We start from the raw sequence: 144179 nt of genomic DNA on the forward strand, positions 1-144179 counted from the left end.
GGAGGGATCCACACAGCAGCTCATCCTCTTTTTACCTGTAGAGCTGTGGAGGTTCCTCCACAGTTGGCGCAAACTCGCATCCCAGCTGGGGATGGGACGATAATCGTTATTATCGTTTATCGTGATAAAAAAACACTCACGATAATCGTATCGTGGAGGTTTACATTTATCGTGAAATTGTCCTCCGTCATCAATTCACCTTTTATTTTCCGAGCTGCATATCCAGACCTAAACCCCCCTATAATTGGTAAAAACGCACCTGAGAAATAACGTACCTGATACAGTCTTTTTTCCCCTCTCAGCCAAATCTCTTTGCCAAAAAATAGCCGATCTACAAGCTCGAGCTTGTAGATCTGCTATTTTATGGCAAATGTTCCACCCCCAGGATATTTTGATTATCGCAATAATATTGTAAATCGCAATTTCTTTTCCGGTCACAATAATCGTGACATGAAACTGCCTGGTTCATATGGTCCCATCCCTATAATCCCAGCACTAAAATGCCCCTGGAGAAATGGCCGATGACGAGGGAGGAAGTTGGACGGCGGCCCTGGCGGGTGGCGACCAGCTGAGAGGACAGAGGGTAGAGGCAGGAGATGAGGCATGAAACACAGTCGCTCAGGCACGCGGCCAGGGTGACCTCTCTTTCCCTTCACACCCAGGGGCTTCACACCAAATCCTGGGCCCTGGGTACAAGGATTCACTGCGGGCCCCCCCATGAATGTTAACTATTGAAAAAATAGCAGATATACAAGCTCACAGCGCGGCACCGAGTGCCGCGCTGCGAGCTTGTAGATCTGTTATTTTTGAAAAATTGTGAAAATGTGTGCAATGTTTCCATGTCAGTGGTGCTCAAACTTTTTCATGTCAAGGACTCCCAAGATGATATGTATTTGGCCATGGATCCCCCATCTCAAAATATTTAGTTCCAGGGACCCCCCAGAAGCAAAATTTTAGTTACAAATGTTTGCTTAAAAATATATATATTCAAAGATTTGCACACATTTTCACGACTTTTCAAAAAATAGCAGATCTACAAGCTCGCAGGGCGGCACTCGGTGCCACGCTGTGAGCTTGTATATCTGCTATTTTTCAATAGCTAAAGTTACTAGGGCCCCTCCACCTTGGGCCCTAGTAACTCAGTCCCACTCCCCCCCCCCTCCCCCTTGTGACGCCCCTGCCTTCACCTCTTCTTCAGTTTCCTTGAGTGTAGGGGTGCAACAGTTAATCAAACTCATTGATTTAATCAACTATGAAAAAATAAATAATAACCAATTATCGATAATCAAATAAAATAATCACTTTTGGGCATTATATGCAATAGAAAATACGAGATGGAGAGACTAGGGCTGTCATGATTATGACATTTTACATGACAATTAATTGTCCCTCAAATAATTGCGAGTAACAATTTAGTTGTGTTTTTGTCGTTGACAATTACATTTCTGTTTGGCTTTTAGGCTTTGAAGTTGCACATGGTAGATATGACACATAACCTAAATATACAAAGACATTACTGACATATTTGACAACTTTATACTTAAAAAAGTCGCATCGCGACATCGCGACACGTTGTGAGCGACACGTTGTGAGCTTGTAGATCGGCTATTTCCACTATTTTTGACGTTTTTTAAAAAATATATGATTTTTTTTTAACATGGAAACGATTATGACGATCATGAAAAATTATCACGATTATGTCAAATAATTTCGATTAGACGATTATGTAATAATTGTGACTGGGAGAGACAGGGAGACAATGATTAGAATATAGAGCTATTTAACGCTTATCTTAACCACAAAAAAATGATTAATTGAAAAAGTAATTGATACAATAATTGCTAAGAAAATAATCAATAGTTACACTTGCAGCCCTATTTGTCTCTTCCTCTGCCATTATCACTAAACACACCCACCACCTCTCTCTGTCTCTCTCTCTCTCTCTGTGTGTGTGTGTGTGTGTGTGTGTGTGTGTGTGTGTGTGTGTGTGTGTGTGTGTGTGTGTGTGTGTGTGTGTGTGTGTGTGTGTGTGTGTGTGTGTGTGTGTGTGTGTGTGTTTATATCCCAAAGCTATGAGGGCAATGGCCTGCGCAGGGCCGCGATGAGTGGACTTCCATTGTGTGTGGCTGTGCATAGCGTGCAGGCCACATAGCCTGCCAGTCTAGAATCGACAGCTGTATGTGCCCTTGTGTATGTGTGTGCATGTGAGCAGTCTGTCACTGTGTGTGGGGAGCTGTGTGCATGTGCGGACATAAATGTCTTGTGTCGCATGCAAGTGAATAGTCTCAGGAAGGGGACTGTGTGTGTGTGTGTGTGTGTGTGTGTGTGTGTGTGTGTGTGTGTGTGTGTGTGTGTGTGAGCGTGTGAGCGTGTGAGAGAGGGAGAGAGGGAGAGAGGGAGAGAGGGAGAGAGAGAGAGAGAGAGAGAGAGAGAGAGAATTGTGACTATTCAAAACAATTAATTAGTGTAATAAATTCCTTGAAAACTTTTCAATAGCTAAAAGAGTCATGACATAAAAAAAAAACATGTTAGTATTTGACACAAATATACTAGCCTACAATAAATGTACCATACTGACCCTCAGAGGTTAACACAGGTTTAACAAGCATTGTCTATATTATTAACAGTCAGTCTTTTCACAGCCTGCCCAGAGGTGGAGAGTAGAACAGTTTTGAGGATATGTTCTTTATTTTTCTCACTCAACATTTCTAAATACCCTTTTAAAATCATTATAGAATACAGTGGCATTCTAAATCTAAACCAATGAAAACCAATGAATTCTCAACAGTAGGCTACCATAGGCCTACAGTAGGCCTATACACTTTAAATCAGAGATTTTTGCTGTAGTAGAGTAGAGTATGTTGCATGGCATTAAAACCAGTGATGGAAAAAGTACTCACATTCTTTACGTAAGTAAAAGCATCAATACTGCAATAGATGTACTCTGTTACAAGTAAAAGTCCAGAATTCAAACTGTAGCCTACTTTTATAAAAGTATGAAAATATTGGCATCAAAAAGTACAAGTAGCCTACCAAAGGTAAAAGTGCAAAAATGATTGAAAATAGCAGATCTACATGCTCACAGCGTATTGCGATGCGACGCGTTGTGAGCTTGTAGATTGGCTAGGTATAAAATAAGGCTAAAGTGGTTTATGTATGTTTTATAATATTACAATTTGTATCTGAAAAGTAACTAGTAACTTAAGTTTTCAAATAAATGTAGTGGAGTACAATATATTTGCATCCGAGATGTAGTGGAGTAGAAGTAGGACTAAAAGTATTGAAAATTGGAAATACTCAAGTAAAGTACAAATAACTCAAGTGTACTTAACTACAGTAATTAAGTAAATGTAGGCTACTTAAAGGAGTAGTTCACCACTTTTCAACCTGTCTTCATATAATAGGTCCTCACTAATGTTCATGATAAAATAGCACAATTTCTTTTCTATTCAGTCTGGGTCTCATAGGAGAGCTGTCAAATCCTTCCTACCGGTGACATCATCGTTTGACAAAAAAATAAATAATAATATTTTTTATTTTTTATTTTTTTTATTATCACGAGAACAATGGCTTCCACTTTAACACTGCAACTTTTTCAGGAATAGAAAGCCTGCAGTTTCTATTAGCTTGCATTTCCCATTGATGATGTCACCGGTAGGAAGGATTTGACCCACCCACAGCTCTCCTATGAGACCCAAACTGAGTAGAAAAAAATTGTGATATTTTATCATGAACATTAGTGAGGACCTATTATATGAAGATAGGTTGAAAAGTGGTGGAGTGCCCCTTTAACTTGGTTACTTTTACACCAGGTCGGCTGGAGGCGCAACAGCTCTCGGTATTATCACGCCTCCCAGTGGAGAAAGTAAACAACTGCACACACATTGGTGAGGAAAGCACAACATCATCTCTATCCACACGTCAGCCATGTGGGGGAAAGTCAGGATTTCATTTTCATTATCATGACGCCTTATGACGAGTCACGACTCGAGGGACTTGTACATGAATCAATATTATTGGAAAGATGCGAGCGGCAAGTTTGAAGCAAGCAGCTTGCAGCTAGCTGGTAGCTGCCGTTTCACAACATAGAACTACATTCCCCACAATGCTTTGCGTAATCGAACATGGCGCTGCTCATGAACGCAGTCTTGACTTCATAATCATGTAAACAAACATTGAAGTAGACTAACCTACAACAGCGAATCAGACCGACACAAAACGACAGCATGAAACTATTGCTAAACGTCGTAAGACGAATTCGTAAAGTACCTCCCTGTACGGCGTCCTCGCGTTGTTTCGGTTCACTCGCGAACAGCGGCCTGCAGCAGGTCCATGTTGTCCCAGACGAGGACCTGGTGGTGGGTTCCAGTGGGGAGATGGTGCAGAGGTTCAGGACGCAGGTGGAGGTGAGGCAGAACTTCATCAGCGAGGAGGAGGAGACGGCTCTCATGCAAGAACTGGAACTGGGCCTGAAGAAGAAACGATACGAGTTTGACCACTGGGACGATGTAAGTCAGTGTTTCTTAAACTTTCAAATGGTCTCCCCATAACTCTGACAGTGTACACATGGTAAGTTGAACTTGAACGGGTTCATTTGGTTCCATTTGTACACTGTCAGAGACCTGTATGGGTTGGGTACAGTACACTTGTCACTGACTGTACACAGTCAGCTGTTTGTATGGGTCAATTTTAAAGTGGTGGGTTTTCACTTTTTGGCATGCCGCATTTGTGATCTCACCAGCTTGGGGGAAATTGTTTATAGAGATCTTCTTGTGCCCAAAGAGGTTGCCCATCACAAGATCCAAGTCTAACTGATCTACAGCAGGAAATACTGATTGTTAAATCATTTATCCATTTGTTATCCATTGACAATGTGGAATTTACTGCATAGTATCTTAGTTTAGGCCTGTCACAATTATTCTATTATAATCATAATGTAAATAATAATAATATCATAATTTATCATAAATCGTCGAATCACAATTATTTGGGATATCACAATTATTTTTCATAATTGTCATAATCGTTAAAATAGAAAATAGCAGAAACAGCAGATCTACAAGCGTAGCGTACAACGCATCACTTCATGACGCGTTGTACTGTAAGCTTGTAGATCAGCTATTTCCACTAAAAACGTAGTTATGTCATTAGTTTCTTTGTGTCTGTAAGTTATTATAGTCATATCTTCCCTGTGCAATTTCTGATTACAAAGCCCAAAAGGCAAACTAAATTCTGATGTTCCAATGTCAAACAACAATGAAATTGTTAATTGCAATTATTTGTGTGACAATGAATCATCAACTTAGATCTTTGTAATCGTGACAGCCCTAAGTATCTTCACTCTCTTGCGTCTGTCCAACAACCTTCAGGCTATCCACGGGTACCGAGAGACGGAGCGGCTGAGATGGGGGTCGGTGTGTGAGGGGGTCTTGAGTCGGCTCAGGTCTGTGGCGTTCCCTGAAGGCAGTCCACTGCTGGGCCCAGTACACATACTGGACCTGGACAAGACTGGCTACATCAAGCCCCATGTCGACAGCGTCAAGGTGAGCTTTCCTCCCTCCTCAGTCCTCACTAGTGGTGGAAAAAGTACTCATATATTCTTTTTTTTTTTTTTACTTAAAGCTCCACTGACACGCCCCGAAATTATCATAGTATTATACAGTAGGTCACGTGGTCTATCTGAAAACACCATAACTCTATAGCCAACACTCGGAATAAAAATATCCAGCCCCCTCCATTCTCTAATGCGGCTGGGCCGGGGAGCTCATTGAATCCGTAGGAGGAGACGCGGCCGGGGGACTCGTGTGTGTCTGTGTCGGTGTCGGTGTCTGTGTCTGTGTCTGGCTGGCTGCCTGTACGAAGCGACTCCGTGTCCGAGTGAGCGGAGTTGATTGGCTTATCGTGCATTCCCACAATGACATCAAAAAAATATGAATTTGTTTTTTAAAATGATTTCTTAAGGTGACAGTACCCCTTTAAGTAAAAGTATCAATACTGCAGTATACTCTGTTACGCATTGTGAGCTGGTAGATCGGCTATTTTCAAATGGACGAAATGTATATAGGGCTGAAGTGGTTAATGTATGTTTTGTTATAATAATCAAAATCTATGTGTACAATATTTTCTTCTGAAATGTAGTGGAGTAGAAGTAAAGGTATTGGAAGTAAAGTACAAAAATACCTCAGAATTACTGTACAGTACTTAAGAGCTAACAACACAACCCAAACCTCTAACAAAGTGTAATTTTGCTTCAAGACCCATGTCAAATAACATCTACAAAGCCAGCTTTCGATTTTTTTTTCTTCATTGTATATCCTTTGAGAGTCTCCCATAACTTGCTCAATGCCGACCATTTGTCATCAGTATCTCTTTGTTTTTCCACAGTGTATTTTACTGATGTTCTGTTCTGCTTCTGATCCTCATCCTCTGTCAGTTTTGTGGCAGCACCATCGCAGGGTTAAGTCTGCTGTCGGACAGTGTCATGCGCTTGGCGAAGGAGGGGGCCAGCGATGAATGGTTGGACCTGTTGCTGCTCCGTCGCTCCCTTTACATTCTCAGGTTTGGCTCCTGTCATGACTGGTTAAAAAGATATGTACAGTGGATTGGCTTCACCTCCTGTGCAAGGATTTATCTACAGGAAGAGAGACACTGGCACTAGGTCAGACATCAGAGGGGACTGTGAGGTCCATCATAGGCAGACCACTTATGGACACTATGTCCTGATCCTTCAGGGGCAGCTTAGGATGGAACAGCCTCCCAATCAAACTCTGTTTACTTTTAAACACAACTAAAACAATGGCCAATGAACACAGATCATCACAAATGTTTGATTCATATTACGTATTCATTTGTTTTTATTATTATTATAATAGATAATTGATAGTTCATTTTGTAGTTATTAGTATTGTATTGTTTTTATGTCTGGGGACTGAGGATGGAAATGAGCAAAATCATGTTTACATGAGATCATTTTCAGTTGATTGTTTTCACATTCAAGTATTGAAGTTTCATTAACGTGCATTGTCCCGTCCAAATAAACAAATAAAGTAAAGTAAAGGTATGACCCGTCCAGGATTTTAACCCTCACAACCTCCCAGTCTGACTCAGGGCGGACACTGTAACCACAAGGCCACTATAACTGGTTTATTTAGCTTGCACGTATAAATCAGAACCCGATTAATACACAGCATAATTGGATGAACAAGTAACTTTAAGTTGAAGATTTGCAGAATGTGATCAGTTGGTTCTTCACACTCCTGCAATTTGTCTCTGAGATAACTAATCTGTTTAGAATTAGGCATTGTTTCTCACAGCATGTCTATTCTATTATCTGTTGGCCTTAATGGAATTCAGAAACGTAACACAAGGGCGGCACTTCGAGACCACCTGGGCTGGGATACCCCAGTGTTTTCACAAACACTGGGGTATTTTTATAAGGGTTAATTAAACCTGAAATGAATATCTCACTAAGAAAGGTGAATAAAATAAAAGTGGCTCGCTGCTAATAGTAAGTTGTCTAATATATTCCCCCTCATCTGCTGCCTCCAAACAACACAGGGACCAGGCCAGGTATGACTTGACTCACGAGATCCTGAAGGATGAAGAGTCGTCATTCCGCGGACAGAGGGTCCCTCGCCAGCGCCGCGTCTCTGTCATTTGTCGGAACCTTCCGGTCTGAAGCCAGACGGTCCCAGTGAGAACACATACAGTAACTGAAGCCAAGTGAGAACACCTAACTGCCACACTGACTGGAGACTGGAGTCCAAGGCCACAGCTGGAACTGAGTGGATTTGCTCTTGGGATGTCACGTATAAAATGCATTCATATACAGTACGTTGGGTTCAATTCTCAAATTTTGGGAATGTTTTCAAAAATGATGTTGGCCATTACCAAGCCATTACCAAGACAATGGGTGAATGTAATGCACATTGTAAAGCGCTTTGGATAAAAGCGCTATATAAATGCACCATTTACCATTTACCAACACAAGGATTTGATCAAAGAGTGAATGGGATTCATAGTGTTATGAGTGATAAGTTATGTTTAAATTATGTTATCACTTCGGTGTGTCACTGTTAGTTCTGTGTAATACACAGAAGTGCTTAGTGCTTACCGTTTATTATGTTGACTTTCTGATGCACTTTAATAAAATACAATCTAATTGGAACTGTAAACTCATTTTGCAACATAATGTCTAATTTGAAAGCATGCCTACTGTAGGTTTCATTCATTCAACCTTTATTTTCTCAGGGATGCATTGAGGGCAGGCAGGTATGTAGTAAGTAGAGTAATGTAGGAGGACTGAGAACATGTCACAGAATCTCTGCACTGAGAGTCTTATGTTTAGACCACTACACCATCTCTGACTGCAGGTTTGTTCTTATGCTTTTCAGTAGTTCTTTAACCTTGAAAAAGACAAAGTACTACTTACTAGAATAACATTGGAAGACTGAGATTTGAACATGGAAACTTGACCCTGGCAACTACAGGCCAATCTCAATCCTTAGTTCCATCTCTAAGGTAATGGAAAAAACTGTCTATGAACAGGTGGCTAAATATCTTGAAGAGAATAAACTGATCTACGAGTTCCAGTCTGGCTTCAGAGAGTCCTATTCCACAGATACATGCCTCATCTATTTGAATGATTACATCAAACGTGAAATTCACGATGGCAAATATTGCGGCATGGTCATGCTGGACCTCCAGAAGGCATTTGACACCGTCGATCATTCTATTCTGATTGAAAAACTCAAAGCTATTGGTCTTGATAGCACAGCAGTGAGATGGATGCACTCTTACTTGGTGGGGAGGGAACAGATGGTGGAAGTCAACGGAACCCTGTCCCCCCCCCTCCCAGTAAACTGTGGAGTACCTCAAGGGAGTATACTAGGACCACTGTTGTTCTTAATATACGTAAACGACATGTCATCTGCTTGTGACTGCAATCTGTTTCTGTTCGCGGATGACTCGGCTCTCCTAGTCTCCGGCAGAGACTTATTGCAGGTTGAAAAGGCCCTTAACTGTGAACTTAACAAGATCTGCACCTGGCTCAATGACAACAGACTCTCAATTCACCTAGGCAAAACTGAATGTATCCTCTTTGGATCTAGTCAGAAACTTAGCCTAGTTGAGAACTTCACAATTAAAGTAGGTGACACTGTGATAGAAAGAAAAAACTACATCTGCTACCTGGGTTGCATCCTGGAGGCTAACCTATCCAGTGAAAAAATGACCACCAAGGTAATCAATAAAGTCAACCAACGAATTCGCTTCTTGCAAAGGGTTGCCCCGCTGATCAATACTAAATCCCGAAAGACACTAGGAGGAGCTCTTATTGGGCCCCTCATTGATTACGGAGTCCTTGTCTGGTATCGCGACGCCCCAGCCGCCTTAAAGTTAAAGCTTCAAACAGCCCAAAACAAACTAATTAGGGTTGTGCTTGGTCTCCCTCCTCTGACCCACCTTACCGATCATCACCACGAAAGCGTGGGATGGCTCAAAGTAGCTGACAGAGTACAGCATCTTGCAATGGGCCTGGTGTACAAGATACACTACACCTCCAAGATTCCCATGTACCTGACAAACTACTTCTTAAAGGTCAAGGATGTTCACGACCACAACACCAGAGGCAGCTCCACTAATCATCATCAACGTAGATTTAACACTAAACAAGGCTCTAACTCGTTCTCCTGCTACACCATCAACATGTGGAACGCCCTTCCTCAAGCCCTAAAGGAGAGCAAATCCCTAGCCTCCTTCAAAATTGGTATGAAAAGTCACCTTCAGACAGCTGCTACCCGTGACTTGTAAATAGACTAAGCCCCCATGCCCCCCCCCCTTTTTTATTATTCTTTTTTCTGCCTTTGTATTTGATGTTATGCTTTTGAAACTGATATTATCCTAGATAAAGTACTATGTTCTATCCGTCTGTCTTTCAATGTTATATGAGATACTTAAAGTGTGGTTCCTGTGGAAATAAGCCTCGGCTTTCTAGGATCTCCTTTTAGTTGACCTTGTACCAGTGATTTGTACTGTCATGAAACTGTACTTTTTTCTATTGCAAACTTCTAATAAATTCTTCAATCAATCAAAAAAACCTCGAGAGTCTGATCTTCAGACCACTCACTACACTAGTCTCTCAATGCAGGTGTTTTCTAGCACTTTTGAGTATTCCTTTAAATTGTCCCAATGAAATCATGGATTCTAATTTTAAAATGCATTGTAGAACGTTCCAACTAAAAGGAGCGCTAAAACCAAAGGCTGTTTTGCCTAGGTCAGTGTAGGCCTTCGGAACTATTTGTGGGATATCATTTTGAGAGCGTGTATGGTAAAAGGAGGAGTTTGGTTTTAACAGTTTGATTGAAGAATTTATTAGAAGTTTGCATAGGAACAAGTACAGTTTCATGACAGTACAAATCACTGGTACAAGATCAACTAAAAGGAGATCCTAGTAAGCTGTTCTGTTTATTTACACAGGAATCACTTAAAGTATCTCATACAACATTGAAAGACAGACGGATAGAACACAGTACTTTGCATAAGAGTACTTTGCACAGTACTTTGCATAAGTACTTTGCAGAGAGGATGTATATATGATGATGATCTCTTTAAAAGGGCTTTGTAATGTAAATGAACCAGTGATGATCTCATCTCATGGAGAGAGTGGGCCAACCAACTGTAGAGTATAAAGTGTGAGACTATTTTTTCTTATTGATTGATTGATTGAAGGCTTTATTAGAAGTTTGCATAGGAAAATGTACAGTTTCATGACGGTACAGTTCACTGGTACAAGGTCTACTAAAAGGAGATCCATGAAAAGACTAAGCTTATTTCAGCAGGAAACCATAAGGTGTCTAATTGAGAAGGTTAGGAAAAAAATCTCTGTTTGAGGATACATTAGGTGTGGATGTGAGTTAGGCTTGCAAGATATGACTCAGTACACATTTGTAACCAGCTAAATGTGATTTGTTTTTTGTTTTTTGAATCAACTGCGTCGGAGAAAAACATTAATGTGCAATTAAACTGCATTACTATCTATAGATTAGATGGATGATAGATGACATGCAACAGTACGTGACACATTACTATGGCTGAATATTCCTGTCCTGTTGTTCATCATGTTCATCATTCATGCCTTTTGTAGGGAAGGCAAGGCAGTGTGGGTCTATTAGCCCAGTGGTAAAAATGTCATAATTTGCACATGACTCGGGTTAAAATATGTGGTAGAACAGGAAAGATATTGCAGCTTTAAAGGAGTAGTTCACCCCCAAAATGACTTTTCCTTTATAATTGATTATAGTAAATGTACCCCCATTGATTCCAGATGGGGACCTGAATGCATAGGCCGTGAGCTAGCACCGTACATATGGGGTTATCGGTATCATCTGGGGGGATTAATTCTCATAGTGATTTTTGGGAAGGTATACACCCCTAGTACTAGGAAAAATGTGATAGCCTTGCAGTGGTGGTAGCTTTTTGTGTGTTATCACTCCTTTTATAACCACATGCCAAAACACAGTTTTCAAAATCCGAATGGAACATTCTACTTCAAACTGATGGTTCTCTCTTAATATTGACCCTATCTCTTTGAAAAATGGTTGGGATAAAGCTCAGACTATATATTCTTCACTAATGCTGTTAACATTTGCATATCTATAATTGTTTTTTATTACAGGCAGTGACAACATAGTGGCTTTAATTATGACATAATCCTCTGTGAACCATGGCTCCACATTGTTTGGTCATCGGTACCATCTGGGGGGAACAATTCTCATAGTGATTTTTGGGAAGGAATACATCCCTAGCACTAGGAAAAATGTGATAGCCTTGCATCTGTGGTAGCTTTCTGTGTGTTATCACTCCATTTATAACAACATGCAAAAAAACGTTTCAAAATCCGAATGGAACATTCTACTTCAAACTGATGTTTCTCTCTTATTATTCATCCTATCTCTTTGAAAAATGGTTGGGATAAAGTTCAGACTATATATTGTCCAGTAAGGTGGGTTAAAATTAGCATATCTAGAATTGTTCTTTATTATAGGCAGTGACATATAGTGACTATATAATTATGACATAATATGCCAGGGCCCCAAATGTGGGGTCATCATTACCATCTTGGGGGCAATGATTCTCATAGTGACTTTTGGGAAGGTATACATCCCTAGGATTAGGAAATATGTGAGAGCATTGCATCTGGGGTAGCTTTCTGTGTGTTATTACTTCATTTATAATCACATGCCAAAACAGTTTTCAAAATCCGATTGATTGATTGAAGAATGTATTAGAAGTTTGCAATAGAAAAAAAGTACAGTTTCATGACAGTACAAATCACTGGTACAAGGTCAACTAAAAGGAGATCCTAGAAAGCCAAGGCTTATTTCCACAGGAACCACACTTTAAGTATCTCATATAACTTTGAAAGACAGACGGATAGAACATAGTATCTAGGATAACATCAATTTCAAAAGCAGAAAAAGCAGAAATAAGGGCAGAGAAAAGGGGGGGTGGGAGCATGGGGGCGCTTAGTCTATTTTATGAGGGGCCCAATAAGTGCACCTCCTAGGGTCTTTCGAGATTTCAAATAGATCAGTGGAGCAACCCTTTGCGAGAATCGAACTCGTTGGTTGACTTTATTTATTACCTTATATTACCTATATCACTGGATAGGTTAGCCTCCAGGATGCAACCCACAGTGCTATCACAGTGTCACCTACTTTAATTGTGAAGTTCTCAACTTTGCTCCGTTTCTGACTAGATCCAAAGAGGATACATTCAGTTTTACCTAGATGAATTGAGAGTCTGTTGTCATTGAGCCAGGTGCAGATCTCGCTTAGTTCACAGTTAAGGGCATTTTCAACCTGCAATATATCTCTGCCTGAGACTAAGAGAGCCGAGTCATCCGTGAACAGAAACCGATTGCAGTCACAAGCAGATCTCCCTTAGTATTGACCCTCTCTGGCAAGGATAAAGCTCAGACTATATTTTTCATAAAGGTTGTTTAAAGTAGCATCTCTAGAAATGGTAACAGGCAGTGACAACATACTGTACTATTAGTGTAGTGACTACATTACATAAGATGTTTTCATGAAAGATGTAACACAAAGGGTTCCATCATAAATAACCTAAAGATCTTAAACCATGTTTACATACACATATTTTAAGTAAATGTATTGTGAAACACGTGCATCTCAGCAGGCACTGGGTGAGATATCAAGCATACTGCACATGGCCAGCACGGAAGAAGTACTTCATCATGTGCGTCATCATCCGTCATGAGAGAAAAGGTGACAACCTATTGACAAGGTGTCCCCCTGCACATTCAAACTGGTGGATGGGAAGTATAATTAAGTTGTCAACCCAAAGCAATTTGTCTCTGAGATAATAATCTGTTTAGAATTAGGCATTGTTTCTCACAGCATGTCTATTCTATTATCTGTTGGCCTTAATGGAATTCAGAAACGTAACACAAGGGCGGCACTTCGAGACCACCTGGGCTGGGATACCCCAGTGTTTTCACAAACACTGGGGTATTTTTATAAGGGTTAATTAAACCTGAAATGAATATCTCACTAAGAAAGGTGAATAAATAAAAGTGGCTCGCTGCTAATAGTAAGTTGTCTAATATATTCCCCCTCATCTGCTGCCTCCAAACAACACAGGGACCAGGCCAGGTATGACTTGACTCACGAGATCCTGAAGGATGAAGAGTCGTCATTCCGCGGACAGAGGGTCCCTCGCCAGCGCCGCGTCTCTGTCATTTGTCGGAACCTTCCGGTCTGAAGCCAGACGGTCCCAGTGAGAACACATACAGTAACTGAAGCCAGAGAGACCAAGTGAGAACACCTAACTGCCACACTGACTGGAGACTGGAGTCCAAGGCCACAGCTGGAACTGAGTGGATTTGCTCTTGGGATGTCACGTATAAAATGCATTCATATACAGTACGTTGGGTTCAATTCTCAATTAATTTTGGGAATGTTTTCAAAAATGATGTTGGCCATTACCAAGCCATTACCAAGACAATGGGTGAATGTAATGCACATTGTAAAGCGCTTTGGATAAAAGCGCTATATAAATGCACCATTTACCAACACAAGGATTTGATCAAAGAGTGAATGGGATTCATAGTGTTATGAGTGATAAGTTATGTTTAAATTATGTTATCACTTCGGTGTGTCACTGTTAGTTCTGTGTAATACACAGAAGTGCTTAGTGCTTACCATTTATTATGTTGACTTTCTGATGCACTTTAATAAAATAAAATCTAAGTGGAACTGTAAACTCATTTTGCAACATAATGTCTAATTTGAAAGCATGCCTACGGGTTTCATTCATTCAACCTTTATTTATTTTCTCAGGGATGCATTAAGGGCAGGCCCTCATTTTCAATGATGCCGAGATTACATTAAGAACAAGCAACAACCATAGTAAAATTAAGAACAGCGGATGTAACAAGTAATAGAAACTATAAAACAGACAGCTTAATTAAAACAATGACCCCTGGAAGAAATCTCCTGTTTTCTGATGGTCTGAGGTTGGCAGCTATGTAGTACTGTATAGTAATGTAGGAGGACTGAGAACATGTCACAGAATCTCTGCACTGAGAGTCTTATTATGTTTAGACCACTACACCATCTCTGACTGCAGGTTTGTTCTTGTGCTTTTCAGTAGTTCTTTAACCTTGAAAAAGACAAAGTACTACTTACTAGAATAACATTGGAAGACTGAGATTTGAACATGGAACCTCGAGAGTCTGATCTTCAGACCACTACACTAGTGACTAGTCTCTCAATGCAGGTGTTTTCTAGCATTATTCCTTTAAATTGTCCCAATGAAATCATGGATTCTAATTTTAAAATGCATTGTAGTTCGTTCCAACTAAAAGGAGCGCTAAAACCAAAGGCTGTTTTGCCTAGGTCAGTGTAGGCCTTGGGCACTATTTGTGGGATATCGTTTTGAGAGCGTGTAGAATGGAGGGGTTTGGTTTTAAGAGTTTGATTGATTGATTGATTGATTGAAGAATTTATTAGAAGTTTGCATAGGAACAAGTACAGTTTCATGACAGTACAAATCACTGGTACAAGATCAACTAAAAGGAGATCCTAGTAAGCTGTTGTGTTTATTTACACAGGAATCACTTAAAGTATATCATACAACATTGAAAGACAGACGGATAGAACACAGCACTTTGCATAAGAGTACTTTGCACAGTACTTTACATAAGTGGTTTGCAGAGAGGATATATATGATGGTGATCTCTTTAAAAGGGCTTTGTAATGTAAATGAACCAGTGATGATCTCATCTCATGGAGAGAGTGGGCCAACCAACTGTAGAGTTTGAGAGTGTGAGACTATTTTTTCTTACAGGTGTCTAAGAAGATTAGGAAAAAGATCTCTGTTTGAGGATACATTAGGTGTGGATGTGAGTTAGGCTTGCAAGATATGACTCAGTACACATATTTGTAACCAGCTAAATGTGATTTGTTTTTTGAATCAACTGCGTCAGAGAAAAACATTAATGTGCAACTGCATTACTATCTATAGATTAGATGGATGATAGATGACATGCAACAGTATGTAACACATTACTATGGCTGAATATTCCTGTCCTGTTGTTCATCATGTTCATCTCTCCATCATTCATGCCTTTTGTACACACGTGGAGGGAAGGCAAGTCAAAAGCTATACCCACGTGCTCTTTTGTTCATCAGTTCAAAGTTGGGGTTGAAATCCTGAAGTCTGGTATGAAGGGTTTTTCTTTTGTGTGAAGTGTGTGACTAACCTGCCAGACAGGACTAACTCACAAGCATCTCTCTCCAGCCCCCTGGCCCCCTGGTAGGAGCAGATAGCTAAAATACTTTAGAGCAAATAGTTCTTCTGCTGCAAATTTTACATTAAAACATAAGGCTTTATAATGATTACTTTAGATGTACCTAGTTTTAATTGCTATCATTGGTCTTGATAGCACAGCAGTGAGATGGATGCACTCTTACTTGGTGGGGAGGGAACAGATGGTGGAAGTCAACGGAACCCTGTCCCCCCCCCTCCCAGTAAACTGTGGAGTACCTCAAGGGAGTATACTAGGACCACTGTTGTTCTTAATATACGTAAACGACATGTCATCTGCTTGTGACTGCAATCTGTTTCTGTTCGCGGATGACTCGGCTCTCCTAGTCTCCGGCAGAGACTTATTGCAGGTTGAAAAGGCCCTTAACTGTGAACTTAACAAGATCTGCACCTGGCTCAATGACAACAGACTCTCAATTCACCTAGGCAAAACTGAATGTATCCTCTTTGGATCTAGTCAGAAACTTAGCCTAGTTGAGAACTTCACAATTAAAGTAGGTGACACTGTGATAGAAAGAAAAAACTACATCTGCTACCTGGGTTGCATCCTGGAGGCTAACCTATCCAGTGAAAAAATGACCACCAAGGTAATCAATAAAGTCAACCAACGAATTCGCTTCTTGCAAAGGGTTGCCCCGCTGATCAATACTAAATCCCGAAAGACACTAGGAGGAGCTCTTATTGGGCCCCTCATTGATTACGGAGTCCTTGTCTGGTATCGCGACGCCCCAGCCGCCTTAAAGTTAAAGCTTCAAACAGCCCAAAACAAACTAATTAGGGTTGTGCTTGGTCTCCCTCCTCTGACCCACCTTACCGATCATCACCACGAAAGCGTGGGATGGCTCAAAGTAGCTGACAGAGTACAGCATCTTGCAATGGGCCTGGTGTACAAGATACACTACACCTCCAAGATTCCCATGTACCTGACAAACTACTTCTTAAAGGTCAAGGATGTTCACGACCACAACACCAGAGGCAGCTCCACTAATCATCATCAACGTAGATTTAACACTAAACAAGGCTCTAACTCGTTCTCCTGCTACACCATCAACATGTGGAACGCCCTTCCTCAAGCCCTAAAGGAGAGCAAATCCCTAGCCTCCTTCAAAATTGGTATGAAAAGTCACCTTCAGACAGCTGCTACCCGTGACTTGTAAATAGACTAAGCCCCCATGCCCCCCCCCCTTTTTTATTATTCTTTTTTCTGCCTTTGTATTTGATGTTATGCTTTTTTCAACTGATATTATCCTAGATAAAGTACTATGTTCTATCCGTCTGTCTTTCAATGTTATATGAGATACTTAAAGTGTGGTTCCTGTGGAAATAAGCCTCGGCTTTCTAGGATCTCCTTTTAGTTGACCTTGTACCAGTGATTTGTACTGTCATGAAACTGTACTTTTTTCTATTGCAAACTTCTAATAAATTCTTCAATCAATCAAAAAAACCTCGAGAGTCTGATCTTCAGACCACTCACTACACTAGTCTCTCAATGCAGGTGTTTTCTAGCACTTTTGAGTATTCCTTTAAATTGTCCCAATGAAATCATGGATTCTAATTTTAAAATGCATTGTAGAACGTTCCAACTAAAAGGAGCGCTAAAACCAAAGGCTGTTTTGCCTAGGTCAGTGTAGGCCTTCGGAACTATTTGTGGGATATCATTTTGAGAGCGTGTATGGTAAAAGGAGGAGTTTGGTTTTAACAGTTTGATTGATTGAAGAATTTATTAGAAGTTTGCATAGGAACAAGTACAGTTTCATGACAGTACAAATCACTGGTACAAGATCAACTAAAAGGAGATCCTAGTAAGCTGTTCTGTTTATTTACACAGGAATCACTTAAAGTATCTCATACAACATTGAAAGACAGACGGATAGAACACAGTACTTTGCATAAGAGTACTTTGCACAGTACTTTGCAGAGAGGATGTATATATGATGATGATCTCTTTAAAAGGGCTTTGTAATGTAAATGAACCAGTGATGATCTCATCTCATGGAGAGAGTGGGCCAACCAACTGTAGAGTATAAAGTGTGAGACTATTTTTTCTTATTGATTGATTGATTGAAGGCTTTATTAGAAGTTTGCATAGGAAAATGTACAGTTTCATGACGGTACAGTTCACTGGTACAAGGTCTACTAAAAGGAGATCCATGAAAAGACTAAGCTTATTTCAGCAGGAAACCATAAGGTGTCTAATTGAGAAGGTTAGGAAAAAAATCTCTGTTTGAGGATACATTAGGTGTGGATGTGAGTTAGGCTTGCAAGATATGACTCAGTACACATTTGTAACCAGCTAAATGTGATTTGTTTTTTGTTTTTTGAATCAACTGCGTCGGAGAAAAACATTAATGTGCAATTAAACTGCATTACTATCTATAGATTAGATGGATGATAGATGACATGCAACAGTACGTGACACATTACTATGGCTGAATATTCCTGTCCTGTTGTTCATCATGTTCATCATTCATGCCTTTTGTAGGGAAGGCAAGGCAGTGTGGGTCTATTAGCCCAGTGGTAAAAATGTCATAATTTGCACATGACTCGGGTTAAAATATGTGGTAGAACAGGAAAGATATTGCAGCTTTAAAGGAGTAGTTCACCCCCAAAATGACTTTTCCTTTATAATTGATTATAGTAAATGTACCCCCATTGATTCCAGATGGGGACCTGAATGCATAGGCCGTGAGCTAGCACCGTACATATGGGGTTATCGGTATCATCTGGGGGGATTAATTCTCATAGTGATTTTTGGGAAGGTATACACCCCTAGTACTAGGAAAAATGTGATAGCCTTGCAGTGGTGGTAGCTTTTTGTGTGTTATCACTCCTTTTATAACCACATGCCAAAACACAGTTTTCAAAATCCGAATGGAACATTCTACTTCAAACTGATGGTTCTCTCTTAATATTGACCCTATCTCTTTGAAAAATGGTTGGGATAAAGCTCAGACTATATATTCTTCACTAATGCTGTTAACATTTGCATATCTATAATTGTTTTTTATTACAGGCAGTGACAACATAGTGGCTTTAATTATGACATAATCCTCTGTGAACCATGGCTCCACATTGTTTGGTCATCGGTACCATCTGGGGGGAACAATTCTCATAGTGATTTTTGGGAAGGAATACATCCCTAGCACTAGGAAAAATGTGATAGCCTTGCATCTGTGGTAGCTTTCTGTGTGTTATCACTCCATTTATAACAACATGCAAAAAAACGTTTCAAAATCCGAATGGAACATTCTACTTCAAACTGATGTTTCTCTCTTATTATTCATCCTATCTCTTTGAAAAATGGTTGGGATAAAGTTCAGACTATATATTGTCCAGTAAGGTGGGTTAAAATTAGCATATCTAGAATTGTTCTTTATTATAGGCAGTGACATATAGTGACTATATAATTATGACATAATATGCCAGGGCCCCAAATGTGGGGTCATCATTACCATCTTGGGGGCAATGATTCTCATAGTGACTTTTGGGAAGGTATACATCCCTAGGATTAGGAAATATGTGAGAGCATTGCATCTGGGGTAGCTTTCTGTGTGTTATTACTTCATTTATAATCACATGCCAAAACAGTTTTCAAAATCCGATTGATTGATTGAAGAATGTATTAGAAGTTTGCAATAGAAAAAAAGTACAGTTTCATGACAGTACAAATCACTGGTACAAGGTCAACTAAAAGGAGATCCTAGAAAGCCAAGGCTTATTTCCACAGGAACCACACTTTAAGTATCTCATATAACTTTGAAAGACAGACGGATAGAACATAGTATCTAGGATAACATCAATTTCAAAAGCAGAAAAAGCAGAAATAAGGGCAGAGAAAAGGGGGGGTGGGAGCATGGGGGCGCTTAGTCTATTTTATGAGGGGCCCAATAAGTGCACCTCCTAGGGTCTTTCGAGATTTCAAATAGATCAGTGGAGCAACCCTTTGCGAGAATCGAACTCGTTGGTTGACTTTATTTATTACCTTATATTACCTATATCACTGGATAGGTTAGCCTCCAGGATGCAACCCACAGTGCTATCACAGTGTCACCTACTTTAATTGTGAAGTTCTCAACTTTGCTCCGTTTCTGACTAGATCCAAAGAGGATACATTCAGTTTTACCTAGATGAATTGAGAGTCTGTTGTCATTGAGCCAGGTGCAGATCTCGCTTAGTTCACAGTTAAGGGCATTTTCAACCTGCAATATATCTCTGCCTGAGACTAAGAGAGCCGAGTCATCCGTGAACAGAAACCGATTGCAGTCACAAGCAGATCTCCCTTAGTATTGACCCTCTCTGGCAAGGATAAAGCTCAGACTATATTTTTCATAAAGGTTGTTTAAAGTAGCATCTCTAGAAATGGTAACAGGCAGTGACAACATACTGTACTATTAGTGTAGTGACTACATTACATAAGATGTTTTCATGAAAGATGTAACACAAAGGGTTCCATCATAAATAACCTAAAGATCTTAAACCATGTTTACATACACATATTTTAAGTAAATGTATTGTGAAACACGTGCATCTCAGCAGGCACTGGGTGAGATATCAAGCATACTGCACATGGCCAGCACGGAAGAAGTACTTCATCATGTGCGTCATCATCCGTCATGAGAGAAAAGGTGACAACCTATTGACAAGGTGTCCCCCTGCACATTCAAACTGGTGGATGGGAAGTATAATTAAGTTGTCAACCCAAAGCAATTTGTCTCTGAGATAATAATCTGTTTAGAATTAGGCATTGTTTCTCACAGCATGTCTATTCTATTATCTGTTGGCCTTAATGGAATTCAGAAACGTAACACAAGGGCGGCACTTCGAGACCACCTGGGCTGGGATACCCCAGTGTTTTCACAAACACTGGGGTATTTTTATAAGGGTTAATTAAACCTGAAATGAATATCTCACTAAGAAAGGTGAATAAATAAAAGTGGCTCGCTGCTAATAGTAAGTTGTCTAATATATTCCCCCTCATCTGCTGCCTCCAAACAACACAGGGACCAGGCCAGGTATGACTTGACTCACGAGATCCTGAAGGATGAAGAGTCGTCATTCCGCGGACAGAGGGTCCCTCGCCAGCGCCGCGTCTCTGTCATTTGTCGGAACCTTCCGGTCTGAAGCCAGACGGTCCCAGTGAGAACACATACAGTAACTGAAGCCAGAGAGACCAAGTGAGAACACCTAACTGCCACACTGACTGGAGACTGGAGTCCAAGGCCACAGCTGGAACTGAGTGGATTTGCTCTTGGGATGTCACGTATAAAATGCATTCATATACAGTACGTTGGGTTCAATTCTCAATTAATTTTGGGAATGTTTTCAAAAATGATGTTGGCCATTACCAAGCCATTACCAAGACAATGGGTGAATGTAATGCACATTGTAAAGCGCTTTGGATAAAAGCGCTATATAAATGCACCATTTACCAACACAAGGATTTGATCAAAGAGTGAATGGGATTCATAGTGTTATGAGTGATAAGTTATGTTTAAATTATGTTATCACTTCGGTGTGTCACTGTTAGTTCTGTGTAATACACAGAAGTGCTTAGTGCTTACCATTTATTATGTTGACTTTCTGATGCACTTTAATAAAATAAAATCTAAGTGGAACTGTAAACTCATTTTGCAACATAATGTCTAATTTGAAAGCATGCCTACGGGTTTCATTCATTCAACCTTTATTTATTTTCTCAGGGATGCATTGAGGGCAGGCCCTCATTTTCAATGATGCCGAGATTACATTAAGAACAAGCAACAACCATAGTAAAATTAAGAACAGCAGATGTAACAAGTAATAGAAACTATAAAACAGACAGCTTAATTAAAACAATGACCCCTGGAAGAAATCTCCTGTTTTCTGATGGTCTGAGGTTGGCAGCTATGTAGTACTGTATAGTAATGTAGGAGGACTGAGAACATGTCACAGAATCTCTGCACTGAGAGTCTTATTATGTTTAGACCACTACACCATCTCTGACTGCAGGTTTGTTCTTGTGCTTTTCAGTAGTTCTTTAACCTTGAAAAAGACAAAGTACTACTTACTAGAATAACATTGGAAGACTGAGATTTGAACATGGAACCTCGAGAGTCTGATCTTCAGACCACTACACTAGTGACTAGTCTCTCAATGCAGGTGTTTTCTAGCATTATTCCTTTAAATTGTCCCAATGAAATCATGGATTCTAATTTTAAAATGCATTGTAGTTCGTTCCAACTAAAAGGAGCGCTAAAACCAAAGGCTGTTTTGCCTAGGTCAGTGTAGGCCTTGGGCACTATTTGTGGGATATCGTTTTGAGAGCGTGTAGAATGGAGGGGTTTGGTTTTAAGAGTTTGATTGATTGATTGATTGATTGAAGAATTTATTAGAAGTTTGCATAGGAACAAGTACAGTTTCATGACAGTACAAATCACTGGTACAAGATCAACTAAAAGGAGATCCTAGTAAGCTGTTGTGTTTATTTACACAGGAATCACTTAAAGTATATCATACAACATTGAAAGACAGACGGATAGAACACAGCACTTTGCATAAGAGTACTTTGCACAGTACTTTACATAAGTGGTTTGCAGAGAGGATATATATGATGGTGATCTCTTTAAAAGGGCTTTGTAATGTAAATGAACCAGTGATGATCTCATCTCATGGAGAGAGTGGGCCAACCAACTGTAGAGTTTGAGAGTGTGAGACTATTTTTTCTTACAGGTGTCTAAGAAGATTAGGAAAAAGATCTCTGTTTGAGGATACATTAGGTGTGGATGTGAGTTAGGCTTGCAAGATATGACTCAGTACACATATTTGTAACCAGCTAAATGTGATTTGTTTTTTGAATCAACTGCGTCAGAGAAAAACATTAATGTGCAACTGCATTACTATCTATAGATTAGATGGATGATAGATGACATGCAACAGTATGTAACACATTACTATGGCTGAATATTCCTGTCCTGTTGTTCATCATGTTCATCTCTCCATCATTCATGCCTTTTGTACACACGTGGAGGGAAGGCAAGTCAAAAGCTATACCCACGTGCTCTTTTGTTCATCAGTTCAAAGTTGGGGTTGAAATCCTGAAGTCTGGTATGAAGGGTTTTTCTTTTGTGTGAAGTGTGTGACTAACCTGCCAGACAGGACTAACTCACAAGCATCTCTCTCCAGCCCCCTGGCCCCCTGGTAGGAGCAGATAGCTAAAATACTTTAGAGCAAATAGTTCTTCTGCGGCAAATTTTACATTAAAACATAAGGCTTTATAATGATTACTTTAGATGTACATAGTTTTAATTGTAATGCATGTTTAATAATTTTGCCTCTAACTTGAATACTTTAGTTTCATGACTGTGTTACCATAATGTGTTGTCCATGTACAGTATGTATTTTATTTGTACATTTATTTTGTGAATATAGTAATAAGCTTACTTTGGAGAGGGAAAAATGCCAAATTTCCAAAAGACAACCACAGTGGTTCTTGGACCATTCCAGCTGCAGCCACAAGATGGTAGTATATCCCATCTATCCAGGTGGTTTGAGGCGCTGGATCACCTTGTAGGTGGGCTCAAAAGCTATTCCCACACCCACAGGTAACCCACCTCTGTTCATCACTTCAAGCCTGGGTGAAGGGTTTGTGTGTGTGAGACTAACCTGCCAGACAGGACTTCCTCACAAAAAAACACATGCTGACACTCAGGTAAGGAGCAGGTGGCTGAAATACTTTAGACCAAATCTATCAGAAAATAGACCTTCTGCTGCTAAGTTTACATGATTACAATGTACATAGTTTTAACTGGAACACATTTTAGCATGTAATATGAATATGGTTTGTGTCGGTGCTATGTTAATTTAATGTACACATACAGCATGTATCTTTTCTGTTTTATTTATTTATTAAATATAGTTAATAAAAAATAATTAAAAAAGGCAAATTCTGCCACCTCATTTAAAACCAGATAGATCACAGAAGATGGATTTGGAGAGCAATTCAGGGGCGATGCGTGTCCTTGTGACTGGAGGGTCTGGGCTGGTGGGCAGCGCCATTAAGCATGTGGTGCAGGAGGAAGGTGGGAGACGGGAGGGAGAAGAGTGGATCTTCATCTCTTCCAAGGAGGCCAATCTTGTGTAAGTCATAACATCATGTCTTTATCAACCTATGTATGTACACTGTGGCCATTTTGCTGTTGCGGTGGGGGGCTGGGATTCTCTGAGTTTGACCCAGGGGTCATCAATATGTCCGCACACGGACAAATGTGACTTGTCCTTGTCTGTGGCAAATTCTAGAATGTTATTATTTTGATCATAAGACCCATTTACTGAATGTCAGTCTCCAGGCTTTCTTTCAGAATATGAATGACACTGATTCACTACGACACTACAGTATACAGTATATGGCACATTATGAGTCCAACTAGTAATAGTGGTCGTCAATGTTTTGTTTGCAAGGACCCCCTTAACTCTGAGAGTGTACAACTGGAACAGACCTTTTATGGTCATTCAGGGCTGTCTTTTTATGTGTTTCTGGTAATATTAGTGTCTTCTCATTTTGTATGTCCATGGCAAGAATTTAAATTTGAGAAAAATGTCCACCACAAGCCAGCATGGCGATGAGCCCTGGTTTGACCACTTCTCTAAACCAGTGGTTCTCAACCTTTTCAGGCTGCGACCCCCAAAATAATCATATTTTAACTGGGGACCCAATACTACAAGTGTGACGGAGAGAGTCGCAGCCCCAGCCTTGAAGCATCAAAAGTCTAGTATCTCCCCCAGACCAAAGAAATGTCTCTTTGGTCTAGTGGTTAAGATATTGGGCTTTCACGCGGGAGACCTGGGTTCGAAGCCGGGTGGGGAGGTTCGGATCACCTACGTTACATTGGTGCCGTGACCCGAATCTGGGCTTCCCCGCAGGACAGGGGTGTCCAAAATGCGGCAACTTTTATACGCCCCTCGGCTTCATTCCTAAAGTGTATTATAAACGGCCCGCCAGCACCGTCAAACAAGAATATTTTCCCAGAGTATTATTTGTCTGGATTGTTTCCTGGCTATTTTATTGTATTTTTTACCTTTGATTGATTGAAGACTTTATTAGGAGTTTGCATAGGAAAGGTACAGTTTCATGACGGTGCAGTTCACTGGTACAAGGTCTACTAAAAGGAGATCCTAGAAAAGACTAAGCTTATTTCCACAGGAAACCATTGAAGTATCTCGTATAACATTGAATGACAGACGAATAGAACACAGTACTATGCAGTAGATAAAGTCGGTAAAAAAAAGAAAGAAGAAAAAAAGAAGAAAAAAACATCAGTACCTTGCATGTCTGGTTACATTTGGTAATGTGAAATTAATTTGTGTTTTCAGAGCAAACACCTGACAAAAGACCATTGATATGTACAGAATTGATGATGATAGTTAAATAAAATTGATAAATGTGATGCATGCATACAGTATGTACCGGTATGTGACTTTATTAGGCTATGGTCCGACCGAAAGTACATTATGTCAGGAGATAGTTGACCCTAGGGGTGTTTTAATGTTTTCAAATGTTTGGAAAGCCATTCATTAAGAGGTTTCTGCCCAACAACAACTACAGGTATATGTACCGTATATTTGCATACACAGCTTATAAGAATCACACATGCAGGTAATGTGCCTCCAATGTGTCTGCATCTTTATTAAAAACACATCAGGACTTGAGTCATTTCCCCGTCCGTCAAGCCTGTCAGTTTGCATTGGTGTTGCTGTGCATTGGTGCATGCACAGCAACACTGGTTGTGACTGCAATGCAAATGTATGAAATGCATATGTATTTTCATGTACATGTATGTGAGAATCATGCACGCATATAATAATAATAAAGCTAATAATAAAGCTTTATTTGTATAGCACCTTTCATGACATGAAATGCAGCTCAAAGTGCTTTACAGAGCAGAAAATGAAGCACAAGTGCTTAACAGAAAAAAAAAAATACACATGAATACAATAAAGCAGAAAAATAAAAACATAATTTTGAAGAACAATTTCAGAACAGCGTGGACGTCAATAGCATCAAAGAGATATAAAAATTCAGCTAAAAGCAAGAGTAAAGAAATAGGTCTTGAGCTGTGCTTTAAAGCTATCCACAGTCTTAGGTGTAGTGGGAGTTTATTCCAAACTGTCGGCCCGTAGAAGCAGAAAGCTGCTTCACCATATTTTTTATATTTCATTTTAGGCACATCGAGTAGGTCAGCACTAGAAGACCTGAGTGGGCGGTTTGGAACGTATCTATGCAGGCAGTCATAGAGGTACGAAGGTGCCAGACCATTTAGAGCTTTATAAACAAGTAAAATAATTTTAAAATCAATCCTAAAAACAACCGGGAGCCAGTGTAGCTACGCTAAGACTGGAGTAATATGTTCTCTCATCTTAGCTTTAGTTAAAACTCTGGCTGCCGCATTTTGAACAAGTTGTAGAATGTCAGTTGTTTTCTTTGGCAGACCAGAGAGAAGTGCGTTGCAGTAATCAAGCCGAGAGAAAACAAAAGCGTGGATCAGCGTTTTTGCATCGTCCGACGTCAGATAAGCTCTAATTTGCGCAATATTTCTAAGGTGAAAGAAGGCAATCTTGGTGACATGATTAATGTGTGTATTAAAATTCAATTCAGCGTCAATTCTCAGCGTCAATTCTCAGCGTCAATTCTCTCCCCCATGCCTTCGGCATGGGGGAGAGTATGTTTTCCCCTTCGTCCGTCCGTGCGTCCGTCCGTCCGTCCGTGCGTCCGTCCGTCCGTCCGTCTGTGCGTGCGTCCTCGCAGTTTGTGTGCAGCTAATCTCAGTCGCCGTTGGACCGGTCGCTGCCAAAGTGAGCACACACATTCCCTGGATGCCAATCTAGTTTCCTATCAGTTTGCATGTTATATTTGTGTCACAGTTGCAGGCATGGGCACATTGTTGTGGTGAATCAGGGGGACAGATGCTACTGTGAAAGCCCCGCTGCCTTTCCTTGAAATGAACCACCACAAGGCAAACTGCTCTTTACCTTGAAATGAACCACCACAAGGCAAACTGCTCTTTGCCTTGAAATGAACCACCACACACATATAAAGTTTTTTTTACCTAGAAACCCTTTATAATGAGAGCAGGCCTAGCAACGCTGGTTAGTTCTGGGATGAAAATTATTTTTGTACCCTCTTTTTCTCCCCAATTTAGTTGTTAAGCCAATGGATTCCTCCCAGGCCCACACACATTTCTGTGTTGTCACTGCTGTTTCTATAATATCTATAATGCTACTGACTCAAGTGCCAGTTTGCACACACACCAAAAGTTCAAATATGGAAATAAGAGTTTTATGCCCGACAGCAACATTATATTCTATAACTTCCACATTAAAAATGCATGTAAATATAAGCGTTGCATATAGACGTCCCTCAAATGTTTCTGTACCTTTATTCGTATACTGTATATGATGTTTTCTACATATTACTGTATATCGTTTGTCTTTAAATGTCTTGATGAACTGAATACACAAAAACAAGCCCTGAGCTTATTGGGTTATCCTTTTAGCATTCCTTTGTATAAATATGTGCCACCGCGCCTTTTCTTTTTGCAAACTCTTAATAACATATTCGATAATACAAGCAGATTAGATTCAACCCATTAAGACCTGATTTAAAAAAAAAATAGCAGATCTGTTTCAGTCTACAGGGTATTATATTTGTGTCTCAGTGCACTTGCACGACAGCGTTGTGGTTGTCAGAGAGACATTTGGTAGGAAATGTGTCTGGTTTCTACTAAAGTCTTCTACTAAAGCCTTCCTCGTGCAGTACCAAACCTACACATTATAGTGCACAAGTAGGCCACTTGCTTACTGGAGACTATCAGGACCAAACTTCCGGGTTTAACAGCAGACATACAAGCTCACGTCGCGTCGCAGATGCAACCCGTTGTGAGCTTGTAAATCGGCGGCGGAACCTCGGTGCTGACGTTTGCGCAATGCACTATGGGGCGTAGGAAACTCGTGGATAGAAACCTTTAACCACTTAAACCAGGGGTGTGCAAAGTGCGGCCCGATGACACATTTTACACAGCCCGCAGCTTCCTCCCTAAATGGTACCACAAACGGCCCTGCAGCACCTTGTTCCCGGCTATTTTGTTTTACCTTACACGTCGGTTACATTTGGTAATGTGAGTTATTTGTATTTAATTCAGAGCACACACCTGACAAAAGATAAATAATGATAATGATAGCTAAAATATTGTAATTGCGATGCATATGTGACTTTGTTATGGTCCGACCGAAATAAAATTTTGTCAGGAGATAGTCGGCCCTTGGATGTTTCAATATTTTCTAATGTGGCCCCCTTTGAAAAACGTTTGGACACCCCTGCCGTAGGAGGAGGTTATACAATGTCTTGTATAAAACAAGAAAAAATAGTTTATTGTGGTTTTGGAGAGAAACTGAAAAATTACATCAGAATTCTTTTGTCCACACTGAAAGTAGACAAAATATATTTTTATTGGTCTGACCATGACGGACCGCATAGACATGCCACAGGGGCCGCATGCGGCCCACAGGCCACAGGTTGAATAGCGCTGATATCTGTTGGTATCGTCTTGCCAGTCAACTTCTCTGGAAACCTACTTGAAAACAACGCCTACAGTTTCGGGCGAACAACTATAGCTAATTTAGATGCCAATAATACACAAACTTCATGTTGGGTACTGTTGAGTGAGAAAACAATGTTGCACATTAAGTAAATCATCTGGCGACCCCTAAAATAATTTGGGGACCCCCCGGGGGGTCCCGACCCACAGGTTTAGAACCACTGCTCTAAACCTTTGGGATGCTGCTGATCAATATGTGTGTGATCTCTAAAAGATGCTGCGGTGCAACTGTGGTGCTAAGACTGTATGAAATGTTTACAGGGATCCTGTGCAAACCAGGGCTGTATTTGAGAAGTACCGGCCGACTCACGTCATCCACCTGGCTGCCAAAGTAGGAGGACTGTACCTACACATGAGAGAGAACCTGCACTTTTTGGTGAGACAATGTAGTTTCTCAGCAGCCATCTTCTAATTGTTAAGATGTTCAATTTGGTTGAAATACAAACAGAGAGCCACCATAAATATGGGGCCAACATATTATAGCTATACTGAGTTGCTGGTTAATGACAGTCTGCCTTCACAGAGAGATAATCTAAAGATAAATGACAACGTGCTAAACACAGCCCATGAAATGGGCGTCACCAAGGTGGTGTCTTGCCTTTCCAGTTGCATCTTCCCTGACAAGACAACCTACCCTATAGATGAGACTATGGTGAGTAGCCTACAGTTAATAACTAATACAAAGAAAAAGATATATCCTGTACAATTGTACAGGAGAGAGAGTGATATCGAGTCGAGATAGAGAAATGTTCTAATTCGGACAAACATCCAATTGAAACCTATTTCAATTGGACCTATTGGGAAAAACACAACAAAAACCCAAAAGTAAATTAGAATGCTATTTGGCCCTAAACCGAGAATACACAGTTGCAGACTACCTTACCACTCTTACTAATCCAAAAAGGAGAACAATTTTGAATATGTACACAATGAATATGACTCAGTGACAACCACCTGGAAGTAGAAACAAGCAGACACAAACAGAACTGGCTGTCTAGAGAAGACAGACAGTGTTTGCTCTGCTCTCAATGGGAGGTGGAGACAGAGCTACACTTCCTGTTACAATGTGACAAATATAAAGACATTGGAGCATCACATTCTTCCCTAAAATTAAAGAAAAAATATAAAGAATTTTAATAAGTCACTTTAATAAATCACTTCAATATATTGTGGAGAACAGTCTGAATGCACCTTTCTGGCTGCACAATATGTGTGGAGTTGTCATCAACTGAGGGACATCCAGTGGTCAGAAGAGCTAAGCACATCTGGCAAAAGTCACTAAAACTGCCTCATATCACTGTCGTCATTGTCTTATGTTTGTTATTCACTTGTTTTCATTATTACTATAATACTTGTTATTCATTATTGTTAACCAAGACAGATGGCCAATACAACCCATAGTGTGGCTGGTTCTACAGACAGGGATCTCCATATATGGGCAAAAGGGATTGAATGATTGTATGATGTCAGATGTCATAGGTGTCATAGGACTTTCACATAACGAATAACTGATTAAACATGTTTGGGGTCTCACAGCATATCTCCATATATCATGGATCTCCATATATGGGTACCAGAGGTCTCCATATATGGGTAACTGGTCCGATATACATCACTGGCCAGATGGCCAAGACCTCACCCTTTAGGGCGAGGTCGCTTGTCGCCATTAGGTGTCTATGGGGGCGGCATAGCTCAGGGGTAGAGAAACTGGTATTAGAGCACGAAGGGTATAAATCCCGAAGGGTTCCCAGTTCGAATCCGGGCTCCCCCTGAGTTAATGTCGAAGGGTCCTTGGGCAAGACTCTGAACCCCTAATTGCTCCCGGTGAGTAGGTTGGCGCCTTGCATGGTTTCCTCCGCCACCGGTGTATGAATGTGTGTGTGAATGGGTGAATGTAATGCACAATCTATGTAAAGCGCTTTGGATTAAAAGCGCTATATAAATGCACCATTTACCATTTTACTGGTTATTGTTAAGCTGTATGTTTGTTGTCTCTGTATATGTAATGTTATGACTTGTTTTATGTTATGTTATGTATGCTTTGGCAATGTACACATATTTTTCATCATGCCAATAAAGCATTTTGTAATTCAAATGTTTATTTATTTTTCAAAGGAAATGGACACACACACACAGAGAGAGAGAGAGAGAGAGAGAGAGAGAGAGAGAGAGAGAGAGAGAGAGAGAGAGAGAGAGAGAGAGAGAGAGAGAGAGAGATAGAAACAGACAGACAGACAGAGAGACCTAGCAATGACAAACTCCAAAGGAGAAGCAATTATCCTGGTTTTGTAACATTTTTGTACGGCTATATAGCATAGTAACACAATCTGTTCATTATTTGAACAAAGCTTGTTTTTCTTGAATACCTACTCTGTTCCCTAACGTTTGCAGATACACAATGGGCCGCCCCACGACTCCAACTATGGCTACTCTCATGCTAAAAGAATGATTGATGTCCAGAACAGGTGAGCTGTGCAGAGCAAACAGGGTGTGGAGGGGACAAATGGGTTCATCTTCCAAAAAAAACTCCTTCGGTTGTGTGTGTGTGTGTGTGTGTGTGTGTGTGTGTGTGTGTGTGTGTGTGTGTGTGTGTGTGGTGTGTGCACACTTATGTTCACAGGGCTTACTTTCAGCAGTATGGGCGTCGATACACAGCAGTCATCCCAACTAACGTGTTCGGACCACACGACAATTTCAACATAGAAAATGGACATGTGCTTACAGCACTCATGCACAAGGCGTACAAAGCCAAAAGTATGTACTGTATACCGCGCGCACATACACACCAATGCTACTCTAACTGTACAAGCTTTGGAGTAAAAACAAAGACCTTGAGAAATAAAGTGACAATGTTTTCCCCTGTCTTACCCATAGAGGAAGGAACTCCTCTGAATGTGTGGGGCTCCGGTACGCCTAGAAGACAGTTCATGTTTTCCCAGGTAAGTAATTGGTACAGGTCAGTAATAGTGCAGCATACATTTTTGCAACATAATTATTAAAATGCAGCCTAAGAGTACTAGTATGTATGTGTTTTCCTTAGGATCTGGGCCGTCTAATCATCTGGGCACTGAGGGAGTATAATGAGGTCGACCCCATCATCCTCTCAGGTATTTGTCATTTGCTGTACAGTAAGTAAGTAAGCCTTGCCAAGTCTTGAGGCCCATAGGGCAGGAGCCTATCTCCTGTTTCTGTAGTGTGAGGCAGCTTGATGTACAAGTACACCCCCTGGACTTGATGCTAGTTTATCACAGGGACTGACCGCCAATCCAATTGATGATGAGTGCCAAGTAGAGAGTTTGGGTCCCATTTTTCTAGTCTTTGGTATGACTCACCCAGGGATCGAACCCCAACCTCCCAATCTCAGGGCGGACCACAAGGCCACTGAGCTAGTCATATTTTCTGTAAGGGGACAGCAACATTAAGTCAATTTTATTATATAGCGCCAAATCACAACAAAGTTTATCTCATGACGTTTTATATGTAGAACAGGTCAAGACCATACTATTAGACACAACACTCTTTCTTTAGACCATGTCAATAGTAGCTTTACTTTAAAGCCTACTTATAATGGCTAAACCCCACAACTTAAGCTGGGGCAAACACACTTTACATACAATTTCTTGAAATTGACTAGTGTTAATTAATATTTGCTCAAATACATTTTATTATGTCTTTATCATGTTTGTTTACACACGATGTATAAGAGACTGTCAATGTGCGCATGTGTATACACAGTATAACTTTCTTGTCTCTCTGTCACACAGTGGGGGAAGAGGATGAGGTCTCCATCAAAGATGTTGTTGATACGATTGCAGAATTACTGGACTTCAAAGGCCCAATACTTGTATCCAAACCTATGACCATTAATCACCATAAGCTTTGTTAAACAGCATTGTCATTGTGTGTTACCATGTGAATCTCCCGTGACACTTCCTTTTTGCTTATTTTGGTGAAACACTATTAGTTTAATAATCTTACAGTGGAAAATGTATGTATCCAAAATGCAATGTAGAAAAACATTTCAATTATAATATTAAATTGTTTAGCTCAGGCTTGACAGCAACATGATCAGCAGGTGTTATGATTATACTCGGAGGAAGATCTTTTTCAAAAAAAGTGTACAGAAAGTGTTAAAATTATGTTTTTATGTGGTCACACCCACCTGTTCATTAAGTATGCCTGGTTGTCAGGTGGGTGGTGACCCAGCAGAAGTTAGCCACACCCACAGTTTTGTTGTGTGGCAAAAAGTGGAGGGTATGGTATTATGATGTCATTATATCAGTGTATTTCAATCGGGCCTTTTGACTCAGAGGCTTTCAGCTTCAGGAAGTAACCAAAAATACACAGGGAAGACATATTTGCACATGTAACCACACCTGGGCATCTATTAGAGTAATGTTAACTCCATAGACACATAAAAAACAGAAAAAGTACAAAACTATGGCACCACCTCTTTAAAGTACCAAAAATAGAAAGTACTCATTAAGCAGAATGTCCCATTTAACAGTTTTCAAATGTATAAAATGTATTAAAATCTTTTGAAAATGGCAGATCTACTAGCTTATAGTGTCGCTTCACAACGCATTGTGAGCTTGTAGATCAGCTATTTTCAAAAGGCCGAATGTATAGAACCGAGGTATGTATGTATGTTTTGTAATAATAATCAAAACCTGCAAAGTAACTACAGTACTAAAGTTTTCAAATAAATGTAGTGGAGTAAAAGTACAATATTTGGATCTGAGATGTAGTGGAGTAGAAGTAAAAGTACTGCAAATTTGGAATACTCAAGTAAAGTACGAATACCTCAAAAGTGTACTTAAGTAAATGTAATTAGTTACTTTACACCACTGCCCCTTAACCCCTTCACGCCAGTATGACACCACCATGTCTGATGGCCAAATGAAGAAGACAGCCAGCAATGCCAAGCTGAGACGCTACCTCCCCGACTTCACCTTCACGCCTTTTAAAGAAGGTCAGAATTATTTTTCTTACATTTATTTCAGGTTCAATTTAGGTTTCCGGCAGGGACGTGCTGGGCCCCTGATTCAGCCCGGGAAAAAGAGTTGGAGAGGCCCTCATTGCGTGCTATAGAGAGAGATCTCTCTCTATAGCGCTGCTGCTACTCAAAGATTTGTGACAAAGTGACAAGCCATGGGCCAATTACAAGAGTTATATTTCGACGTTGTCGGGTGGAAACCTTGTATGTCCAAAACCGTTTGTTTTGTATTTATCATTTTAAAAATGATTTAAACTAGTGAAAACAGCCGATCTACAAGCACACAACGCCTCGCACCGCAAGGCGTTGTGTGCTTGTAGATCTGCTGTTTTCACTACTTTTGTGCGACGGCCTTGTATGATGAAGCAGGGCTTTGCTTTACGAAAAAATCTACAAATTTGAAACTTGGAGATACGAGGTTCTGCCCGACAGTGACGATTTACTTTGTTGGCCGCCCAGCCCCCAAAATGGAACGAAGGCAGACATTTTATTTTTTATTTTTTCCTAATGGCCGGCCTGGACCGGCCGGGAATGAACCGGCCGTTCGGGAGTTGTCCCGCTTTTCCCAATGACCAGCACGTCCCTGGTTTCCGGCATTTGACGAGGTGCGGTGAGAATGTATGAATGAGTTTACGATAAGCTGTTAATGTGATTTTAACGACAGTCATTACAAACACATGTAGTGAGTGTTGTCTCATTGTTGTTTTATTTGGATATGCATGAGATGTTCTTGATGAGGTGTCAAGGAAATATCTCTTTTCCTTGACACGGCATCTAGTTGTGCCACTCCACACTCTGCATAAAAGCGTATAGCGCATCATGTAGCCTGTGGGCATCACATAACTTGTTTCTCTGCCTGTTCTCTTTCAGGTGTCAAAAAGACCTGTGATTGGTTCGTGGCCAACTACGACATTGCTCGCACATAGTTCATCATCCAATACAAGCGATTAAACATTTTGGTTGAGATGGCAAACACCAGTATTCTCAAAATATTTTGTTTTGTTACACAGTATGTAACGAAATGTTAATATGTACCACATTCTTTACTGTTTCTCTTTCTGTACATAATCCAGATGAATGTGATCTTTGAGCGCTGCGTACAAATGTGTAAATGTTTGTCATGTTGCGATAGTTACTATACTGGTTAAATAAGGGACAATAGAAGAATGTAAATACAAGACGCCGGTCTCACCATTGAGTGTTGAGTTTGAGTGTTTGAGTGTTCCTGCGCTGGCCATATCCTGACAAAAGATTTATGTGGGTTTACATCTACAGATCTACAGATCTCTGCATCAGTGATGAATTTACAATGGGTTTATATAGGAAGGGGCAGGGGCGTCACAAGGGGTAGGAAAGTGGAACTGAGTTACTAGGGCCCTAGGTGGATGGGGCCTAGTAACTTTAGCTATTGAAAAATATCAGATATACAAGCTCACAGCGCGGCACCGAGTGCCGCGCTGCGAGCTTGTAGATCTACAATTTTTGAAAAGTCGTGAAAATTTGTGCAAATCTTTGAATATATGTATTTTTTAATCGAACATTTGTAACTCAAATTTTGCTTCCGGGGGGTCCCTGGAACTAAATATTTTGAGATGGGGGTCCGTGGCCAAATTCATATCATTTTGGGGGTCCTTCACATGAAAAAGTTTGAGCATCACTGACATGGAAACATGGGTTTCTTGCACACGTTTTCACAATTTTTCAAAAATAGCAGATCTACAAGCTCACACAGCACGGCACTCTGTGCCGCGCTGTGAGCTTGTATATCTGCTATTTTTCAATAGTTAACATTCATGGGGGGCCCACAGTGAATCCTTGTACCCAGGGCCCAGAATTTGGTGTGACGCCCCTGGGAAGGGGCGCCTCCTCACGGGGCCCTCAGGTGTTCTAAAAATGTGAAATGGTTATACAGGAAGACGTCTATCGACATCAATGAACTTTTGGGGCCTGCTGTCAAGATTACTACCATTTACAATGTAGCTAATACAGTTGGTAGGTAGGGGGTCTCACATAGGGGCAATAGTAAAAAAAAAAAAAACGTTGGTCACACCATTGAGTGTCGAGTTGGAGCGTTCCAGTTCTATTCTGGTTACATCCTGACAAAACTTTTAAAATATGATCATATTTATTATATTATATGGTTTCATATGGTGTCATAGTGATGATAGTTCTAACAAGATAACAATTGGTTTATGGTGATGATTTGTATATTTCTTAATTGTAAGTTAATTAGAGGTATACGTCCATATATGGGCATGCTGTAACTCATTTAATGCCACCCTTTCACCACTAGAGGGTGCCCAGTGTGCCATAGAAAATCCCATAGAGATATGCTGGTATATGCAGAAGCCCTGCAGCCATGACTTGCCTGAACACTTTCCTTTGTGCATGTACAGGAAGAGGATGAAGTTAGCTTGAAGTTAGCTATTGGCTACCAAGCATTTTAAAAGCCTTATTTTCGTCAACTTAGCCATGATTAAACCTTGCACACCTCATGCATGGGAAAAAAACAGAGAAGAATGAGCTCTAAAAAATCCAATGCAATCCTGGATTGCCCGGGACCCCTAGGGGGTCCTCAGAGTTACTACAGGGGGTCCTCAAAATCTTTGTGTTATAGAAACCTTTTTTCTACTTTTTTTTATTAACCACTTGAACCCTAACGTCCATATTCTGAGAACTTTAGCCAAATATGATTTATTAAGTATTGACAGTTCAAGTGTTTAAATATCTGAAAACATTAATTTACATGAATCCAAAATACACTGATGATTGTGCTGTCAAACAATGAAACTATAATATGGAATCTAAGATAAGGTTGTCACTGCTTCATCTCTCTCTCAACTAAGGGGTCCTTGGCCTGAACACATTGAAGACCCCTGATATAAACAGATATAAATATCATTTTTGTGCTTTGTGTTGATGGTGATTTGTTTTCTTCATAAAGATGTTTTGTAATTACTCAACATTTTGATTTGTGAATATCATTTCATTATCCAAAAAGTTTGGGAACTTTAGGCCTAGTGCAAGTGATGATAGCTATTTTATTATTATTAATTTAAACACAATGTATTCCATTGCATCCAATCTCTGACTCTTTTACAATCTTTTACAATAGTCACATTATTCATTACAAACACATGCATGCATATCAATTAAAAGGTGCAACATTCAGAAGGGATTTGTAACAGGAGAGAGAGATTTTCCAATATCAACCGGACATTTTAAATAACATCTACATACACGGCAGGGGTCATCGCTTGTGGTGGGCATTTTTTGTCAAAATTCTATTTTTGCCATAGACTTACATAGTGTAACCGAAAAACATATAAAGGGATAGCCCTGAATGTCCAAAACAGGTCTGTAACTTTCAGATTTATGCGGGTCCTTGCAAATAAAACATTTGAGAACCACTCAATATGGACTCCTAATATGCCATACATAATGATGTTGTAGTAAATCAGTGTCATATTTTGAAGACCTATCACAGTAATTTGGGATTATTACCCTAACCTTAACACAAAATAAGAACATTATAATGGTGTGTAAAACAGAAAATCTCAAATTTTCCACACAGACAAGACCAGGTCTTTGCCACGGACACATTTGTCTGTGTACGGACATGTTGATGACCCCTGCTACACGGTATAGCTCTGGGGCAAGTGGCTGATGAGTGGACAATATAAGGGTAGAGCAGTAGCTGACTGTGTCCTGGAAAGTGTCATGTTTGAAAGGGGCAAACATTTGACTCTTAATGAAAGTAGTGGTACTGGCATGTCGGCAGACAACAGAGAATCATTCAAACGAAGTGACACATGAAAGACAGAGAGTTGTCAGAGATGAAAATGTTGCAAACATCAGCCGAAATGTATAGAACTGAGGTTTGTATGTATGTTTTGTAATAATAATCAAAACCTGCAAAGTAACTACAGTACTAAAGTTTTCAAATAAATGTAGTGGAGTAAAAGTACAATATTTGGATCTGAGATGTAGTGGAGTAGAAGTAAAAGTACTGTAAATTTGGAATACTCAAGTAAAGTACGAATACCTCAAAAGTGTACTTAAGTAAATGTAATTAGTTACTTTACACCACTGCCCCTTAACCCCTTCATGCCAGTATGACACCACCATGTCTGATGGCCAAATGAAGAAGACATTTAGAGAAAAAGTAACGCACATCCTCCTGTTCTTGGTGCTGAGCTAAAAACTGACAGTGCAGTAGTACTAGAAAGAAACAAAATAGCTCGCACTCACTTTCTCTGTAGCTCCAATTATTTTATTTAGCAAACAGCAAGAAGATAATCTATCTTCTTGCTGTTTGCTAAATAAAATAATTGGAGCTACAGAGAAAGTGAGTGCGAGCTATTTTGTTTCTTTCAAATGAAGAAGACAGCCAGCAATGCCAAGCTGAGACGCTACCTCCCCGACTTCACCTTCACGCCTTTTAAAGAAGGTCAAAATTATTTTTCTTACATTTATTTCAGGTTCAATTTAGGTTTCCGGCATTTGACGAGGTGCGGTGAGAATGTATGAGTGAGGTTACAATACGCTGTTAATGTGATTTTAACGACAGTCATTACAAACATGTAGTGAGTGTTGTCTCATTGTTGTTTTATTTGGATATGCATGAGATGTTTTTGATGAGGTGTCAAGGAAATATCTCTTTTCCTTGACACGGCATCTAGTTGTGCCGCTCCACACTCTGCATAAAAGCGTATAGCGCATCATGTAGCCTGTGGGCATCACATAACTTGTTTCTCTACCTGTTCTCTTTCAGGTGTCAAAAAGACCTGTGATTGGTTTGTGGCCAACTATGACATAGCTCGCACATAGTTCATCATCCAATACAAGCGATTAAACATTTTGGTTGAGATGGCAAACACCAGTATTCTCAAAATATTTTGTTTTGTTACACAGTATGTAAAGTAAAGTAAAAATATGATCATATTTATTATATTATAAGGTTTCATATGGTGTCATAGTGATGATAGTTCTAACAAGATAACAATTGGTTTATGGTGATGATTTGTATATTTCTTAATTGCGACCGTCAGGGAGCAGTTTACTATGAAAACCTCCACCGGCCGTCCGTCCGTCCGTCCGTCCGTCCGTCCGTCCGTCCGTCCGTCACACCTTTGTGACCATCAACAAACGTCACACCTTTGTTGATGTTTAAATCGAAGAGTCTTGGTCAAATACTTCTGTTGGTTTCTGCACTGATCATTTATACAATTCAGCTGTGTTTGCTCGTGTCATCATGATGAGGTCATAAATCAGCCATGCCCAAATATAGATTTTACGGGTTTACATGCTTACTCAGTTATTCGTTATGTGAAAGTCCTATGACGTCTATGATATCTGACATCATCATACATACATTCCCTTTTATGCCCATAAATGGAGATCCCCTCTGTAGAACCAGCCACTGACATCACTGTAATGTCAGGGGAACCAAATCCCTTTTATGCCCATATATGGAGATCCCTGTGATGCCAGGGGAACCAAATCCCTTTTATGCCCATATATGGAGATATGGAGATCCCCGTGTTGCCAGGGTAACCAAATCCATTTTATGCCCATATATGGAGATCCCTGTGATGCCAGGGGAACCAAATCCCTTTTACGCCCATATATGGAGATCCCTTATGTCATCAATATTAAGCCCATATCTGTGAATATCTTTGGGTACCAGATGTCTCCATATATGGTTAAATGGTCCGATATACATCACTGGCCAGAAGACCAAGAAATGGTGCAACCTCGCCCTTTGCTTTTCTCCCTATAGGCATCTTACTGGTAGGTAGTTTAATGAGGAATGCAGTATGGTGGTAGGTAGGTAGTTATGGCCTTTGATGTAAGATTTTCACTTTCTAGGATAACTATATTTGCTATTCCCAGATGATGCCCTTTTAGGGTACCCCTCATGCCCATATATGGAGATCCCCAGGCTTTACTAATTAACATAAGTTTTATGCCCATATATGGAGATCATTGTCCCAATGTCATCAGATATATGGGCATAAATGGACACAGGCAAACTAGATGGGCTGTATGGATATCCAGATGTGTGATGTAAGTGTTTTATTCCAAATGTGGCACCCCACAGACATATTTCCAGAAACAAAATCCCTTTCATGCCCATATATGGAGATTTCTAATGTCATCAATCCCAGGCCCTGTAAAAAACATGGTTGCTATGGTATGAGCAACTTATGTCTCCATATATGGAGATTCAACTTCAATGAGTAACCATGGCAAACTGTCAACTGCCCGTATGTCTTGATAATTGGTAAAACAAACTTTTGGCCTATTTGTGGAGATAAGCGACCAACGGTCGCTTATCTCCCGATTAGGGAGTCTACTGGTTGTAAGTTAATTAGAGGTATATGTCCATATATGGGCATGCTGCTATAATGGTTTTAAGAGGTGTGCATTCAAAGTTGGAAAAGAATACCATGAGGGATATATTTATGGATGTATAAAGGATCGTCATATGAAGCTTGACCAATCAATATGTAATATAGTGAACCACACTTAACGTTCACGATTAGACATTTAGAAGTCAGGTTTAGGGGATAGGATTAGACATTTAGAAGTTGTCAGAGGATGGCCGACGCATGCAGGAACACTCAAATTCAACTGGGTTTTTGCTCACAATATTCCCCAATGGTCTGGCCACGATATAGGCCAGGGGTCTTCAACAGGGGGTCCGGGACCCCTAGGGGGTCCTCAGAGTTACTACAGGGGGTCCTCAAAATCTTTGTGTTATAGAAACCTTTTTTTCTCCTTTTTTTATTAACCACTTGAACCCTAACATCCATATTCTGAGAACTTTGGCCAAATATAGCAGATCTACAAGCTTCAACGCCTCGCACTGCGAGGCGTTGGAGCTTGTAGATCGGCTATTTTTGGCAAAGACGTTTGGTGTAGAGGGGAAAAAGAGCAGACTAAGTACAGAGTGAAAGGTCAAGTTTATTAAGTATTGACAGTTCAAGTGTTTAACAGGCCGGGAACACATTTTGCTGTTTGGGAGGGGCTTACAGTACATGTACAGTATGTACATATTTGTTTTGTAGGCTAATTTCTGATTTAGCCCTATTCTATAGGTTAGGCCTAAATGGGTTAAATATCTGAAAACATGAATTTACATGAATCCAAAATACACTGATGATTGTGCTAAAACTATAATATGGAATCTATGATAAGGTTGTCACTGCTTCATCTCTCTCTCTCAACTATAAGGGGTCCTTGGCCTGAAAACATTGAAGACCCCTGATATAAACAGATATAAATATCATTTTTGTGCTTTGTGTTGATGGTGATTTTTTCTTCTTCTTTTCATAAAGATGTTTTGTAATTACTCAACATTTTGATTTGTGAATATCATTTCATTATCAAAAAAGTTTGGGAACTTTAGGCCTAGTGCAAGTGATGATAGCTATTTCATTATTATTAATTTAAACACAATGTATTCCATTGCATCCAAACTCTGACTCTTTACAATCTTTTACAATAGTCACATTATTCATTACAAACACATGCACGCATATCAATTAAAAGGTGCAACATTCACAAGGGATTTGACATTTTGATTAGTGAATATCATTTCATTATCAAAAAAGTTTCTTGGGAACTTTAGGCCTAGTGCAAGTGATGATAGCTATTTCATTATTATTAATTTAAACACAATGTATTCCATTGCATCCTCTGACTCTACAATCTTTTACAATAGTCACATTATTCATTACAAACACATGCACGCATATTAATTAAGTGCATGTGGGTGCAACATTCAGAAGGGATTTGTAATGAGAGAGAGAGATTTTCCAATATCAACAGGACATTTTAAATAACATCTACATACACGGCAGGGGTCATCGTTGGCTTGTGGTGGGCATTTTTTGTCAAAATTCTATTTTTGCCATAGACTTACATAGTGTAACCGAAAAACATATAAAGGGATAGCCCTGAATGTCCAAAACAGGTCTGTAACTTTCAGATTTATGCGGGTCCTTGCAAATAAAACGTTTGAGAACCACTCAATATGGACTCCTAATATGCCATACATAATGGTGTTGTAGTAAATCAGTGTCATATTTTGAAGACCTATCACAGTAATTTGGGATTATTACCCTAACCTTAACACAAAATAAGAACATTATAATGGTGTGTAAAACAGAAAATCTCAAATTTGCCACACAGACAAGACCAGGTCTTTGCCACGGACACATTTGTCTGTGTACGGACATGTTGATGACCCCTGCTACACGGTATAGCTCTGGGGCAAGTGGCTGATGAGTGGACAATATAAGGGTAGAGCAGTAGCTGACTGTGTCCTGGAAAGTGTCATGTTTGAAAGGGGCAAACATTTGACTCTTAATGAAAGTAGTGGTACTGGCATGTCGGCAGACAACAGAGAATCATTCAAACGAAGTGACACATGAAAAAAAAACAAAGAAAATACGAGCATACTGTAAATCTCCAGGAGCACTCTTCACTTAATTTTACTAATGAATCCTTTTTTCTATTGTTTCCCATTTTTTCAACATAACGAGAAAGGACGAAAGGTCTGTCTGTCCGTCCATCCGAGTAACAGGTAACGACCTCGTGTTGGTATTCCCAGATATGGGCTTAATATTGATGACATCAAGGATCTCCATATATTGGCATAAAAGGGATTCTGTTAGTGTGGTTCCCCTAACAGGGCATCATCTGGATCTGGGAGCGTCCATATGGGCATCACCAAATATCACCTACAGTCGCAATAAGAACACCAAACACACGTTATGTTGGCACAATTTATTTGTGCCGACATGTTGAGTACTGTGGACATTAAAGTGCACACAAGTTGAAAAAGCACGCATCCTCTTGCGCTTTGACAGACCCCTAGCCCCACATCCACTTTTGCTTTGAATGAGCCCAACCAGCATGCCCACGTGGGACCCCTATGGTTTCAACGCGGGCTACTCTGCATCCTCTTTTCTTTTGAGAAGGTACGCAGAATATGTTGACAAGCCTCTTTTGCTTTGAGAAGACATGCATTTTCTTTTGCTTTGAGAAGGCACACATCCACTTATGCTTTGAATGAGCCCAACCAGCGTGCCCACATGGGACACCTATGGTTTCAATGCGGGCTACCTGGGTACCACTCATCCTCTTTTGCTTTGAGAATGTGGAACCGGGCAATATCTGAGGTCAGGTGTGAACCAACACGGCACATTCATACAGTACAAGAAATTTGTGCCCCTCACCCTTTCTGAGAATACATATATATATACTGTATAATTAATAATATTTCAAAATACAAAATACAATTAGTATTAAACAAATAGAAGTGAAATTCTTATTGCCTGCTGTGAAAAGAATGAAAATATGAAAAATGCAAATGAAAATATTTCTCCTTTTGGTTCCTAGTTTTGAAAATAAAAATTAAATAACCAAAACATCCAACTATAAATCGGATATACAGAATCTATTTCTGTTCTGTAATTAAATGGTCAAAACCTCCTTGTATACAACACTGCTAGAATGCACTCTGTCCAGGTGCCAACCTGCGCCTTGTGCACTCGTGGCCATGTATTCCCATACCTACATAGTAGATCTACAAGCTCACAGGGCTATGTCTTTTGCTATACTTTTGTGTGACACTGTAGTGTGCAAGGCCAAAAAAAATGATATAAAAAGTTGTATTACAGAGATACAAGGTTTATGCCCGACAAGGCAGATATATCCTGCTGCATTGGTCACCGCCCCTTCAGTGGTGTCAGTTGAGTCCTTTGAAAGCTGCTAAAACTCTGTTTTGCAAGCACTTCATCTTGTCATCTTAAGGATTTTTGACTATGTACACAATGACTATGACTCAGTGACAACCACCTGGCCGTAGAAACAGGCAGACACAAGCAGAACTGGCTGTCTAGAGAAGACAGACTGCTCTGCTCTCACTTCCTGTTACAATGTGACAAATATAAAGACATTAGAGCATTGCATTCTTCCCTAAAATGAAAGAAATATATAAAGGGTATAATTACACCATTAAGTCATTGCTTAAATATGTTCTGGGAGCACCTTTTCGGCACAATATGTGTGGAGTTGTCTTCAACTGAGGGACCTCCAGTGGTCAGAAAAGCCAAGCACAAAATTCACTAAAACTGTTGCATATCACTGTTGTCATAGCCTTATTGTTTGAGAGAGAGAGAGAGAGAGAGAGAGAGAGAGAGAGAGAGAGAGAATTATATGGTCCTACAGAAGCAATTATCTTGGTTTTGCAACATTTTTGTACAGCTACCGGTATATGACAGAGAAACACGATCTGTTCATTATTTGGACAAAGCTTGTCTTTCTTGAATACCTGCTTTCCTCCCTAAAGTTTGCAGATACACAATGGGCCGCCCCACAACTCCAACTATGGCTACTCGCATGCTAAAAGAATGATTGATGTCCAGAACAGGTGAGCTGCACAGAGCAAACAGGGTGTGGAGGGGACACACAGATTAATCTGACATGCATTCATATTCAACAAAAACAACAGCAATCGTAGACAGGCTCGAACGATGCATTATCACCATAAGCTTTGTTAAACAGGGTTGTCCTATGCATTGTGTATTACCAACCATGCGAATCTTCCAGGGTGTGGTGGAGTGGACACACAAGTTAATCTGACATGGATTAATTTTACAGTCCTTCAGAAGTGTGTGTGTGTGTGTGTGTGTGTGTGTGTGTGTGTGTGTGTGTGTGTGTGTGTGTGTGTGTGTGTGTGCGCGCGCACGTGTGCGTGCACGTGTGCGTGCGCGCGGCGCGCACGCGAATGTTCACAGGGCGTACTTTCGGACCACAAGACAATTTCAACATAGAATATAGCTATAGTACTCTTAGGCTGCATTTTAATAATTATGTTGCAAATATTGATGCTGCACTTTTATTGACCTGTACCTACATGGGAAAACATGAACTGTCTTCTAGGCGTGCCAGAGCCCCACACATTCAGAGTTCCTTCCTTCCTCTGTGGGTAAGACAGGGGAAAAAAAAACATTGTCATTTTATTTTTCATGGTCTTTGTGTTTACTCCAAAGTACAGTTACACTAGTGTGTGTGTGTGTGTGTGTGTGTGTGTGTGTGTGTGTGTGTGTGTGTGTGTGTGTGTGTGTGTGTGTGTGTGTGTGTGTGTGTGTGCGTGTGTGTGTGTTTTTGGAGCTGTGTGAAGCACAGGCTCCCTATACGTGGCTGTGTGGGTCTGTGTGTGTGTGTGTGTGTGTGTGTGTGTGTGTGTGTCTGTGTGTATGTAGCCTGAACTTCCTAAACTTCGGCACGCCACTAGTCCCACAGTTTTGCCACCACACACTCGCGCCATATGTCAAATCGACCGGCTTACTCGGGAATCGTGGGCTATTACTTTTCTAAGAGAAAGGTTCTATAGTTTAATTGATATTAATTTATTAGTGAATAAATTTTCCCCATTGACTTATAATGGGAATTGCAAAAACTCACATTCAATTATTTGTCTCTCGCAAACCATAGGGGCTAGAGTTTCAAGACTTGGAGAGGAGGTTCATAATGATTTCAAGGATTAAATAAAAAATAATTGTGTCATTTGGCCGCATGGTGGCGCCATAACACCCCACTTTACGTTTTGGCCTGTAACTCTTGAACCGTAGGTCGGAAAATTAAAAATATTTTTTCCCTGGATTCCTTGGGTCATGACGCATCTCCCCATATAGGCCACGCCCATTTGCGCCATGATAGATTTTCCGCCATCTTGAATTTTCTCCAAAACACACTTTTTGCTCCTTTTCCTACATATTTTCTTCAAATGTCACAAAAATCGGTACACACACACACACACACACACACACACACACACACACACACACACACACACACACACACACACACACACACACACACACACACACACACACACACACACACACACACACACACACAGCTCCACTTTTTTTACTATGTTGAAATTGTGTGTTTTTTTTACTATGTTGAAATTGTCGTGTGGTCCGAACACATTAGTTGGGATGACTGCTGTGTATCGACACCCATACTGCTGAAAGTACGCCTTGTGAACATACGCGTGCACACACACACACACACACACACTTCTGAAGGACTGCTGTTTTTGTTGAAGATGAATGCATGTCAGATTAACCCATGTGTCCCCTCCACACCCTGGGAGATTCACATGGTAACACGCAATGACAATCCTGTTTAACAAAGCTTATGGTGACAATGCATCATTCGAGCATTTGATTAATGGTCATAGGTTTGGATACAAGTATTGGGCCTTTGAAGTCCAGTAATTCTGCAATCGTATCCACAACACATTTGATGGAGACCTCATTCTCTTCCCCCACTGTGTGACCGAGAGACAAGAAAGTTATACACATGCACACAGTGACAGTCTCTTATACAACATGTGTAAACGAACATGGCAAAGTGTATATAAATGTAATATATATACATAATAAAATGTATTTGAGCAAATTTCAAGATTTTCAATTTCAAGAAATCGCAAAGTGTGTGTGCCCTAGCTTTAGTTGTGGGGTTTAGCCATTAGACTTTACAATACATCTACTATTGACATGGTCTAAACAATATGACTGACACAATATGTCCATATATGGGCATTCCCACCACTAAAATGTGGAACGCCCTACCAAAGGCATTAAAGGAGTCTAAATCACTAAGTTCCTTTAAGACCACTCTGAAAAACCACTCACAGGCGGCTGCCACTCGAAACTGGTAACAATAATAGCCTAACCTTACCCTCCCCCTGACCCTTCTACTGTACTTGTAAACACATTTTAATTTGCATAGTTTTTTTGTTTTTGTTTACAACTGTTTTTCTGATGATATCTACTACATAGTACTGTGTTCTATCTGTCTGTCATTCAATGATAAATGAGTTAAAGAGAAGGATCTCAGTCAAAACAAGCTAAGGCTTACCTGAGTTTCCTTTTAGTTGACCTTGTACCACTAAACTGTACATTTTCCTACGCAAACTTCTAATAAATACTTCAATGAATCAATCAATACAGGGAGGTGAAGCAGTGAACAGTCGATGCCAGTGTTATCACTTCCCACATTCACGCAAGCTAACACTGAGGGACTCATTTGAGGCAATGTGAGGTTCAGTGTCTTGCTCTACTACGACATGTGGACAGGAGGAGCCGGGATTCGAACCGCCGATCCACAGATAATTGGATGACCTGCTCCTCAGCCACAGCCGCCCTCTGGTTCTAGCACACTAAGAGACCCATCTCTTCAAAACTAGCATAGAACACAGGACAGCCAATCATGGTATCACAAATCTAGTAGGTAACTGAGAAACCCATCTCTTCAAAACTAGCATAGAACACAGGACAGCCAATCATGGTATCACAAATCTAGTAGGTAACTGATTCTGATGTGTAACACGCATTCACAGACACAGGTGTCACAAGGCCCATCACAACATATGATTGGTTTGTGGACAACTACCACTTTGTTTAATGAGTGATTAGACATACTATAAACTCTCAGCATTCTACACAGCTGTTTTCGACTTGGTTCATAAGATATGGACACTTCTGCACACAGTACAATAGGTCCAGTGACAGTCCTGCGCCATACTTCCACTGGGTATTTGAACTAACTAAGACATATGGCAGAATTAATTCCATATGAAATACAGTATTGACCCAACTGTATTTAGTGTTTGTCTTCCTCCTCTTGCTATTTCTCCATTTCCTCCTTTTACTTGTTCCACTTCCAATTGCCCGTTTGGACCATTAGTAAGGGAAAGTTAGCCTATTGCTAGACCAATCTGAGAACTAAATCTAAATCACTAGCTTTCTTCACAAATGTGTTCATAAAGGTGTCTACTATCACCTCTCAAACCCAACTACCTTGACATACTTTGTGGGAGCCAATCAAAGTTATTGAGTATCCCGAGGGCCTGGGATTAAAGGGGGGGGAAATAAAAAATGGCCAATATGAACGTATGAGGTGTGTAATTTGGGTATTTTTGGGCTGCTGAATCCATTCCAACCATTCGTTTTCAGTGAAAATGACTCCTTGGCCATAAAATTGGCCACCCCTACTTTTGTGTGGGGTCCGCTCACTATCCCAACGGGCCGCTGTTCCGACTAGCGTCGGCAGGTTAGTTACTGAGGTACGGTTACTGAGGTTAAGTCTAGGGTTAGGGGTAGAGTTAGGGTTAGTTTTAGTGTCGGAATACCGGCCCGTCGGCACACTGATGCGGACCCCTTTTGTGTGTCTATGAGACATACTATTGGCAATAAAAACAAAGGTTGGAGTAGGGTTTGAATTCATGAAAACTATTCAAGATCAGGTGGGTAAGCACACATCATGACACACAGGATAACATGATACAATCTGACAAGGAACACTCAAACACAGGGTTTAACATAGGGACTAACAGGACACAGGTGAACTCGAATGACATGATTGGCTAAGCCTTAGCCAATTAGGCCTTTTTTATGGCCAAGGAGTCATTTTTACTGATAACTAATGGTTGGAATGGATTCAGCAGCCCAACAATACACACCTCATACGTTCATATTGGCCATTTTTAATCCCAGGCCCTGGGTATCCCGATACCCCCAACTTTGATTGTCTCCCACAAAGTATGTCAAGGGGGTTGGGTTTGACAAAGTTCAGAGGTTATAGTAGACACCTTTATGAACACATTTGTGAAGAAAGCTAGTGATTTAGATTTAGTTCCCAGATTGGTCTAGCAATAGGCTAACTTTCCCTTACTACGTTGCTGCACAGCAGCTATATAAAATAAAGTGATTTTGTTTATAGCGGGATATAAATACAACAGAAATACATGTGATATAGCCTATCATAACATTATTTCATTTTCCATACTTGAACTGATGTCCAAAGATGGTGCCTGGCATTCCATTTTAGAAGGATGGAGATTGCTATACAGCAGCACAGCAATGGGATTAATAGCATAAAACAGATTAAGTAAACAAGGCAATATTGAGCACAATATTAAGGAATTTTGTTTTGCTTCAATTGCAAGCTGCCTTTAAGGCCTGTTTAAGGAAATGTATTGAATGATTAAAAAAATAGCCTACGTTGTTATGTGGAGAAATGCTGACACCTTGTGGTTGTGCATTAGGCTTAGATTCAATACAAGATTTTAACTAGTTTGGACTAGGAGTTGTTAACAATAGTCACACTTTAATAGACAGATGTCTGTGTTTTGTCTAGTTACTTGGCTGGTTCGAGTCCTGGCCATGACACGATGGTTTTACAATTATTTAGGCAACAGGCATTCATGTCTATAAGTGTTTGAGTTACATGTTTGAGTGAAGAATTGAACAGCTGCCAACATTTCTTTCAGAAAAGAAGCTCCTGCGGGCAGCATTTCAGCTGCCATCAGGAACCCAAACAAATTCTATAGTGGAAGTCAGGCAGCATGACCAAAACGTTGTCTAAATACAGTTGTCCTTATTGTGCAAGTGTAGACGTTTTGCAGGTCATTTTATTGTACTTTGACATTCTGATCCCTGCCTATATGCACCAGTCTGTCTCTGAGCTGATCAGGTGTGCATAAGAAGACCTTGCTTACTTACTTCCCAAATCTTGAAAGGGTGTCGTGTCACAAATCCTCACAGACACAAAACTGTGAACAATTCTGTGTACAAATGAACAAACTGACATCAGAATTTGACGGTACATTTTTGGAGGTAAGACACAAGTCAAGTTGGTTTAGTAACCCTTTCCTCCATAGGCTATTGACATAGTAGGCTACAGTGCTAGTTGAAATGCAGGAGGTGTTTACATTACCTAAAGGTTGACATGGAGATTGTTGAAATTCAATGTGATATTGAAAATCATTCAAACAATTTAACAGTACCGGTAAATCTAAATGTGAATAATTCATTGAAATATCCAGAAGAGAAGATATCAATTGTAAACTTTATTTTTCCTAACATTTTGGCATTCTTACAAATGTTTTCCTAATATTTTGGCATTTATTACACAGCTATCTGTATTTTTTTCTTCTTCTTTTTTCCCCTTATTTAGTAGCCTTTAGTAGCCTTTAGTAGACAGAAACACCTAAAGTAAATGATAAAACATCATTTTCTCCAGATCTCTGGTTGGTTACCAGCTATTTTAGCATTTATTTTTGTAATTTTTGAGAAAACTTAAAAGTGTGTCTGTGTTGTGTGAACTACTTTAGAAGAATTTGTAGTATCGGCCTCAGATGGGTTAAACACCCACAATCCACATATGGAAACCAGTTGGAAAGACCAACGAGTCCCCCCCCCCCCCCCCCCCCTTTGACCCCACCTACAAGGTGGGTGGGGTCAAAAGGAGGGAACCAAAAACCAGTTCTGGTTTAGATCAGGGTCGGATCTAGCCTGTAGTACTGGGGGGGGGGGGGGGGGGGGGCAAGAAGAAACCCTGCAAACCCCCCGAAATACATAGAAAACTATGAATTTTGGCACAGTTACTGTACACACACAATACAAACACAACAGGTCTTACACCTGCATCAAGCTACTCATCACACTAACTGCATCATCAAAGGTTGAGAACCACTGGTTTAGATCACTGTTTCCCAAACAGTGGGTTGGGACCCATTTGTGGGTCACGGAAAAAGAAAAATATGGGTCCCTTAATTTTTGGTTTCCTACATTTTGTTTTTAATTAGTATTATTTCAAACATTTTCAATAAACATTTCCAAATATATATATAAAAAAAAAGCGCCACGGTGTGAGCTTGTAGATCTGCTATTTTCACTGTTTGGATCCCTGGGCAAACGTCTAGTCTCTCTTTTGGGTCACAAGCTAAAATGTTTGGGAACCACTGGTTTAGATGACCTAAAACCAATCTTATCAGACTTGCATGTGCAGAGCATTCTTTGCTAAGGGTGTCAATTGAACCTGAGTCAGCAGATGAGGGTCTGTAGATATCCACTACAATCATTGACATAGTTCCAAACGGAACCTTTGGAACTCAAGCCACTCAAAGCACTTAGGATGGATGTGAGACAGCAATAAAAACATGTAGAAGAATGACTTGATTTAGTATACAATATACACACAATAACTGATCTGTCGCTGTAAATTAATTGAAGTTTAAAAGGGCCACTTCAGAATGCCTGGTATTCTTTTTGAGCCACGTTTCACCTAATACCAGAATGTCAGGATTAGTCTGTTATCTACATTGTCAAAATTAAGGACTAGACTTCTAATATTTAAGAGAATTATTTATCCCAAACCCCTTTCGATTATTACAGATCAATTTGGCAAGTGGTGTGTCTGGATTGGGAGTAAAGATGTTGACAGATGGCTGAAGGGGAATTTTAATTAGATTGCATGAAAATTATTACTGTAACAGTAATATGCAGTGTCAAGCGGGTACTTTACATCTTACATCAACATACATTCATCCTGTATAGGCTCTCTGTCTAACAGGTCATATTCCTAGGCCCTATAGTGAAATAATACAAACACACACCTAGAAATGCACTATAAGATTCTCGCCGTACAATGATCAGTTGCTGTTCTGCCTCTTTCACTCAACAAGTGATAAATCAGAGACTCTCTGCAGTTTGGTTCAGCATATCTTGACTACTTTTAAGCTCCATTGACTATACAGTACAGACCCACTCTATGCCAGCTGAGTGTACACCCATGCCCTCCCAGTCGCCATGCCTTCCTGCCACAGCCCAATGTGTCTATCAGCTGAGACCTGTGCTGGAGAGTCTGATTCGCTCTCGTCCTCTCAGTCTATTTATACTTTTTATTCAGCCGTTGCTAAATCATTGTTCACCGGATTTCTCCATTTCTGTTTCTCACTTTCTTCCTCAATTTGTTTCTCAAATTGGAGACATTTGGCATTACCCAAATGTTGTTTGTCCAGCCTAGTTCTCCCATCATCACTATAAAGATTGTTTTAACCAAACTGAAATGCAGATGTCATTTGTGAACATAAAACAATCAGTTATGATCAATTCCACGTTTCTATTAGAATAAACAACTACTTCCATCAAACATACAGTATTTAAGCATCAGATCACAGATCTCTTCTCCTCCATTCCATCATCAGATGTTGCACACACACATATCATTTAGTTAGTTTCATCCTTCAGCATGATCAATTGATGATCCTGTCACCAAGATAGCAATACAAGCTTTACACATACAGCATTATGCAGAAAAGTGATTTGATTCATTCTTCGTTGTTGTTAAGCTTATACAGTATATATAAGCAAGGATGAGCCTGTGACTGTGCTATACTCTTTCCTGTTCTTCTTTTCTTTGACCATCGTTTAGTAGGCCTAATAGGCAGACATGGAGACCTCATAATCACCTGCCCTGGGCTGGGATTTGTCATAAGGGGTCCAAGGTATCCAAGGTTAAGAGAAGCAGCTAGGGTTCAAAGGCTGATCTGAAAACCATGACAACAGGAACGATCACAGGGCAGAATGTGGATTAAGAATGTAATAGACCAGGAGATTTTGGGAATCAGAGATATGACACATATATTAGCAGGATCCACATAAATTAGTAGGCTATATACCATACCTCCCTATAGTTACTAAGTATGGATTGGATCATGTCGCTTCATATCAAGGATTAAAAGCAATGAATGTAATACAATTCCCCCACAATATTTTGATTCCCTTGCTGTTTAGGTGCACACCATCTTTCATATACAGAGATACACCAGAATTAATCAAAATGAAATCATATCCTAAAGCAAAGCAGAAATGATTAAGCCACAGATGGAAGCTATAAGGATTCCATGGAATCCATAAGGATTCCATAACCATGATGTCATTCGTAGCCACGTGCGAAATGACGATGTTGATGCTATAGGATGCAGGTTGGAACGAGCACTCAGTCACATCAAGGACAAAACAGGCCTAACAGGGGCACACTGTACACTGACAGAGATTCATAGATTTCTTAGACAGCTTAGACTTGTTTGACAGCACTGTCATCATGTTGGAGTAATGTGTATTTTCAGGCATTTAACCACTTGAACCGTGAAATACTTGGTCTGCTTTTCTTTCCCTTTGCCAAAAATAGCCGATTTACAAGCTTACAATGCATCGCAGCACGGGCGTTGTAAGCTTGTAGATCTGCTATTTTTGGCTAATGTTCCACTCAGAATAAGGATGCTAGGGTTCAAATGGTTAATGTAAAAAACATGATCCTATCACACAAAGATTTGGTGGCCCTCCTGTAGTAACGCTGAGGACCCCCTAGGGGTCCCGGACCCCCTGTTGAAGACCCCTGCACTAGATCATGGAGTGGGTCCGTATAGTGATGATGGAAGAACTAGGCTGAACAAACAAAGTTTGACAAACAACATTTGAGGAACTCATTTGGGTAACGCCAAATTTAAAAGTGAAAAACAGATATTGAGAAATCCAGTAAACAATGATTTAGCAACGGCTGAATAAAAAGTATAAATAGGACAAGAGCGAATCAGACTCTCCAGGACAGGTGTCAGCTGATAGACACACTGGGCTGTGACAGAACCGCATGGATGTACACTCAGCTGGCATAGAGTGGGTCTTTATAGTTGAGTGATAGAGGCAGATAGCGACTGATCATCGTAGGTCTGTCCTCCTAAACTATAAAGGGTAATAATGAGCTTTAACTTCATTTTCATGATTATGATATCAAACAAGACTATTTTATGTTGAATCAGTTACATGTATTATGACAGTAGGACAATGGTGCTCTGAAGAATTGGATTAATTTGATCATTTATAATTTGGCTGTTATGTTGAATTTGTTACTACCGCTGCAATCTCGAAATGCTATACAGTCTGGAACTACACCTCAGGAAGCTGCCATTTCCGTTCACGAACATATATTTTAAAATATCTTTACATTATATTTTTGAAATTCTACTAAGCAGCTAGCAATATACGATTTTTGATTGATACATTTGCGTGACTGTAAACACGAAACAGAAGTGGGGAGGAGGCTTCACATCCGCTTTATATTTTACTCATGATTAGAGCTTCCGTGTCCCAGATTATGACTGGAAGCATTTTAATTTCTTTTTGGGGAGGCAACAGTCCATATTAGTAGTTTTTGATTGCAACCGTAAGTCGCAGTTTAGTATGTGAACGGTCACAGCTTGTCCGTATCTCTGTCTATAAGGCCTGACACTGTGGTTCCCCTGACACATCACTGTGACGTCACTGTGATGTCAGGGGAACCACTCTTAACAGAATGGGTTTGCGCTCTGACATCACACTCTGACTTCACTGTGATGTAATGGGAACCACACTAACAGAATCCCTTTTATTCCAATACATGGAGATACCTGATAAATATTAAGCCCATACAGGACTTCATATGGGAATGCCCATATATGGAGGCCACATCAGCCACATACCACACTAACAGAATCCATATGGCCAAGACAGATAGCCAAGACAGCCCATATCTGTGTGGCTGGTTCTATAGACAGGGATGTATGGGCATAAAAGGTATTGTATTTATGATGTCTGATGTCATAGACATCATAGAACTTTCACATAACGAATAACTGAGTAAGCATGTTTGGGCTTTCACAGCATATCTCCATACAGTACATGGATCTCCGTATATGGGTACCAGGGGTCTCCATATGGGTAACTGGTCCGATATACATCACTGGCCAAGTGGCTAAGACATGGCGCGACCTCGCCCTTCGCATGTTGCCCTGAGGCTTCTTACTATAGTGACTAGTATTCACTATATAGAGTGTATTCTCTTTTTTACGTCCAACTTATTTGTAATAAAGTTCAAGCGGAAAAACACGCCGCATTGCGAGACCTTTTGTGCTTGTAGACTGGCTATTTTTAGCTGACAGTAGAATGATGGAGTGGGACATTAATTTACAAAATAAATTACGTTCAAATATGGCGGTTTCTGTCGACAGCAACAGTATGCAATATGTGGCCCCCTGGAGTGAGTGTGGAAATACAGTGGGCCCCTCTCTATCATCAAAGTTGCCCATAATTGTATTTACTTTATTTATAAGTCACTAAGTGCTGCACAGAGAAGTTGCCCAGGGAACCAGTTGGCATGGCGAGATCAACTGGTTCCCCCCAAGGCGAAACCAACAGGTTCCCCCCAAGGCGAAACCCCCCGCCCCCCTTTGACCCCACCTACAAGGGTACAAAAGGGGGGAACCAAAAGCTATCCCTAAACACACAGGTAACCCTCTCCTGTTCATCAGTCCAAAGTGAAGCCTAGGTGAACAAAGAATCATCATTTTCTAACGTGCTAGATACAGGACTGCCTCACAAGAAATTGTCTCACCTGGTCCTGACACTCAGGTAAGGAACAGGAACTGGCTAAAATAGCTTAGAATGTCTTTTAAACCTTTCTTGTTGAATCCAAATAGTTCTTCTGCTCAATGTGTATGCTGTTGATTGAGCATTATATAATTTAGCCTGTTACATAAACACAGTTTAATTGCTGTTTTAATTTAGTGTATGTATTTAACATGTTCTGCTCAATTCTGCCACCTCATTTAAAACCAGATAGATCACAGAAGATGGATTTGGAGAGCAATTCAGGGGCGATGCGTGTCCTTGTGACTGGAGGGTCTGGGCTGGTGGGCAGCGCCATTAAGCATGTGGTGCAGGAGGAAGGTGGGAGACGGGAGGGAGAAGAGTGGATCTTCATCTCTTCCAAGGAGGCCAATCTTGTGTAAGTAAAAACATCATGTCTTTATCAAATATGTGGGGGTCCGTGAGTTTGACCACTTCTCTAAAGTTTTGGGATGCTGCTGATCAATATGGGTGTGATCTCTAAAACAGTGGTTCTCAACATGTGGGTCGGGAACCCAGGGGGGTCCTCAAATTATTTTGGGGGGTCCTCAGATGATTAACTTAAAGTGCAGCATTGTTTTCTCATTCAACTGTAAAAGAAAACAACATAAAGTTTAAGTCTAGAGGGTATCTGCACATTTCTAAAGTAACAATTTAAGGACTTTTTAATACCTCTAAAATGACAAATTAAACATTGGCCAAATTGTCAAATATTAGAGGCAGAAATTGTGAAAATAGTTCCGAGGCGTTGTGAGCATGTAGATCTACTATTTTCACAGCCATGTTATACAAAATGTAAAGCCTCAACTAGACAACTCTTACTGCTTGTGGGTGGGGGGGATCCCCAGTTAAAATATGATTATCTTGGGGGTCGCGGCCTTAAAAGGTTGAGAACCACTGCTCTAAAAGATGCTGAGTTCCAACTGTGGTTCTAAGACTGTATGAAATGTTTACAGGGATCCTGTGCAAACCAGGGCTGTGTTTGAGAAGTACCGGCCGACTCACGTCATCCACCTGGCTGCCAAAGTAGGAGGACTGTACCTACACATGAGAGAGAACCTGCACTTTTTGGTGAGACAGACAATGCAGTTTCTCAACAGTCACATTCTATTTTTATGATGTTCAATTTAGATAAAATACAACAAGACATTTGAGTGACAGTCTAATGCCTTCACAGAGAGATAATCTAAAGATAAACGACAACGTGCTACACACAGCTCATGAAATGGGCGTCACCAAGGTGGTGTCTTGCCTTTCCAGTTGCATCTTCCCTGACAAGACAACCTACCCTATAGATGAGACTATGGTGAGTACAGTTAATAGCTAATATTAGAGAGACCTAGCAATGACTTTAATTACTGTATATCGTCGTTGTCGGGTGGAAACCATGTATGTCCAAAACGTTCATTTTGCAATCATTTTTTTTTAAATGATTTAAGTGCAAGGCGTTGTGTGCTTGTAGATCTGCCATTTTCACTACTTTTGTGCGACATTTTGTATGATGAAGTAGGACTTTACTTTACGAAAAAAAGTACACATTAGAAACTTGGAGATACGAGGTTTGCACTCGACAATGACGATATGGTCTTACAGAAGCAATTATCCTGGTTTTGTAACATTTTTGTACGGCTATATGACAGAGAAACACGATCTGTTCATTATTTGGACAAAGCTTGTTTTCCTTGAATACCTACTCTCCTCCCTAACATTTGCAGATACACAAAGGGCCGCCCCACAACTCCAACTATGGCTACTCGCATGCTAAAAGAATGATTGATGTCCAGAACAGGTAAGCTGCGCAGAACAAACAGGGTGTGGAGGGGACACACAGGGTTAATCTGACATGCATTCATCTCAAAAGCAACAGCTTGAAAAGCAGCAAATAGAGCCAGTAACCCATACACCCCTCCTTTAGTAGGGAGTTAGAGAAAGGATAAACACTTGAGGCCTCTTTTCAATAATTTTCAAACATACATATTTATTTTCTAAAACAATACAAGATGTAGCACCACGTGTAGTGTAGCATCGTTGCCTGTTGGGAGCTTGTAGATCTGCAATTTTCAATAACTCTTAATTTGCACATTTTCACCAATAATGACATGCCTAAATAGCTAGACTATGGTTAAGGCAGCTCTATTAGTAATAAAGTTACCTTGGAAATGTATTCAAATCTATTATTGTACCGTATGTATAGACTATTGCTTTGATTTTAACCTTTTTTAAATGTTATCTCTTTTTATGCCCACGTAGCACTTTGAGATGTGTGACAAATATAAAGTGTGTTACAAGTTATTTTTTATTACCGTATTAACTGTCTGGAAAGCTGAATCAAAACGTAATATTAAACAATTTACTGCAAATTTGTACAGACATTGTACATAAAATGACAAATTCTCCCGACTCATTTGAGATTGTGCGCACGCATATGTTCACAGGGCGTACTTTCAGCAGTATGGACGTCGCTACACAGCAATCATCCCAACTAACGTGTTCGGACCTCATGACAATTTCAACATAGAAAACGGACACGTGCTTACAGCACTCCTGCACAAGACGTACAACGCCAAACGTATGTACTGTACATCTTACACCCACCCATCAAAAACGCTCAATGCTAACCATACTGTCTGTGAGGGCTTGGAAGGAGCGAACAGGCAACAACAGGGGTTCTTCTCAGGGGTTCAATGAAAGGGTCCTTTGATTTTTTTCTTTGCAGTAGCTCAAATTAGGTTGCTTGCCATCACAAAGTAATGTAAACATTGCCCCATGGAAATGATGGTGTCACAGGATTAAATCTAATCCCAATGTTTTCCTCTGTTTTCTCCCCCATAGAGGAAGGAACTCCTCTTAATGTGTGGGGCTCTGGCACGGCTAGAAGACAGTTCATTTATTCCCTGGTACAGTAGTGCAACATCAATATTTGCATAAATATACACAAATATTATAAAATATGTACATACATAATTATATGCAGCCTAACCAGTTTAGTGTGAATATGTTTTCCTTAGGATCTGGGCCGTCTAATCATCTGGGCACTGCGGGAGTATAATGAGGTCGACCCCATCATTCTCTCTGGTGAGTAGCAGATTTACTGTAAAGGCCTTTGTAGACAGAAAAATATTGTCACACAAACATACCTACTCTGAAATTGTCATCCAGCGAGTTGCTGCGACAGTGCATGCATTTTTCAAATTAGTTTGATTCCTGCATGGACTGAATGACAAATAAAAGTTCACACTCGCATGACATTTTTGACAGAATGACTTTTGACAAGCTCGCTTTTTTTTTGTTCTAAAACAAAATAGCCAATATGCACTATATTTCCCTTACTATTTTCTTAACGTGTTAAGTAAAAAACTTCTGCTGATTGTGGTGAATCAATCACCAGTCCAGTGCACAAGTATCTGCACAATCAAAAGAGAAATATCTATGATGGATTTGGCTAGATCAAAAAACTCATGAATGACTGGCTATTTTGGAAGAATATGTGCAATACAAGTATTGGTTTCTATTGTATTTTATTGTGAAGTGTGTTGAGTTTGCACATGCTTCAAATGTGCTATACAAATGTAACATAATGACTTGACTTTACACACATGTGCATGAGACTGTCACTGTGTGCAATGCATGTACCCTATATAACTATGCTTTCTTCATGCCTCTCGGTCACACAGTGGGGGAAGAGGACGAGGTCTCCATCAAAGATGTTGTGGATACGATTGCAGAATCACTGGACTTCAAAGGCCCAATACAGTATGACACCACCATGTCTGATGGTCAATTGAAGAAGACAGCCAGCAATGCCAAGCTGAGACGCTACCTCCCCGACTTCACCTTCACACCTTTTAAAGAAGGTCCGAATTTTCAATCTTCACTGCTGGTGTCAGGATAATTTCAGGATATTCTTTGCAGTCAGATAAATTGTAATTCTGAAACTGTGAATGACTAACTTTTAATTTAGGCTATAAAATGTTAATGTACATTTAAATATGCACAGCGATGATTCAATGTTAATAGCCGTTTTCCACTCTTCCCCTTCAGGTGTCAAAAAGACGTGTGATTGGTTTGTGGCCAACTACGACATTGCTCGCACATAGACCTCATCATCCACCATGAGCCACCAGACACTTGGATGGGATAACAAACACCTGCATTCTTTTCTTACATTTCTGTAAAATATTTTGTAACATGTTTTCTTTTTTTATAATTTATTTTGTTCCATCGTGTCACTGTATGCTAGAAAGAAATGTCACTAGTTACATTATGTACTGTACATAATCCAGTCCAGCTAAAACAAATGTAGTTGTGAAACTGAATATGGTGTGAAGCTTTTACATAACTTTAAATTGCAATTCATGACTTCTTTCTGTGAATAAACTTTACATTTGAACCAACTTGTATGGTAGACTATGTCAATGACTAACAAATGCTGTGGTTGTATGAGCAAAGACAAGGCTTGAATTAACCCTTTAAGACCCGAGGTCAATTCTACAAATGTCTTCTAAATTCTAACAGTTTTCTGAAACATTTCTGTTGCTATAATGTCAGTGATTCTCAAACTTTTTCATATCAAGGACCCCCAAAGTTATTTGGCGGACATCTCAAAATATTATGTATAGAAGTAAAGATTTGAGTTACAAATGTTCACTTTAAAAATTAATATATATATATATATTTTTTTCTTTAAAAATTGCAAATCTACAAGCTCATACATAGTGTGGCACTTGGGTTAATGAAGAAACACAGATATCACCCAGTAAGTAACACATTTACATTTTTTATTAGAAAACTAGTCAAATAATCGAATAATAAAACAAAAAACAAAAATAAATCTACCATTGAAATGGAATTTTGCTCATCTGAAGAGTCTGTTAGAACGGCGTCAAACACACACAAACACACCCTCTTCTAGTGTCTATGTGAGGAGTGTAAGACTAATAAACACTGGTTCCTTCCTCCCAAAACATTTTCTTTAACCCATCAAAACCTGGAATTATTTTATGCTTTAGCTATTGAAAAATAGCAGATATACAAGCTCACAGCGCGGCACCGAGTGCCGCGCTGCGAGCTTGTAGATCTGCCATTTTTGAAAAATCGTGAACTTTTGTGAAAATCTTTGAATATATCTTTTTCAAAACAAACGTTTGTAACTCAAATATTTGCTTCTGGGGAGGGTCCCTGGAACACCATTTTTTTAGATGGGGGTCCGTGGACAAATACATACATGTAATATTGGGGAACCCCCCCAATATTACATGTATGTATTTGGCCACAGACATGAAAGTTTGAGAACCACTGATTTAGAAGGATTTAGAAGACTTGCACACATTTACACAATCTTTCAAAAATAGCAGATCTACAAGCTTGCAGAGCGCTGTGAGCTTGTATATCTGCTATTTTTCAATAGTTAAAGCATAAAATAATGGTGAAAGTGGTTTTTATTTTCCTCCTCGCTGGGGTGTGGCTCTCAGCCTCTCGTCTTCAAACCCCCCTCCCGGCTACAATGCTCCCCCCATCCCCAGTCTACTCGGTCAGGTAGAAGTGCATCTTGTCGTTGACGTTCTTGCGCTCGGGGTTGAGGCGCTTGAGGATCTGCGCCAGCACGTTGACCGTCTGCTCGCTGCTCAGGCCTGTGCGCTTGGTCTGGAACTTCTTCAGCAGGTCCTTGGTGGTCATGGGCTTGCGGATCAGGTAGCGCCGCACCGCCTCCTCCGTCAGCTGCACGTCACTGTGGGTGGGGGTGGGTGCGGGGCGGAGAGGGAGGAGGTTGGTGAGAACGCACAGAGAACTGCGGTTGGATTGATGCAAGGGGTCACAGGGGGAATGGGATGGGATGTGAGAACTGCGGTTGGATTGATGCAAGGGCTCACAGGGGGAATGGGATGGGATGTGTAGGTTGACCATATACGCCAGCCACCGTTTCCCAAACAGCGGGTCGGGACACATTTGCGGGTCACGGGCCGAGTAAAAATCTAATTTTCTTTTTCCTACATTTAGAGATGGGGTGCCATGATTCTTTCCCCCCTAAAATCTATATGCCTTACATAAAACGTGTGTCACGAATTAATATGTGAATCAAAACTATGACACACCAGGGCATGTATGGCAATGAAAACAACCAACGCCACATTTCTTAGCCCCAAAAATATCCTCCGATTCTGTTTATTTTTCGAGACTCAAATATGAACATCATACTTTGTCTTTAGACATTTGTGACCCAGTACAGTCAGTAGTGTGACACACAAAATGGGCATTGTTATGTTTCATGACGCGTCATTCATTGAAATGTTCCATATAGAATTAGCACTTCTAGCACCCCTGAGCATGGTACTGGATGTGAACAATGAGTGATTTATTCAACCCCTAACCACTCCTCTAAATCACTCAATCCCCCATTATCACCTTTCAGTCAGCCGTCAAATCGAAAGAAACTTGATGCAACACAATTAAAATATTGTACACAGTTACCGTTTAACACATCGCAACATGAACCATGAAAGCGAAGCTATACGCTCACCAAGACACTACCATCGCACCACCAGGCATTCCAGGAGGAGAACATATTTGTTCATATCTTAAAACGTTGTGTGTTCATTCTGTTGCTAGCAGCCACTTCAAGAATACTGTTGTATACAAACACAAAAGCCCATGGATACTGATGGGCAGTGTTTAAGGGTGATACCGGAGCAATGACCACCCAAAACAAAACACTTATGCAAATGTTGTCCCTGCATTTTAATGTCAATCTCCACCCACGAAAGACAGGCAGAAAACACACACTAACAAAGCTGTTTTTGTAATTTAACCACTTTAAACCACTTAATGACTCTAAAATGGCTATTTGTTGGAATAAAAATGTTCTTCAACATTCAACATGTGTTAATATGGGAGGAAAAATGATTGTACAAAGTATTAAGCTCTTTTGTGGCTTTTCATTACCTATGAATTGTGTCTCAATCTGTAGGAAGGGGACACATTTGATTTGATTTGATTTGATTTGATTTGTCAGTTATGTGGACTAACTTAGTTGCTTGTACAGTGTCTGTGAAGTCTAATTAATAACCCTGTAAGACCTGAGGCCCATTCTACAAATGCCTGTGAAATCAGTAGTTCTCACACTTTCAAGATTAAAATAAGAAATAGTAGCCGCGCTTGTGAGTTTGTAAATCTGGTATTTTTTTAATAGCCAATGAAAAATCTAAAATGACACAGATGCTAAGCTAGGCCTGTCACAATGATTACATAATCGTCTAATCGCGATTATTTTCGCATAGTTGTCAAAATCGTTTCCATAATGAAAACTATATTAAAAATAAAAATAAAAAATAAACAAATGAAATAGCAGATCGAACACGTCATAAAGTGCTTGTAGATCAACTATTTCTGCTTTTTTGAAGTACTTTTAAGTAATTAAATATAATGATTAAATATAAATATGTCGACTATTCCTAGGACCGGAGGAGCTCACAGAGAATGACGTGGGGGCCAGTGTGCTTTGTTTGAATACATTTGCTTGGGGAGTGAGGCGACGACAAACCAACAAAGACATGTAAAACGGAGAGAGCGCGAGACAGCGAGCGAGAAGGTACAACATAAGCTGTATTGTTTACCTAGTAGTGCTGGGGGTTGACTTTCCAGAGGCGGGCTGCGGCGTGCTCTTCCCAGACCCAGAGGCAGCAGGACTCTGGCTGTTGGGCTCCATCTTCAGCCTCTTGGCGGCAGGCGTGTCAGGGGCGCCACTCGGAGGCTGTCTCTTACCTGGTGAGGACGGAGGACAGAGGGGAAAAAAATAAAAACCCTGATGTCCTCATGTAAATGATTACAGCACTGATTCCCAAGCACTGGGTCTGACTGTCTGGGACGCATTGTTATGGGTCCCTTAAAGGAGAATTCCGGTCTAAATGGCTTTCTTAACTTGTTTTGTTGTTAATTTGTCTCCAAAAAACAGGTAGAGGATGTCCATTTTGGCCGACCCACCACAGCAGTAGTAGTGGGGCTTATGCAAATCTGCTTATTCCATTGCACCTAAATTCCTGTTTATAAACACAGTAATGAGCCAACATGCAGAAGTTTCTCCATGGTAATGTTATTGTTGAGATTCTGACGTAAAACAGTTCACTCGCGTTCGAAATCTCGTCTTGCGAGACTTCAGAATCCTACTGGATTCAATAGGATTCGGAAGTCTCACCAGACGAGCTTTAAAACGTGACTGATTTTTTGTTTCCTATACATTTTGATTATTTCAAAACATAAAAAAAAAATATATATATATATATATATATATATGTTTTTCAGAAGAATATCACAAATAATAAGAAATTCCATGAATTAAAATACAAATGTTTAAAGTAGTGAAAATAGACAATCTACAAACTCCTAACGCATCACACTGCAACACATTAGGAGCTTGTAGATCTTCTATTTTCATTAATTTGGGTCCTGGGGAGACATCAAATTTCTCTTTTGGGTCTAGAGCTAAAACGTTTGGGAACCAGTGGTTTAGAGCAGTGGTTCTCAACCATAACGTAATGTACAACTCTTTGGGTTAATACCTCTAAAATGACAAATTAAATATTGGTCAAATTGTCAAATATTAGAGGCAGAAATTGTGAAAATAGCTGATCTACATGCTCACAACGCGAGGCGTTGTGAGCATGTAGATCTGCTATTTTCACAACAGAACCGTGTTACACAAAATGTTATGCCTCAACTCTTAGTGCTCGTCAGGGTGGGGCCATTTAAAATATGAGGGGATGGCAGCCTGAAAAGGTTGAGAAGCAGTGGTTTAGAGTGAGTGAGTGAGTGAGAAAAACAGTGAGGTGAACAGTGAGGAGACCGGTGAGCACTGAGCACCTTGCTCCAGCTTGCTGGCGGCGGCACGCAGGGTGCTGGATGTGGAGGCGGAGTCTATGGACGGCGTCCCGGGGCGACTGCCCGTCTTGGAGCTGCCCCCGGAGCCACGCCCACCCGCACGCTTGGGAGGCGTGCGCTTCTTCTGAGGAGAGAAGAACAGTGGTGGAGTAAAGCACCCACATTAAAAAAGAGTATTAATACTGCAATGTAGAAATACACTGTTACAAGTGAAAGTCTGGAATTCAAACTAAGAACCTTATACTGTTGATAAGGTTATCTATAAGCGACCTCATCTAGGCCTGTCACAATGATTACATAATCATCTAATCGCAATTATTTCGTATAATCGTCAATGTTGAAAAATGTTCATACATTTTCAAACATCTTTCAAAAAAAGCAGAAATTGCAGATCTACTGGCTGGATCAGCTATTTCCACTATAGATTCTTGTCATAACAATATCAAATATGCCAGTAACTTCTTCAAGTTATTAGTCAGATCTGTTGTGTGCATTTATTTTATTACGAAGCTTAAAAGGCAAATAGAAATGTAAATGTTTATTCTTATGTTTCAATCTTCGAGGCCAAAAACACAATTAAATTGTTAATGGTCTACTTACAGTTTTGAGGGTTGACAGCCCAAACCCCATCCCTACACTTACCACCATAAAGAGAGCAGAAGCCGACTCTCCTTCAATGTCGCTGTCATCTGAGCTGTCAGACTCTCCACTACTGTCTGCAAGGCAACACGCAACAAGCCACATTTATACTTTGGTGCTGCAGTGTCACACGCCAACATCAGCAAGCTTGTAGATGAGTCAGTGTGCGACAGCATCACTCGAAAAGAGTGTAACTTAAGCAAAAGACTTCTCACAAAATGGAATGGCAGCACGGCAATAAAACGTTGCATCGTTTACACAACGCGCACACCTCACAAAATATTTTGTCCAGATTATCTGTACCTTTATCAGTACCTTTCTTCTTTTTTTTCTCCCCTTGGACTGGAGTCTTCTTCCCCCCCTCCTCTTCCTCCTCGTCCTCTTTGCCCTCCTCTTCGTTCTGCTTCTCCTCCTCACTCTCTTCTTCGCTCTCGGAGGCCTCATCAATTCCTGTAGATGGAGTGTGGGTTCATAAGGTAGTATGTTAAGCAGCAGCATTTTCATCAATCAAATACAGCCAATGTCAGGCTGACAGAATAGCATATAGGCCTATTCGCGTTTATGCAATTCCCGTTGTTGGACCCACTGTCGGAGTACTCGCTGCGTCTCTTGTTAAGAGTATGCGGTTTCAGATTTGTATGTTTTTTGGCAAAGTAAAGCCCTGCTTCATCACACAAGGCTGTCACACAGAAGTAGTGAAACCAGCTGATCTACAAGTAGCTAATCGTGTAGATCGGCTGTTTTCACTAGTTTCAATCACTTTTAAAATGATAAATGCAAAACGAACGGTTTTGGACATACAAGGTTTCTAACCGACAACAACGAAATATAGATAATATAGATAGCAGGCATTGGGTTGGGTCAGCCAATTGAGGAAGCCGATGCCTCCAACCCTAGTTGTAGACACAGACACAAACGTAGAGATGCAATTTATGGCTCTTTGAAGTGAGCCAGAGCCATGGATCTGGCTCACTTAAAAGAGCCGTTCAAAAGACTGGCTCATTTGGCTCTTTTGGCTCATTGCATATTTATATGTTTTTAAGAAGCATTCGTTGAAACATGAATCCACAAGATGGCACCACATTCCTCAGCTGACAGTTGAGATCACAATTTTGTATTTCGGACTTCCCAAGCAATATGGAGACATTTTAATTATAGAAATCGCTTAATAATTGACTAAGCTATGATCAAATCAAACTGTAGTGTCTTAAATTGCTTCCTAGATAGCTGCACATCGCTGCGCCGCACCACGCATCGCCGCAAGCCAAATGAACGGCTCCCTACTCCGCGAACCGGATCCCATCGTTCACTTCAAAGAGCAGTTCAAAAGATTTGATTTGTTCGCGAACGTCGCATCTCTATTGTGCAGGTATGAGGAAACATGTTCTGACCTTTAGGGTGGTTGTCCTCTCCTTTGTTAGGTTTGTTAGGCCCTTTCTCTGGCTCCTCCTCTGAACTGTATTTGGGCAGAACAAAGACAGATAGATGGCTGTGTGTGCATTTATCCTGATATACGTGTATTAAAAAATAAAAAGAAAGGTCCATACAGAGTGAGAGTGTGTGTGTGGGTGGGTGTGTTGTTACTATCTTTTTAGGGGTCAAAAGACCCCATGTGTAGATTATAACCAGTAAAAGTCAACCTCCTTTTTTGGTCCCCAAATTGGTCATTTCGTGGTCAAGATCTTTAGAAATATGACAAGATTCAAGTTAGGGTTAGGCTCAGAGTTAAATAGTTTTTTGTGGTCACGGTTAGAATTAATCTTAGAGTAAAGGTTAGTTTGGGCCAGCAGGTTAAGTAAAAAAGATACATTATTAAGGTTGTAATATCCCCACAAAGACATGGGGAGGTAAGTGTGTGTGTGTGTGTGTGTGTGTGTGTGGGGTTGTGTGTGTGTGTGTGGTTGTGTGTGTGTGTGTGTGTGTGTGTGTGGTTGTGTGTGTGTTCTGACCTGCTCTCATCTGACATGTAGTCGACCTCCAGGCCCTCATAGTCTCCATCGTCGCTGTCTTCCATGGCCTCGTTGTCGCTTCCCTTCCTCTTTTTCTTCTTCTTCCCGGCCTTTCCCTTCGCCTCCTTCTCTTTCTTCACCTTGGACTTGCCCTCCCCATCTGGCCCAGGGTAGGTTGGTACGGACAGACGGATGGATATATGGGAGGTTGAGGAGGAGAAGGTGAACAATGTGAAGGGAGATGCAAATGGCAAGAAGTAAGAGAGAAAGAGAGAGAGAGAGAGAAAAATGACAGTGAGGATGGGGAAGAAGGAAGGAAGAAAAGATGGGGACAGCAAGAAAGAGAATGTTAAATTAGAAAGGCAGAGCGATGTGGGAATACCTACACAATAAATATGTTCGTGTAACTCTTAGTGTAAATATGGACCCACCCACCAAACAATAGGAAATTCAAATAATGAGTTACAATTATTTTAGGGTCTTTCAGTGAGAATCAATGAGAATTAGAGAAGAATCTGGCCTAAGCTTCAGAGAGAAGAAAGACACCTTGATACACCTGCCAAACCACCTTAATTCCCTCTCCTCCTCTTCACTTTTCATTATTCCTCCCCAACACAGGGGTTTCCTTTGGGGTGGGTGGGTTTCAGTTTCTCTTTTCCTTGTCTGTTTTTGTCTTAAGTGTTTGTTTGTCTTTTTTCTTCATATCCAAAAGGGTAAACTGATTCATTATCCTTTGACTACTGTAACCTGCAAGATACCCTCAATAAAACTATTTAAAAATGTTGATATCGTCCCATCCCTGGACCCATAGTGACAATAAGACCCTCCTCACCGTCTCCCATGCTGCTGTCGCTGTCGTCGCTGCTCATCTCCAGATCCTCCTCCAGGTCGGTGATGCGCAGGTCTCCTCCTCTGCCGCCCTTCTTCTTCTTCTTCTTCTTGCCGCCCTTCTCACCCTCGTCGTCGTCGTCGTCGCCGCGGTCTGTCTCCCGCAGGCGGCGCTGCAGCATGATGCTGAAGTGGTTCACCACCTTGTTCCTCCTGTTGACAAACGCAGTGTGTTCGGGATGGGGGCGATACCAAAATGTCACGTCACGATAATTGTGACCAGAATAATCCAATCGCGATTTACAATATTATCGCGATAATAAAAATATGCCTAATAATCTTGAAATTACACTTTTATCAAGCACTTGAACCCCTGCCTGACACCCATATTCTGGGGCAGAACGTTGCCAAAAAAAAAATATATATATATATATTCAAAGATTTGCACATGTTCATGATTTATCTAAAATAGATCTACTTCGGTGCCACGCTATAAGCTTGCATATCTGCTATTTTTGAATAGCTAAAGTATAAAATAATGGTACAAGTGGTTAAAACCTAAAGTGACAGACGCTTGTGTGAAACAAACATTTCACATCCAACGCCCCCTTCCACCCACCCACAAGAGTATGCACTCTCTCACACGCACATAAATACTAACATGCACACATCTCCCCATAAGAGAAAAGTAACTGCATGAAAATGTATATATATTCAATCTCTGCTTCCCAACTCCTCTGTCCCTTTCCCACTCCTAACCCTCTGCTTGTTTTACCTACATTCCCTACAGCATACACCATGAACGTCTCAACCTTCTGCATATGTTTTTCCTACATTACCTACTGCTCCTTAACCAACCCCAGCATGCCGATTCTAGGGGGAACAATCGAACAAAACAGCCGCGATACAAGCTCAGGCCTAGGCTACACAGAGCTGGATATTTCATATATCCAGTTTTTTCAGATATCCACATAGAAAAATATCTAAGATAGATAGATAAGATAGTTACCTACTCCTCCCGCGAGGGAAATTCAGATATCCCAGCCCAACCCAGCTGCTTTTTTTCAACTTAACCCAGCTGAACCCAGTGCAGCCCACAAGGAGCGCGGGGGGGGGAGCAGTGATAGCTGGAGCGGGGAATCGTACCTGCGACCTCTGGGGTCTCCGGAGTCCTAGGTATGGACACTAACCACTCAGCCATCACTGCTCTAATCTAGGTCCACACGACAAAGATATCTAGGTCTAAAATAATCTGAGTCCCTAGACCTCCACTAGGGGGACAAGCACACACACAGTAAAGTCTTCAGAGATATCCGGGTTCCAAGTCTACACGGATCCAGTGAATCGGATATTTTTCAATGTCTCCACTTATTTATCCGGTTTAAAAAATATCCAGCTTTGCGGCCAAAATATCCAGCTTCGTATGGCTGTAAGCCTCAACCGCACAAAAAAAGCTAGCTTCAGAAATATCCAGCTACGTGTAGCCGGCACCTCAAAGCGTGCCACAGCGTGCCGTGGTTAGTTTTTAGATGTTGTAACCCAAGGCAGTTTAAGTAAGAAGAGAGGTCAGGTGGCTGAACGTTTAAACCCTCTGCCAAATTATGCAAACATTGCCAACCCTCCTTGAAAGTGCCAACTCTCACGCATAGTTTGCTCACCTTCCCCACTCCTCCTCTGCCTCCTCGGCCGTGAGTGTGCGGTGTTTGGTCTGCGGTATGAAGTTGTACCAGCCGTGGACGGGGAAGGCCTCGAAGGCCCCGTCGGGACACTGAGTGAATATGTAGTAGGAGGCGTTCTCCGTCACACCGCCCTTCTTTTGTCCTTTGAATCTGAAACACATACATTAATATTCATTTACTGGAGAGTTCCACCTTCCACTACTTTCCACTGATCCTTCTATCACCTAGACATTGCAAATATTGTAGTGTACCCTGCCACACGCACACATCGTTCTGTGGTCCATGGAGAACAGTTTAAACATGCATTTCATGGAGAACAGTTTAAACATGCATTTCATGGAGAACAGTTTAAACATGAATTTCATGGAGAACAGCTTAACCTTTCAACAAGACCAGCGGTGTAAGAGGTTAACCCTGAGCCTTATTTACAAAAGTGTTTTTAAAGCATTTTGACTGCAATACATTTTATGTAATCACTGAATTTGTTTAAACTTTTCTACATGAATTAACACAGAAAATGTGCTTCCAGGAAAACTCACCATGGAAAAGATTTAATCATCTTATTCACATCGGTCAACTAAAACCGATCCATTGGATTAATCAGCTATTCTAAGGGGGAAGGCCTATACAGTAGTAGAGCTCGTATGCAAACGAGAGAACAAAGTGAAAGTGAAGTGGTTTCCGAGCTCTCCTTACTTCTTGCCGGCCTTCCCGTTGACCTTGAGGATCCAGGGCTGGTCATCCACCTTGAACTCGCGCTTCACCACGCCATACTTCTTCCGCCGCGCCTCCTCCCGCTGCTTCTTGCCGAACTCACTGCCGGCCGCGCCGTCGGTGCTCTCCTCCTCGCCGTACATCCGCCGAGCACTCATGTCTCGCTCCATGCGAGCCTGGCGCAGGACGGAGAGGGATAGGCATAGGTCAGCACAACATGCATTTTCACAACTTTTCAAAAACAGCAGATCTACGAGCTCGCAGCGTGGCACTCGGTGCCATTTTCTTTTCCTACATTTAAAAATATATATGCGTTTCCAAATATATAGATTTTGAAATTCATTTTAAAATAGTTTTATACATTTTAAAGCTAACAAACAAATCTAATACATTTCGTGAAAAAAAAGAAAAAAAAGAAGAAGAAAAAAAAGATTAAGAAGCAGTGAAAATAGCTGGCAACCCTTGTCTTCGCACGTCTCTCCTTCGTCTCGGAAATAAATAAAGAAATGCCAAAAATGTATCTTAAGATAACCAAGATCACTTTATGATCTTCAATATGGGGGGAAACAAATGCACACCATGGCTGATGCAACGACTTACATTCTGTTACCCACTTATAATTAAATGCCCGGTCTATCCAAACATTTGTATTACTTCATCTTCGCCTATGACATGCCTAAACTAGGGAGTCGGGACGCCAGGGTTAATGTGGTTAACGGCCGGACTACACCAAGCCGTTTCGCGCGCGTCAGTGCGTATGCGGGGCGCGCGCGCGTATGCGCGTTTTGGATAGATCCAATGTATATCAATTCAGCCGGCTACACCAGGCGTACGGATAGCGCGAACCACGGATACGCATTCCCTAAAAATAGGATCGGTTCTATTTTTTAAGTAGGCGTATGCGTTTTGTACACAGACTATCTGGTCTTCCTCACATATACTCCCTCCTTGGTGTAGCCTGGAGCGTTTACGCACACGCGAGCGTCTTCACGGACAGTACGAGCGTATGTGCACATTTCTTGGTGTAGTCCGACCGTAAGATGGAGCAGACATCCATGAGCGAGTTCACCTGTGTCCAGCTGGAACAGTTGACTTTGTCGCCCGCATTGAATGCCATGATGCTGTACTTCTTAGAGGTATTCCTGTAGGGAAGACAGGCAGAAAGATGTATGGGTGTACGTGCAAAGAAACACACATTCATTCACCCCCCCAATTCATATGCAGAACACACACACACACACACACACACACACACACACACACACACACACACACACACACACACACACACACACACACACACACACACACACACACACACACACACACACACACACACACACACACACACACACACACACACACACACACACACACACAAACCACTTGTACTAACCCGTTTTAACGGACACTTATATACTTTGTTATAAGACGACACCTACAAGTTCAGTCAATGTATTGTGGAATGCAATAATACCACACAAGACAGACAGACTTCAAGTCGATGATCAATCAAAGTTCTGTATTGAAGAGCCATGCGAAGCATTGGTAGGCCTACACTGTGTTAGGCCTAATCTATGCAAGCTAAAAATCATACATTGATATTACAGTCAATATATAGTGTCAAGCTCCTCCTCTCCGTCATAGTAACTGTACAATATTATTACTTTGTGATTCCAAACATGACTGGGTCAAAACATCAAGTCAGCTATCACTGCACAATAGACATGAATGTTCAGCAAAGTACTATGTTCCTGCTAATTGTCAGCTCGACCCAGAGTCAGTTCAAGTTTCCCGTTCCCCGACTCATCGTGCAAGAATGCATGTCCCCATGCAGGCCTGCTCATGTTTATCAGATCCGTGGGTCAGTCTGACATGGAACATAGAGAGTTGTCATGAACAAGGTTAAACAAATATTAACCCCAACAAATGCACTTACATTGAAAAATATTAATGGTGTCCAAAATAACGCGTTATTAACGAGTTAACGCACTAGCCTATTAACGGCGTTAAAGTTTTTAACGCAATTAACGCGTTTGCCTTTTTTTTGTAACCTTTGAGGCTTCCGTAGTGCTCCCTATGCGCTCTGCATCTGTCATTTGTCAACATTAGCCAGCTCAAAGTCAGGAAAGGAGCTCAAGCTCACTGTGTGTGAGACCATGAGTGTGTGTGTTTGTCTGGAAGCTGGGTTGAATGAATGATGAAAAACACAGTGGAATTACTCATCTACAGGTGCCTTTAGGATGCAACCAACCTTCCCCTGCAGTTAGCAAGTTCGCTAACAGTTAGCCTCCAGATAGCCAGGACTACTGTCTGTAGTAGGCTACTGTATGTTAGCGGCAGCCCCCAGCTGAACACTGTAGGAACGAAATGTGTGTGTGTGTGTGTGTGTGTGTGTGTGTGTGTGTGTGTGTGTGTGTGTTAGTTATTTAGTCAGCATTTGAGCCACAGACCACCATTTGATTAGATTTATTCTCCCAGACCCCCAAAATAAGAGTTAAAGATCTATAAGGGTCCATTTGGTTTACCAGCTCTCCATCATTTAGCTGCAGTGGTGGAAAAAGTACTCACATATTTTACTTGAGTAAAACCAATACTACAATGTAGAGATACTCTGTTTCAATTATAAAAGCCCAGAATTCAAAATGTACTTGAGTAAAAGTATGAAAGTGTTGAAAAGTAACTAGTAACTAAAGTTTTCAAATAAATGTAGTGGAGTAAAAGTGCAATATTTCGATCTGAGATGTAGTGGAGTAAAAGTATTGGAAAATTGGAAATACTCAAGTAAAGTACAAATACCTAATAATTGTACTTAAGTAAATGTACTTAGTTACTTTACACCACTGTTTAGCTGGAACCCCCTCAAGGACCACTGGTTGAAAACCACCACTGCCTTAAATGATGTAGTGCAGAGGGGTTATAATTTATAATATAATGGAATAAATAACATTGAGTTTATAATGTATTGGATACATAATAAAAGTATAGTATAATTATAAAAATCACACCCGTGTGAACTGAGCGGTGGTTTACCCCCCCCCCCCCCCCTTCCCCCCTGTGTGTGTGTGTGTGTGTGTGCGCGTGTGTGTGTGTGTGTGTGTGTGTGTGTGTGTGTGTGCCTGGTCTAGCCTGGCCTGAACAACAGCGCCCCTCCCTTAACATGTGTGGTCATAAAAGGTACTGCAGGCCTGCAGGCTACATACAGACAGACACACACGCACGCATACACACACGGCCACGTATAGGAGACGGTGTAACCACCGCTCAAAAAAAAAAACATTTATTTGGATGCATCCTGCACCAAATATACAACATATTATGCAAGTTTGAGCCAATAAAAAATATTTTTTTATTATGCGATTAATCGCGCGATTAACTACAGAAATCATGCGATTAATAGCGATTAAAAATTTTAATCGTTGGACAGCACTAAAAAATATATATTTTTTGAATTTTAGAAAATCTGCCCAAAATGGAGACGCCAATAACTAATAAATATAATTAATACTGGGTCCCTCATTATCAATTGTAAGCCAATAAAGGCCGGGCTTCACTCAATGATCATGACATGACATACACAGCCACACACAACAAATAACAGCACTAGCACAAAAGTGAGGCATTGGACAGGACACTGGGCCCAGACTCTGGGTAGCCAGCAGGAGGACAGGTCATTGTTACTCACTTGGGGACTCGTACTGTGTATTCAGTAGCAGAAGAACTGCCACTCCCCTGTAAGACAACACCCAATCCAGAAGACAAGTCATTAGAAAATGTGTTCAAAGAACTCTTATCAGCAGTTTTAGAGACACTGTAGAGTACTGTCCTCTTTCAAAAGTGATCATACTATTTTGTCCCCTTTCAAAAGTAATTATGCTCTTTTGCCCACTTTCAAAAGTGATCATGCTCATACTCTTTTAAATGTGGTCACTCTTGTATACTGTTAAGCTTCCCCAATACATGTTCCTTTTGATTGTGATTGTGTCTGACATAGAAGGCCCGTTGGAGGGTTCAATGTGTTAATGAACCTCAATTCACCCGTTGATAATAACCAAGTGAAGCTTTGTTAGCCATAATAGTTAGCCAGGTATAAGTATAATATATGAGTATAGCTGCAAATATATGGTAGGTTGACGATATAGAGCAGGGGGAGGCAACCTTAGGCACGGCTGCCAACAATGACACAGGGCACACACACACAGGCGTAAGTGAGAGGATTTTTCTTTTAAAATAAAATGTAGTCAATTAAATTAAGTCCCACACATCTGTATGCAAATTACATCCTGCACATAATTCTACATTCATTCAAGCTCTGACTGGGGAGGGAGTATGGGAGATAGGTGCTGGGTTATTGCTAATGATCATTACATCTTGATGTGAAAGATTTTTTTGATGGACAACATGGCACCAAGTAGTAAATCCACACCCCAGACATACCAGCGAAGCCATGGTTGGATGTTTATCTGTGTTCACTCTGCAGCTTATCGGTGTGTTCACTCAATATGTATCCTGTAGAAAAGACAAAAAATGTTTTACATAAATGGTTAAATAAATTGTGGCTGTGGGGTGACGGGTGGGGGAGCCTGTAGCTTAGCCAGTTGGTGCACAGACCAATGACATGCTCCTAATGAGCACGAGGACCTGTCATGTCTCACATTTGTCTCCTCACTCTCTGCAAAATGCAATGGTCAAGATAAAACTACTGATCCTGAGTAAACTAATAAAGTATTTGGACCCATTTCATCCCTAATGCCTCATTCACACTACAGATATATAGTTGAACGTTTTGCTTGGTAATTCAATGTAATCTCAATGGAAACCAGCTTTAAAGATAGAGGAGACGCTCAGGACAAAGCTTTGAAAGCTTTAAAGCTGGTTTCCATTGAGATTACATTGAATTACCAAGCTAAACGTTCAACTATATATCTGTAGTGTGTACACAGCTTAAGTCCCTTATTACGGGGCAGTTTCCGTTTTCAGCTTCACTCAGCTGATACTAGTGCTGACCACAGAGGGGACCCAACATATTTGCTGAAACTAATGACGAGCATTTTTAATCTTTGTGAAAGTTCTGCCATAAAAATGATTCTTTAATCTCCCCCTTTACTTCCTTTCAAAGAGACCCATGCATGCGCATTCTTCACTGTATGCCATTGGTTCTCAAAGTGGTCCTTGAGGGATTTCCAGGGGGTCCCCAGCTAAATGATAGTTAGGTACCAAATGGATCCGTATGGGTTTGTAACTCGGAAAGTGTACAAATGGAACCAAATGGACCCGCACACTCTCAGAGTTGAATTAACATTAATTTTACAATATAGGACTAAATGGGTGTCTCTTGAGATAGAAATACCATTAAATGGGGGTCCGCAGCCTAATGCATGTCAAACTGGGGTTCCTTGAAATTAAAATGGTCGTAAGAATCTTCTCCTACGGAGGTCCCTGGCTTATCTTTTCAATTGGGGGTCCGCGGGTTAATAAGTGTCAATTTGGGGGTCCTTGACATGAAAAGGTTCGAGAGTCACTGTTCTATATTCATGTATGTGGACTTGAATATCACATGCAACATTGCATGGAATGAATACAACGTCAGTCATTCATTTCAGTCTATCTTAACGGCTGGAAACACAAACAGTGTAAGCATGGTGAGCTTAAAGAGCTAATCGACGTGACCTAGTTACATCAGACTGTCCATTTGAACTGCATCAAATATTTGTCAAATTAGCGAAACCGCATATGGCAACAAATGCAAGACAACAAAATGAGTCAAGAGAAAAACACTTCGTACTCACAGATAACCGTTATCACACAGTTGGACCAAATTGCTGGATGCACATCTAGATGTGTCCGTTCAACTTAACTCATCGACTGGGAACATTGTCCGTAAACATTGGTTCCTAGGGTTCCTGGCTCGTTGGCGCTGTGCGCTCTCCTCTTAAAGGAGTAGTTCACCCCTAAAATGTTTTTATTTGTTTTCCTATTGATTAGTCATGCCATGGAGACTTGTGTTCAATATTATTTTTATATAATATATAGTAAATTTAACCCCATTGATTCTGGATGGGGACCCACGCAAAGGCCCTGGATGGGGACCCAAATGCATTCGGGTCAGAATCAATGGGGGTACATTTAGGGTCAAGGGTCAAGTAAATTTACCCCCATTGATTCTCACCCAAATGTTTTGGGTCCCCATCCAGGCCCATGCATTTGGGTGAATTGGGTCCACATTCAGAAGGGGGTAAATTTACTATAATCAATTTTTGGGGGGTCATAAATGGGGGTGAACTACTCCTTTAAAGGGATATTTCACTTAAAAAAAACGTGTAAACTGAGGTATCGTCTCAGAATTTCCATATACATTAGGTGCATTTCTAATACACAGATATTGATGGGGTAGAGTAGACAGCCTGGACGAGCTTGTCATTATCCAGGGTCAGCGGAGGCTCCAGAGAATGACTGGGGGGGCTATGGTGGAGCTGGCTTTTTTTTAGAGCAGGGGCTAATACATTTTGTCAACAAAAAATAATGAATAATACTAATTTACGACAAACAAGAGTATGGATAGGATAACTGAACAGACCAGATCCCTGGCCTAGAAGAAGATCTGAAAATCATGGTGCAACCATAAGGATTACTTCAAGTTCACATGTATTTACCATATTAATGTACCATAAAAAGAAATGTTGTTTAGTGACTGTAGTAGGCCTATTGTAGTGTGCATGGGACAATAAAACACTTGTCCTTACCTGTCATTCTCTTTGGAGGTGGCTTTAGGGATCACTCTGCTCCCTCCCCCTGTCTTGCCATGTTCTCTAAGTTTTGCTTATCAATTTGAAACAGTGGATTTGCATTGTATTTTTGCATTTACCTTAAACCCTCTAAAAACATTTTTTGGATGCTGTGCAAATCACACTGGTTTCCGAGAGAGTGAAGACTGATGTCATGAGGATTTGGAGAGTGATCTGTCATGATGAAGTACCTGTCACTCCTCCTGGGTGAGTGAATTTGACTTATTTATGCTTTTGAGGAATCTAAAGTTTACATGTACTGTATATTGGGCTGAATGTCCAGGGAGCTTCAACCTCTAAAAATAATATATCTATTCATAGCAGGCTATAGCTTAAATTGGTGTTTCAGTAGTTTAAGAAAATGTTGAAAAGTTTTTTTGTACAATGAGGAAAATATATTGCAATAACACTATAAAAAATGTATTAGCTGGAACTAAAATAAAAAAGGCAATTTTATTCCAGCTAAAATACAACAGACATTATCGGCATTCTCAATGCATGTCCACTCAAAAATATGTTTTACTCAGAAGTTATGTTTTCCTAAATCGATTGACAATATACGGTATGTTTATATACTGTCCATAATATTTAATATTCTCTGTCCCCTTCAGGCTTACTTCTCATCCCTGGTTCATCTCCTGGTATGTACAGTATGATATAGGATGTGTACACTACAGAATGATGTCCACAAAGTGAGAGCTGTATTTCGTCACTGTCGGGCAGAAACCTCGTATCTCCAAGTTTAAAAATGTTACTTTTTTTCACCAAGTAAAGCCCTGCTTCATCATACAAGGCCGTTGCACAAAAGTAGTGAAAACAGCCGATCTACAAGCACACAACGCCTCGCGGTGCGAGGCGTTGTGTGCTTGCAGATCTGCAGTTTTCACTAGTTTGGTTTATTTTCAAAATGATAAATACAAAACGATCGGTCTTGGACATACAAGGTTTCCACCCGACAACGACGATTTGTTCTTTTTTGACAGTTGGTTTGTCTTCATTACACACAGGTCCCTGTGATGAGTACACCAACATTTCTGAACCATGGAGGAACCTTGGCGTTAACGTTACCAAATTTGAGGGCTTCCCAATGAACGACACACGTCTAACTAACCAATGGTGGCGTTTCACAGGGATTGGGGGGGACAGAGTCATTGAATATTGTGTAGAAGGGCTTTTGGGTGGCACCAATCACTCAATCTATGTTCCAGATCTTCCAATAGAGGAAGGATCAATAACAATCCTTGCATACGTAGGTATCAATTCTTGCCATGAACGAGTGAATGATGTGTCTGTGGCCCTTTGTCCTGGAGGCTTCTATGTGTACAAACCAACCTCATATGGCTATTCTGGGAGTATGGCCTATACTACATGTGAGTATCATATTTTTAAGTGTGCATCTGTACATCTGTGTGCATCTGTACTCTATGTTGGACCCTCTATGTTTTTTTTTCTCCCCTGTTTATTGTGTTAATGATCTTGGTATTTATTTGTTTTTGTGTACAGCACTTTGGTTCAACACTGTTGTTTTAAATGTGCTCTAAGTGAATTCCTGTGTGTCCATGTGTCCAGATCATAGCGCTTGTACGCCAGACTGCTGTGGACCGCTTGCATCGTGTGAGGATGGAGCTTGTGAGTGTGTTCATGGGTATGCAATACCTGAAACACACCAGCCTACAGGTGATTCATATGGCTGCACTGGTAAGTACATTATTTGTCACTCTATGATCTACAGTAACTAAATTATTTCACTCAAAGCAGAATAAACATGCACTGCATAGAGGCTTATTGTTTTTATGCAACATAAAGAACCACACCAAAAACCTATTGCCAAACCACTGGTCACAGTGACACAGTCAAGTATTTCTAGTTCTGTATGAAGTTTTCACCCAAATGTCTTCTATATTGATTTTACCCTCTCCTTATAGAAATAAAGGAGTGTCTTGGGTGTGGTGATAATGCGAACTGTAACATCATCCCAGAAGGTTATTACTGCTCCTGTCATGGAGGCTATGGCATTGTCCCTGGTGGGGATCCCATATGCCAAGGTGTGTAATCCCGGTGTTCCTGGTATGAGAGAGCATGTAATCAGAGTCCTCTTTGAAATGTTTTGCTGAATGCTTCACATGAAGTTTTCTCAGATGTTTTTGTGTGAATTAACCCATTAACCCATTAAATATTCCTAAAAAAAGAAAAAAATCTTCTAAAACCTAATTATTTTCTGAATACAGTTTCTATATCAGTGGTGCACAAACCTTTCAAGGTCAAGGACCCCTAGAATTATGCATTTGACCACGGACCCCCATCTCAAAATATTTTGTTTCAGGGACCAAGAGGAAGAAGGATTTGCAACAATAGCAGATCTACAAGCTCGCAGTGCGGCACCGTGAGCTTGTATATCTGCTATTTCTTAACCCTTAAGTGCTGTTCGGGTCATTTTGACCCGTTTTACATTTTCATTTGGAAAAAAAAGGTAGAAGTTTAAATTGTTTCCACCTGAAACTCACTGGCCTTAAAGATTCTTCTGAGATGAACATGTAAAAAAAATATTTTTGCACTACACCCATGCTACACCCCCCTCATATTTTTTGAACCTTAAGTGCTGTTCGGGTCATTTTGACCCGGAAGCACAGATGCACAGAAATACACAGTATTATGCCAAAACACAGACACACAGTCACCTCCACTTCTAACACCCCCCTTCCGAAGCCCCATTCCGAACCCTCCCCCCCCCCCCCCCCCTTCCGCACCCCCCCCTCCCCACACTTAACCCCCCCCCCTGATGCACAGAAATGCAAGGAATCATGTACAAACACAGATACACAATCACCCCCTAACCCCTTCCACCCCTCTTCCCACCAAACCCCCTTACCTCACCCTTACCCCTCCCCTCCAAACCCCCCAACCCAACCCCCCCTCCCCCCGCCACCCCAGATGCACAGAAATAAAAGAAAGCATGTATACTGTATACTAACACAGACACACAGTCAACTCCTTCCCCCCCCTCCCCCCTCCTGTCGCCCCCACCCCCCCACACCCTTCACCCCCTCTCCTCCTCACCCCTCCCCTCCTCACCCCTCACCCTCACCCCTCACTTATCTGAAGTTTTCCTTGTGACTGTACTGTATCTTAGGGGATATTTTACATTATTTTACATAAACATAAGGTGCTGTAAAGTAACACTGTAATTCAGGGGTGCTGTGGATGAAAATGTTGTTTACAGGGGTTCCCTGAGACCAAAGTGTTTGAAAACCTGTCCTAGTGTATACGTTCAAGTGTATATTCATATGTGACGTTCATGTGTGTTCACATGTGTGTTCAGCTCTTGATGTCCTGTTCTTGAACCACAAGTATTCAATTAATGGGCATGTTGAAAAAAAAAAAAAAAAGTTCATAAAAATATTGTGTGATTTTCATTTTGTCCAATAAGCATGAGCAATATTGCCCAGTATTAAATAAAGTCGTTTTTTTACATGAATTTCAGCTAAATCATTAAAAACGCCTAGCTCTTTCAGTGTTTAATGTGATATAGCAAAGCAGAAATGCAAACATTTACCATATATATCATATGAATTGATTGGTATTGAGTCAAAGTCAATGTATCATGATGATTTGTTAAGTAAAAAATTATATTAGTGTTGTTTTTTTTAAACCAAATATCCCCCGGGTCAAAATGACCCGAACAGAACGAAGGTGTAGTGAATCTGAACAGAACTTAAGGGGTAATAGTTAAAGCATAAATAATGGTTAAAGTAAATGCATAATAATGAGTTCCTGGTATTAATGGGTTGAGATAGAAACTAAGCTCAACTGTCCATCACAACTGTCCATCACAGATATTGACGAGTGTTTAACCTCGACCGCCTGTGGTCCTGGTTCTATCTGCACCAACACACCTGGAGGGTACACCTGTGCTTGTCAACAGGGGTACACACCCATGGTACCCGAGATGTCACCCAGCTTAAGTAATACTTGTCAAGGTATCGATCTGACTCCTATCACAGTGGTATATATGTACTGTACAATATGTTTACCTTTGTTGGCAGTGTGGGTTCCTGTTTTGTTGCCTAACATGACGTCTCAATGCACGTCTCAATGAATATGTTGTTTCCAGGCATGCAACATGCAAATGCTAAAAAAAAGTAGATTATGGGTAATAGTAACAGATTATACACAATAGTATTAGTCGTACTGTATAAATAAAACAAACACACACACACAAACACACGCACGCACGCACGCACACACGCACGCACACACGCACACACCCATACTGTACCGATATGCTGTGTTGTTTGCTGTATTTCCGAAATGAGCTATACAAATAAACCTGCCTTGAATCTTCTCCACAGATATAGATGAGTGCAAGGAGACACCAGGCATATGTGGTCCACAGGCCAAGTGCCACAATGCACCAGGGCTATACTACTGTTCCTGTAACGATGGATATTTCTCCTCAACTGGAGTCTTGTGGGAAAGTGGTGTCACAGTTTGTAAAAGTGAGCACACTCAGCTTATAGCCTGGAAACTAGAAGTGATATTAGTCTGTCCATGCCAGGCTAATCACAGCTGTGTGGAACATTCGACTGTCTACATTTTCTTATGAATATTAGATGTCTATTGTTCATAACATTCTTATTTTGTTTTCACGCACAATGAATAGGTTTTAAGGATGTTCTGGATGACATCAAACCTCCAGTGGTGAGTACTGCTGTTAAATGACCATTCCAGTCTAAACAAACACTGTAACATCGTCTACTCACAATTATGGCCATACATTCAAATGGACTATTATGACATTAATTGCTTAATTGTTCTAGGTCACGGTATGTTTGTTTACATTTTAACCACATTAAAGCGCTTTTTACCTAACAATTTTACCTAAACTTATCTCACTTTTATCTCCTTTTCAAATGTGTCTACATTATTTAATTTAACAAGTAAGGCAAATGAACATTTCTCAGACAAGCCTTTCCTTTTAAGGAATAGAATAGTTTCAAATGGGGGTTGCAGTTGAATTCACAGTTATTTATTTGAATTACAATTACACCATGGACACAGAATGGCCATTCTATTCTTATTCTTATAATTCTGTTGTCACTTAGTACCAACATCCAAACATATACTTGTAGTTGTTGAGGTAATGTTTGTGTTCTTGTTGCAGGGCCAGACAAAAGAGAGAGCCCTCCTTACAAATATTGTCCAACAACTGAAGCACAATCCTGACGTCATCCTAACAGAGGCGGTCAGTGGGAAGTCTTTGTTTGAACCTAGCTATTCATTTCATTACTTATTTTAGATTCAAATATCTGTCACAAACCACAAATCAATGCATGACCTGTGTTATAGAGAAACCCAAACAACTGTATTTACACTTGAGAGTACTATTACTGCATTATTGAGTAACTAAACTTCTATACATTTAAAATGTAGAGAGATCAGAGATCAGCATCCACACATCATATTATTTCTGTCTGTATTTTTGTCTTTAGGTTTAAATATGTCAAGTCATGACATATTGATTAACTATTTCTATTTCTATGTCTTCATCTATTTATAGACGGTGATAAACTTCTTTGACTTGATGGTAATCAACACGCACACATTCATGTACATTTTACAGATGTGAGAGAAATGCCACTATGCCACCCACCATTATATTGATCATAACAACTGGATATGGGGGCAGTAAATAATATTCATATTTAAAACGTCCCACTCAGCAGTTCAGAAATCCAGTTGCAGCTACTTGCTGTGCAGTGAATTATGCTAAACTAAATTGCTAAGCAAGCCTCTTCCAGTGCACACCCAAATGGGCCATCAATTCCCCTATAGGCAGGCACGTGCACACATAGACATCAAAGGGGGCTTGAGCCCCTGCCCTTTTATCCGTCTGTCAAAGTGCTCTCTCCAGACCATGAATGCAGTTTTTACTGTTGTGAAAGAAATGCAAACGCCCTAATTTCCATGCCATACCAGAAGGCAGCATTCAAGAGAATTGCCTTGTCCAAACTCTCTTGAACTTGAATGCAGCATCTTATGTTGAAAGAATTGCACTCTCTGTGTAGAAATCCATGCCGTTACGCCACATATCGACTTGATAATGCTTGATAGTTCAGTGTGGTATCAAGTACCGAAAATAGCCATCCTCCAAGCGTTGTGAGCTTGGAGGTCTGCTATTTTTGGTATTTTCACCAAAGGCCCAATTAGATATTTCAGCCCCTGCCTCTCTAACATTATCTGCACGTCCCTGCTCCTAGGCAGTGTCAGGTGGCAGTCCAAACTCCTTGTCAGATGTCAGCAGTGAGGGTGATGGAGAGACAGGGACTCTGATTCTAGACGTCTCAGAGCGTCTGGTGTCTGCCCTGGTGGTTCCAAGTCCAAACCAAACTAACAAACATGTCCAGTCTTCAATACTTGGTGAGACAACTGACTGTCAAGCATAGCAGAATACTGCATCTGTATGTAATGGAGATCCAAACCAATCCTTGTTCTAATTCTCGTCTGTGAGCTAGACTTGCACATACACACCATCGGTCCGCAAAGCAGCGATGAAGAGAGTCTTGCACTGTCAGCCAACGGACACACAATGGAGATCAACCTGCAGGCTCTGGCCAGAAACAACAATGGTGAGGACAAAAAGCAAGAAGACGTTGGGGAAAATCAAGACTGATAGAAGATGAAAATGCATTAATTGATTAAAATTTCTACCCCCAGGTTCTGCAACAGCCGCTTTCATGACTCTCAGCGGGATGGAAAATCTCCTGAATAATAGCCACTTTAAATCAAAGACCAAGAAGGAGATGTACTCAGACGTTGTCACTGCGATACTGCCCAAAACCAACCACACCCAGCTCTCACAGCATGTCAACTTTACAATCAAACATGCAAAGGTACTGCTATCAAACATCCTAGTTTTCTTTCATTCATACATATACCGTAAAACCTGTATCCAGGGAACTAATACCAGCCCAATACTGGAAAATATTACCTGTGGCTACTTGGTTTGCCAACCTTTAACAATCACCTGTAATAGTTGGCTTCTAAAATGGTTGTGTCAGTTATGTGAGTGGCAGGTGAACTTCAACATTTGCAGTATATGCATGTCCGTGTCACAAGTGGACAAGTGGTTTATTTCCGGACGTGAATATTAGTGATCTTTCTATCTCTTGACTTCTTAGAGGCTGAATGAGTCTGGCTTGGTGACCTGTGTATACTGGAAGGTAAAAGAAGGGAAGAAAGGAGAGGGACAGAGGGTAGAGGCCGGGAAGTGGTCTGTAGAGGGATGTTGGGTTTCTTACTCTGACGAAAACGCCACGGTGTGCAGCTGCTCTCACCTCTCATCCTTTGCCCTCATCATGCAGATCGGAAAGGTACTGTACTTACAGTAGGCTTGTAGGCACCTGTGGGAGTGCACATATTTCCACAATAACAACACTAGTCTAATTTATACTTTGTTGCTGAATGTAGCTGCATGTTTCAGTTGAAAACATAAAGTGTGAGTACAAAAGTATGAGATGTACAAAAGTGTGAAATACATGTAAATTAGCCATAAATTAATCTATGTGTGTATTCTTCTGGTTTCTCAGCCTCCACCAGAGGATCCCTTCCTAGAGTGGCTGAACAGAGTGTGTGTTACTATTGGTCTGTTCTTCTTTGCTTTGGCCATTTTCACCTTCCTGCTGTGCAGCTGGAACCCCAAGATCAACAACACAGCTCGTCTTCACCTCTGCCTCAGCCTCGGCTTGTCTCACTTGCTGTTTCTGTGCAATGACAGATATGTCCAATATAAGGTATTGTTACATTAAGACATCTTGCTTTAACATGCAAGAAGATGTATCTGGATAGCTATTATTCTGGATTATGGATTATGCACAATGTGCAGGCTGAATGCTATCTCATCAAAGGAGATACTGCATTCTCTGTATTCAACAAGATTTGAGCTCAACGCACTGCCAATTCATTTACCATTAAGTGCCCATAGAAAAAACAGTTAGTTTATCTCCGCCTGGCCAGGTTGTGTGTGTGTGCTGTGTCAGTTGTGCAGTGCAACTTGTTGTGTTGTTGGTGTATATCATAAAAAAATGACTTTTATGACTCAACTGTGCCCTGATGTCGTTTATGTAAATTGACTTTGGAGAATGATGAAATGTGTCACATAGAGTTACACAGTATGTTATGTCACCATGGGAGAGTGTTTTTTGCAGGTCTTTCAGTCCGAGTGTGTCAAAAAGGTAACTGGGTTTAAGGCAGCGGAAGCTTGTGATTGGCTGCGCGGAGGTGACGAAAAGCGGGGGGACGGAGATACACCTAAACCTAACCTTAACCCTAAACCTAACCTCAGTAAAACTAACGCTGGTGAATGCTAACCTGGTGAAATGCTAACCTGCCGGCTCTGGTGAATGCTAACCTGGTGAAATGCTAACCTGCCGACGCTGGTGAATGTTAACCTGGTGAATGTTAAACTGGATCGGACCAACAGTGCTTAACCCAGTTGCTTTCTTGATACACTCGGACTGAAATACCTGCAAACACACTCTCCCATGTCTCGACAGCTGGCTTGCACCGTCATATCTGGGCTGCTACACTTCCTGGTTGTGTCCAGTTTCATGTGGATGCTCCTGGAGGCTCTACAGCTCTACCTGCTGGTGTGGAGGCTCTCCAAGGTGCAGGTCATCCAGAGAGATGGACTCCCCCGGCCATACCTCTACCTGTTTGGCTATGGTGTTCCATTTGTGATTGTGGGTGTTTCTGCTTTGGTGTTTTCTGATGGCTATGGTGAAACAGCAGGGGTGTGAGTAGCATAAATACATACATAGATACATACAGTCTTGCATTTCTTATACCGGTATGTCGGATCAATTCACAAGTAGCACAGACAATTGTGTTTTGTTTCTTTATGTTGCAGGTGCTGGCTGTCAACAGATCACAACTTCAACTGGGCTTTAACAGGACCAGTGATTACTGTCCTTGTAGTGAGTGTCACCATGAATGAAGATATGTTTATAATATGACAAAATATTATGATATTCTGTAGTTTTGATGAAGTAAAACAGAGGGCATCAATACACAGTAGATGAGTGATATACCGTAATATTGTATGTATAGTATAGCATTACAAGATCAATGAATCTTCTGAATAAAAATGATGAAATACTTAGTTTTACCAGCTGTGCATATGTGTCCTGTTCCAATGTAAACTAATCCACCAGTCAGATTCTTTGTTTCTTTTCTCAATGTAATGATGCAGACATAATCAACATCTCCATGTATTGTTTTCATCAGCTTAATCTGATCTTGTTCTGTGCCACTCTATGGGCTCTAAGGCCTACCCTGGCCAACATGAACAATGATGTTTCTCAGACCAACACCAGGTGGGTAAAATTGTGTGACTTTCACCTGTATATGTACATATACTTGCATAGTTACCCATGTAGTCGGAGTAATGAGACGTTGTGGGAGGACTGACGTGTGCAGTTTGTTCTAAAGTGGAATTCCTATTTGCACAACTCTTCTCAGATAGGGCACAGGCACACTTCAAGCATTTGATTGTGGAGGACAAGGACAGCGTTGTTTACGTAAACAATTAGAAACGGCATCTGTTAACGGTTGAAATAAAACAATGTTTGAAAAGATTTTTCTTCCAAAATATTGTTAGAAGAGTTAAAAAACAATATTACAAATCAAGTAAATGCCAATGTCATTATCTTTTAGCCATCTGGCTTCCACATAAAACAAGCACAGAAATGTGTACTCTTTTTTCAGAAGTAACTTATGATCATGTGGCTTTACATTTACGTGGAAGGGGTTTCTAACCACTTCTTCCTCAAAGCAATACTCGCTGTCTATTCCATGTCATTTTCTACTGAATGCAGAGAATTCATATAGCCTACTGCTGTTATAGACAGCAAATGTTAAGAGAAATTCTTGTTTATTCTTTCTCTCTCTTGTCTATAGATTGATTGTGTTCAAGATCGTGGCCCAGTTTGTCATTCTGGGTTGTACATGGATACTGGGCTTGTACCAGTCCAACATCTTCTTTCAGGTGCTATTTATTCTTCTCAACTCCCAGCAGGGCACCTGCCTCTACATTGTTCACTGTCTGCTCAACAAGGAGGTAAACAGATCGGACATCTTTATCACGCTCTCATCTAATCCCTAAAATATGGCATTTGTTTGTTGTAATATGGATTGTAGCCTTTGTGCTTCATACGGTATTGCGTCTGTTGTAAATAAGCAAGCTCTACAGTATTTCATTGTGTTTGCCAGGTGCGAGAGGAGTACATAAAATGGCTGACCTGCTCTTTTAGAAAACCAACTTCTCAAGGATCTGTGGTGAGTAACTATGGATGTGTTGTGTGTATTCACAAAATCACATATTCATCTCAAAGAGGAATATCCATGATAGTCCCTCCAGATTTTGCTATCAATATACTGTTTCTTTTGGCTGTTGTGTCCAATAATCTGTTTACACTACATTGTTGTTATGATGGTACTACTACTATTACTACTACTACTTCTACTACTACTACTACTAACAGGCCATTATAATGCTTCACTTCCAGAGAGATGTACCGTCAGTCTCTGAGGACATGGACAAGACCGGATGAACACTGAAGACAGACCAAAGAAATGAACATAATGCAGATAACGCGAGAAGAAATAGTTATATGAAAGACAGAGATATGACATAGGCTAATTATCTATCATACTATTATTATACAGTTATTTATTCCTAAACCTAATGTTACAGGATAAGATATTACATTTATTTGTATAGCAATAATCACATTGTTTGTATCTACCACTTAAACCCTCTATTCTTAGTAAAACGTTCTTGAGTTACAACTGCACATGGATTACTTCTATCTACACAAAATCGCTTCGCCAAAAATAGCCAATCTACAAGCTTACAACGTTTTGCTGCCCACATAAACACGTAGTTGTGAGCTTGTAGATATGCTATTTTTGTCGAATATTCCCCCAGAATAGTCATGCTCTGGTTCAAGTGGTTAATCATGTAGAGCACCATTTTCAGCAAAGAAATGTTTGCTATGAAAGTACTATTATCATTGTGAAACATGATAATAGTACTAATAATAACGATATACGTTTTTTGTTTGTATCATTGTCACTTGAAACTATGAATCTCCTTGTCTTGGACAATATTTTCGTATTTGACTTGACGTTAAATTAAAATAAAATGTTATTATCATTAATGTTTTGTCAGTCATTGACTTAAGAATTTTCACACATTTGAGCTGGGTGCTGTGATAGCTGCCATGCAGCAAGTATTTTTGTCTCGGTTAGTAGCCTACCATACATAGACCATCCAACCATTCATCATTGCTGCGCATATCCAACTGAGGCCTGATAAATCCACCTCAAAACATTGGTTGCCAGGGCAACAATGAAGAACAAGAAGGTGACCAAAGAATTGGTTTTGTGGGGCGCCCGCTTGCCTGGTGGTCAAGGCGCATACCACATACTAGGCTATGATGCCTGCTGGCGTCGCCGGTTCGGATCCCGATCCGGACGGCCTTTGCCGCGTGTCGTTTCCCGTCTCTCTCCCCATTTCCTGTCGGTCTACTGTCCTGTCAATAAAGGCATAAAAAAAGCCCAAAAAATAGTCTTTAAGAATTGGTTTCGTCTCTGTCAAAAACGAAACCAATCATCTAGTTACATTTTTAAATGATAGTGGATTTTAAATTTGTATTTTATATATTTTCAGATTGCTTTTCTTATATTTTAGGTTTTTATTGTAATCATCAAAATAATAATAAAAAAAAACTGTGATGATGCTCAGATGCTGAAAGCTGAAAAACATAGCATAAATAAACACTTTTGAATTTGAAATCTCTCACTTCTCCCTTTTCTCCAACCTTGGTTTCATTCTGCTATCTAATAAAGAAAGAAATTAAATAAATGAAAATGAACTTACATCTTGTAAGTTCCTGGCTTTCTTTGCTGTTTGTATTGTAGGGTGTTGCATTTACATGGCGCATGGCTACACTGAAATGTGTTCAACTTTACAAGACAAATGATGGGATGGCAAAACAACACAACACATTTCCTGATTTACATTGTAAGCTTTTAGCTGACACTCTACCAGAGAAACTTTAAACTAGTACAGCAGCCCTGTAGGGTATTAATTCCTACATTGTATGTATTAAAAAGATAATAATACAATTATAATAAAAAAAAGTTAATAAAGATGGTAATAACTGGTGAAGTTCCAAAAAACACTTCTACTGCATTTGACAAAGTCACAAAAAAGCAAAACGGCATTTAAATTGTGTTTTGGCTGTTTGTCTCTGATTTAAAAATATTCTTTTGTTCACTGTTATTTAGCCTAGATGTCCAATTTATGGGTAGGGTAGCCTACGGTAATTTATTAGTTAAAACAGTGTGTTTATTGGCCTCATGCATGCCCTTTGTGTGTCTTGTCTTTTTGTCATGTGCTTTTTCTGTTTGTTTGTTTACCATACTACTGTATGTTAAAGCATTTGCATTTCTTTTTTGCATCTGTCTCAAACCTTCTAAAAGCTATCGCTATATGCTGTGAAAAGTAACACATTTGGCTTAGAGTGAGTTACAGTATAGATTTACAGTAGAGAAGGTTCAAGGCTCTGACATGACATTCTTTGGTGTGTCAATTCTAGGTGAGTTGATTCATGATTTATTTAACCTAACACCGCAATAACTTGTTTTAAATTAACCTTAAAATGTATAGGCCTACCTCCAATTCTTTACATTCATCCTTTTTATTTGTTTATTTCTCTTTCACATGCATGCAAGCATGCTATTTTACATGACAACAATTTACAATTATTTTATTATAGAAAAGTGAGTGAGTACATTTAAAAACAAATTAGTATTATGCATTTTGATATATATATTACATATCACTGATTTGTGATTAGAGCAGTTTCTCATTTGTGCTCAGTATGTTGCACAATCATTTCAAGGCTATTCTGAGAATTTCAACAACCAACATCAGTTATGTGTGCTGTTATGGCTGACTTGTTGGTGTTTTTTTTAATCTAAATCTTTGTCTTGAATCAAGTTAATGCTATTTAAGAAACAATTGTTAGGAAAATGGAAAATGTATTTTAATAATGGATGTTTTCTATTTTCTAGTTAACATGCAAATAGCTGTCCTTAATACAATACAGTAATTAGTTAACATATGCTTTTGAAATGTTATGCAATGAATTTATTATTGATACCAAACACTTTATCGCAGTGCTGTTTGTCTTTAGATACCAGGCAAAGACACATAACAGAGCTGTTTCTAGGTGTCAGGTGTTTACCAGTCTGAAAACTGTCAGTTATGTGTTGTGAGCTTGTAGGCCGGCTATTTCCGTGAGTGACAGACGGACACATAAAGTTTAACTCTCCATTGTCTCTGTCTTTCCCAGGTTTACTCTTAATCCCTGCTCACTGTGCTTTTCCTCCTGGTATGAAGACTTTTTTTTAGCAGCACAAAACATTGCAATTCAACCAAGACTTGTGTCACTACTGAAAAAAACAAAAACAAATCTTGTTATTATGTGCAGGATCCTGTGATGGCTACGAAAACATAACTGATCCATGGCGTAACAGAGATTTTACCTCCACCTCCATCCCTGGTTACCCCAAAAACGATGCACACATGGTGAACAAGTGGTGGCGCTTCACAGGCATCGGTGGAGACAGAGTTGTTGCAGGGTGTCTTTCGCACAATCATGCTGGCAGTCATTACCCCATTTATATTCCATTTGGATATCCAAGTACTTTGTCTGAGACAGCAACAAGCGGGACAGCGTACGGACATACTAGTAACTGTGCTCCTGGAACACAGTTTACAGTGAGTGTGTCTCTTTGTCCGGGAAACTTCTATGTTTACCAACCATTGGGACACCCACATCCCCACATGGCTTATGCAACATGTAAGATGCTACCGGTACTTATCATGGCAAATGTTCAGTTGACAGTGATATATTTCCATCTCTTCATTATGATCATGTGACTGTCATGGTCTGTCTGTGTCTGTCTGTGTGTGTGTGTGTGTGTGTGTGTGTGTGCGTGTGCGTGCGTGCGTGCGTGCGTGCGTGCGTGCGTGCGTGCGTGCGTGCGTGCGTGCGTGCACGCGTGTGTGTGTGTGTGTGTGTGTGTGTGTGTGTGTGTGTAGACCATCACACTTGTACCTCAGACTCTTGTGGGCCACTTTCTGAATGTACCACTGGAGGAGGCTGTAGATGTATCACTGGGTATGAAATGCCTTCATCACCCTCAGTCACAAATGACTCATATGGCTGTGTAGGTAAGCAGACCACAACCACTTCAAATACTCCTTGATGCCATGCATACAATTCTTTTTTGTTCTCAAACGTTTTCATGACAAGGATCCCCATCTGAAAAGATTTTGTCCCAAGGAAGGACCCCCAAACTATAATGGCTATGATATTACATTTCATGTCTGTAATATCACAGCCATAGGGCTAAACTATTCCAACGTTTTCAAGTTTTCAAGCTTTTGAAAGTATTTGTAAGTTTTGAAAAAGCCGAAAGCAGATTCTCTATATTTCAAATAGCTGATGTATATCCTATATTAAAATTGGCTACAGGGAAGGCTGGCGGGCCACGTCATTCTGACTCAGACATAAACATTAACAAACCAGATGATACTGTACGCCCAGGCATGTAACATGACTCATACATACATACATACATACATACATACATATATAAACAAACCTGATATGCACATACCGGTATACTGTACAGTATAGGCATATACCTATGGAGATCTGTTTGTACAGAGCCACAGATCCGACCGATATGCCTTTGGGCTTACATGTATATGGAAGGGATACAGGTACAGACAGATAGAGATATCTCCATATATGGTACAAAAGGGACACAGACAGACGGGTAGGCCTACAACCGACAAAACCCTCAACACTATGACTCAGACATATTGTTGGATAGGCAGTATGTAGGTGTGAAGGACTCACATAGCGCCCTGAATCTATGTTTAGGCAGCATAGCGGTGAGGTTAAAGTAGGGTTAAAGTGGCAAAATAGATTTTGATGCTATATATTAACTCATTTTGATGCATGGGGACCCCCTGGAACCCCTTCAATGACGCCTGGGGGTCCCTGGATCCCACTTTGACAACCACTGAATTATACAAAATTAAAATTATGACTGTGACATCTCCCTGCAGACATAGATGAATGTGCGAGAAACTCAGGCATCTGTGGTCCCAATACCGATTGTTCCAATACGAATGGAGGATACAACTGTTCCTGTCAGGCTGGGTACAATGCAGCCAATCCAAATGTACCACCTGGAAATGACAACCAATGCAATGGTACTGTTGAAAATCTACAAATTACTTCTAAATCATCATAAAATATGGGCACGTATTGAGATAACATAACAGCCAGGTTGCATTCCTAACATAATTTGAACACAGTAATATGCCACATGCAGTGACAGGAATACTGACATGGCTGTAAAAATCATCTCTCTTTTCAGATGTTAATGAATGTGAGGTCAAAGACTGCGGTGATGGAGGTAACTGTAATAACTTCCCAGGAGGTTACACCTGCCAGTGCATCGGTGGCTACCAGAATGTACAAGATGCAACTCCTGAATGCCAAGGTCTGTAAACAGAACCTGCCATCCAAGGTGAATAAAACATGGATGGCAGTGAGTGAGTGTACTGTAAAAAATCGAACCTCTGTTCGAAGTGGAGCTGTGAATTTGAGCAGTTCCAGATCTATGTTTTGATTCTATGTGTTTTAGATCTATGAATTCTAAGTGCTCTATAAATTCTATGTGTTCTAGATCTATAAATTAGGGGAGGAATGCATGCAGGGCAGGCTTGGGGAGAGTGAGAGATGCGCTTGGCTTGCCAGCTGTGTGTGTGTATGTGTGTGTGTGTGTGTGTGTGTGTGTGTGTGTGTGTGTGTGTGTGTGTGTGTGTGTGTGTGTGTGTGTGTGTGTGTGTGTGGTAAAGCCGCGCATGCGCAGATCCTGTTCATTCTTGTGACAGACTCTGGTGAGACTCTGGTGAGGACACACATTGCTGCCTATGGGGAGCTTGTGTTCCACACAGCTCCAAAAACAGACAGTAGCCTACACAATTTCATGAGTGCAGTGACACTAACACATATCTCCATCCTCAGATATTGATGAATGTTTCAACTCCACCGTCTGTGGTCCTAGTTCTATCTGCACCAACACACCTGGAGTGCACACCTGTGCTTGTCAACAGGGGTACAGACCGACTGACCCTAAAGTAGCAATCAGCAAGAGCAACATGTGTGAAGGTACAGTCTGCTCCAAGACCAGGAGGGCACAACATATATCACTGCATCTCCCTTATTGGCTGAATGCAGGGGTTTTCAAATGCTTTCACGTTATAGAACCACAAATTGACTTTTATTAGAGAATGCCCATTATAAATGTTTCTGTCCTAGGGACCCCAATCTGGGAACCCATTCGGTTTGCCTCTAGACTAGAGGTACAACCTCCTCTTTTGTGTTAAACAGGAACTCAGGGTTTAGCAACCCTCTTTCCAGTTCAACTACCTTTCGGGTGTTTATTCTTACGAACAACGACATTACATGTTTAAGGCAGTAGCCTATAGCGCTAACAGATTCTGCTGTTTGCACAATCTGTCTTGAGAGATTAGGGACCTTGAAATTAAAATATTTGTATTGCATTGTCATAATTGTAGCCTATGAGAAAGCTTGTCTGGCTAGGGTAAAGTACCTGACTTGGATTATATTCTTCCGTGGTGCATTTATACTTCTCATGTGGCTGCAGGGGGACCCTCTGGAACAGCATCAGGGGTCCCCAGACCGCTCTTTGAACCACTGCTATGTATACAAGGAGGTTAACCTTAAGGTTTACATTGAAAAGCATTTCACTTTAATATTCATGTCATCAGCACTGAAATAATGAGTTATTGAGAAATAGACAGAAAGGTTGTCAATGTAATGTTGAAGCTTGTGTGGGATGATCATCCACTTTATAGGGGTGATAAGATCACATCATCCCAGAGCTCCACATGTTTTCCCAGGAAGGGAAGTGGTTGCTTCCAGACTGTTAAATGTGCAATATTAGGCACATGAACCCATCCATCCCTATTCTGGACATAAATGGAAATAGGAAATAGGCAGAAAATTGGAAAAATAAAAGTCTTTTGCTGAAGAGATTTGCCATAGAGGTAAAAACAGAGGGCCAAGTGTTGACCCCTGGGGGACTCAGGTCAATAGTATTTAAGTGGTTAAATGTACATTATAAGCTATGTATCCTTAGAAAAGCTAAATAAATGTTTTACATTTGTTCCATGAATTCTTCCAGATATTGATGAGTGTGTGACACATGCTACGATCTGTGGTCCTGATGCAAACTGCACCAACTCTGTCGGGGCTCACTTCTGCAACTGTAACCCTGGTTTCCGGTTAAACGATGCAAACCAAATTGCCAGCTTTGCAAACCCATGCCAAGGTGTGTGCACACCTGGCCAACATGTGCATGTGTGACGTGTTCTCTATGTTGTAGTTGCCAAATGACTTTGAGTAAACCCAGAGTATTGGCATGTTCTCTCCTCCACAGATATAGATGAGTGCAGTGAGACACCAAACCTATGTGGACAAAACACTGTGTGCCGAAATCGCCCTGGAGCCTTTGACTGTGCCTGTCCTGATGGTTTCTTCCCTTCAACTGGAATGCAGTGGATAATGGGGGTCTCTGTTTGTCAAAGTGAGCGCAAGGACCCTCCATGACTCTGAGAGTGCAGTCAGTGCACAAATGGAACCATTTGGTAACATTTGTGAACTTTCTGAGTATAGACCTCTCAGGGTCCATTTATTAGAACCCTCTCAAGTACTGTACTTTTGAGGAATATTTTCTTTACTGGAGTATTTCCAATTTTCAATACTTTTCCTTCCACCCCACTGCATCTCAGAGGCAAATATTGCACATTTACTCCTCTACAATTATTTTACAACTTTAGTTACTAGTTACTTTCGAGATTTAGATTAATATCACAAAACATGCATTAAGCACTTCAGCCCTATATATATTTTGTCCATTTTAAAATATCAATACAAGCTCACAATGTGTCACGATGTGACACATTGTGAGCTTGTAGATCTGCTATTTTCAAAAGATTTGTATACATCTATATAAGCATATTTTGACACCATACTTTTGTACATTAACTCAAGTCAATTTTGAATTCCGGATATTTACTTGTAATGGAGTATTTCTACATTGTGGTATTGATACTTTTACTTCCACCACTGGCCCATGACCAGACTAACTGATTTAAACACAAGTTTCAGTGGTAGCTACATTTGTGTATATGGCTTTAACAAAGCTAGGTGCTGATTTGGTATGGTTCATTTTAACACTCATTTTGAACCTTCTGCTGGAAATCAACAGGTCTTACAGACATTCTTAATGACATGACACCTGCAGAGGTGAGTAGGATCTTGTTATTGTTGTTGCTGCAACAGATTAATTGGAAGCAACTAGAAGCTCTAGAATATCCTAGTGTCATCTCACAAGTTGGCAGTTATCGCTATCATTCTAAACCTCTGTGGTACATAGTTTCATTCATCAGATCAAAACCAAAGCTTGATCAATAATGTAAACTATTACTTTGAAAGATTTCTTCAGCAAATGACTAATCTATGTTTGTTGGGTTATCACTCATCCACGGACCACAGCTGATAGAAGCTCCCAATGCATTATGAGCTTCACTGAATATTTGCCTATCATGAGTTTCATGACATTGCCAGAATCGGGACGTTAGTGGTTAAATAAATGCTGAGATGTTTTGGTCTATTGTAATTTCATATTGTGTCTGTCTATGACAATTCTATGCAAAACAACTACTTCTAATAGATAATGTTTGTCTTCTGACTGTAGGGACAGTCAAAAGAGAGAGCTTTCCTTGACCAAATGAACAAACAGCTGAAGGACAATCCTGATGTGATCCTACCAGAGTCGGTGAGTAGAAAGTAACCACTTACCTCAAAGTGGGAAAACTGTCATCAATTATTGAGTGCTAACAAAACACTAATTTAACATCTCAGGGAAATCAATGACCTCATTACTACTACTGTACTAATCCATCCCTTATTTAAACTGTTTATGCGAGGGTTTTAGCAATGTGAGAGTAATTAAGCTTTAATAAATTTGACTCACTCAGATTTCCACTGACCTTCTTTCTCTCTTCGCAGACAGTGGAGAACTTCTTCTCTGCATCTATGGCTATGGTAGGCCTACTCGCTAACGGATACACTCTATTTTTGGTGCAGCCATGTACTGTAGTTTTTAGAGAGACTGTCTCAATAGAGACACATTTTTGTACATACTTAATTGACTGGATTCCCTCTGAGATCTGTAAGGGCCCCCTCCTTTTGTCCCTCTACTGAAAATAGCATATCTACAAGCTTGCAGATCTGCTGAGTATTCACCTATTTTAGCCAAATGTTTGCCTATTATGACATGGCCGTAATAGGGACGCCAGGATTCATGTGGTTCATGTTATTTAGTTAACTGCAATAACTGAACTTCTCCCAGGGACTAACCAGTGTAAGTCCAGTGTCAAGGTCACAAAAGGTGGTGAAGACAGATGAAGAAGATGGTGAGATGGGCAGTGTTATCCTGAGCATTTCAGAGCGGTTGGCGTCTGCCCTGGTGGATCCTACTGCGAACAGCACCAACAAAACCATGCAGTCTTCAGCTGTGGGTAAATGAAATGTCACTTTGTTTAATCGAATGTTTGTTTTGATCTGCTCCGGTGAATTCTGCCGAAATTCCTTCTCTGTGCACATACCGGTAAAAAGTACAATAAGGCATCATTAGATAGCTAACATGATGTACCGGTATGTTTTAGTTCTTCTAGACTCTAGAGAGTGATTCAAACCACTTTGGTCAGTGGCCTCAGACACGAAGGAAAGAAATTCATAGAGATCTACTAATAAGATAAGATATAAAAAGAGTAAGATGTAAAGAGGTAAATTTAAGAATGTTTTAGCAGTATGAGAACTGCGAACAGTATTGTAAGTATAATGTAATGCTGTGATGAGATAAGGCCTGTATAATCTAATATTGTACAGATAAGTTAGACAATTTTGCTTAGGTATTAGATAGTACACTTGGTAGGTGCATGAGTGCAAATAGCAAGAACAAGAAGTGATGTGTGCATCCCTGGGAAACAGCACTTACAATGTTACAGTTACCGTCAAATGGGACTGATGCTCATGGGTTTGTTCCTGGAGTTCCAAAATCACTGTGTCCTTGTAACAGATTTGAATCTACAAACTATTGGTCCAGACAGCAGTGATGACAACATTCCTCCTCTGTTAGTCAAAGGACACACGATGGAGATCAACCTGCAGGATCTGGCCAGAAACAACAATGGTGAGAACAGAGTTCATTGACCTGAACCCTAAATCTAAGCTCACAACATGTCGCAATAAACAACAAATAGTGAGCTTGTAGATCTATATTTTTGGTAAAGATATTTGGTGTAGAGGGGAAAAATGAAGAGGCCAACTATAGACACATGAGGGACTCTGGTCAACTAAGTATTGTTAAGTATGGTTAATATAAAGAAGATGATGGAGACGATCAAATGCAAAAATGTTTATGTTCATTGACCAAGCGGATCAACAGGTTCTGCTGCCGCTGCCTTCATGACTCTTAATGGAATGGAAAGTCTCCTGAGTCATGACTACTTTAAGACTGGGAACAAGACAGAGATGTACTCAGACGTCATAACAGCCACCCTGCCCAAAACCAACCACACCCAACTCGCCCAGCCGGTCAACTTCACCATCCAGCACAAGAAGGTGCTCAGCTAACCATACCATCAACCTTGCTTCTAAACATGTATTTATTCTTAGTGGACAATACTGATTGCCTGGCATGTTTAGCCATTGACAGCATAATGGTACAGTTTGATTTTCAAGGAGGCCATTGGCTTCAGTTAAAGGGGAATACCACTAATTTTCAACATATTAATATAGTTTAGTTTAGTGGAAATAAAAATAAAAAGTCCCCCCCTTCTGTGTTGCCTAGAACTGGAGGATCGATTGTGGGGTCATGTGATCACTGATCAGTGACATCATGAAGGTGTACTCTTTGGCTTAATGATATGGTGCCGTCATCACTTAATTAAGGAACATGAGCTGGGATTAAGAAGTTCATTTTAGGAGCCTAGTGTCGAATGCCATAGGATCGTAACATAAATAAGTTTGCCACATTTGTCTGCGTACTACGGACACATTGATGACCCCTGTTCCTGTTCCTGTTCCTTGTGCTTCAGAGAGTGCCTGCGGGTTTAGTAACGTGTGTGTACTGGGAGGACAAAGCAGAGAACAAAGGAGAGGAAGAAGAGGCCGGGAAGAAGGAGGAGTTAAATGAGATGGGTTGGTCTGTAGATGGCTGTCAGGTCACGTATTCTGATGAAAACTACACAGTGTGCAGCTGCTCTCACCTCTCCACCTTCGCCCTCATCCTGCAGATTGGAGACGAGGTACTGGTTGTGTGTGGTGTGCGGACCCAAATGCAATTGGGTCCCCATCCGGAATTAATGGGGGTACATTTATTGTAATCAAATTATTTTCTTAGGAATGCGACAAAAAGCAAAAATATATTTTTATACTTTATACTTTTATACTTGTACTGTAACACAATAGCATTTTTCTTATTCAATTAAAACATGATTAGTTCATTTAACTGTTGCACACCTACTGTATACTGTATGCTCCAGTCCAACATGTTTGCCTTGTGTGCATTCTTCTCAGCCTCCACCGGAGGATCCCTTCCTAGAGTGGCTGAACAGAGTGTGTGTTACTATTGGTCTGTTCTTCTTTGCTTTGGCCATTTTCACCTTCCTGCTGTGCAGCTGGAACCCCAAGATCAACAACACAGCTCGTCTTCACCTCTGCCTCAGCCTCGGCTTGTCTCACCTGCTGCTGCTGTGGAACGACAGATATGTCCAATATGAGGTACTGTATGCTACTAGTAAGACGCCTCAGGGTGACAATCAGGGATCAATCATGACTTGATGACATCAGGGATCTCCATATATGGGCATAAACGGATTCTGTTAGTGTGGTACATCACAGTGATGTCAGAGCGGCAAACCCACATAAAAAAAGCATACACGGCCAGACAGGCATCCATCCGGACGGATACATGATGTGCCGTTTCGCAACTAGACTAAATTATCTGCATTTCCTAGATGTGGTGAAATAAATACATTGCTGAGTTAATTTCGTGCCAAACTAGGGGGTGTCATACGATGGTGTCACACACTGCAAATAGCAGATCAGTAAAACAGCAACAAAAATAACTCAAAACACATTAACACAATAACAACAACGTATTAATGCTTGCACTGCATTGTAAAATCTTGGCCAATTTGTGCATTTCAATTAGAATGGTAACTTGCTTCACTATCAGAGCCGTTGATTAAGGCATTACAACATCAGCAGTTTGCTCCACAGATTGTTGAGCTTCAGTCTCATGCTGTTGGCACTAAACAAACCAAAAATCTGACAGCCTGAATCAATCAATTTGGGGATTTTATTGATCTATGATTGCTATGATTTTATATGGGTCTCCATTATGCCATATTGTATTATGGCAGAAGTGATTCCCAAGAAGAACCTTTGCTGTAGTGTGCCAATATACCTTAATTACTCTTTGCTGCATGCCGTTATGTGTGCAAAATCAACAGCTGGATTGAGTTTCTGTTCTGCAATACATGTCTCATAAAGTCATGTGTTATATGTCTCCACAGCTGGCTTGCACCGTCATAGCTGGGATGCTCCACTTCCTGGTTGTGTCCAGTTTCATGTGGATGCTCCTGGAGGCTCTACAGCTCTACCTGCTGGTGTGGAGGCTCTCCAAGGTGCAGGTCATCCAGAGAGATGGACTCCCCCGGCCATACCTCTACCTGATTGGCTATGGTGTTCCATTTGTGATTGTGGGCGTTTCTGCTTTAGTGTATTCTGATGGCTATGGTGAAACCTCAGCAGGGGTGTGAGTAGCACAAATATAGTGATACAACACAGAGATACATACAGACAGTCATACTAAAAAGTATGATTGATTCACAAGTAGCACAGACAATTGTGTTTTGTTTCTTTATGTTGCAGGTGCTGGCTGTCAACAGATCGTAACTTCAACTGGGCTTTAACAGGACCAGTGATTACTGTCCTTGTAGTGAGTATAATCATGGCAAAAAAATATAATTTAACCTGAGACATGTTAATTGTCACTTCTTTCGTCAACAGAAATTCAATATATTCAATCTGTTTTTTTTTTCTCTTTTCTTTTTTTTTCAGCTTAATTGGATCTTGTTCTGTGCTACTCTCTGGAGTCTCAGACCTACCTTGGCCAACATGAAGAATGATGTTTCTAACACAGACACCAGGTCTGTCTGTGTGTGTGTGTGTGTGTGTGTGTGTGTGCGTGCGTGCGTGCGTGCGTGCGTGCGTGCGTGCGTGGGTGTGTGTGTTTAAAATTCGTTCATGCGTGTGACTCTAAGCCCGTGTTAGAGTTTGTAGCAACTCATAATGTAATAACGGCTCATAATGTAATAAGGGCTCATAATGTAATAAAAAAAATGTAATAAAAACTCATAATGTAATAATCAGCTCATAATGTAATAAAAAAACGAGCGCATAACGTAATAACAGATTTTTCAATAATGTAATAATGTAATAATGTGTTACATTAAGAACCTCCACATAGGAGGCTCATAATGTAATAAAACTTCATAATGTAATAATGGCCTATTTTTTTGGTAAATATCATGGTATTTGTGACCGACCCCCAGGGACCCCCAGGGACCCCCAGGGACCCCCTGCCACCGCCGCCAAATAGTGCAAAAATGACCAAATCAACACCCCAACTGGGCTGCTCACGGGGGAATTCCCAGGGACCACTGACTCCTGCTACTCCAACAGTCCTTCACCTTCATTGGTTTAACTTTGCCCCGCCCCCTCCCCTCATTGGCCGAAAGTTTATTTGGCTTTACTCATCAACTGTTTGTCGTACAAACTTGTGGGTGGTGTCAATTGACTTGATTAAGAGTCCTTAACCTTAATTGGTTTAACTTTGTCCCACCCCCTCCTCTGATTGGCCGAAACTTTATTTGGCTTTACTCATCAACCATTTGTCGTACAAACTTGAGGGTGGAACCAATGCCACTCACAGGCCTTTTTGTGTACATACTGTGACCTGATGGTCGCTTATCTCCTGATTAGGGAGCCTTACTGGTATCATGGTAGTATCATGTCAGTGTCATGGTCAGTATCCTGGTCAGTATCATGTCAGTATCCTGGTCAGTATCATGCCAGTATCATGTCAGTATCATGGTCAGTATCATATCAGTGGCATGGTCAGTATCCTGGTCAGTATCATGCCAGTATCATGGTCAGTATCATGTCAGTATCATGGTCAGTATAATGACCGTATCATGTCGGTGTCATGGTCAGTATCCTAGTCAGTATCATGCCAGTATCATGGTCAGTATCACGTCAGTGTCATGGTCAGTATCATGTCAGTATCATGGTCAGTATCATGTCAGTGTCATGGTCAGTATCATGGTCAGTATCATGTCAGTATCATGGTCAGTATCCCAGTCAGTATCATGTCAGTATCATGGTCAGTATCCTAGTCAGTATCATGTCAGTATCATGGTCAGTATCCTGGTCAGTATCATGCCAGTATCATGGTCAGTATCATGTCAGTGTCATGGTCAGTATCATGTCAGTATCATGTCAGTATCATGGTCAGTATCATGTCAGTATCATGGTCAGTTTCAGTCAGTGTCATGGTCAGTATCATGTCAGTGTCAAGGTCAGTATCCCAGTCAGTATCATGCCATATCATGTCAGTATCATGGTCAGTATCTTGGTCAGTATAATGTCAGTATCCTGGTCAGTATCATGCCAGTATCATGTCAGTATCCTGGTCAGTATCATGCCAGTATCATGTCAGTATCATGGTCAGTATCATGGCAGTATTGTAGGCTATATCATGTAGGGAAGGAAGGTCACCAGTCTCTGTCTGTCTGTCTGTCTGTCTGTCTGTCTGTCTGTCTGTCTGTCTGTCTGTCTGTCTCACTATCAGCAGGATCACACCCTTATTACTTCATAATGTAATAAAAGTTATTAATGTAATAATTGCCAATTTTTTTTGAAAACTATCATAATTATTACCTCCATTGAAAAAGGGCCAAGACAGAATGTCCGTCCACATATATAACCAGTAAGACTCCCTAATCGGGAGATAAGCGACCGCTTATCTCCACAATATGGAGATAACCAACACATCCCTCCATATATGGAGATAACCGACGAATCTCACTAAGTCTGACCTCACAAGCCCCATATTTGGACACGAACAATATATAACTCCATATATAGAGACATAGCTGCTGACATCAGTATGACATCACACTGCTGACATCAGTATGACATCACACCGTACACAAATGACCCTTATATAAGACCGGCATTATCTACCGACAGATTAGATGCAAGCAGGATCTCGACTCTGACACAACTCATCGGCTCATAAGCTGGTTCTCCCTCCATATATGGAGATAACCGACGAATCTCACTAAGTCTGACCTCACAAGCCCCATATTTGGACACGAACAACATATAACTCCATATATAGAGACATAGCTGCTGACATCAGTATGACATCACACTGCTGACATCAGTATGACATCACACCGTACACAAATCGATTTTGACATCTTGTTACTAATCTGTCGGTAGATAATGCCGGTCTTATATAAGGGTCATTTGTGTACGGTGTGATGTCATACTGATTGCGGTCATTTGTGTACGGTGTGATGTCATACTGATGTCAGCAGTGTGATGTCATACTGATGCGGAGATATGAGCAGGGCAAAGGTGTGACGTGTGACGTGTGACCGACGGACGGACGGACGGACGGCCGGTGGAGGTTTTGATACCAGTAAGACTCCCTAATCGGGAGACCAGTAAGACTCCCTAATCGGGAGATAAGCGACCGTTGGTCGCTTATCTCCACAAATATAACCGACGAATCTCACTAAGTCTGACCTCACAAGCCCCATATTTGGACACGAACAACATATAACTCCATATATAGAGACATAGCTGCTGACATCAGTATGACATCACACTGCTGACATCAGTATGACATCACACCGTACACAAACAAAGGTGTGACGTGTGACCGACGGACGGACAGACGGACGGACGGCCGGTGGAGGTTTTGATACTAAACTGCGCCCTAACGGTCGCAATAAGCGACCATCAGGTCACAGTATACACAAAAAGGCCTGTGAGTGGCATTGGTTCCACCCTCAAGTTTGTACGACAAATGGTTGATGAGTAAAGCCAAATAAAGTTTCGGCCAATCAGAGGAGGGGATGGGGCAAAGTTAAACCAATTAAGGTTAAGGACTCTTAATTAAGTCAATTGACACCACCCACAAGTTTGTACGACAAACAGTTGATGAGTAAAGCCAAATAAACTTTCGGCCAATGAGGGGAGGGGGCGGGGCAAAGTTAAACCAATGAAGGTGAAGGACTGTTGGAGTAGCAGGAGTCGGTGGTCCCTGGGAATTCCCCCATGAGCAGCCCAGTTGGGGTGTTGATTTGGTCATTTTTGCACTATTTGGCGGCGGTGGCAGGGGGTCCCTGGGGGTCCCTGGGGGTCCGTGGAGGTCGGTCGCAAATACCATGATATTTACCCAAAAAATAGGCCATTATTACATTATGAAGTTTTATTACATTATGAGCCTCCTATGTGGAGGTTCTTAATGTAACACATTATTACATTATTACATTATTGAAAAATCTGTTATTACGTTATGCGCTCGTTTTTTTATTACATTATGAGCTGATTATTACATTATGAGTTTTTATTATTTTTTTTTTATTACATTATAAGCCCTTATTACATTATGAGCCGTTATTACATTATGAGTTGCTACAGAGTTGAGATACAGTATCTGGATATTATCCAATCAAAGTTTGTCACCTATTTTACCTTTCTAATCCAAAAGTTAACCAATGATATTTTATCATGATCATGCTGTGATTGTACATTGTTGATATTATTTCGTTCAAAAAATGATTTTAAAAGGAAACTCGTTCTCCTTTGCAGGTTGATTGTGTTCAAGATCGTGGCCCAGTTTGTCATTCTGGGTTGTACCTGGATACTGGGCCTGTACCAGTCCAACATCTTCTTTCAGGTGTTATTTATTCTTTCCAACTCCCAGCAGGGCACCTGCCTCTACATTGTTCACTGTCTGCTCAACAAGGAGGTAAACACAACACAACTTGGTCTGGGTCTATAGGTCTTTAGGTTAAGTCCTATCTTGAACCACAATAAGTCATTTCATTTTTATTGATTTCATAGGGTAAAGTATTATGAAATCTTCTCATTGTATGAAATGCTCAAGACCCAAAAGAGGAATTAGACGTTTAGACGTTTTCACTGAAACTAGCAGATATACAAGCTTTGTGCTACGTTTTGTTAAATATATATATATAAATGTAGGAAAAGAGTTTCTTATTCAAGTTGTGACCCATAAAAATTGGTCCGTGACCCACAAATAGGTCCCGACCCACTGTTTGGGAAACAGTGCTTTACAAGTAGGCCTATATGTGTTGTTAATTTTATTTTGTATTTATTTTTGCCAGGTGCGAGAGGAGTATATAAAATGGCTGACACCAACCAAACCAACCTCTCAAGGATCAGTGGTGAGTTAAACATTTAGAAAATACCCTGAAGAAGGCAGTTGTCTGCTGAAATGTTGGTTTATTTTCTCTTTGTCCTAAAATAAAATATTGTCACTTTGGCTAGTGTGTGCGAGTCAGTGCGACCACCTTCTTGTCTCTTGAAGACCACTTTTTAGATTATTCTGCCGTGGGCCGGCACCACTAAGGACTTCGGTGTGCATAGCATTCTGGTGCACAGTGTAAAACTTAGAAATCCTGCAGAATTACAGATTTAACCACTCCAATGTCCCTGTTTTTGCCAAGTCATTATATACAGAAGGCAAACATTTTCAGAAATCTTACATTTACAGCAGAAATAGCAGACGTACAAGCTCATAACACATCGCACATGTTAAACAGTGTATAACAACTACCAACTGCACAAATTGCATTTGGTTATTGTCCACTTGACACCATTTCACACCTGTCCTGGAAGGGGGTTCCCTCCTTTGGAAGCTAGAAGATTAGCCAACCATCTGATTAGCTGAACTCAAAGCCATGTTTCTGCCCCCAGGCCCCAGCAAACCATGCATGAACATGGTTATTATTAAAGGTGGGGGGTGGGGTAATTGAAGATAACCTTACCTTATTAATGTTCATGTTTCCACAGAGAGATGTGCCATCTATCACTGAGGACCTGGACAACTCTGAAGAGCAGAAAGACCAGAGAAAAGATGATAGCTAAGTTAAACAAATACTGTACTCTATATCCACAAATGTACTTGGTTTGGACATATTCAATTTAGAAGATAATGGAATATAAAATGTATTTGAAAATGTGTAACTTTATTATTATTATTCATTATTCATTACTTTCATCCTCCTCTTTTAATTATTTAACCAACTGCCATTTCTTTTGAAAGTAAGATGTTTAGACCTAGTGGTAGCACATTTCTCATGATCACCTATTTACCTGATCTTGCCCATGTAAGTTGCCCTGGATAAGAGTTTCTGCTAAATTGTAAATCACATTTTGTTACTGTAAAAAATAAAAAGTATAATCATGGCACTGGGGGTGCTTTTAGGATGAGGTCTGCTGTTAACATTAAACTGTCTGAATGGATTACAGGAGACTGTAGACCTGCAATCACGGCTGCCACGTTTGCCTACATTGGTTTTTAGCTACCTTTGCCAAACATTAGATGGCAATAGCCTGTATGATTTTGTTAATTTGTGAGGGTTAAAATTGAGAAATGCATCTAAAATCATTTAGATTATGTCATTTGTCATTTGTTGCGACCGTAAGGTCGCAGTTTAGTATGAAAACCTCCACCGGCCGTCCGTCGGTCACACGTGCGGTCGACCGCACGTCACACGTGCGGTCGACGTGTGATGAGGTCACGATGAGTCATCTATGCCCAAATATAGATTTCTAGGTCAGATGGCCCATAGAGTTTGTGATGTCAAACCTAGCAACCCAATATAAACAAACCTGATGTCAGACCTGAAGTATCCTTTTATACCCATATATGAAGATACAGAGATCTCCATATATGGGCATATTAGAAAGCCCATATATGGGCATATACGTATGACATCAGGGATATCCATATATGGCCATAAAAGGGACAAGGGCTTACAGTTAAGAGATCTCCATATATGGGCATATCAGAAAGCCCATATATGTTCATATACTGATGACATCAGGAATATCCATATATGGGCATAAAAGGGACAAGGACTTACAGTTAAGAGATCTCCATATATGGGCATAAAGGGACAAGGACTGTTACAGTAGATATAGAGATGTCCATATATGGGCATAAATGAACAAGGACTGACAAACACTGAGATCTCCATATAACCTATGGGAATATAAGGGACGAGGACTGTCAGCTTGTAGACCTATTTTCTAAATATTGTTGTACATTAAAAACTTGAAATGGGTCGTTCTGCATAGTACTTGGGATTTGTTGATGTAAATGTTCACATAGAGTGTAATAATTGGTAAAACAAACTTTTGGCCTATTTGTGGAGATAAGCGACCAACGGTCGCTTATCTCCCGATTAGGGAGTCTTAAGCTGGTTGCACACTGCTGCGTTTTTCGGGCCGAATATCGGACTGAATTTCGGGGCACGCAAATAAAAAAATCAACCTCACGTTATGTCAGTCACGTGTGCACACTGCCGCCCGTTTCGCGCACCACTCAGTCCCTTGCTCTCTCTATCTCGCTCTCTCTCCTTGCCCTGAAAAACGCATTTCGCAACGAAAAACGCAGCAGTGTGCAACCACCTTTACTGGTTGACATACTGTATTGAGTTCCTTAAACAGAGAAGTACGAGTTCAGCCCACCTTGCAACCTTCACAGCGCTGATTGGTTAATCCCTAGGGAAGATGTGGCTTTTGTCTGAATCGACTGGCAATCAGCACACGCTTATCATGATCTCAGTCCTTTTATCTCTCCTCTTACCCAGGTAAAATAAAGGCTGTGTGCTCGTTCTGTCCCTTTTATGAATATAACAATCACTGTTACAGCAATTCAAAGGAAAATGTACTTACATGTAAGTAACTAGCTTGTAAGTTATGGCTTACTTTTCTGTTTGTATTGTCAGGGTGCAGCATTTACATGAGGGCCAATAGATACACTGAAGTGTGTTCAGCTTTACAAGACAAATGATGGGAAGGGCAAAACAACATTACCTGATTTACATTGTAAGCTTTTAGCTGACACTCTTATCCAGAGACACCTTGAACCAGTACAAGAGCCAAGTAGGTTTAAAGTTCACAATAAAAGTAAATGTATTATGGTGACGCTCTAAAATATAGGGATGCATTTTAAATTATGTTTTATCTATTTAACTGTCAGGATTTACAGAGTACTGTGTTAATTAATTGGCATTCAAAACATTCAGTTTCCATAAACTCTTTTGAGTTTATGGAAACTCTGAGGCATTGGATGTTTATTCTTGTAAATTCCCCAGAACACAAATTCATGAGAATGAGGAGCTGGTGTAGTTACAAGATGTGCTTGGGGTCCTGCGTCTGCGACTGATGTCACACAATATTGTCTGGCCGTCTGAATGGTCCGTTAGTACCCGGACCCTGAATGATGACGTATTGTGATTGTCTTTTTTCTTTTTCAAAACACTGGACTCTCACGGAAACAATAGCTTAACATACAAAAATCTGTATTGCAGAGAAAAATAACAGTTCTTAATATTAAATATCAGTATTGCAAATCTTGTTAATTATTTTAAATCAAACGTCTTTTTCCAGTGGTAATTAACCTATTTATTATTGATATATAATCTCTTACACAGGAAAGTCTTTGTGTGTGTGTTCAATCAGCCCCTATGATCATGTGTGTACTGTGAGTATGAAATCCTGTCTTCTTGGTATAAAGCTTCCTAAGTTCTGAACTCAAAGGTCAAAGCCCTGTTCTGTCTCTCTATGCTGCATGGACATTAATAATAACCATGTTTATTTGTATTTTCCAGTGTTCACCGTTCAAATAAAGAAACCAAAGCCAAATGCCAATCCCAATATGCCATTTCTAGTTGTGTGTGCATTTTTCATACCTTTAAAAAGTGCGTTTCTAAGTGTTAAAACTGAAGAAGTCATTGTTACTGTTATTGTAAAAAATAATGTTAACTTGTTCTTGGATTTCTTCTCTGTTTGTATTGCATTTACATGGAGGCCCACATATACAATATAGGCCTACTGAAGTGTGTTCAGCTTTACAAGACAAATTATGGGAAGGGCAAGACAACACATTACCTGATTTACATTGTAAGGTTTTAGCTGACAATCTTATTCTGGGGACACTTTGATGTTTTAAATTCATGTAAATATTACACATTTCAATAAATGCAAGACAGGGTGAAAAAATTCACAATATGAAAGTACAATAACCAGTGTTGGGGATAAAAAAAAACATAGTAATAAACAAATTACATTACTTTCATGAGTTGCAAAGTAACATAAATTATTCATTTTAATTAAGTAGGTAGGTCAGAGTGGATTATTGTCGTAATTGAGGAGAACGAGGGTGTCTTATGTTTATCCCCTTTATAATGCATTAGACCCCTGGGAAATGGATGCTGAGCTTGAGAGCAACACCTATCATCAGCTCTCAGCACTTACCGCTCAACTTATTTACTCAAGCCATGCTATTCATAAGCTGAGTTGCTCGGGATTGTAGTCCAAAGGCAAGTGCGCCACTATTTTTTAAGTAATAATTATTATATTAAAGCTTCAAAGTTTCCAACACTGAGCTTGTAAATCTGCTTTTTTAGAAGCATTCGGAAAATCTGGAATCATTTCGAAAGACGTACTTTTAACAACACAACATAACACAACTGTTTTCAGATGTGGGTCAGTGGCCTAATGCATATTAGGGTGTCCTTGACATGAAACTGTTTGATAACTGAACCACTTATGTACCATTAAGTAACCCATCACCCATAAGAGCAATTTATCCTCATAGCAACACCTATCATCAGCTCTCAGCACTTGGGTAAAAACTGCACTACTTTTGCCATGCAGCAATTCACAAGTTTAAGTATTCACTATAGTTAACCATCACACATGTAACTGTCCATTCATTTTTAAAGGGGGCCTGTCACCTAAAGGGTTACTGTCACTTTAAGAATCATCTTAAAAAAACAAGTTAATATTTTTATTATGTCATTGTGGGGATGCACAATTATAAGCCAATCAAATTAATTGTCTGTATAGCCTGACTGTCTGACTACTTACTGTACTGGTCAGCTGTTGTTGGGCGAGGGGCAGATTACACTGTGACATGAGCTTCAGACTGTTTCAGACCGTTTTCAGAGAAGCTCATGTCACAGTGTAATCTGCCCTTCAACCCCTTTAGGTGACAGTACCCCTTTAAGGTTAGGAATCTTTCCGTCTTTCTCCCTGGTTTGGTAAGGTTTCGGTTATTAATGGCCTATCACATGAATAATATACATGTATGTAGGCCTGTCACAATTATTACATAATCGTCTAATCGCAATTATTTGACACAATCGCAATTAATTTGTCATAATCGTTATAATCGTTCACATGTTGAAAAATAGTGGAAATAGCAGATCTACAAGCTCACAACGCGTCGCGATGTGACGAGTTGTGAGCTTGTAGATCGGCTATTTCCACTATCAATGTTCTTTTTTAAGAATAAAGTTGTCAAATATGTCAGCAATTTCTTAGTATATTTAGGTTATGTGTCAACACAATTAAATCGTTAATCGCAATTATTTTGAGTGACAATTAATCGTCATGTAAATGTCATATTGTGACAGCCCTACAAGAATGATTACTGAACAGGTCTGCCATATGATTTCATGAGAGCAGTGTGTTATTGGCCTTGTGCCCTTTGTGTCTCTTGTGTCTTTTTGTCATGTGCTTTGTTCTGTTTGTTTACCATACTACTGTATTTGTGTTAAAGCATAAGCATTTGCATTCCTTTTTTGCATTTTTCTCAAACCTTCTAAAAACTATTGCTATATGCTGTGAAAAGTAACACGTTTGGCTTAGAGTGAGTTAAGGTATATATTTACAGTAGAGAAGGCTCAAGGCTCTGACATGACATTCTATGGTGTGTCAATTCTAGGTGAGTTTATTCATGATTTATTTAATCTACAATGTCACAATAACTTGAACCTTAAAATGTACCGTATACCTCCAATTCTTTACATGCATCCTTTTTCTTAGTTTTTGTCTTTCTCGTTTAAAAGGCATGCTATTTTACATGACAATAATTTACAATGAATTAATTACAGAAAAGCGTGTATTGAATATAAATTAGTATTATATATTTATATATATATATATATATGAATTAATTGTGACACAATTGTGATAAGAGCAGTTTCTCATTTGGGTCCAGTATGTTGCTTATTGGACATACAGTAGCAGTGTGTTTGTAAAATCGGAAAATGTTTGAAATGTTTTGACTTTAATTTGTGTGGCTGTTATGGCCTTTTTATGTTTTCAATTAAATTCATGCTAAAGATTGTTACAACAGGAATACATGTTACTTAATTATAGTTAACAATAGATTTTAATAATGGATGTTTTCTATTTTCTAGTTAACATGCAAATGCCTGTCCTACCGGTATATACAATACAGAAATTGGTTGTGCTTTTGTAATGTTATGCCATGAATTTATTATTGATTGACTTTTGCAGATTCAATAAATCTGTCCAGTTTCTTTTATGCACCACCATAAGTTTTACAAAACACTTTATCGCAGTGCTGTTTGTCTTTAGATACCAGGCAAATATGTAGAATAGAGCTGTTTCTAGGTGGCAGGTGTTACCAGTCACACTGTTACCGGTATGTGTTATGAGCTTGTAGGCCGGCTATTTCCATGAGTGACAGAAGGACACATAAAGTTTAACTCTCCATTGTCTGTGTCCTTCCCAGGTTTACTCTTAATCCCAGCTCACTGTGCTTTTCCTCCTGGTATGAAGACTTTTTTTTAGCAGCACAAAACATTGCAATTCTTACCCCAACCAAGACTTGTGTCACTACTGAAACAAATACAATTTCTTGTCATAATGTGCAGGATCCTGTGATGGCTACACCAGCATCACTGAACCATGGCGCAACAGAGATTTTACTTCCACCTCCATCCCTGGTTACCCCAAAAACGATGTGCATTTGATGAACAAGTGGTGGCGCTTCACAGGCATCGGTGGAGACAGAGTTGTTGCAGAGTGTCTTCCGAAACATCATGGTGGCAGTTATTACCCCATTTATATACCATTTACACATCCAAGTACTTTGTCCGAGACAGCAACAAGCGGGGCAGCGTACGGACATACTGTTAGTTGTAATTATACTGCCATTACAGTGAGTGTGGTTCTTTGCCCGGGAAACTTCTATATTTACAAGCCATCATCCCACCCATGGGGCAACAGTGCTTATGCAACATGTAAGTCTCTACTTTTCATGGCAATTCTTGCAGTTGTCAGTGATTTCCATCTCTTCACTACAGTATGATCATCAGGACGTGTGTGTGTGTGTGTGTGTGTGTGTGTGTGTGTGTGTGTGTGTGTGTGTGTGTGTGTGTGTGTGTGTGTGTGTGTGTGTGTGTGTGTGTGTGTGTGTCCAGACCATCACACTTGTACCACAAACTCCTGTGGACCACATTCTGAATGTACCACTGGAGGAGGCTGTAGATGTATCACTGGGTATGAAAGGCCTGCATCACAAATTCCCACAGCTAACTCATACGGCTGTGCAGGTAAGCAGATCACAACCACTTCAAAATGCTCCTTGCTGCCATGTATACAATTATGGTTCTTAAACTTTTTCATGTCATGCCGAGTTGTTCAGATATGCAGTTGTCCCATCCAACCGATATGCCCATATATGGGCATGCAAATACAGGGATGGGGCGGGCATATGCACATCAGGGATCAGGGATGGATTGGGCATATAGAAGGGATACAGGTAGACAGACAGATACAGAGATTTCCATATACCGGTATGGCAAAGAAGGGACACAGACAGATGGGTATAACTGGTACCCTGACAAAACCCTCAACACTATGACTTCTTCTTCTTTCGTGTATCATCATCCTTGATGATTGGTTGACGACATTTTATTTCACAAGATTTCTTGTTACTTAGGGGAGGCCATGGGGCTGGCTGTCGTACTATGACTCATATACCGGTATTGTATATTGGTCGGATTGGCGGTGTGAATGACTCATAGCAGCCCGAATCTATATGTTTAGGCAGCGTAGCGGTAAGGTTAAAGTAGGGTTAAAGTGGCTAAATAGATTTTGATGGTATATTAATTCATTTTGATACTCATTTTGAGGATCCCCTGGAACCCCCTCAATGACCCCTGGGAGTTCCTGGATCCCACTTTGACAAACACTGAATTATGTAAAATTAAAAAATTATGACTGTGACATCTCCCTGCAGACATAAATGAATGTGCGAGAAACTCAGGCATCTGTGGTCCCAATACCGATTGTTCCAATACGAATGGAGGATACAGCTGTTCCTGTAAGGCTGGGTACAATGCAGCCAATCCAAATGTATCACCTGGAAATGGAAACCAATGCAATGGTACTGTTGAAAATCTACAAATTCCAATACCTAACAACTTCTAAATCATGATAAAACACAAGCAACCTATAGAGATAAAATCATTTGAATATATGATGTTACAGTGACAGGAATACTGACATGGCTGTAAACATCGTCTCTCTTTTCAGATGTTAATGAATGTGAGGTCAAAGACTGCGGTGATGGAGGGAACTGTAATAACTTCCCAGGAGGTTACACCTGCCAGTGCATCGGTGGCTACCAGAATGTACAAGATGCAACTCCTGAATGCCAAGGTCAGTAAATAGAACCTGCCATCCATGCGGGCGGCTGTGGCTCAGGAGGTAGAGCTGGTTGTCCAATGATCCGTGGACCGGTGGTTCGATAATAATAAACTTTATTTATAAAGTGCTTTTCAAAACAACGTTACAAAGTGCATTTTTTTTGGGGGGGGGGGGGGGGGGGGGGGTTAAACTCGTTCTGGGACCGACGGACCAATCGAAAGCCACTGTGTCCATGACGTTACGGACAAAACAGCGTTTGATTGGTCTGTTCTGTTTGGCTAACACATGACATCATGGTCAGAACAGCTTTTGATTGGTCCATGCTAATGTTTGTGTTAATACGAATAAGTGATACATAGGAGTGGTTTGCACTGCTCAAAAATAATAAAGTCAGACAAGAACTATATAACTATAGTCTGGTTGCCCTGTTGGGAAACAACACTAATTATGACTGTGACATCTCCCTGCAGACATAGATGAATGTGCGAAAGGCATCTGTGGTTCCAATTCCGATTGTTCCAATACGATTGGAGGATACAGCTGTTCCTGTCATGCTGGGTACAATGCAGCCAATCCAAATGTCCCACTTGGAAATGGAAACCAATGCATCGGTACTGTTGAAAATCTACACATTACTTCTAAACCCTGATAAAACACTGGCAGTCCACTATTGAGATGACATGACATAAAATGACAGATTGCATTTGAGGCTGTAGATATCACTGGGTATGAAAGGCTTGCATCACAAATGCCCACAGCTAACTCATATGGCTGTGCAGGTAAGCAGATCACGACTTCAAAATGCTCCTTGCTGCCATGCATACAATTATGGTTCTTAAATGTTTTCATGTCATGCCGAGTTGTTCAGATACGTAGTTGTCCTGAACTGCCAATCCAACCGATATGCCCATATATGGGCTTGCCAATATACAGGGATGGGGTGGGCATATAAACATCAGGGATCAGGGATGGATTGGGCATAGAAGGGATACAGGTAGACAGACAGATACAGAGATCTCCATATATGGCAAAAAAAAAGGGACACAGACAGATGGGTGTAACTGGTACCCTGACAAAATCCTCAACACTATGACTCATATACTGTATATTGGTCGGATTGGCGGTGTGATGTAGGTGTGAAGGACTCCCAAATCTATATGTTCAGGCAGCGTAGCGGTAAGGTTAAGGTAGGGTTAAAGTGGCTAAATAGATTTTGATGCTATATTAACTCATTTTGATGCATGATGTGAGGACCCCCTGGGGGTTCCTGGATCCCACTTTGACAACCACTGAATTATACAAAATTAAAATGATGTCCTTCTCCTTGCAGACATAGATGAATGTGCGAGCGGCATCTGTGGTCCCAATACCGATTGTTCCAATACGAATGGAGGATACAGCTGTTCCTGTAAGGCTGGATACAATGCAGCCAATCCAAATGTATCACCTGGAAATGAAAACCAATGCAATGGTACTGTTGAAAATCTACAAATTCCAATACCTAACAACTTCTAAATCATGATAAAACACAAGCAACCTATAGAGATAAAATAATTTTAATATATGATGCTACAGTGACAGGAATACTGACATGGCTGTAAACATCGTCTCTCTTTTCAGATGTTAATGAATGTGAGGTCAAAGACTGCGGTGATGGAGGGAACTGTAATAACTTCCCAGGAGGTTACACCTGCCAGTGCATCAGTGGCTACCAGAATGTACAAGATGCAACTCCTGAATGCCAAGGTCTGTAAATAGAACCTGCCATCCATGCAGGCGGCTGTGGCTCAGGAGGTAGAGCTGGTTGTCCAATGATCTGTGGACCGGTGGTTCGATAATAATAAACTTTATTTATAAAGCGCTTTTCAAAACAACGTTACAAAGTGCATTTTTTTTGGGGGGGGGGGGGGGGGGGTTAAACTCGTTCTGGGACCGACGGACCAATCGAAAGCCACTGTGTCCATGACGTTACGGACAAAACAGCGTTTGATTGGTCTGTTCTGTTTGGCTAACACATGACATCATGGTCAGAACAGCTTTTGATTGGTCCGTGCTAATGTTTGTGTTAATACGAATAAGTGAAACATAGGAGTGGTTTGCACTGCTCACAAATAATAAAGTCGAACAAGAACTATAGTCTGGTTGCCCTTTTGGGAAACCACACTAATATGACTGTGCATCTCCCTGCAGACATAGATGAATGTGCGAGTGGCATCTGTGGTCCCAATTCCGATTGTTCCAATACGATTGGAGGATACAGCTGTTCCTGTCATGCTGGGTACAAAGCAGCCAATCCAAATGTCCCACTTGGAAATGGGAACCAATGCATTGGTACTGTTGAAAATCTACACATTACTTCTAAATCCTGATAAAACACTGGCATTCCACTATTGAGATAACATGACATGACATAAAATGACAGATTGCATTGCTAACATAATTTGAATACGCCATAGTATATGCCACAGTGACAGGAATAATGACATGGCTGTAAAAATCTCTCTTTTCAGATGTTAATGAATGTGAGGTCAAAGACTGCGGTGATGGAGGGAACTGTAATAACTTCCCAGGAGGTTACATCTGCAAGTGTATCAGTGGCTACCAGCTTTTAGTTAATGCAACTCCTGAATGCCAAGGTCTGTAAACCTGTCATCCGTGCTTGTATGATTCTGGGTCAGCTAGGCAGTATTTTATTAGATTTTTTGGTAACACTTTACTATAAGGTACAAAGTAATACACTTAGTTAATGCTTAACTAACACTTTATTCCTGATAAACTAATACATCAGTTAATCATGAATTCATCATGAAAAATCATCAAGTAATGTTGGAATAGCTATTACTTAACTAGCTTAATCTATCAGTAGTTAAGACTATGTTAGTTAATAGTTAACATCAACCATATTATGGATGGTTTGTAGATCTATTTTTTTGGACGGGATCCAGTCCAATATGGGAGACCCCTGGAAGTTTTAGACCAACCAGTATCACCGGGTCAACACACTAATCCTACCCGCCTATGAAGCACTCATCCTGGGCATAGAATTGACCAGAAAAAACTGATCTACAAACCATCCATAATATGGTTGATGTTAACTAACTATAAACTAACATAGTCTTAACTACTGATAGATTACGTTAGTTAAGTAATAGCTATTCCAACATTACTTGATGATTTTTCATGATGAATTCATGATTAACTGATGTATTAGTTAATCAGGAATAAAGTGTTAGTTAAGCATTAACTAAGTGTATTACTTTGTACCTTATAGTAAAGTGTTACCGATTTCTTTTTAAAGAATGCAACACTTTTTAATCAAGCTTCCGTACTGGATTACAGGTATAGAAAATTATATGGTGGCTAATAGAAACCTCTTCAACCGTGAATGAAACAAACAGAACATTGTTTGGCCATTTTAACAGCTTAATAATCCGGTTTAAATTGAAAACAAAAATAAAAGATCATCAGTAGATGACAATAAAACAAGCCACCCTGGTGGACAGCGGAGGTCAGGGAAGCCGTCCGACTATTGGGGTATGTTATCCCAAGGGACTCCGGAGGCAGTTGCAGGGTACAAACAGGCCCGAAGGGCAGCAGCAACAGCTGTGTCTGAGGCTAAGCAGCGAGTGTGGGAGGAGTTCGGGGAGTCCATGGAGAAGTGTGAAGACTTTCGGGCGGCACCAAAGTTGTTCTGGAAGACCATACGACACCTCAGGAGGGGAAATCGAGGAACCATCCAAGCTGTGTACAGCAAGGACGGGGATCTGCTGACCTCAAATGAGGAAGTCGTAGGGCGTTGGAAGGAACACTTTGAGGAACTCCTAAACCCAATAGCATCAGACCCATCCTCCCTGACAGGAGCAGAGCCTGAGGATGATGGAGGGTCGGCATCGATCTCCCGGAAGGAAGTCACTGAGGTAGATAAACAACTCCACAGTGGCAAAGCCCTGGGGGTTGATGAGATTCGTCCAGAAATGCTGAAGGCTCTGGGTGTTGAGGGGCTGTCGTGGCTGATACGTCTTTTCAACATCGCATGGAAGTCTGGGACAGTGCCGAGGGAGTGGTAGACCGGGGTGGTGGTTCCACTTTTCAAAAAGGGGGACCAGAGGGCGTGTGGCCAATTACAGAGGTATCACATTGCTCAGCCTCCCCGGGAACGTTTATGCCAAGGTACTGGAAAGGAGGGTCTGGCCGATAGTCGAACCTCAGATACAAGAGGAACAATGTGGATTCCGTCCTGGGCGTGGAACAACTGACCAGCTGACTGACCAGGCCTTCTCCAGGGATCCTGGAGAAGGCCTGGGAGTATGATTATCCGGTCTACATGTGTTTTGTAGATTTGGAGAAGGCATATGACCGGGTACCCCGGGAGGTTCTGTGGGAGGTGTTGCGGGAATATGGAGTGAGGGGGTCCTTGTTGAGGGCCATCCAATCTCTGTACGCCCAAAGCGAGAGCTGTGTCCGTGTGCTCGGTAATAAGTCGGATTCCTTTCCGGTGGGGGTTGGCCTCCGCCAAGGCTGCGCCTTGTCACCTATCCTGTTTGTGATATTCATGGACAGGATCTCGAGGCGAAGTGGTGGTGGAGAAGGTATAAGGCTCGGTGAGCTAAGGGTTGCTTCACTGCTTTTTGCGGATGACATGGTCCTGATGGCACCATCGGTCCGATACCTTCAGCTCTCACTGGACCGGTTCGCAGCCGAGTGTACAGTGGCCGGAATGAGGATCAACATCTCTAAATCTGAGGCCATGCTTCTCAGCAGGAAACCGATGGATTGTGCAGTCCAAGTAGGGAATGAGGCTTTACTCCAGGTGAAGGAGTTTAAGTATCTCGGGGTCTTGTTCACGAATGAGAGAAAGGGGAAGACGGAGAAGGAGATCAGCCGGAGAATCGGAGCAGCAGGAGCGGTTTTGCAGTTGCTAAATCGCACTGTGGTGAAGAAAAAAGAGTTGAGCCGGAAGGCAAAGCTCTCTGTCTACCGAGCAATCTTTGTTCCTACTCTCACCTATGGTCATGAAGTGTGGGTCATGACCGAAAGTATAAGGTCGCGGGTGCAATCGGCCGAAATGGGTTTCCTCAGACGGGTGGCTGGTATCTCCCTTAGAGATAGGGTGAGAAGTTCAGTCACCCGAGAGAGACTTGGACTGCTCCTACACTTGGAAAGGAGCCAGCTTAGGTGGTTCGGGCACCTAGTACGGATGCCCCTCGAGTGCCTTCCTAGGAAGGTCCTCGATGCACGTCCCACTGGGAGGAGACCCGTGGCAGACCAAAGACCAGATGGAGGGATTATATCTCCAAACTGGCTTGGGAACGCCTTGGTATACTCCCTGAGGGAGTGGAGGAAGTTGCTCAGGATAAGGAAATCTGGAGGTCTCAGTTGGAACTGTTACCCCCGCGACCCGATTCCGGATAAGCGGTTGAAGATGGATGGATGGATGGAATATCGCCTCCTGGGCTCAAATCCAAAACCAAACCAGCATGGAAAAATCCATGTGCTCATTTTAGGAGGGTGTTCTGTCTGTTAACATTCTGGCTAGCCATCGTCACGAAAAGGGACCGCCCACTTGTCCCTTTTCTGTAGCGACTCTGAGGCTGTCTCGAGAGATTAGTCTGTTAACAACACGAAAAGCACAGACACTTGGTGAACAGCCCTCACTTCTCTGTCTCTCTCTTAATGGTTTGGCGTTGCCCAAGCCTGGTCAAAACAGCTCCAGCATTTACATCTGTCTTGTCCGGTTCATTTGAAAGCCTCTTTACACTAACTAGCCTCTGGGTTCCCTCCATTGGCCTTTGGTTCTGCAGAAGCCACGTCTTGATTGTCGTTCTCTGCATCCGACTTGGCCCGCTGTTCCATGTCCTCTTGTTCCATGGTCTCTACTCCTTCCTTCTGCTCCTCCCCTGCATCCCTCCAGCCCTGTCCCTGTCCCTGCTTGTCTCTGAAGACCTCCACACCCAGCATGTGGAGGTAGTGGAACCTCTCATTGCGAGGGACGAAGGCACGGATGGACGTCTTGCCCCTCCAGCCGCACAGCTCTATGGGGCACCGGGGCTCTGAGGGGTTATCTGGGTCTGGCTGGTAATTCAACACGATGCTGCCCACACCAATGTTCTTGGCCTGAGCATGAGAGTCATCCTGCAGTTTGCTGAAGAAGGGGTTCTCCTGAGTCAGCAGAACTTTGATGTCCTCCACTGACACTGTGATCAGCCTGGAGCGAAGGTATGGGTACAGCATGTAGATGCCCTCCTGAGCCAATCTGAAGGCACAGCCAAACTCCTCTCCATCACTAATGCGAGACAACACCTTCACTCCTGTATTGATCACCTTCATGCGTTCGCTGTTGTTGAGCAAGACATCGCGGAGCTCCTTTGAGACCATGTACAGGTTTCTCTTTTTGCCCTCGTGGGTTCTGGTCAGAACGCATTGTTTGGGGAAGTCTGGAGAGAGGTCATAGAATGACTGTATCGTTGTAAAGACCGGATCATCTTCAGTCAGGAACACAAAGGGGTCTTCTTTGAAACCAAAGATCTTCATCTTCTTTTGTGGAGGATGCCCACACACCCCATCTCGTTTAGTCTCCTGGGCCTGATGTCCTTTGAGGGTGGTCTCGTCCTCTGCTCCATTCTCCTCCTCCGCCCCACCTTCCAGCTCGTCAGGAGGAGCCTCAGAGTGGGAAGCATCTGTGGAAGTACTGCCCGCAGGGGAGTCCCCTATCTGGGCCGTTGAGGAGGGGTGCCTCCTCAGCTTAGGAAATCTTTTGTTCCAAGGCATGGCGGCCTTCTTCACCAGTACGGCTACGAAGAAGCCTCCAGTGTTCTGGTGATGAGGCAGAATCCTCATACATCTCTCCAGATGCATGCCGGCTAGATTCTCTGCGTCTTTGGGAGGAAACATGGTTGGACGGATCTGCGTGTGACGGTTGGTGGGAACCTCGGACCAGTCCGAGTACCACTGGCCCTCCTTGGTCATCAGCTTCCAGGAAGTGACCCCCGGCATCCATTTCAGCCCTGGGAGATCGGCGGAGGCGTCTGCCAGCTCCAGGGTTCCCTCGCTCTTCTCCAGAAGTGCTGCTATAATGGCCTCGTCCTCGATGGGGTTCAGTGAACAGGTGGAGTAAACCATCCGCCCTCCCACAGCCAGCTGTTCCACGCCACGCACCGCGATACGCAGTTGCAGCCCGTGGAGGTGCAGGCTGTTACTGGTGGTCCACTTCTTCCATACATCAATGTTTTTCCTCATGGTCCCATCTCCACTGCAGGGCACGTCGCACAGGATGCGGTCGTAGAAGAGCACGTCCTTCTCGCCGTTGGAGTCTGTGATCTGCAGTGTGGGGATGCAGGACGCGTCGTGGTTGATCACCATGATGCATGGGCTGTTCAGACGCTTGGCCTGGTGGACCAGCAGGTAGCAGCGCTTGTTGTCCATGTCGTTGGCGATCACAAAGCCCTCTGGAAACGGCACGTCCATGTCAGAATGCAGCATCTCGATCAGCTGCGCCGTCTTAGAGCCTGGAGCAGCGCACAGGTCCAGAATCTTATGGTGAGGCTCGATCTTCAGCAGCAGAGGAGGGATCATGCTGACAGCTTCCTGTCGACTGATGTTACCTGACTCTGTCTCACTGACCAGGAACTGGTGGAACTTCTCCAGCAGGGGAGACTTCCTGAGGATCTTACGGCTCATGTTGGTGTGCCAGGCAAGCTCGTCTGGATACCAGCTCAGAGGCTGTGGAGCTTCTATCTTCTGGCCATCGATCTCAACTTCCTGGATCTCCTTAAAGTATTTCTCCTTCAGAGTGTGGAGGATTTCTTTGGCATGGCTCTTGTATCCAGTGATGCGGATGGTGGCTGGCAGAGGTTCCCTCATGGCCTCCATGAACTGACCAAACTCTCCCTCGGGGACCAGACCCAGCTCCTTGTAGTAGCTCTCAAACAGCTTGTTCTCTTTGACGATGTCAGCGTACCCTGCTCCCCAGCCAGCGTTGTCTCTGTCGTCTTTGCGACCAGGCTTGTTCTGGTTCTTCTGTCTCTGCCTGCTTCTTTTCCCCATCTTATTAGTGCAGACCCCCGGTGCCCACCGACAGAATCTAAGCAACCGTGGCTGCTGGTAAAGTTGGTGGAGTGTGTGAGTGTTATGTCTGAGTGTGTGTGGGAGTGTGGGCAGTGGTTTGTTAGGCAGATTTTTTTAGACAAGATTAAAAAATGATATATTTAGATGTGTATTATAGTAGAACAATGGCTTCCATTAATTATAGCAATGGTAACTGTTCAGCCTGCCGTTTCTATTAGCTTGGATTCCCCATTGATGATGTCAATTTTTCTGAACTGCCTACAGCCCTCCTAAGACTCAGTAGAACAATCTATTTTATCATGAACATTAAGGACCAATTATATGACGTGAGTGGTGCTGTGACGTCACTTCACGTCACTTCCATCACAACAGTGCTATGGTGGTACTGATAGCACTTCACTGCAAATTGTCATCGAGGGAAGAAAGATATGGTTTTGTTGATGGTTGTCGCCCTCTCATGGAGATCACAGTGTGGACAGGGGGTACTATAATTTCCAGGCCAGGATGGGTTTCACATGTTTTAGTGGGTAAATGATAGGCCTGTACTACTTTTTTGAGCGGTGGTAAACAGGTGGTAAACCGGTGGAAAAAAACGCTCCATAGAGTGGCTGTGCGTGTGTCTGTAGCTACCTTTTCCTCAGCGTTTTGCCATAGCAGCCACCTTTTCCTCAGCGTTCTGCCATAGCAATGTGTATGTGTGTGTGTGTGTAGCCTGTATTACATCACTAATTAATTAACTAACTATAATACATCCTAGATGTAATTGGGTGTGATTTTTCCTCAGCGTTTTGCCATAGCAATGTGTGTGTGTAGCCTGTATTACATCACTAATTACATCCTAGATCTATATCCTAGTCTGAAGACGTTATGCAAGCACGACCACTGCTCACTACACATTAGGTGTGATTTTTTGAGCGGTGCTAACCGCTCCTATAGACCGCTTTTTTTACCAAAACTATGATGTCACAAATGATGATGACATGAGTTCGCTAGACCAATGAAACACTTCGATTCTGTTGATCTGTCCATGATGTCATAGTCACAGAGGCACTCGATTGGTTCACCCTGATTTAGAACGCGTTTAGGCCGCGTAAAATACGTCATAACGCGTTTAGGCCGCGTAAAATACGTCATAACGCGTTTAGGCCGCGTAAAATACGTCATAAAAAATTATTGAGCGGTGCTAACCTTGAATTTCAAAATTATATTAGATGAATATCACTTATAAGCGATAAAATAACCACACTTTTAGACAGACTGTGGAAAATCTTACAGGTTATAAATGATAGGCAGGTAATACAAGTTTAAAATACAAATGAACAGACTTTGAAAAACTAAAATATTCATCTTCTGGCCTCTTCTCGCCTCTCTGGAGGCCTCTCTGGAGGTAAATAAGGTAACTTATCATTACACTATATGACACTCTTACAAGCTACAATCCGTAGCTTGGTCAACTAACTGATGAGAAATGACAATAAAGACTTATATAGTCTGAGCAGACCTCTAGACTGACATCATACACAACAAAAAGAATATTGCCATGCATGCCTATCAACACTGATTTGCGCAGGAATTAGTTTGCACCGCTCACTTCGCACGGGTGCGATTTTTTAAAGACAGGGTGCCGTGATTTTCCCCCCCTAAAACATGATCATCAGGTATTATGATTGAAGGAAGATTTTCTTTTTCTTCAAAAAGAAGTGTAAAAATCAAACCTCGGTTCGAAGTGAAGCGGTGAATCTTAGTATAGAATTGTCTGGAGAGCCGGTATGACAGCCGGTATAATAGGTTTTAAGAAAATATATAAAAAATCCTGCTTGCTGGTCTCTTAGTTGTTTGTCAACTGCATCCCTCTATAATTATTTCAGTTTCTGTTATCTTTGTGGCCTACTACATTTTTCAACTTCTGCTAGATTTTCAATGTATTTACTCTTGTCTGCCATAATGCTCCTGTTTACCATTCTGTTAGCATCTGTATATTCTTATTGTGCCTTTGCTTTTGCTCTTATATTATGCGGCTATTTGTCATTGCTGCAATAGGTGAGACCTATTGCATGTACAAGACAGATAAAACCTGAAGGCCAATTAAATTATCATGTGAAGCTTGACCAATCCTCAAAGTATCCATCTGACCGGGAGGGACACCACACACATATTCAGGACAGATAAAGCCTATTCATTCTGAACTGAAATGACCATATATGGTCATGGGACACACATTTTGCTTTTTGAAAAAGCCTATTCATTCTGGACTGATATTTTGCACGTATGGGACAGGAAAAACCTGTTCATTCTGGCCTGGAGTGACCATATATGGACATGAGGTAACATACATTGTGTTTTTGAAAAACCCTGTTCATTCTGGACTGAGATCACCAAATATGGTAATTAAACGGACATTCTGTTTTTGAAAAAGCCTATTCATTCTGGACTGATATTTTGCACGTACGGGACAGGAAAAACCTGTTCATTCTGGCCTGGAGTGACCATATATGGACATGAGGTAACTTACTTTGTGTTTTTGAAAAACCCTGTTCATTCTGGACTGAGATCACCATATGGTAATTAAACGTACATTCTGTTTTTGAAAAAGCCTGTTCATTCTGGACTGAAATGACCATATATGGGCGTGATACACACAAAGCCATTCATTGGAAGCGGTTTTCACCGCTTCAAAAATATACTAAGAACACGATTTAGATACCACACCGGAAAGTCCGGAATGTGTTTCTTAACATCATATTTCTCATGTACTGTCCATACAGTAAACAAGTGCAGCGATACTAACAATATCCCCATCCTCAGATATTGATGAATGTTTCAACTCCACCGTCTGTGGTCCTAGTTCTATCTGCACCAACACACCTGGAGCGCACACCTGTGCTTGTCAACAGGGGCACAGACCGACTGACCCTAAAGTAGCAATCAGCGAGAGCAACATGTGTGAAGGTATTTGCAATTACAATAAGTCTGCTCTAAGACCAGAAGGGAACAACATATCACACATGTTTCATATTATAGAACCACAGATTGCCTTTTCATAGAGGTTTGTGCCCACTTCTCCTGTTTTATAGTAAGATATTATGATGTCACGTGAAACCTGACCAAACATGGAAATTGGCCCATTTATTCTCCAGCAGTCTGGTTGGCCAAAATGTCATGTGAAGCTCACCAATCCACCAATCCTCAAGATTTTCGGACATATGCCCGTTTATGCCCATCTGATTGGCTACGGGCATAGACGTCCCCTCTCGTGGCCCGCCCTTATATTTGACTCAATAATATGACGTCACCCGTTTCCCCTCTCTGATTGGCCTTACGCCCCTTAGCCTGTGATTGGCTATGGGTTTAAACACAGACAGACACACAGACATTTATAGATTTTGACTAATTTATGTATGGCCCGCATGGCCTACTTGTGCGCCAGCAGAGCCGCCTTGTAATTTATATCAGGCCGCACTTGTTGATGGTGACATCACCAAGAATGCTGGTCCCTCGTTAGCTCGTTAGATGGTGATGATGGTGACGTCATCACCCAGTTGATGAAGTCACTCTGTTTTTTCAAGGGTTTTCCCCTTTGGATGACGTAAGCGCAGACACACAGACACAGACACAGACAGACACAGACACAGACACAGACAGACACAGACACAGACAGATGGACATAGATTTGGCTAATTGTCTAAATGCCATAATTGTAGCCTATATGAGAAAGCTTATTCTTCTCATGTGGCTGGGGACCCTCTGGAACACCAGCAGGGGTCCCCAGATCCCACTTTGAAAACCACTGCTACATATACAAGGAGATTAACCTTAGAGTTTACATTGAAAAGCATTTCACTTTAATGTCATGTCATTAGCACTGAAATAATGATATTGAGAAATAGAGAGAAAGGTTATATAAGATCACGTCACAGAGCTTCCCAGGCTGTTCCCAGAAAGAGACAGCTTTCTAAAGATGTAATATTAAGCACATAGGAACCCCTGCATCCCCGGACATGTCATAATAAGCAAACATTCAGCAAAAATAGGCAATTATTATTATTATTATTATTACCCCCCTTATTATTATTATTATTTTTGCTGAAGAGATTTGCTGTAGATGGGAAAAACATAGATGGCTAAGTGTTGACCTCTGGGGGACCCAGGTCAAAAGTGGTTGAATGTACATTATCAGCTATGTATCCTTAGAAAAGCTAAATAAATGTTTTACATTTGTTCCATGAATTCTTCCAGATATTGATGAGTGTGTGACACATGCTACGATCTGTGGTCCTGATGCAAACTGCACCAACTCTGTCGGGGCTCACTTCTGCAACTGTAACCCTGGTTTCCGGTTAAACGATGCAAACCAAATTGCCAGCTTTGCAAACCCATGCCAAGGTGTGTGCACACCTGGACAATAGGCCTATGTGCATGTGTGACATGTTTACGATGTGGTAGTTGCCAAATTACTTTGAGTAAGCCCAGAGTATTGGCATGTTCTCTCCTCCACAGATATAGATGAGTGCAGTGAGACAGCAGACCTATGTGGACAAAACACTGTGTGCCGAAATCGCCCAGGAGCCTTTGACTGTGCCTGTCCTGATGGTTTCTTCCCTTCAACTGGGATGCAGTGGATAATGGGGGTCTCTGTTTGTCAAAGTAAGCGCAAGGATCCTCCATAACTCTGAGAGTGCACATTTGGTGCCATTTCTAAACTCTCAGAGTAACAGACCTCTAAGGGTCCATTTATTAGAACCCCCTCAAGGAACGCTGGGGGTCCCTGGACCCCACGTCGAGAACCCATTGAGTAAAAGAATAACACAGGTTTCAGTGGTACATTTGTGCATATGGGTTTATGCACAGCGTGCTTTTTTAGGTGCCATTTGAGCAGTTAATTTTAACTCTCATTTTTGATAAATCAACAGGTCTTACAGACATTCTAGATGACATAGCACCTGCGGAGGTGAGTAGGATCTTGTTATGCTGCAACAGTCCCTTTGTAAGCAACAAAAGAGGAATATCCTAGAATAGTAGTCTCATCTCACAAGCTGGCAGTTATCTCTATCATTCTAAACCTCCACGGTACATAGTGTCATTCATCAGATCACCACCAAGCTTGATCAATAATGTAAAGCATTACTTTGAAAGATTTCCTTTCAGCAAATTACTATTTTATGTTTGTTGGGTTAATCACTCATCCACAGCTGATAGAAGCTCACAATGCATTATGAGCTTCACTGAATATTTGCCTATCGTGAATTTCATGACATTGCCAGAATCGGGACGTTTGTCTTGATTGTAATTTCATACTGTGTCTGTCTATAACAATTCTGTGCAAAACAAGTACTAATAGATAAGGTTTGTCTTCTGACTGTATAGGGACAGTCAAAAGAGAGAGCTTTCCTTGACCAAATGAACAAACAACTGATGGACAATCCTGATGTGATCCTACCAGAGTCGGTGAGTAGAAAGTAACCACCTACCCCAAAGTGGGAAATCTGTCATCAATTATTGAGTGCTAACAAAATACTAATTTAACATCTCAGGGAAATCAATGACCTCATTACGACTGTACTAATCCATCCCTTATTTAAACTGTTTATGCGAGGGTTTTAATTAAGCTTTAATAACTTTGACTCTCACTCAGATTTCCACTGACCTTCTTTCTCTTTGCAGACAGTGAAGAACATCTTCTCTGCAACTATGTCTATGGTAGGCCTACTCGCTAACTTATACATTTTTTTCTTTTCTTTTGGTGCAGCCATGTACTGTAGCATTTGGAGAGACTTTATGAGATGTCTCAATAGAGACACATTGTTGTACATACTAAATTGACCAGATTCCCTCTGAGAGCTCCTTTTGCACCTCTACTGAAATTAGCATATCTACAAGCTTGCAGATCTGTATTTAGCTATTTTAGCCAAATGTTTGCCTGTTATGACATGGCAATAATAGGGCCAGGATTCATGTGGTTCATGTTATTTAGTTAACCGCAATAACTGAACTTCTCCTAGGGACTAACCAGTGTAAGTCCAGTGTCAAGGTCACAAAAGGTGGTGAAGACAGATGAAGAAGATGGCGAGATGGGCAGTGTTATCCTGAGAATTTCAGGGCGGTTGGCGTCTGCCCTGGTGGATCCTACTGCGAACAGCACCAACAAAACCATGCAGTCTTCAGCTGTGGGTAAATGAAATGTCACTTTGTTTAATCAAATTTTTGCTTTGATTTGCTCTGGTGGATTCATAGGCTTCTGAGGAAATTCCTTCTCTGTGCACATTAAAAGTAAAATAAAGGCATTATTAGATAGCTAACATGATGTACTTTTTTCTCCGCTAGAGAGTGATTCAAACCACTTTGGTCATTGGTCTCAGACACGAAGGAAAGAAATTCATATAGATCTACTAATAAGATGAAAATACAAGAGTAAGATGTAAAAAGGTACATTTAAAAAGTGATCCAAAAAAATTAAAATAGGGTTTTAGAAGTATGAGAATTGTGAAAGGTATTGTAAGTATAATGAATTATGCTGTGATGAAGATACAGCCTGTATAATCTAATATTGCACAGACAAGACAATATTGCATAGGTTGGTATCATATTGATATTGCACTTGGTAGAGTGCAAATCGTCACTGTCGGGCAGAAACCTTGTATCTCCACGTTTCAAATGTGTATGTTTTTTTGTGAAGTAAAGCCCCGCTTCATCATTCAAGGCCGTCGAACAAAAGTAGTGAAAACAGCGTATCTACTACAAGCACACAACGCCTCGCACCGCGAGGCGTTGTGTGCTTGTAGATCGGCTGTTTTCACTAGTCTAAATCATTTTCAAAATGATAAATACAAAATGAACGGTATTTGGACATACAAGGTTTCCACCTGACAACGACGAAATAGCAAGACCAAGAAGTGTTGTGTGCAGCCTTGGAAAACAGCACTTACACTGTTACAGTTCAATGCTGTTGGGTCTGATGCTCATGGTTCTGGGTTTGTTACTGGAGATCCCAAATAACTGTGTCCTTGTAACAGATTTGAATCTACAAACTATTGGTCCAGACAGCAGTGATGACAACATTCCTCCTCTGTTAGTCAAAGGACACGCGATGGAGATCAACCTGCAGGATCTGGCCAGAAACAACAATGGTGAGAAGAGAGTTCAATGACCTGAACCCTAAATCTAACCTCACAACATGTCGCAATAAACAACAAATAGTGAGCTTGTAGATCAATATTTTTGGCAAAGATATTTGGTGTAGAGGGGAAAAAGGAAGGGGCCAACTATAGACACACAAGGGACTCCGGTCAACTCAGTATTAAGTGGTTAATATGAAGATGATGGAGACGATCAAATGCAAAAATGTTTATGTTCATTGACCAAGCGGATCAACAGGTTCTGCTGCAGTGGCTTTCATGACTCTTAATGGAATGGAAAGTCTCCTGAGTCATGACTACTTCAAGACTGAGAACAAGACAGAGATGTACTCAGACGTCATAACAGCCACCCTGCCCAAAACCAACCACACCCAGCTCGCCCAGCCGGTCAACTTCACCATCCAGCACAAGAAGGTGCTCAGCTAACCATTAGCATCCTCGCTTCCAAACATGTTACATTATTGTTGCATTTAAACCTATTCAAGGCACAAGATGTAACGGTTTTCATAGTTACTGCTGTGATCTATGGTCGCAATAAATTATAGTTCCATATTCATACAGTATCATCCTTTTGTGATGAATGAATATAGAACTATATTAAAAATAGTTCTATATTCATACAGTATCATCCTTTTCTGATGATCTAGTGATTCCAGTTCAGAGGTCATCGCCATGCTGGTTTGAAGTGGACTTTGTCAAAATAAAAGAAATGCCACAGACATACAGTACATACAAAATCTGTGGACAATAAACACATAGCTAGCCCTGAATGACCATAACATGTCTGTAACTACAGTATAAGGGTGTCCTTGCAACAAAAACAAAAAAAGTGTCATACATGTTAACCTAGATACTTGACATTCAGTAATTGGGTCTTACGATCAAAATAAGAACAAAATTGCCGTGGACAAGAACAAGTCTTTGTCCGTGTACGGACATATTGATGACCCCTGTTCCTGTTTCTTGTGCTCCATTGCTTCAGAGAGTGCCTGCGGGTTTAGTAACATGTGTGTACTGGGAGGACAGAGCAGAGAACAAAGGAAAGGAAGAGGAGGCCGACAGGGAAGAAGAGGAGTTAAATGAGATGGGTTGGTCTGTAGATGGCTGTCAGGTCACGTATTCTGATGAAAACTACACAGTGTGCAGCTGCTCTCACCTCTCCACCTTCGCCCTCATCCTGCAGATTGGAGACGAGGTATTGGTTGTGTGTGTGCGTCTCAGAGGGAGCAAGTACACCTGCTCTATATTTTCTTTTTTTCTCTGTGATTATTCTGTCCGTTACTTTTTTGATTAATCAATAGTCATTAGTCAAGAAGCTTTTCAAAGAATATATTGTTTAAAATGTTCATGTAAATGAATTAAAGGACAACTTTGTGTTTTTTTTACAACAAGAGTTCATATTTTGGATTGTAATTAGAGAAAAAGAAAAGAAGAGTGTTATAATGTTTTCATTTACTGCTTTCTATTGTTTTAGCGATTTTAGTAATTTGATTTCAGTGGGTGGGGTCATCCGTACAGTGGCAAAATATGTCTTTTTAGACAGGCAATTTCTTTGTTATTAATTACACCAACCCCCATAAGTCACATCTGCCCATGAAAGATTGCGGTGCATCTGGGGAATGGGCTTATTGTGTCTAAGAAGACATATATTTAGACCCTTGCATGCATGCTCCCAACCTGGGGGCATGCATGCAAATCAAAATCGCTAAAATCACTAAAACGATAGAAAGAAGTAAATGAAAAGATTTTAACATGCATCTTTTCATTTCTCTAATAACTAAAATATGAACTTTTGTTGTAAAAAAACAAAGTTGTCCTTTAAGCCCTATTTATACTTATACACAATAGCATCGTGACCAATATAGGGATTTTATTTTTATTGATTAGTTCATTTAACTGTTGCACACCTACCGGTATGCTGTGAGTCCAACATGTTTGCCTTGTGTGCATTATATTCTTCTCAGCCTCCACCAGAGGATCCCTTCCTAGAGTGGCTGAACAGAGTGTGTGTTACTATTGGTCTGTTCTTCTTTGCTTTGGCCATTTTCACCTTCCTGCTGTGCAGCTGGAACCCCAAGATCAACAACACAGCTCGTCTTCACCTCTGCCTCAGCCTCGGCTTGTCTCACCTGCTGCTGCTGTGGAACGACAGATATGTCCAATATGAGGTATGCTATTATCTGCATGTCCTAGATGTGGTGAAATAAGTACATTGCTGAGTTAATTATGTGCCGAACTAGGGGTAGGCTATGTCAGTCAGGCCGCTAAAATCTTTCTCTGCAATGATTTATTTAGGCTCTGTCGTACGATGCTGTCACACACAGCAAATAGCAGATCTGCTATTTTCTTTACGGTTTAGTAGTCTTTTGTCTGAACTGCTTTAGTCATAGATATTCTGATATAGCCTGTTCTTGTTTTTTTATGTTTTGTGTGTTGTAATGGTACTTTATTTGGTTGTTTTCAAACATGCTTCATAAATAAAATACTTGACTTGACTAGAGGAAAGGCCAGGGGTCATGCAGACTTCATTTACCGTCTGTAGAGGTTAGTTTAGTTTAGTTTATTTGATCACACAGGAATAGGCTGAAGCTAAAAGCTTATGAATGCCTATCCTAGTATACATGGAGTAATTACATTGATTAGTTGTTGAAGTGTTTAAAAATTAAGGATACATCGGCCTAATAGCAGAGTATATGAGCGTAGCTTTGTCCATCTCTTTTGAGCGGTTGTCATACCGTCTCCTATGCGTGGCTGTGTGTGTAACTATGTTTTGGGCCTGGGTGACCAAGTGGCGCTGTTGAGTCACACACATACACACACACACACACACACACCCCGTCCCGCGGCACCCGCGGTGGCCTGGAGCCGAGATCCGAGATCTTCTCACCCACGTTAGTTTTACTGACGTTAGGGTTAAGGTTTGGTTTAGGTGCTACCTCCCGGCGCTCCGTATCATCAGCAGTTTAACATTTCACCTGTGTCCCTTGAGGGGCCGCGGACCCCTCCATGGGAACGCGGGACGGGACGGTGCTGCGAAAAGAACTCGCCCTCCCTCCACAGGGGTATAGCTTAAAGAAATCCACCGCTCACTTCAAACTGGGGTTAGATTTTTCTTGTCTATGGTAATGACAATCACTTATCACTCACATGTGGAATGAGTTTCTGTAACGGCAATAAATGTCTCACGCTGTAGAGTCATTGTGTTATGTCTCCACAGCTGACTTGCACCATCGTAGCTGGTCTGCTTCATTTCCTGGTTGTGTCCAGTTTCATGTGGATGCTCCTGGAGGCTCTACAGCTCTACCTGCTGGTGTGGAGGCTCTCCAAGGTGCAGGTCATCCAGAGAGATGGACTCCCCCGGCCATACCTCTACCTGATTGGCTATGGTGTTCCATTTGTAATTGTGGGCGTTTCTGCTTTGGTGTATTCTGATGGCTATGGTGAAACTTCAGCGGGGTTGTGAGTAGCACAAATACAGTACAGAAATACATGTTTTTTTTTTGTCTGATTAATTCACATGTTGCATGGATAATGTTGTGTTTTGCTTCTTTATGTTGCAGGTGCTGGCTGTCAACAGATCGTAACTTCAACTGGGCTTTAACAGGACCAGTGATTACCGTCCTTATAGTGAGTATAATCATGGCAAAACAAACAATTTAACAAACAAACAAAAAAACTAAAAATATGACTAACAAGCATAAGCTGAATTTTGTTGATTTGTCTGTTGAATCAACACAATATGACAATAGTGAGTAACAGCCTATGACTATTTCCATTCCAAAGAAACTTGAGTGTACGATATATACAATTATGAGATTGAATTGAATATTTGAATACTGGTGTCGTTTTACTGTCTTTATTTTTACACATGCAGACCATCCAGAGAATAATCCTTCGACAGAAACAATAATTGATTGTGATTGTGAACAAAGCTCTTTCTTTTGCGTTGATGAAACAATACACGTAGGTTTTGATGCTCCCGGCATATGTCTACAGTATGAAGCCAATATTGAGTTTGAGTTCAATTGGATTGTGTAGCAAATACAGGTATCTATGCTTAGGTAACCAGTCATTATCTTATATTACTTTAGTATTGTGTGTTTAGTACATGCGCTGTTTAAAAGACTGTGGTCTGATTATGATTAGTGTATAGTCCAACTCATGGTATACTTCACATCACCACCATATTTCTTTTCATCATTTATAAAAGCACACCATTTTGCCAGATTTTTCCATTGAATTTATAACAAGAATATTTTTAAATATATACCTGCTTTAGGATGCGACAATACAATAACTTTGATAATAGAAAATAACTGCACAATATTTTTTGTCTGTGTGTTGGATAACCAGCAAGTTTGAAATTTGGGCGAGTTGTTTTCCAAGCTATACTGAAATCATGTTTTAGCCAACTATGACAATACCGGACACTGAATTGGTCATTTAACCTTTTGAGTCACTTCTTTTGTCAACAGAAATTCAATATATTCAATCATTTTTTTCTTCTTTTTTTCCCCCTTCAGCTTAATTGGATCTTGTTCTGTGCTACTCTCTGGAGTCTCAGACCTACCTTGGCCAACATGAAGAATGATGTTTCTAACACAGACACCAGGTCTGTGTGTGTGTGTGTGTGTGTGTGCGTGCGTGCGTGCGTGCGTGCGTGCGTGCGTGCGTCAAAGTTTGTCACCTATTTTACCTTTCTAATCTAAACTACTAACTACTAATATTTTATCATGATCATGCTATGATTGTACGTTGATATTGCTTCGTTCAAAATACGTTTTTAAAAGGAAACTCGTTCTTCTTTGCAGGTTGATTGTGTTCAAGATCGTGGCTCAGTTTGTCATTCTGGGTTGTACCTGGATACTGGGCCTGTACCAGTCCAACATCTTCTTTCAGGTGCTATTTATTCTTCTCAACTCCCAGCAGGGCACCTGCCTCTTCATTGTTCACTGTCTGCTCAACAAGGAGGTAAACACAACACAACTTGGTCTGGGTCTATAGGTCTTTAGGTTAAGTCATATTTTGAACCCCAACCAGTTGATTAATTTCATTGTGTAAAGGATTATGACATACTGCATGAAAAGCTGTGAAAATGGGGTGGTGAATTGCTGCACACACCAGAGGTTGGTAGCATGTTACTGCAATGACCACCTACCTTAACACATACCATCTTAACAACCAGTAAGACTCCCTAATCGGGAGATAAGCGACCGTAGGTCACTTATCTCCACAAATAGGGCAAAAATGTGTTTTGCCAAAATCTTCCTGATCCATGTTGATGACATGAGTGTAGACATACTGTAGTGATTTTCGTGATTTTAGGGCAAAATCTGTAGGAGCAGTGTCCAAAAATGTGTTTTTAAAAATCGGCCTGGAGGTGGCGCTATATGGGAGAGATTCATGTTGATGGGATGAGTGTAGACATACTGTGTACCGATTTGCGTGATTTTAGGGCAAAAATTGTAGGAGCAGTGTCCAAAAATGTGTTTTGCAAGAATCGGCCACATGGTGGCGCTAGAAGAGGGCCATGTGAGAAATGAGGGGTGGGGTCTCCGCGCCGGCAAGGCGGACGAATAGGTACCGGCCCCGGCTGTCCCGGTCGCTCCTAGCCGGAGTTACGGCATTTTATGTGAGCTGCAGTGTAGGGGGTCCTCCACTGGGGGCGCCACCACTTTTGCATCCGTTCTGGAGCACCAGGAGTGGGTGGTCCCCGGGAATTCCCCGTGAGCAGCCCCGTTGGGGTGGTCATTTGGTCAGTTTAGCACATTTGGTCATTTTTTACATCTGGGGGTCCCCCAGGGACCTGGGGGTCCCTGGAGCTCCGGGGGTCCTTGGAGGTTGTAGTTTGGCAGGTAAGGAACGTGTGTGCAAAATTTGGCATGGATCGGGGCAACGGTTGCGGAGATATGAGCAGGGCAAGAGTGTGACGTGTGAGGTGTGACAGACAGACTGACAGACAGACTGACGGACTGACTTACACTTTGTGCAGGGTTTGATAGTAAATGCGACCGTAACACATACCATCTTAACAACTACATTACCACCTTCACACTTATAACCTAAGTTGTTCTGGAACCCATAACTGTGCGGGTTCTGACCAGATGCAGAACAGCTATTAAGTGACTGCTACTGAAAATAACTACTCTGCTACAAATGTCGTTGACTATTAATTAAAGCAATAACTGCTTGATGATTTACCATGGGTGTTAAAAGCAAAATAGAAGTCAAAACACATCTCCATGTTTACAAGCTTATAGTTTGTTATCTGCTTTGCATGTTTTAAAGTATGTGGTACATTTTTTATTTTCTTCTTCTTTTTTGCCAGGTGCGAGAGGAGTATATAAAATGGCTGACACCAACCAAACCAACCTCTCAAGGATCTGTGGTGTCGGTGAGTCCCTTTGGACACAGTGAGCCTGTGTTTCAATCGACACAATGTAGTTATTGATAATACTCTTCATTGGTTAAACACTTTGAAAACCCACAGACAGACATACCACCTCCCATGCCCCTGTTTTGGCCATGTCATTATAGACTTAGCTTATAGATCTGCTATTTTTGTCACTTAATTTGAAATATACTTCATTGTCGTAGGGCCTGACAGCAACGATATATATACACACAAGCAAAAATAAATGATCAGCCCCTGCATTGCTATTGCGATGGTGTTGCACTGATATTATTGTACTCATAGCATGCTCAGGTTTCGGTAACCTTCATACTGTAAATCAGTTCATAAAACAAATTGCATTTGGTTATTGTCCACTCGACACCATTACACACCTGTCAGTCCTGGAAGGGGGTCCCCTCTTTTGGAAGCTAGAAGATTGGCCAACCATCTGATTAGCTCAAAGCCATGTTTCTGCCCCCAGGCCCCAGCAAACCATGCATGAACATGGTTAATATTAAAGGTGGGGGGTGGGGTAATTGAACCTTACCTTACCTTATTAATGTTCATGTTTCCACAGAGAGATGTGCCATCTATCTCTGAGGACCTGGACAACTCTGAAGAGCAGAAGGACCAGATAAAAGATGATAACTAAGTAAAAAAAAAAAATACTGCACAAATACTATTATTTACTTGGTTTGGACATATTCAATTTAGAAGATAATGGAATATAGAATGTATTTTTAACTACCTTTGCCAAATAATAGATGGCAATAGCCGTATAATTTTGTGTAGTTTCTTTAGTGAGGTGAAATTTAAATTTAAAATGTATTTGTGACATACTATTTTTTGAAACGATGCACACTTGTAAATAAAGGAATAAACTACATTGGTTTGTTAATATTACGGTGTCTTTAATAAACTAAATTCATGATTTGATTGATTGATTGATTGATTGATTGATTGATTGTTTTTTTTATTAGACAAAAATGGAGAACAGTACAATAGTCAATACAATAACAATGAATATTGCCGTTATATGAAAATTCTTCTGTATGAAAAAAAAAAAAACGTTGCTGTGTGTATGGTAGAGGGTTACTTCAAATATCACTGAAACCAATCTTACTTCAATAGCAATCATTTGAAAATGAAGTCCCCGGAGACCGTACGTGAATAAATGAAGCGTCCATGAGCCAATGGTTATTGTAAAGCAATCTGGCAAGCCATCGTCAAAGAAAGGGGAACACCCACTCGGTCTGTACCTCTTCCTTTGAAGAAGCGTAAAATATCATGACTCTGTCTCGAGAGAATGATTGCAAAGAGATTGACATTCAGTTCAAACTCAGGACAAATACTGGTAGGCCTACACTGGTCAAGTTTTAATTATTATTTTTTTCTTAAATCTACAAAATAAAGAACACATGTATAGGCTTTGGAAAATGGTCATAAATAATATCAAGTATGTGGCCAAGTATGTGGCCAAGCCCTTACAGGGCAAAAGACCACAAGAAAGCTCGCTGGCTTGTTCAAATTGGGACCCTTTGTACTCAATTCATACAACATTAAATGACAGACAAATAAAACATAGTATGCAAAAAAATAAAAATAAAAACATAATAAGACAGTTGGAAAAAAGAAAAGAAAAGGTTTTGTGTGACCCTCAACACAGGATATGATAATCCTAGGCTCAAAGTTATATTACCACCACCACCAATAATAGAACAGCAACTGTGGTATCATACTGTACATAAAAAATCAAACCTCGGTTCGAAGTGGAGCGGTGAATCTCTGTGTGTGTGTGTGTGTGTGTGTGTGTGTGTGTGTGTGTGTGTGCACAACAGCGCCCCTCTTTTAACTTGTGTGGCCACTCAAGGTATTGCCAGGCTACAGACATACCCAGCCAGCCAGCCAGCCACATAGCCAGCCAGCCAGCCAGCCACGGACATACCTGTCTATTGGGAGCGCTTTCACCGCTCCAAAAACAGGTTCAATTCATATTTGCTTTATGCTAATACTTGTAATTTCTTAATAGCTATACTCTTTAAAGTCATTAATGAAGTTAGTTCCTTATCGCTTTTTCTTATGAAAAAAATGAAGTAGTTGTATGATACACATACAATTAATATGGCTTCATCAGTAATCAGTCAAGGAGTTTACAATCTCACATACAAACCAGGCACAATCTGTTGCTATGCAACAAATACACCACACGGTGGCACTATTTGCTCATATGTATGAACTCCAATTCCATTATTATTGTAATCTTGCAGGAACTGTGCCATTTTAAATACCAGCTAAATTAAAAAGGATTTGTTTCCTAATGTTTACAAAGGCCTAATTTTGTGAAACTATGTCTTGCCTCCAGCACCATGCCAACCATGCAGCACAGCTTGCATTAAAACAATATAAAGACAAATTAGTATGCAGAGTCATTGTCCATTTTCCTTTGCAGGGGACACCATCTCCACTCTCCAGTGAGGATGTGGCCTTGTTTGCACCATATCTCATTAAGGCACAGTATGATCAACTGAAACCAGACCCAGTTATACCTGTTGAACCACCGATGTATGGTCATTATTATACTATTAGCTCTCATCATCCTAGCTCATGCTGTTTGTGTCTCTGCTGACAGTGTGCTGTGGAGAGATAATCAGGTGCAGGCAGCTACCAATAAACATCATATCTCCATATTTAAACTTTTTATCGATGTTTTATCGTAAATTAATGCCATACCTTGCCATACTGCGAGGTGTGGACCACCAATTCCACCAGTAAAGTAATTTAACATTGGTCTATGTATATCATTCATGCTGCTCTAGCATAGCATTCATGCTGCTCTAGCAGCATGAATGATATGATAGACCAATGTTAAATGAGTGATGGTCCCAAAGTATTAGTTATTTTCATCCAATTTCTTTGACCAAATTGACAAATGTACAGAAGGCAATGTCAACACCCCCAAAAGGATTCAAAAGAAGAGCTACAATAACTGGATTGAATGGTACATCCACAATATAGGTTGCAACATTAATGTGTACAGACTTGCTATCTGTGCAGTGCTTGCTCTGCCTCATTTACCTCATATTAACTATTTGTTAAAGTGATCCCTGACTAATACGACAAATATGCCTTAATACATTATAATTGTCCTCTATAACTACAATGTAAAATTAAAAACACCTTAATTATTTTATTTCTTCTAGAAATAGCTAATCTTTCACTCAACAGGGGAAATGCCCGTCGCAAGTTGATGATGTCATAAATGTCATGTGTGATCTATCCCTATGGAATCTATGGCATGCATGTGCAAATAAAAACAAACTAATACTTCATATGGTTAATATGAGCATCAACTCAATATTTCAAATGTGTTTTTTGCACATGCATTCCATAAATTCCATAGGGTTAGATCACACATGACATTTATGACATCATCAACTTGCGACGAGCTATTTCTAGAAGAAATAAAATAATTAAGGTGTTTTTAATTTTACATTGTAGTTATAGAGGACAATTATAATGTATTAAGGCATATTTGTCGTATTAGTCAGGGATCACTTTAACAACAAATAAAACAATGTTAGCATAGAAACATCAGCAACTACAAGTTGTTCATATCTACTTACAGCTAACTGTTCCTTGACCTATTGGGAAGCATAAAACCGCAATATTGATTGAATTATTAAAAAAATATATTTCACTTTAAAAGAAATCCGCCGAGACTAGTTTGACCGTATTGGTCCAAAGTTCATGTGAAAAAAGTTTCATGCGCGTAACGCGAAGATCCCAGGAGGAGATCGATTCGCCTTATAGGCGAGCCCACAATAAATAATGACAATATCTAGAGTGTGCAAAAACAGCTGTGTTTGGAGGAATACCAGCAATTAAAATCAAACAGGTGAATGTAATCAAAGGTTCATTTATATTCAAAAAGTCTGTCTATTTCATCACGCAGCATGTTTCTGTTTGTTTTCCTTTTATGGACTTTTGATATAAAAATATACAAAAATGGTTTATTGTTTTTTTTTTTTTTTTTTGGCATCCAGTGTTAGGAATGCCCATATGATTACCAAGGATAAGCTCTAAAAGTGTGAAAAACGTATTTTTCATTTCACTAGGTCTTTAAAGAGGTTACATTTAGGAATACCAGGCAGAGACTGTTCCACCGGATAGACGCCCAAGGCGTGTGTTTTGGGGCAAGTGTTCTGGTATCCGTCCATGAGAGGTAAATAATGTGAAAAGGACATTCATTGTGTGCTGGCTATTTCCTCACTTTCGTGTCATTATCGAGCTGTGCACCTCAAAGACTTTTATTTAATCTGGAGAGCTTTGCTGTAATTTCTCTCAAAAAGGCAAAATGTTACATAGCAACAAACAAAAAGTGATGTATAATATTTGTTTTATTTATACATGAGCTCCGGTGGTGCAGGGATAAAGTAACAGTTCACCACGGAGTCTATTGAGTTCATGGTGCAATCAGCTTGCCGGGCATATACATTTAATAACACACTCCTAATAGGCTGGGTGGTATGGAGGCACTATGTGAGTCAGCACAGAGGGAGGAATTAATTGACAGAATCCCGAAAACAGGGTAAAAATCATTATAATCAAAAACAACAACAAACAAATATACGTAATATTGTATAATTTAACTAAAATGTGGGTTTTTGGTAAGAACATTACACATGTCACTTTGAACTATGCTTTATCTTTCTTGATTGTGTTTATAACTATTCATTTTAGCTGGTTATAACAAAGAACTATAACCTAAATCCATCTGTATATCTAACATAGCAATGCTGTTAAGAGTTAACAGCAAACATGTATGAACTCAGCAACTGCAGTAACATTATTGTGTGATCCAGTTTCTAGTTTAAAAAGATATTGCAGTTGCTGTTGTAAATACATGTTTGATCTCTTGTTTATTCCAGTGATCTACATTTTGTGCCCAAGGTACACCAATTAAGGGCAAGTAAAAAATGTTGCGCCACATATTCAAATACATGCAGAATAACCTCTAGAATGCACAGAAGTCACTTCTGGTCAGACGCAGGAGGAGCCAGGCCCGGAGGCGATCCACAGTGCCAACCTGTACAGTGGGTCTGCTGTGGATCAGCCTGTCTGTGACTATGATACTGTCTCCGACCACCAAACCTTTCGTCTGAGAGTTGAGACTTTCCGATGTGCAGCTTTCCGAACTCAAATTCCGGGTAATAATTTTCAGAAGTTGCAAGTGACGTCATTTGGTAGCTGAACAGGACCTTTCCGAGTTCTGACGAAAGGTTCGGTGCTCAGAGACAGTATGGACAGCCTTTAAGCCCAAGAGACACTTGGACACAGGTCGGGGTCTGTTCAGCCTCAGTCGGGTCGCCTGGCTGGAGGAGGGGGTTGGTTGCAAAACTCGAAACACCCAGTGACTCCGGGAAACAACACTGATGTCCAAGTTTGTTTTATTGACTGATAAAACAGCTATTAAAATGCACTTTTATAATTCTGTAATTTGTTTATATTATAATGCAAAATAAAAAAAATAGTTTAACCACAAGTCAAGTTTAATAATTTCATGAAATTTCCAAAATATTGAAAATATCCCATGTACAAGTATCACGGCGTGTGACACGTTGTGAGCTTGTAGATCAGCTATTTTCCCTATTTAAAATGGTTGTGAGATGTGTGTTTTTCATTTTCGTTCATTAGACCTTCACCTCTAAGATAAACTGATGAAACTGATGAAGGTCTAATGACTGAAACATTGTTGTCCCATTCAGGTTTCTTGCATTTGAGGACAATGTGCAGATATTTTTTCTGTTGTTTTGAGCACCAGATTACCCTTCTCTACACTCTTGTTTTTGGAGGTGTGTAAAAGAAAAAGCTGAAATTTTGAACAAAAACTTTTCTCCATAGCGAGTTAAAATATATTTTTTAGGGATTTTCTTTTCTTTTCTTTTTTTAGATATATTTTTACTTATCATTAGGTTTGATTGATTATTTTCTTAGCCATTATTTGATTCATTAATCGAATATTTATATATTTTTAAATTAGCATCTAATTAAATAAATTGATGAAGCCTATTGTATACTTTGTTGAACAACAATGTTGTACATAAAAACAGAAAATAGACGATCTACAACATCAGGATGCATTCTGAGCTTCATTAACTCTTGGACCCCAAAACATAGAGGTAAGATGACTCTGTCATCCCAGGCTTGATTTGGTATTGTCTCTTACCAGACTGCCGTATCTTCTGGGAATCGGTGTCCTGAGCTGTAGGCGTAGTCTTGGTCCCAACCTCCTCGTAGACGTTATCACGGTCATCGTCCAGCTCTTGGAGCTCAAAGTTTTCATAATCTGGTTCGTCCTCGTCCTCAGCCATGTCTACATTAATGACTCTAAGTCTAAGTCATATTGCAGGTAGTTGCCCCTGGTCCGACTCCTCACAACGCACTGAACAAACGAGAAGTGTTGTCTTTCTTTTATCCCTATGCCTCTTCCTCTTTTATTTTGGTATGTTCTGCCCTCACATTTACTGTAACTTATGTTACCTCTCTTCCTCTTTTATTTTGGTATGCCCTCATGTTTAAATATGCTTTGTTGTACAAACAATATAAAACCAGTAAGACGCCTATAAGGGCAAAAAGGACGGAATTCGCACAGGACGGAATTCATTTGCGGTTGGTTGTTCAAGTTGGACAAAATGAGGACAAAATATTTTCCCAAATATGGATATGACTGACGTCTGACATCATAGATGTCTTATGTTATAGACTCACACAATGTGCCCATATATGGGCATTCCAAGCTATGGGCTTAATATTGATAACATCAGGGATCTCTATATATGGGCATACAAGGGACAAGGACGGAATGTGATCTCACAATGTGATGTCACAACTAGGGGTGGGGCGGTATTGAAATGTATCTACAGCAATATTTGTCTTTCCATTACCGACGGTATCCTGAATACTAATTGAAGCCGAGGCCAAATTGTCCCGAATCGCACAGCACATGGTTGGTTCTACAGACTCCAACAGATGGTCAAAACGGGTCCTATGACAACAGGTATAATGGGGTTTGCATTAAAAGGTGGGAACTCACTCGTTCTCAATAAAAAAAATAGCCCCGCTCCACTTGCGTGCTCTGTATAGCCTATATATTATTTGGGGGGAGATGCTTTTTTATATATATATATATATATTACCGCGGTAAGGAACCGGACACCACGGTATGCGTTACATTACCGTGGAACGGCGGTATTGCGGTTACCGTGCCCACCCCTATAGTCACAGCAATGTGATGTCATAGGTCAGATATAGACATCGAGTCGTTACCCCGGCCTCTGACAGGCGTTACTGACAAGGATGTGACGGTTTTCATAGTTAACTGTGATCTACGGTCGCAATAATTATAAAATGCATAGCTTTTGTGAAATGATGACCCAGCAGAAATTACACCACAGTGTAACTTTGAGCGTTCTGTTGACAGAGTCCCTGGCTCTGTTCTCTAGCTGAAAGTAGCATACAGTGAAACCGAGCCCCCCCCCCCCCCCCCCCCCCCGATACGACTCTATATAAAACAAACGTTAATATTAATTAGATATGCCTACGTCACGTCACAGAAATAAAACAGAATGAGCTAATATTTAATGAGTGGCGCCAAAGATTTCTTTTCTACACAGAAACCGGAAGTTCACAGAAATAGTGCGACGATTCGTAAGGATCAAAGCTAGTTCAGGGGGCGGTCCCAAGGGAGTGCGCGCGCGGAGGGGGGTGGGTCACTAGGTCCTGCCCCCCCCCCTTACCCATAGTTCTTAGGGAAGTCAGATGGTGGGACTCAGTCTTGTTGCATAGCACTGCTGCTGCTGCTACGCATGGCTGTCTCGAAGGGGTTACTGGTTGTTTGTGCTGCTGACTTCTGCTTGGATCGTGTTTTTCGCTGCTGTCTATGCTGGGATCAAGGCAAGGTTGTATGGAAAAACACTGGGATCGTGGATTCGGGTGGACACTGCTGTGTTCTAGTCATAGACTGTAGAAAGGTTCTAGTACTGTTTCAACAAGTTTGTGGTCTCAGCGGATGTTGCTGATTCCCAGCTGATTTCTGCAGTGCAGTGCTGCTGATCCAATGCGGCAGTTGTTGTTGCTAAGCTAATTTTATTGTGCCTTTGTGGGCCATTGCTCTGCTACCGTTCGCTAAGGTAAACTCAGGTACTGTGCTGGTATCAGTGGCCGTGTGGCCTTATCTGCTAGTTGTTGAGTAAGCGTTTTCTCCATTCAGACAGTCAGCCAGGGGCTAGCTTTTGCTGTTGGTGGCCGGCTAGCTATAACTTCCTTACTAGTAGTTATTAGCTGGTAAAACGGCGTGCTATTCACATCCAAAGTACAAGTAATGGCCCGTGTGAAATCGCGCATGTAGCTAAAGACGTTGGCTATCGAACTGTAATGACTCTCAATCTGTCTACTCCATGGGAGTTGCGTGTGTCCGTAGTCAGCATCTACCTAGCATACAGGCTAGCAGAGGGTAACGTCACGAAGCGAAGGGTTGCGCATGTTCTGCGCATACTGAGCACAACGGGTAACGTAGCTCTAGCATTCAACCTCCTTGGCACGTGTCACTTGGTCCTTTAAGAGTCTTTTCGTTATTACATTATTTTATGTGCACGCGCAGTTTAATAAGGTAAGGATGCGCATGTACGATCAATGGCTATGCTTCACTCATGCCTACTATAAAAGCTAGGTTGTGTTAGTAGTAAGAATCGTGGTCACGTCGGGCCAGTGGAAGTTCATTCATTCAGGCTTCGTTGTAGCTTGTTTTTTCTATTCAGTCTATTGTGGGCGTAATGCATTACTTCTGCCTCTCCTCGGGTTGTGTGGGGTGTGTGCGTGTGGTTTTATGTAGCCCATTCAGTCACGCATTGTAGTCTGGCCGTCATAGCATCCGCTTATGAGTGGCAGTTGTTTTCAAGGGAGTTGCGGGTAGCTACAGCTAAAAGCATCCCCGTTGTCCCCGTTGCGTCATAGATCCTCTACTCTAAAGGCTTCTTGTAGCCCACCCCCACCTCCCATCCTGCTAATCATTCGCTAAGCAGCATGTAACAAGCTGCAGCGCGTCAGGCTTTCCTCTCAGTTTTAGGGTTTGACAGGCTCTATAACCAATGTTTTGTTCATGAGGATTTTGCCCGGTTTCAGTTAATGCTAGCTTTACCCAAGCTGCGGCTGCCTGCGGGCATAGCAGCCGATAATTACTGCCGATGCTACTCTCGGTAAAAACGCTAACATCTGTTTATGTTTGCAGCTCAGGTCGGAACTGCCACGCGTCTGTTGCTAACATCAGGGCGGCTTCAAGTGTAACAGTGTTAAAGGTGAAGTCATTGGATATTGTCCACTATCGAGCTGCCGTATTTGTTTCAATCTAGGGTTATAGTTTGGGATCACCGCGTATCGCACTGCATGTCCTTGTGGTGTTTCCGTAGCTGCGGCACTCAAGCTAATAATTACAGCTAAGGCTACTGCTAGTGAAAATGACGAGTGTTTATCTTTACCATCACGGTAAAGCGGCCACAGGACTGTTGCTATCATGTTCACCATTGGAGCTCCAGGATAAAGGCTGCTAACGCCATGCTTTCTTTTCAGCTTCAGGCTAAAGTGCTACATGTCTGTTGCTAACATTACTTTATCACTACAGATCCATGCCGGAGCTGTGGCAGCATCATGTTATTATGGCAGCTTCAGGCTAAAGTGCTACAGGTCTGTTGCTAACATTATTATGTCACTACAGATCCATGCCGGAGCTGTGGCAGGCCCGCTACTACAGCATCATGTTATCATGGCAGCTTCAGGCTAAAGTGCTACAGGTCTGTTGCTAACATTATTATGTCACTACAGATCCATGCCGGAGCTGCGGCAGGCCCGCTACTACAGCATCATGTTATCATGGCAGCTGCAGGCTAAGCTGCAACATGTTCCGCTAACAGTGTGTTTTCTTCATAGCTTCGTGCTGCGGCTGCTACATGCCTGCTAACATCATGTTTTTCAGATTCAGGCTGGAGCGGCTGCATGTATGTCTTTGCAGCGTCATGCCGCAGCCGCTGCGTTTTTTCTATTAACATGTCATCTCTATAGCTTCGTCCACGGCTGTATAATACCATGAAGCCAGTCAGGAGTCGATTGGCACTGCAGAGGGCTCTGCTGCTACAGCATCAGCTAACGCAAGCAAGGCGGTCGGCACGCC

At 41.0% G+C, this 144179-nt stretch overlaps 8 protein-coding genes across 9 annotated transcripts; 6 read left to right on the forward strand and 2 right to left on the reverse strand.

The window, feature by feature from the left end:
- The first annotated feature begins 4125 nt into the window (after positions 1-4125).
- alkbh7 (alkB homolog 7) lies at positions 4126-8087 on the forward strand. Its single transcript, XM_080724731.1, has 4 exons — positions 4126-4508; positions 5370-5543; positions 6434-6558; positions 7558-8087. The coding sequence occupies exons 1-4, from the start codon at positions 4227-4229 to the stop codon at positions 7676-7678; spliced, it is 702 nt and encodes a 233-aa protein (XP_080580857.1). The 5' UTR covers positions 4126-4226; the 3' UTR covers positions 7679-8087.
- A 15722-nt stretch (positions 8088-23809) lies between these two features.
- Positions 23810-34400, forward strand: LOC308283342 (GDP-L-fucose synthase-like; the record flags this gene model as incomplete). The annotated part of the gene is made up of 10 exons (XM_080723761.1): positions 23810-23964; positions 28740-28854; positions 29002-29130; positions 30870-30943; positions 31099-31232; positions 31353-31417; positions 31519-31585; positions 32243-32322; positions 33351-33450; positions 34345-34400. 10 exons carry the CDS (start codon positions 23810-23812, stop codon positions 34398-34400), a joined length of 975 nt encoding a protein of 324 aa, XP_080579887.1.
- A 20615-nt stretch (positions 34401-55015) lies between these two features.
- LOC308283828 (GDP-L-fucose synthase-like) lies at positions 55016-58888 on the forward strand (the record flags this gene model as incomplete). The annotated part of the gene is made up of 9 exons (XM_080724328.1): positions 55016-55170; positions 55748-55862; positions 55969-56097; positions 56507-56580; positions 57227-57360; positions 57624-57688; positions 57800-57866; positions 58466-58645; positions 58833-58888. The coding sequence occupies 9 exons, from the start codon at positions 55016-55018 to the stop codon at positions 58886-58888; spliced, it is 975 nt and encodes a 324-aa protein (XP_080580454.1).
- Positions 58889-59230: 342 nt separating this feature from the next.
- On the reverse strand, positions 59231-75314 carry gtf2f1 (general transcription factor IIF, polypeptide 1). 2 transcript variants are annotated; one of them, XM_080724273.1, is made up of 14 exons: positions 75261-75314; positions 73909-73980; positions 73157-73203; positions 70541-70613; positions 69454-69647; positions 68737-68907; positions 67083-67291; positions 66251-66410; positions 65693-65757; positions 64617-64751; positions 64305-64378; positions 63645-63786; positions 62402-62549; positions 59231-60519 (listed from the first exon to the last, which is right to left on the reverse strand). In XM_080724273.1, exons 2-14 carry the CDS (start codon positions 73918-73920, stop codon positions 60315-60317), a joined length of 1635 nt encoding a protein of 544 aa, XP_080580399.1. In that variant the 5' UTR covers positions 73921-73980; positions 75261-75314; the 3' UTR covers positions 59231-60314. The 2 variants fall into 2 exon arrangements, with proteins under 2 accessions (XP_080580399.1, XP_080580398.1); XM_080724272.1 differs by having other exon boundaries at positions 64605-64751.
- Positions 75315-76918: 1604 nt separating this feature from the next.
- Positions 76919-89686, forward strand: LOC308282794 (adhesion G protein-coupled receptor E3-like; the record flags this gene model as incomplete). Its single annotated transcript, XM_080723181.1, has 16 exons — positions 76919-76948; positions 77826-77954; positions 78236-78323; positions 80606-80742; positions 81418-81498; positions 82514-82673; positions 82769-82882; positions 82971-83146; positions 83435-83626; positions 83843-84046; positions 84809-85047; positions 85162-85228; positions 85539-85627; positions 86211-86370; positions 86523-86588; positions 89675-89686. 16 exons carry the CDS (start codon positions 76919-76921, stop codon positions 89684-89686), a joined length of 1944 nt encoding a protein of 647 aa, XP_080579307.1.
- A 1841-nt stretch (positions 89687-91527) lies between these two features.
- LOC308282795 (adhesion G protein-coupled receptor E3-like) lies at positions 91528-104755 on the forward strand (the record flags this gene model as incomplete). Its single annotated transcript, XM_080723182.1, has 14 exons — positions 91528-91558; positions 91779-91904; positions 92432-92575; positions 93870-94016; positions 96603-96689; positions 96945-97120; positions 97597-97806; positions 98078-98281; positions 99079-99320; positions 99437-99503; positions 99626-99714; positions 103454-103613; positions 103993-104052; positions 104681-104755. The coding sequence occupies 14 exons, from the start codon at positions 91528-91530 to the stop codon at positions 104753-104755; spliced, it is 1818 nt and encodes a 605-aa protein (XP_080579308.1).
- A 13368-nt stretch (positions 104756-118123) lies between these two features.
- Positions 118124-120409, reverse strand: LOC308282796 (RNA cytosine-C(5)-methyltransferase NSUN2-like; the record flags this gene model as incomplete). The annotated part of the gene is made up of 1 exon (XM_080723183.1): positions 118124-120409. One exon carries the CDS (start codon positions 120407-120409, stop codon positions 118124-118126), a length of 2286 nt encoding a protein of 761 aa, XP_080579309.1.
- A 7105-nt stretch (positions 120410-127514) lies between these two features.
- Positions 127515-134609, forward strand: LOC308282797 (adhesion G protein-coupled receptor E3-like; the record flags this gene model as incomplete). Its single annotated transcript, XM_080723184.1, has 10 exons — positions 127515-127554; positions 127802-127977; positions 128546-128758; positions 129528-129731; positions 130781-131022; positions 131124-131190; positions 132087-132175; positions 132375-132534; positions 133892-133957; positions 134535-134609. The coding sequence occupies 10 exons, from the start codon at positions 127515-127517 to the stop codon at positions 134607-134609; spliced, it is 1332 nt and encodes a 443-aa protein (XP_080579310.1).
- Positions 134610-144179: the final 9570 nt, after the last annotated feature.

Source organism: Nannobrachium achirus (assembly GCF_963921795.1).
Source record: "Nannobrachium achirus genome assembly, chromosome: 4".
NCBI lineage: Eukaryota > Metazoa > Chordata > Actinopteri > Myctophiformes > Myctophidae > Nannobrachium > Nannobrachium achirus.

What these genes read in the sequence shown, in the direction of transcription:
- gtf2f1 (XM_080724272.1), bottom strand. An exon ending in TACATGTCAGATGAGAGCAG is followed by an intron (nt 65,758 to 66,250) that starts GTCAGAACACAC and finishes GCCCAAATACAG; the next exon opens with TTCAGAGGAGGAGCCAGAGA. An exon ending in CGCCAGCAAGCTGGAGCAAG is followed by an intron (nt 62,550 to 63,644) that starts GTGCTCAGTGCT and finishes CGTCCTCACCAG; the next exon opens with GTAAGAGACAGCCTCCGAGT.
- alkbh7 (XM_080724731.1), top strand. Translation starts at nt 4,227, where the DNA reads ATGAAACTATTGCTAAACGTCGTAAGACGAATTCGTAAAGTACCTCCC. An exon ending in AGTTTGACCACTGGGACGAT is followed by an intron (nt 4,509 to 5,369) that starts GTAAGTCAGTGT and finishes AACAACCTTCAG; the next exon opens with GCTATCCACGGGTACCGAGA. An exon ending in CCCATGTCGACAGCGTCAAG is followed by an intron (nt 5,544 to 6,433) that starts GTGAGCTTTCCT and finishes ATCCTCTGTCAG; the next exon opens with TTTTGTGGCAGCACCATCGC.